Here is a 144,179-nt window from a genome sequence, read left to right on the forward strand (position 1 = left end):
ACCAGTTCAGAGCATACAACAAATGGCTATGTCTTGTCTTAACAATGAAACAACTTCTGTTACTAGGCTGTAAAATAATTCAATTTGTATCAGCTACAGGCCCTTTCATATAACCTCATATAGACTGACATGCCATGATTTACTCTAAGAATGAAAAATGATTTCAGATTCATATCTGTGAATTGCAATTTATTTATGTCACACTTGATATAGTAACAATAATTCAGCACAATTAAATATTGAAATATGAATTATACAGTTGTAGTTGTAAATTTGCATTTAATATCTGCCATTTTGTTACCACATAGAGGATAATAACACAATAGCATGGAAATCACTACCAGAAACCTTTCTGTTCACCTCTTTTAAAGTTTGATGTCGCACCCTTGACATTACAGTCAAATCCAAAGCGACTCTATCTTAGCCTAAGAAACCAGGTGCATTTTTTCTAGTAATTGTGTATTTGCGTAATTATAAGGGATAGTCAGCTTTAATGCTTTACCACAGAACAGCACATTCAATTGAGGGCATTTGTATGGAACAAGTTACCTTCAAGTTAATTTTCAAAACTCTGCTTTGTTTTCACTATGCCATTTATTTTTTTTATTAACGTTATGTTATTTGTACAGACATTAACAAGGATAAAAGAAAGCATAAATTAAGATTTCAGTTGTTACAGAAATTTAATTTGCAAACATCTAGGTGTTAAGTTTTGACTATTTTTACTGAGGCAATTTTACACAGACTCTTAAAGACATAGAGCACAGAAACAGGCCCTTGGGCTTATCTATTATTAGATGAATATCATCAATAATATTAATAGTTCAACTTTTATTCTGCCTACTCCCATCGACCTGCACCCAGACCATAGCCCTCCATACCCCTCCCATCCATGTACTTATCCAAACTCCTCTTGAATGTTGAAATTGCACCTGCTGGTTCCACTGGCAGCTCGTTCCTCACTCTCACCACCCTCTGAGTGAAAAAGTTCCTCCTCACGATCCCCTTAAGCATTTCACTTTTCACCCTTTACCCATGACCTCTAGTTCTAGTCTTACCCAGCCTGCTTGCATTTACTTGATCTATACCCCTCATAATTTTGAAGTTAGACCTTGTTTACTGACTAAGATATAAAATAAATAAGATTCTGGAGCAGGGTCAGTATCAGAACTTTGGGATCAGCGTGGGCAGGGAGCAACCCACATCCACCCAAACTGTGAAGCCAAGAAAATTTCAATCTCAGGCCTTCCTTACAGGGCCTGAAATGGATTTCTATTTTCTGTGAGCTGGAAATTATGTCACATTATTTAATTATTTAATGATACAGCACCGAGTAGGGTCTTCCGGCCCCCCCGAGCAACCCCCAGCAAACCCCATTAACCCCAACATTATCACAGGACAATTTACAATGACCGATTAACCTACCCCAGTACGTCTTTGGACTGTGGACCCAGAGAAAACCCACTCATTCCCCAGGGAGGACGTACAGAGACTCCTTACAGAATGGCACCCAGATTTGAACTCCGAATTCTGGAACGCCCTGAGCTGTAAATAGCATCATGGCAACCGCTACACTAGCGTGGGCCCCAAAAGGAAGATCAGATTAGGATGCTGCTGGAGAACCAGGGCATACAACTAGTGGCGTAGATAAGATGGTTGGATGTCGGGAACACAAGATATTGATCATGCAACATATGTCAGTGATAATAAACCTGTTTCTGGTTATGATTCTAAAGCTATATTTACAGTGCCCCTCCTAGCTAACAAAGAGTGCTTACAAACAATAATAAAAAATAAAGATTTACAGTATGTAGCCTAAATCCTTATTGCTAGAAACGCCAGTTCATTTTTCAGATGGATCCATGAATGACACTTGGACAATGCAATGCTGTTTAAATCAGGCTTCATTCCTCAGGAATGGCAAGTCATCCATTCACCCCCCCCCCCCAAAAAAAATAAAATGATACGGCCACAGGAATGTTCAACGAAGCAAAATAAATAAAAATAAATATCCTCATCTGTTTTTTTCTTCCTCACTAATTATTTATTGCAAGTGCAGAAGCAACTATTGACCCTTCAATCCTCTTTGAGAAAACCTGAGGTGGTGTATAAATGCAAGTCTTTTTGTTCCTTAAGTAATTGGACTTGACTACCTGACCATAGGGGCATATTTCCCAATATGAGATTGATTTTTACTGCATATTTCTACGTGCAAGAAAACTTTCAATAGATAGACTCAAGTACTGTAATTTATAGGGCGAGGGGGGAGGGGCTGACAAAAAGAAACAGATGTTACGCTGGAGTTTGTGTATTTTCGAGTATCCCCTTGTCCTCATAATGACTGAAATGATTAAACCACTGAGAAATGATTGAGGGAAAATTAAAGAGGAGAATGTAATGTTAACCGTAAGTGGGACCAGATAACAGTTCAAATTATATTCCAGGCAAAAGATTGCCCTGGAACAGGATTCTTCAATGACCAAATAAAATGAATGTCACAGAACCACTAGCAAATGATTTTTTTTATCAATCATATGGTTCATTTCTGCTTTTATTGTAAGTGCCAGAAAATCTCTGTAATCAAAACAAGAAAAGTTCAAAAGTCTTGTGTAAATTAACTACAGTATATGGTACTCTAAACACCACATCATTTAATGGAGTGCACAGGTCATGCTTTCTGTGAAAGCTTTTAAAATGAACAATTTGACAGTTGGTTTATACATTTATCCGTGCAATGTTCCACAAAGACATCTTTTGTTGAATTGTAATATCTCGTGGAACTCCTGGTGTACTTCTTGCTACAGATTTGCAGTGAGCAGACCTTGTGGTAGGTCGCAACACACCTGAAGTAATTTACGAGCTTAAGTTATTTCCTCTCCGCGCCTTGTTTGGCACATCGGGCGGCAACCTTGCCAATTGTCTACTGTTTTTTCTGTTTTTCACAAAGCCGAGTTGCTAGCTCAACGCTCCACCCAGCCCAGACAGAAAACGTGCGAGGTGCTGGCTGGATTCAAATCCGGGACTGCAACTCGAAGTGTGGTGCTGATGTCACTGTATTACCAGCCGACTTCATTTAAGTACTTAGTACAAATTGGCAAGGATGTGAACTGATGCATCAGGCACCTGATCTCAGTTGAGTGTAATGTGGTAACATGTTGTGAGTGTTATAAGTGCAATGTTAGTATTTTGTAAACGTCACAAAGTATTTTGAGTTATTGATTCATATAACTTTTGATTACCTTTTATGCATTTTTCAGCTGTGACTCATTAAGGGAATGATTGTCATAGCCGATTACTAAGTGTTTTTCACAAAGATTTGATACAATGTTTAATTACAGATGCCTTTTCTTTTTTCAGAATTTTGTTTCAGACTTTGAATGTACACTTTCATTCTTTGTTTTGTTTCAAAGGTTAAAATCCATGGTGCAGTGACTACACCATGTTTCGACAAGTTTATGTATGCTCCCTTAAAGTTGAAGCCAAATGTTGAGCCAAGAAGGAATATATTGTGCTCAACAGGCCCTTCCTAAATACCTGCACACACAATCTTAACCTGGTTATTAAGGATGCATATAAAGCATTTAAATGTAAAGTGAAAATATTTAATGCAATGTCACAATGATAAAATCATGCCTGAGGTGATGATAGAAATGCAGATACAAACAGCAAAATAAACACAAAATGTTTTTCCTAAACTGCTGTTAAGAGATCTATAATTATAATGGGGAATAAGCCCTGCATTCAATGTTTCAAACTGCACTGTGGGATTTGTAAGCATCATAACTTCTGTATATTCCACTGTACACATTATTTGTTTATATGTAAGTAATGTAAGTATTGAGACTGCATCCCAATAATAAATGCTTATGTAATATTCCCCAAATGGATTTTTTAAATTGATTTATTTGTGATGGTTGACAATCAAGTTTCATTTAGATTATTTCAAAGATCTGTGCTGTTCAGAAACTGCTATTTGAGGTGTAGGCCAATGAATCCTGAAACATAGACTCATATATTCCTGTTTCTTTTGAAGTGGTATACAAAGGAAAGGTTTAAGAACACATCATTACTCTCAAACACAAACAATAATTTCCGCATCAGAATCAGAATCAGGTTTATTATCACCGGCAAGTGTCATGAAATTTGTTAACTGTTCAATGCAATACATAATATAGAAAAAAATATAAAATAATAATATTGAATAAATAAGTAAATCAATTACAGTATACGTATATTGAATTGATTAAATTTTGTGTAAAAAATAGAAATAATATATATTAAAAAAGTGAGGTAGTGTTCAGGGGTTCAATGTCCATTCAGCAATTGGATGGCGGAGGGGATGAAGCTGTTCCTGAATATCTGAGTGTGTCTCTTCACACTTCGGTACCTCCTAGCTGATGGTAACAGTGAGAAAAGGGAATGCCCTGGGTGCTGGAGGTCCTTAATAATCGATGCTGGCTTTCTGAGACACCACTCCTTGAAGGTGTCCTGGGCCCTTTATAGGCTAGTACCCAAGATGGAGCCGAATAAATTTATAATCCGATGTAACTTCTTTCCATCCTGTGCAGTGGCCCCACATACCAGACAGTGATGCAGCCTGTCAGAATGCTCTCCATGGTACATCTATAGACACACCAAATCTCTTCAAGCTCCTAATGAAGTGTAGTTGCTGTCTTGCCTTCTTTATGTAACTCTTGCTTCGGCTAGTGGCTTAATATGGGGGGGGGGGGTGATAGCACCCCCCTGGCCCGGCCAAACTTAAGAAATCTCGTTTGGGTGGAGGCTGCACAATGTGTCCCCTGTTACAAATCAGTACCCCGAAATTACAAATAGTACACAGTATGTGATTAAACGATTGAGCTTTATAACCTCACCTGTTGGGGGGCCGGTAGTCACCCCGCATTTCCGCAGAGTCCTCCTACTAGGGTAAGCTCCAAGTCGGGCTCTGGGTCAACCTGCACCTCTTGATCCAGGGGCAACAGGTGGTTCCAATGGAGAACCTTGACAGGCCCATTCCCATCCTTTGGTTTCACCCAGAAAACTGGTAGGTTTGGCATCTGACTCTCCACCACATAGGGCATGCCTGCCCAGTGATCAGCCAACTTATGCTTTCCAGGTAGCCCCAAATTCCTTATGAGGACTCTGTCTCCCAGCAGGAGTTGGGAAAATCTCACCTTTTGATCATACCTCCTCTTATTTCCTTGATTCTGCTTGGCAGCTGTAACCCCTACAGATTCATAAGCCCTTTTTAACTCTCTTCTCATGTCAGACACATACTTCAGACAAGTCTTTGGTAGTAAGTCACCCTCGTCAGTCCTAAAACAAAGGTCAATGGGTAATCTTGCCTTGCGCCCAAACATCAGATAATATGGCAAGTACCCGGTAGCTTCATTTTATGTACAATTATAACTGTGAACCAGATGCTCAAGATGTTGACTTCACCTGCCCTTCGTGCTGATCTCCAGGATCCAGAGCATGTCTAGCAAGGTCCGGTAAAACTTCTCTGGCTAGGGACCACCCTGTGGGTGATAGGGTGTGGTCCTCGACTACTCGACTTCAAGATTGCCCAGTAACTCATGGATGAGCCTGCTCTCGAGATCCCATCCCTGATCACTATGTATCCACCTGGGAAGGCCATAATAAATTAAATACTTCTCCCATAACACTTTTGCCACCATAGACGCCCTCTGGTCCTTGGTAGGAAAAGCCTGAGAATATCTAGTGTAGTGGTCCATGATGACTAGGATATTCACCGTGCTGCTGGCCTCGGGTTCTATTGACAGGAAATCCATACACACCAGGTCCATAGGCCCTACAATGCGCAGGTGGGACAAGGGAGCTGTCTGCGCAGGCAGTGTCCTCCATCGTATGCATTGAGTGCATGACTTGCAGTATTCTTCGACCCCTGACTTCATTCAGGGCCAGTAAAACCGGTCTCTGAGCAATCCATAGGTCTTTTCCACCCCCAAATGTCCAGAATCATCATGAAGTGATTTCAACGCAATCCTCTGAAACTACTTGGGCAGAACCAGCCGGCAATGCCAGGATCAGTCTGGGGGTAACGTAATCCGGTACAAGATCTGGTTCTCCAACTCCAATTCTCGTAGTAATGGAGGCATCAAAGCGTGTTTCGTCTTCTCCACCTGAGCCATCTCTCCCTTTTCAACTGCCGCCCAAATGGTACCAATGTCCAGATCATCTCACTGAGCAGCTGCCACTTCCCCAGAACTCAATTCCGGCAGCTGATTTGTCTTCAGAGCTGTCAGGTTACAGTAAACTTGGGGAATGGCATCATCAGAAGCTCCCAATCGATCCACCGCTCACTCCTGCCCCTCCTTTTCTTCTGCCTTCACGGTGATGGCACATGGCCTTCACCCCGGGGCAGGAACACTCTCCCACTCCCCGTCCCTGACCAGTCCCTCATGCGCCCATTGGAACAAAGCATCAGCATCAACGCTCCTGCTTCCCCGCCGGTACTTCAGGCTGAAATCACAAGCAAACAACCTGCCAACCACCGATGGCCTGTGGCATCCAGTTTCATCGAGGTCAGAATATAAATTAGGTGGTTGTCGTCCGTCCTCACCTCAGAGTTGGCCCTGTAGAGGTAGTCACTCTGCTTAGCCACCACTGCCCATTTCAACGCTAGAAATCCCAACTTGTGTATGGGATAGTTTTCTCAGAGCGCAACAGACTCCATCTGACAAATAGCAATGGGCCTCAACCCAGAGCCCTGATCTGATACAGGACGCCCCCGCCAAACCCTCTCAGCTGGCATCCCTGCGCAGTACATACGGCAATCAGGGGTCCGCAAAAGCCAGCACCGGCGCCTGGGTCAGCAGCTCCTTCAGCGCCTGAAAGGCCTCCTCAAAATTTTACATCCCACCTCAGTCCAAAGGGCTCTGACAGGCTAAGGTACTCTCCACCTTCCTGTCCTCTTCCCCCTCCCTTTCTTCCCCAAGGGAGGGTAACCGCACAGAAGCTGATTCGAAGGGTGACTCACTTTCGCTTAGCCCTTCACAAACCTCCAATAATAACCACAGAACCCGAGGAACGAGTGCAGAGCACTCGCAGTCTGGGGTCTTGGCCAAGTGGTAACCGCCCCGATCTTAGCTGGGTCTGTAACTACTCCATCCCATGAGACTATGTGCCCAACATAGTTAACAGATGTTTGGTAGAACTGGCGCTTGTCCAGGGAAAGTTTTAACTCTTCAGCTTTCAGGCGGCCCAGTACCTTCAGCAGCCTCATTCATGTTCTTCCAAAGTGCATCCAAATACTATGAGGTCATCCAGATATTCCAATACCTCAAGTAAACTCATATCCCCCACTGTCTTCTCCATGACCCACTGGAAGTTTGCAGGAGCTCCCAAGGTGCCCTGGAAAAATCCCAGGGGACATATAAAGGCTGTTTTCTCTTTGTAAGCCTCACTCATGGGTATTTGGTAATATCCACTCCTCAAGACCAGCACACTGAACCACTTTGCACCGCTCAGGAGGCCAGCGTGCCTTCGACCTTCCGGACAGTATGCTGGTCAGGGACGGTGCTCTTGTTCTGAGTCCGATAGTCCACACACATCCATACCTTCCCATTCTTCTTTCCGGCCACTACTATTGGGGACGCATAAGGGCTTCAGGATTCGCTGATGATCCCAGCTTCCTTCAACTTACACAAGTGCTGCCGGGCATCCTACACTCTGCAGGGACCAGTCGCCTCGACCTTTCATTAAACGGGGTATCCTCAGTCACCCAGATAGTGTGATGCCTGTGCTTGGAACAACCCACATCAAACTCGTCAGTGGAAAAGACACCTACCGGCTTCAACATCTTCTCTACCAACCTCCTCTTGACGCATGTTTGAAACCCCACCATTGGGCTTGCTGATGGGCCAAAAGCATTGTCCACTGCTTGTAGATAATTGACAGCTGTCACTACGGGAGACTGCAATTTGACAGCTTTCACGTCAGCGACCTGCCCATTCAAATTCTCAACCAGTCTCTGTTGCTTTACATCATCAGAGCACTGCCACTCATCTAACAACCGAGAGGTCCACTCCGCCTAAGTCTCATACCCCTCCACCCCTTTAGGGGTGGGCGTTATTCCAGAAAATAGGCGGAGCCTGCCATAGCTGGGACTTTGAATCTGATTTTTCCATTTATTCGCCAGAGAAGTAAGGGCGAATACTAACTCAGAATTCTCACTCTTCACAGGGGGATGTGGACTAATTAGACATTCCAAATCCAACCATTCCTTCTCTCACTCCTCAGAAATGAGAGAACCTTGTATTTGAAATCTCCACCCCCAGCTGCCGCTGGTCTGCATTAAAATGAGAGCTGTGCCCGCCATTTTATCAAACCTCCGCCCACAATCACAACTTTTCTTTCTTTTTCTTTCTAAATCTTTTTATTAATATTAATAATATGGACAGAATACAGATGATATATTGATAAAGAAATTACCAACATACACATTCCATTACATATAAAAAAAACATACATAATAGTTACAATATAAATGAGTTTACCAAGACATAAGCCATAAGATATATGTATGGACATAGTAAATCTAAATATTTCATAATGTATAATATAAAAAAAACAGAAAAAAGAAAGAAAAAAAAACAAAAAAAAATTTATATAATGCAGAACTAACTAATCTAATCTAATAACTATAGCTAATAAGTAATATAAAAGAAAAAAAAAACAAACAAAAGAGAAGGAAAAAAAAAAGTGGGCTGTTTATAATATCTCACAAAAATAAGTATTCATCAATGCCGTCACTTCCGGTCCTCTCAAACAACTTTAACAATACTTTACAATCACAACAGTTCATCCGGAGTACAAATATCTACCCAACAAATTCAATGTTTAAGGTAATCACACAGCATCCAATGGAATCAATCTTGAACGTAGCCCCCACAATTGTAACTCTTGCTTCAGATAGCGGCTTAATATAGGGGGTGATAGCCCCCACCCCGGCCCAGCCAAAATTAAGAAATCTCGTTTGGGTGGATGCTGCCCGATGTGTCCCCTGTTACAAATCAGTACCCCAATATAACAAACAGTACACGATATGCGATTAAACGATTGAGTTTTGTAATTCTTACTTTAACTATATGGTTAGTAGAGAAAACAAAAAAAAGAAAAAGAGCTCATTCTCATGAAACAGTCTATTGGGCAATGTTGGAGCTCACTGATAAGGCCGTTGTCCGCCATCGACCTCCTCCAATCATTGCTGACCTTCAGACCCGTGCTCCAAGTCCACTCCATCTGGCGGTCTACCAACTCTTTCCATTCGTGTCTTCTCTCCTCATCGCAAAAGACCGTGAAAATCTCTCTTCCAGATTCACAAGAAAGAACAACATTTCTCTCATTGGATAGCCTGGCATTCCAAAACCCCAATTACCTCTAGCTGTAACCCAAACATTGCTGCAACAGAGAAACCATTACCTCAGCAGTGAAACATTACAGAGAGGCCATTACATTAGCAGTGAAACCTTCCAGCATGTTACATTTATAATTGCATCGATATGTTGGGACCAGGTTAGATCCTCAGAGATCTTGACACCCAGGAACCTGAAACTGCTCACTCTCTCTCCACTGTTGATCCCCCTATGAAGACTGGTATGTGTTCCTTCGTCTTACCCTTCTGGAAGTCCACAATCAGCTCTTTCGTCTTACTGACGTTGAGTGCCAGATTGTTGCTGCGGCACCACTCCACTAGTTGGCATATCTCACTCCTGTACACCCTCTCATCATCATCTGAGATTCTACCAACAATGGTTGTATCGTCAGCAAATTTATGGATGGTATTTGAGCTATGCCTAGCCACACCGTCATGTGTATATAGAGAGTAGAGCAGTGGGCTAAGCACACACCCCTGAGGTGCACCAGTGTTGATCGTCAGTGAAGAGGAGATGTTACCACCAATCTGCACAGATTGTGGTCTTCCTGTTAGGAAGCTGAGGGTCCAATTGCAGAGGAAGGTACAGAGGCCCAGGTTCTGTAACTTCTCAATCAGGATTGTGGAAATGATGGTATCAAATGCTGAACTATAGTCAATGAACAGCATCCTGACATAGGTGTCATACAAGCACCTAAAATTTTATTTTGTTTCCTGATTTGTTTTATAAAGTTGATTGGTTTTATAATCTACTTAATATGTAGATTTATTCAGTATACCTACTTAATAACACCAGTTGTAAGTAATTTCAAACAGTAATGATATTTGAAATTACTGTATGAATTTCAGTAGTTTCAAATGTCATTACTGTATGAGATATTTATTTATACCTAGCTTTATTAAGGTGGCCTCTAAGAGGATCACAACCCTGTTGTGTTTGGAGGCTTGAGTGCCTCAATGACCCAAAGACCCAACGACCCAAAGAGCAATGTTGGCTGGAGACGGGGCCTTGCAATTTGGCTCATGGTAGGGTCACCCATGCCAAACAGGTCAAAGGCCAGACTAAGAGTGGTCCACTGGTCCTCCAGGTTTAGGGATTCAGCTCAGGGCTAACAACCCTCAATAGTCAATAGCAATTGTTCCATAAGAACATAAGAGATAGGAGCAGGAGTAGGCCATTTAGGCTGTCAAGCCTGCTCCGCCATTCAATATGCTCATGGCTGATCTGACCATGGTCTCATCTTACCTGCCTGCCTTAATTCCCCTATTATGCAAATATCTATCCAAACTTGACTTAAATATATTTACTGAGATAGCCTCCACTGCTTCACTGGGCAGAGAATTCCACAGATCCACCACCCTCTGGGAAAAGTAGTTCCTCCTCATCTCCATCCTAAATTTACTCCCCTGAATCTTGAGGCTCTATCCCCTAGTTCTCGTCTCACCTACCAGTGGAAACAACTTCCCTGGCTCTATCTTATCTATCCTTTTCATAATTTTATTTGTTTCTATAAGATCTCCTCTCATCCTTCTGAATTCCAGCGGGTACAGTCCCAGGCAACTCAATCTCTCCTCATATTCTAACCCCTTCATCTCTAGAATCAACCTGGTGAAACTCCTCTGAACTGCCTTCAAAGCAACTTTATTGTTCCTCAAGGAAGGAGACCAGAACTGCATGCAGGACTCCAGATGCAGCCTCACCAGTACCCTACACAGGCACAGCATAAGTTCTTAAATTCAGTTGCTCTTAAATTCAATCTCTAGCAATGAAGGCCAACTTTCCATTTGCCTTCTTAATAGCCTGCTACACCAGAAAAACAATGAAACAGCAATAAAGAATCCCTCTATACAGACAGAGATGGAAGACCTTCATTGCTGCCCTAAAGCCCAGTGGTGTAATAGGCAGTAAATAATTAACTTAATATTCATACAGTAATGATATTTGAAATTACTGTATGAATTTTTGTAATTTCAAATACCATTACTGTAGGAACTATCCATTTAAACCAGGCTTTATTAAGGTGGGACAGTGGGTCTAAATTTATGTTGACTTTATGAACATTATGAAGCAAGTTTCAACTATCATGCAGTAATGATATTTGAAATTACTGTATGAATTTTAGTAATTTCTCATTTAATGATTGTATGGAATATCACTGGAAATGGTGTTATTAAGGTGGGACAATAGAAGGTCTAAATTTATGTTGACTATATGGACATCAAAAAACAAGTTTTCTCCAAATATGACTGTTCCAAGTGGCTGGCTAGTGGCACAATGGCATCGGCGCCGGACTCCGGAGTGAAGGATTCCGAGTTCGAATCCAAGTCAGGCCACCCCCAAGCAGGCTTTCCATCCATGCCAGGTTGAGTACCGAGCTGGCCACTTGGCCTCGTAAAAAAAAACAAGGGTTGAGTCAGGAACGTTCATATCGTGACCCAGTTGATCTGAAAGGAGACCGATCCTGACACCACATGCCAGACAAGAATGGCTGACTGACTGGTGTTAAAAACTATAAAAATCTGTTCCAAGTTATCTATTGTTAAAATTATAGTTATTATGCTGTTTAATGAGTTAAACATTATTTTCACAATGTATAACAATAATATTTTTATGTGGTCCATCAAAATACTATAACCCCCAAAGAGTTCAGGGTTTAGTTATAGTTTTGTATAAATTGGAATAATGTGAGGAATTGCACAACAGAGGATTATTTACAATATTTGACTCCGAATTCCTAAGAGAAGTCAATCTTGTTACATACTCGTGACACATGACAGTGGTGCCCTTGTCATGTGACTGGGGTTGAAGCTGTACTGGACTTGAGGTGATGGTGGAATGACGTCATTTTCCCGCCAGTAGAGATCATGTGACGGGTTTTTTTACAGGTTATAAAAGGTAGACCCCACCCTGTGAGGAGGGGCAGTTCGTGGCTGGATTTGCCAGGTTGACTTTATGCCACTGCATGTTTTAAGTGATGACGCAGTTTAGTTGAAGGATGAAGTTTTTACTTAATGCCTAAAGTTTAAGAGGTCATTGCCAGCAGGTTCTTTATGATTCTGCTAGCTCGAGAAATTAGTGGAGAGTGAAGATTGGAAGTTCGGAAGTTAAAGATCGAGGAGAATCGCTTTCTATGGTGAAACGGGGCCGACCTTTGTTTGATCCTTATTTGGAAGGATTTCGTTGACTATCTTCGTGTTAATCCCTAGGTTTAACTAGAAAGGATTGAAGGTAGTGGAGAAGGAAAGGTCAGTGCCTTTAAGCCGTTCTGTTTCGTAAATTCTTCGTGGGAAGTTCGACGTCGGGGATCGAAGCAAGCGACGTAAAAGAGAACCTAAATCGTCCTATAAAATCTCTCCTTTTAAATGGACTGTGAGCATATCGAACTTTTGGCAATACCACTTTTAAGAACTGTTTTTGGAATATCACTTTAAGAACTGTTTTTGGAATATCACTTTAAGAACTGTTTGGGCTGCCGCTCAGCAGCTGTTTCCGGTTACAGTAGTGTTTGTTTACTTTTGGGGGGTTTGTTTTCTGTGTTTAATAAACGTGTTGTTTATTATAAGAAACCCTTGCCCAACTCATATATTTATTGTTGCCTGAATACGTAACAATCTATCTTCACAAATTTATTCTGCAAATGGAACTACCATGAGGACTTTGTTCAAAATAATACAATGAACACCACCTTTGCTCACCCCTGCAGCTTGTACTGTGGGTCTGCTGAACTAGTGTGATTTTCACATCAAGATGCACTTAGAATCTGCCCTATCCATGAAGCAGGAACACTGGGCAGAAATCAGTTCTGCTGTTACATTATTTGTGTGTTTCATCTATTGTTTGAGATGGGAAAATTACATAAAATTATAGAAACGACATGTGACAATTGTCTGAAACACTGTTCACAAGCTTTTATTGTATATAGTTTTGTGGTGATTGTCCATATGTCCAATGATTTACGGAACCTGTGCGGGAGAGTCTTTAAAAGTGAAAAAGCTGTTGTACTGGGGCAGTTCAATCAGTCCATCAGTCCCATTGTGTTTATTTGCCTGTGCATTGCTAGTAAGGCTAATAAACAAAGGAACAGAGGTGTGTGTAATGGTGAAAATAATTTAAAATGTCATAATTTAGTCTAATTTTTTCTGCCTATGGCTATATAAATGACATCTCCATTTCATCTTATTTACAATACCATTTTTCCTGCCTATTTGTACCATCTCCCTGTCAATCTAGTTTAAATCCACTCGAGTAGCACTTGCAAACCTCCCTGTAAAAACTTAGGTTCTCAGGAGAAAGCCATCTTGTTTGTACAGGTTCCATCTGCCCTGGTAAAGAGCCCAGTGATGCATAAATCTGGAGCTCTCCTTCTTGCATCAGTTCCTTTGCTAAGTATTGAATTATATTCTGTATCTACTTCTCATCTCAGCAGTACATGGCATGAATGCTGAGATCATAAGCCTGGAAGTACTGCTGATAGGCTTTAGAGATGAAGGGTCAAGTTCCAACTACATAATAACAGAAGTAAATGTAATATGAATGAAGACTTCTGATGGGAAAAGTTTGGATATGGAGATCATAATTTCCAAGGGCGAAGTAACAGAGCTATATGTAACGGTGAGAAAGATTGTAAAAAATTATAAGTTATTCTAACTTTTCTGCCTGTGGCTATATAAATTATATCTACATTTAATTTTCTGGATAATGAGATTTCCATTCACTGGTAACTATAATTGGTGGCACTTGACAGGATTCCACGACTGAATGTGTTCAACAACTGACTGATGTGATGTTCTTGTGTAATGGCAGTCTCATTAATTTTCATAATGGTGCAAGAAAATAATTAGAGGGACAGCAACAATTCTGCATCACTTCTTTCTCCAGAGAGTTGTGTGTTATTTTAGTTACCTGCATGTGAAGACACAGGCTGAAACACAAGAACTAACAGTTTAAACATCTTAAGTGTCAACCATAGAGATTCCAAATCCTTCAAATGTACATAGTCATGGAAGCTTTCAAACAAAATAATCTCATAGCCAATATTCTATTTCTGTGTAGCAGTTACCTAAAAGCAAAGGAAAACTGCTACGAGACTGTATGGGAGTTGATACTGTATGACGCACTACCAAATAATTAAGTTCCAAGTCGTAAAAAAGATCTTCGATCCTTTATTAGAAAACCAGCAAAGAAGAATGATCTCATAGCAATGAAAACAAAATAAACTAAATTAGCAATATAGTGACATAAGAGTAATTAGCATTCAAATTAGCAAAATTAGGTGAAGATCGTAAACAGAAAACAGCAAAATATCATTCCACGGCTGCCAATCAATAGATTTGATCAATAGAGCTTGACTAAGACAAAGTGTGTGAACGCAACTATACAGACTTTTTTTCTCCCCCGCCCCAACCCATGTGACAAATTATCCATAATAAACGACAACAATACAGACAGACAGAAAAGGGGTCCATGGCTCCTCTACTTTGGATCAGTATTTCCCCTTACTCTATAGTTGAAATTACGGTTCACGGTGCCAATGCAAAGCCGCTTCCAAACTGCAGATATCATTAGGTTTTTTTTTAAATATCTCTGACACATGCAGAAAGAAAGCTAACATAATGAGCTGGTGTTCATGAATTGGTTTACTTGTTAATTCATAAATCTGGTGGTAGAGGGGAAGAGGCTGTTCCTAAAACATAGAGTGTGTGTCTTCCGGCTTCTGTACTTTGTCCATCATGGTAGGCATGTCCTGGTGATGGGGGTCCTAAATGATGGATGGCGACTTTTTGAGGCATCACCTTTTGAAGATGTCCTGTATGCCCATGATGGAGCTGGCTATGTATGCAGCCCTCTGCAGGTTTTTCCAATCCTGTGCAGTGGCCTCTCCTTACCAGATGGTGATGCTGCAAATCGGAATGCTAGATTTGTTTGAATCCAAATTAGTCAGAATCATTTTAATCTTTTGAAAATAAAATCAAAGGCATTCACATTTTGTCTTTATTATCAGAGAGCATCATGGGACTAGAGCATTGCCCTTTGACCTATCCTGATACAGCTTGGGAGGATGTGTACTTCAAAGTCAATGTGGAATGCAGTATCCCAATGCAGTATCCTGTATAAGCAGGGGTTCCAAAAGCTGGCACTGGCATTGATCGAACTAACAACGTAATAGCTTTTCCTTCAGCATAATTTATGAGTTCAATGTGACGTTCTTCTAAGTGTCAATTTGCCCAGCTTATATGAATTGCCTGTATGTATACTGTATATCCATATCGCATACATAAATAAGGTAATTAAGGAAAAACTATTTTATTGTACACATCACAGAGTTCGTGATAAAGTTCTTCTGCGCTGAGAGGAACTTTACTGTCAAGTGAAGGTCCATACATTAATGAGACATAGACAACCTTAACAATTCCTATTAGTTTATTTATCAGATATGTACGACTTGTTTAATGCTGTGAAAAAGCCTTCCCTACCTTTGAACACATCTACAAGGAGGGCTGTCACAGGAAAGTAGCATCCATCATCAAGGAACCCCACTGTACAGGTCTTCCTCTCTTCTCACTGCTCCCTGCCGAAAGAAAGGTTCAAAGGTTCATTTATTATCAAAGTATGTATGCAGTGTACAACCCTGAGTTCTGTCTTCTCCAGATAGTCACTAAACAAAGAAAAACCTTGGAAGTCAGTTCAGAGAGAAACAGTAAACTCACCCCTCCTGCACAAAAAAAAAGAATGGCAACACAATCATCAACCCCCCAAGCCCTCCTCCCCCAAATCAAATGTAACAAGGTACAGGAGCCTCAGGACCCACACCACCAGCTTCAGGAACAGTTCTTACACTTCAACCATCAGGCTCTTGAACCAGAACACTCAACTTTCCTCACCCCAACATTGGACTCACTTTCAAAGACTCTTCATCTCATGTTCTCAATACTCATTGCTTCATTATTATTATTATTATTATTTTGCTTGTTTTATTTCTTTTTGTATTTGCACAGTTTGATGTCTTTTTCACATTGGGTGTTTGTCTTGTTGTATGTGTTTTGTCAAAGATCCATTGTGTTGCTTTTCATTTAATGTGAATGTACTTTGATAATGAATCTATTTATTGTTTTATTGAGATACAGTGCAGAATAGGCCCTTCCGGCCCTGTGAACAGCACTGCTCAGTAACCCCTGATTTAACCACAGCTTAATCACGAGACTATTTACTGTGGGAGGAAACTGGAGCATATGGAGGGAACTTTAATATCTCTGTTTTACCCTTTCAGGGTTCTTTTGAAGAGCCTGACCTGGAGTTATATGCTGACTGCGGTTCTTTGCGGTACTAGGACCCGCTTTCAGGGTTTCACGACTGACCTTTGACATGCTAAGGGCTCGGCCTAAGAGCTCAGCTCGCCTTCAAAGGGCCAAGATCTCATCACTCTGGAAACGGGCGGATCGAAGCTCGGTGTCCGGACAGACCGGTGTGTCGTGGGAGATGGAAGATCTAAGGCTGTGTGCCCAGAGACCCGAGATCTTTGGGCACAGAGTTCAGAAAAGGCGATGCAGTGCACTTTTACATCATATACCAGCAAGTTGTGTGTTATGTCTCCCCTCTCGCTATGAAACGGAGACACTTCTTTCTCCCTTATTAGGGAGGGAGAGAACCTGTAGTATGTCAAATACCGGCTGAACGAGTACGTTGGAGTACTGCAAGTCTGTGTCTTTGCTGTTGCTTTGCTCACGCTTGAGCGCTTGGTGACGGGTGCTGATGCTTGTTTTTGCCGGTGAGGGGAGGGGGGATCGTTGCTTGCTGCCACTTAAGCATGGGAAGCGAGGAAGATGGGGGGGACTTTGGGGTTCTAACATTTAACTCTCTTTCATTCTTTGGGGGGGTCTCCTCTGTTTTTGCGGATGGTTGCGAAGAAAATGCATTTCAGGATGTATATTGTATACCCTTCTCTGACACTAAATGTACCTTTGAAACCTTTGAAATCTCTGCACCCATGCAGTCACAGGGAGAATGTACAAACTCTTTAAAGATTGCGGCAGACTTTGAACTTTGACTGTCCAACCAAATAGCAAGTCATTCAGAATTTTTTCTGCTGATCCCTCTGTGTGTCTGCAAGAGCACTTTAGTGATGATGAAACAGATTTATGACCAGGTGCCTTTGACCTAATGGTCAGGTTATCAACCTGAGTTTTATCTCAGATTTCTCAGCCAGTCGTCTAGCAAGACAACTCAAAGCGGGCATTAATCTGTCCATAGGTTGATTAATGTGCATTTATGAACTCTGTACTTACATCCTTGTGGAGAACTCTGTTATCATCTCAAGAATTTCAAAAACTGACAATAGATTCACATCTAACCATTTCACTGATAGCTGTGAGACAGGCAGAGCAAAGTTTTATGTATTGTAGTTTCCCCATTAGTAACTCTGTAACAACAGTAATGTTTCATGTCATCGTTATCAATGGATTTAATCAAAGGTTCATGACTTTAAATACGTATTTGAGAGAGGAAAATATCAATGTCCAGCCTCTTTATCAGCGTTTATCTTGAAGGCAATCTTATTGTTCTTCATTCCCAACTGCTTCCCCGTGAATCCTCAGATTTTTGACATCCACTCCCATAAATCTATCTTTAACATCAGACATCAAATGCTGTCTTCATATACACTCAGTGGCCACTTTATTAGTACACCTGCTCATTAATGCAGGTATCTAATCAGCCAATCATGTAGCAGTAGCTCAATGTATGAAAGCATGCAGGCATGGTCAAGAAGTTCAGTTGTTATTCAGACCAAATATCAGAATGGGAAATAATGGTGATCTAAGTAACTTTGACTGTGGAATTGGTGTCAGATGGGGTGGTTTGAGGATCTCCGGAACTGCTGACCTCCTGGGATTTTCACGCACAACAGTGTCTAGAGTTTACAGGGGATGGTGCGATAAACAAAAAACACCCAGTGAACAGAAGATCTGTGAGCAGAAACAGCTCGTTAATGAGAGGGACTGACTTGCAGAAGGCAGAGAAGGGGAGTAAAGAAGCCCTATTCAAGATTGCTTTCGGTGATCATTAGGGTTCTGCAGGGGTCAGTGATGGGACCACAACTTTTCACTTTATATTTTAATAATCTGAATGAATGATCCGATGGTGGCGTGCTCAGATATCAAGATAGGCAAGGAACGAGTGGTATAAAAAGCAGGGAATCTCAGAAGGAAGGTTGGGATTGTGGGCAAAGATGTGGCAAATGGAATACGGTGGAGTGAAGTGTGTGATTTTGCACTTTTGCAGGAAGAATAAATGTATGGATTGTTTTGTAATTGGGAGAAAATTCAGAAATGAGAAATGCAAAGGGATTTGGGAGTCCTAGTTTAAGCTTCCTTCAAGATTAATAGACAATAGACAGTAGGTGCAGGAGTAGGCCATTAATTTGCTAGGTTGAGACAGTAGTCATCATCATTATCTGCCATGATATATGACGTGGTCACTCATGTTCTCTTGACCATGATTGTTCTTGGCAAACTTTTCTACAGATGTAGTTTGCCATTGTCTTCTCCTGGGCAGTGTCTTCACAAGACTGCTGATCCCAGCCATGATCAATATTCTTCAGAGATTACCTGGCATCAGTGGTCGCGTAACCAGGAGTTGTAATATACTGTACACCAGCTGCTCATATGACCATCCACTGCCTGTTCCCATGGCTGCCCGTGACACTGCTCGGGGGACTAAGCAGGAGCTACACCTTGCCCAAGGGTAACCTGCAGGCCAGCGGAGGGAAGGAGCACGTTACACCTCCTCTGGTAGAGACATATCACCACCCTGTCACCCCATAATCAGTAGTAAAAAAGGCAAATTCAATGTTAGTATTCATATCAAGAGGACCAGGAGATAATGTTGAGACTTTATAAGCACTAGTGAGGCCTCACTTGGAGTATTGTGAGCAGTTTAGAGTGTCTTATCTTAGAAAGCAGACATCCCACCTCTCCTGGAAGTTCTGGGAGTCTCCCGCATATTGATAGCAGCTCCCTGATGTCCTCAAATTATATACAATATCCTGGAAATCGATTTTTTTGAGAGGGAAAGGGAGAGGAAGAGGAAGAGCAAGAGCAAGAGCAAGAAGGAGCATGCTGATTGGTCTCTCTTCGTGCTAAGTAGACCTATCAGTTTTCTCTGTGGGCGGGCTTTAAAGTCGACCTCAAAAATAATGACAGTGTTGCTCGCTGCACTATTTGCAACAGTGACTTTTCTATTGCCCATGGTAGGTTAAAATGTAAAAAAACATGTTGAGGTGAGTTTAACAGGCGTCATTCATTCACTAGCATAGTTAACGTTACTTAAACTAGCTGGCTAGTTGCTAAGGAGCTATTCTATTGATATCCTACGTGATGCGGCCAAACTTCCCGTAGACTTGCTTAAAGTTGTAACAGAATAAAAAAAAACAACTCCATGGTAATATAATACATACAATATAAGTACATATTTTAATGTCACATTTTAATGCATATACCCAACTTGGTTTACAGATTAGGCAAAATCACTAAACAAAGTATTACATACATCCTTGGAGGTCAATCGGGGGCACGGGGGGGAGCGGATATGGGGTTATGAGGGGCAGGGGTGCTACCTCCCTGAAATGAGTTTTTGCATGGTGGAATGTCTGAGAAAGAATGTGCTGAAACTGGACAGGGTTCAAAGGAGATTCACGAAAATGATTCCAGGCTTGAACAGCCTGTCATATAAAGAGCAGTTGATGGCTCTGGGTCTGTATTCACTGAAATTCAGAACAATGACGGGTGACCTCTTTGAAATCTATTGAAAGGTGAAAGGCCTTGATAGAGTGGATGTGGAGAGGACGTTTCCCATGGTGGGAGAGTCTAAAACAAGACAGTGCATCCTCAGAATAGAGGGGCATCCTTTCAGAACGAAGATGAGAAGGAATTTCTTTAGCCAAAGAGTGGTGCATCTATGGAATACATTGCCACAGGCAGCCGTGGAGGCCATCTGTATGTATATTTAAGGTGAGGGTTGATAGATTCATGATTGGTTGGAGTATGAAGGGATATGGGGAGAAGGCAGGAGATTGGGGATGAGAGGGAAATGGATCAGTCATCATGGAATGGCGGAGTAGACTCAATGGGCCAAATGGCCTGATTCTGTTTCTATGTCTTAGGGTCTTATGGTCTTCTCCTGCTTCTCGTGATAGCACATGCCCTCTAAACTAGGTAGCATCCTAGCAAACCTCTTCTGCACCCTTTTCAAAGCCTCAATATTCTTCCTATAATGGGGTGACCAGAACTGTATGCAATACTGCAGATGTGGCGAAACCAGAGTTTTATGAAGTTGCAATATAACATCTTGACTTTATCAAAAACTCATAAAGCATTCCTTTATGAGGAACTCAAGAAGCGCATCCTAATGCCTTCACCATTGTTTTAGGAGATTTTAACCAGGCCAGTCTGAAAAAATCACTAAGCAATTACCATCAACAGAGGAAACAACACAGTGGACCATAGCTCCACCACCATCAAGAATGCCTACCATGCTATTCCATGCCCTCACTTCAGGAAGTCTGATCACCTGGCTGTATTTCTACTCCCTGAGTACAGGCAGAGACTGAAGACTGCAGCACCAGCAATGAAGACCAAGAAGGTATGGACAAGGGAAGCACAGGAGTGCCTACATGACTGCTTTGAATTGGCGGACTGGACTGTATTCAGGGATTCATCTTCGAACCTGAATAAGTATGCTGTAGTTGTTACCAACTTCATCAAAACCAGTGTGGATGAGTGTGTGCCTACAAAGACTTACTGCACGTTCCCATAACAAAAACCGTAGATGAACCAGGACGTACGTTGCCTGCTGAAGGCTAGATCTGTGGCATTCAAGTCTGGGCACCCACGCCTGTACCGGAAAACCAGGTATGATTTGCAGAGGGCTACTTCAAGGGTGAAGAGACAATTTTGAATGAAGTTGGAGGCAACATTGGATGCATGACAACTCTGGCAGGGCTTACAAGACATTACTTTTTACAAAGTGAAACCCAATAGCATGAATGGCAGTGATGCTCCACTACCAGATGAAATCAACACCTTCAATGCCCATTTTGAAAGGGAGAACACAACTACAGCTGTGAAGATTCCTGCCGCACCTGATGACCCTGTGATCTCTGTCTCAGAGGCCTATGTTAGGCTGTCTTTAAAGCGAGTGAACCCTCGCAAGGCGGAAGGTCCCGATGGAGTACCTGGTAAGGCTCTGAAAAACTGTGCCAACCAGCTGGTGGGAGTATTCAATGACATTTTCAACCTTTCACTATTATGGGCGGAAGTTCCCACTTGCTTCAAAAAGGCAACAATTATACTGGGTGCCTAAGAAGAATAATGTGAGCTGCCTTAATGACTATCGCCCGATAGCCCTCACATCTACAGTGATTAAATGCTTCGAGCGGTTGCTCATGATTAGCCTGAACTTCTGCCTCAGCAAGGACCTGGGCCCATTACAATTTGCCTATCACCACAATAGGTCAACGTCAGATGCAATCTCAATGGCTCTCCACGGGGCTTTAGACCACCTGGACAACACAAACACATATGTCAGGATGCTGTTCATCGACTGTAGCTCAGCATTTAATACCATCATTCCCACAATCCTGATTGAGAAGTTGCAGATCCTGGGCCTTTGTAACTCCCTCTGCAATTCCTAAATGGAAGACCACAATCTGGATGGATTGGTGATAAGATATCCCCTTCGCTGACGATCAACACTGGCACACCTCAGGGGTGTGTGCTTAGGCCACTGCTCTACTCTCTATATACCCATGACTCTGTGGCTAGGCATAACTCAAATACCATCTATAAACTTGCTGCTGATACAACCATTGTTGGTAGAATCTCAGGTGGTGATGAGGTGTACAGGAGTGAGATATGCAAACTAGTGGAGTGGTGTTGCAGCAACAACCTGGCACTCAACATCAGTAAGATGAAAGAGCTGATTGTGGACTTCCGGAAGGGTAAGATGAAGGAACACACACCAATCCTCATAGAGGGATCAGAAGTGGAGAGAGTGAGCAGTTTTAAGTTCCTGGGTGTCAAGATCTCTGAGGATCTAACCTGGTCCCAACATATCAAAGCAGTTATAAAGAAGGCAACACAGCAGCTTTATTAGGAGTTTGAAGAGATTTGGTATGCCAACAAATACACTCAAAAACTCCTACAGATATACTGTGGAGAGCATTCTGACAGGCTGCATCACTGTCTGGTTTGGGCTGGGGGGGGGGGGTGGTGTTACTACACAGGAGTGAAAGAAGCTACAGAAGGTTGTAAATTTAGTCGACTCCATCTCAGGTACTAGCCTACAAAGTACCCAGAACATCTTCAAGGAGCGGTGTCTCAGAAAGGCAGCGTCCATTATTAAGGACCTCCGGCACCCAGGGCATGCCCTTTTCTTACTGTTACCATCAGGTAGGAGGTACAGAAGCCCGAAGGCATACACTCAACAATTCATGAGCAGCTTCTTCCTTTCTGCCATCCGATTCCTAAGTGGACATTGAACTCTTGACACTACCTCACTTTTTTAAATATATAGTATTTCTATTTTTTGCATGATTTTTAATCTATTCAATATACATACACTGTATAAAGTATACTGAATAAGATTTACTTATTTATTAATTATAATTATTATTATTTTATTTTTCTTCTCTATTATGTATTGTATTGAACTGCTGCTGCTGCTAAGTTAACAAATTTCACGTCACATGCCATTGATAATAAACCTGATTCTGATTCCATACATCTTCTTAACCATCTTATTGACCTGTATAGCCATTTTCAAGAAGCTATGAATTTGAAACCCAAGTTCTCTCTGCTCTTGTCCTTCACAGTATACTGTCTCCTACCAAGGTGCAACACCTCACATTTACCTGGGCTAAATTCCATCTGCCATTTCTCTGCCGATATCTGTAAATGATCTATGCCATGTTACCACCTCAGATTGTGTTGGTCGATGATGCAAATGACACACATCCCTTCCAAGTTTCAATGTGCACGTGGTAAATAAAGTTCATTCTTTTTAAGGCATATGACAAATACAACATTGCTTCATAGGAAAACTAATCATTTAAAGCAATTAGTCACTTGCTGAAGAAAAAAATAATCAAGCGGTCAGGCAGCATCTGTGGAACAAGAAGCCGCCAACTTTTCAGGTTTTCGCCAGAACAGGGAAATGTTGGAATAAGACCGGCGTGTCTGATTGGCGGACGGAGATTAGTCACGCCCCTGCGCGTCTGATTGACGGACTGAGAATTAGTCACGCCCCTGCGCAATTGATTGACGGGTCGAGGAGCGGTGGGGACTCTTCCAATTGCAAGTAATGAGGGGAGGACAGTTTGAACTTTCGCACTCGCCTACTGCTCCCTGCTCAACAACGCAGAGGCGGTCCTCGTGATTGTACTTGTAAGATCAACAGAGAGTTTCTTTTTGCCTGAAGATGATGCCAGTACGCGTAGGGTCGGGGGTTGCTGTCGGTCTCTCCCAGCTGATTCCCCTCGCCCCCACGTGGCGTCGTCGGTGGCCGGGACCTCTGGCGCTGCTGTCATGGCGCTCGCTGCGGGGGCTGGCGGCAGGAGGAAAGTTTGCTATTACTACGACGGTAAGATGCGGCCGCTGGGGGCTGGGGGCAAGGAAGGGGGCGCAGCCGTCGCCGGTGCTTTGGGGCCGGCTGGCTGCAGCCGTTCGGCCCACCCGCGTGGAAAGTAGAGCTGACGGCGCCGGGCTGAGCCGGTGCCGGGATGTGAAGCATGGGGTTCCGGAGGAGGGGACTGAATGGGGCAAGCAGCGGCCTCCGGGGCAGGTAGCATGGTCCGGGTCGGGTCCCGGTCCCGGTCCCATTGTGTTGGAATGGATGATGGTAGGTGAAGAGGACAGAGATTCCCAGCCACTTTTGCACAATGGACCGGTGCCATTAGACAAGGGGTCCATGGACCCCAGGTTGCTAGGGAAATCTCCCACATTTGGCACTGCCAATGACGATCATAAATTTGTACTTTCTATTCACCGATTGATTCTGTTCGGTGGGTTTTCTTCGTTTTAATGATTTTCACGTTCTTGAAAAATCTTCTTTTACAACTCGTATTCAGAAGTTACTCCTGAACTTAATAAATATGTTTTGTCTGTGAGCTTTATGGTACTGCTTCTCACCAAGGCAAATTGCAGAGACACCGATTTATTGAATGTAATGAATCAAAAGTAGAGACTTATGTAAACATATTTTGAAAGTTATATTACTTGGTATTCTTAGTTGTTAAAAATATGTTACTTGATCTCCTATATTGTTTCTGTGGATGTATATTAGGTTTCACGAGGAAACAATCAAATATTTACATTAATAGTATAGATTTAAAATTGTACTGGTAATTAATCACCATGTGCATGCAGTGGTCACTTAATTAGGTACAGCTGTATAACTGATTGTTAATGTTAATAATTAAAATAAATTTATTATCCAAGTCAAAGTATATATATGTCACTTTATACTACCCTGAGATTCATTTTCTTGTGGCATACTCATTAAATCCAATAACCATAATGTAACAAGTAAAACACCACACCAATAGGGTGGACAACCAGTGTGCAAATACAAAAAGAAGAAAAATACTTGTTAAGGACTAGATGGGATAGAGTTTGTCAAATGTGTTCAAGAAAATTTTCTAAATCGGTGTGTAGAAGTCCAATGAGAGAGAGTGTAATACTTGATCTCCTATTAGGGATTGAGAGAGCAGGTGACAGAAGTTTGCGCAGGGAAATACCTTGCATCTAGTGATCATAATACCATTAGTTTCAAGGTAATTATGGAAGAGGATCTGTCTGATCCTTGGGTTGAGGTTCTGAATTGGAGAAAAGCCAATTTTGATGGTATCAGAAAGGATCTGTCAAGTGTGGACTGGGACAGGCTGTTCTCTGGCAAAGGTGGACTTGATAAGCGGGAGGCCTTCAAAAGTGAAATATTGAGAGTACAAAGCTTGTACGTGCCTGTCAGAATAAAAGGCAAGGATAACAGGTTTAGGTAACATTGGTTTTTGAGAGATATTGAGATTCTGGTTAAGAAAAAAAAAAGTGCCTAGCAGGTAGGGACAAATGAGGTATGAGTATAAGAAATGCAGAACACTTGTGAAAGAAATTGGGAAAGCTAAAAGAAGGCAGGAAGTTTCCCTGAGCAGACAAGGTGAAGGAGAATTCCAAGGGGTTCCATATGTTAAGAACAAAAGGATTGCAAGGGATGAAATTGGTCCTCTGGAAGATCAGAGTGGCAATTGTGCATGGAGTCAAAAGAGATGGGGGAGAATTTAAATTTTTTTTGCTTCTATTTATTTGGGAGATTGACACAGAGTCTGTGGGAGTGAGGCAAAGCAACAGCGAGGTAATGGACCCTATACAGATTCCAAAGGAAGTGGTGTTTGTTGTGATGATGCAAATTCCCAGGGCTTGACAAGGCACGAAAAAACTCAAATCAAGTTTAATTATCGTTCAAACCATATATGGATACAACTGAACGAGACAGTGTTTCTCTGAGGCCAGGGTGCAAAACATTCAAAAATGGTAAGCAAACATTCAAAAAAAGTGAGTAACAGATTCATAGAAGCATATTCAGACAAAAAAAAATACGCTGAGCGACAATGTCAAGCAATCAATGGCTGCCTGTCTCCTGGCAATGTACAAATGCATGCAATCCAGCCTGTTATTCTACTGCTCAAACATTGGAGGGCAGCACCGAGGGCAAGGCCAAGGCCAAGGCCAAGCCAAGTAGAACTCACAACAACACACACAAAATGCTGGTGGAACACAGCAGGCCAGGCAGCATCTATAGGGAGAAGCGCTGTCGATGTTTCGGGCCGAGACCCTTCGTCAGGACTAACCGAAAGGAATGATAGTAAGAGATTTGAAAGTAGTGGGGAGAGGGGGAAATGCAAAAATAGAGCTCAACTGGTCTGCAGCAGCAGGCAAGCCCGAGGCTTGTGGCCTAGTTCTCGCTACAGCTGAGGCTACGCAGCTCCTGTGTCGTCTATCCCTCCACCAGTCAAGGGGTAATAGGCCTGCAGCAACTTGTATCATCAGTGTCCAACAGAGTCTTGCAATCGCAAGTGTAATGTCCGAGACAATCCCCCACAGTTACACTGACCAACATCGAGGCTTCCGAATAGCAGGGAGTCACACGGTCTCCAACATCCCAGCAGGCCCCTCTGTACCATCCCAGCATCGGCTGGCCCTTTAGATACCTCAGCCGGCTCTGCTGCTGACACCAGTCCAGCTACTCTGATCAACAAGCAGCACACTGATGGACTAGCAGCGAGAAAAGAGAATGACCTGGTGCTTGTGGGCGGGGGTGGGAGAGGAGGGGATGGTCCTTGATGGGTAGGGCTTTACCCATGATGGTCTGGGCCATATCCATTATATCTTGTACGATTTTCTGTTCAGAGTGGTTTCACACCAGGCTGTGGTGAAGCCAGTCAATATACTCTCTTATGTCACATTTATGGAAGTCAAACATCAGAATGACAATCATATGTGATCCAAATGACCTTGCCTGTGAAATGATTGTTGGCACCAGAAAGGATGGTTTCAGTATCTCCGAAACTGCTAATCTTGGGTTTTCACAGACAAGTCTGAGGAATTTCAAGAGAATGGTGCACACTGAACGATCTTCAACTCACCACACAGTTCCTTCACAATGGATCCATCTAATAACTTAATAAACAATGAACGTAGATACAGATCTTTCCCAAAATTTGTCCAATTATCTGCAACCATATCTAACTCTGCTAGATACAGTGGCATGCAAAAGTTTGGGCACCCCGGTCAAAATTTCTGTTACTGTGAATAGTTAAGTGAGTAAAAGATGAACTGATCTCTGAAAGTCATAAAGTTAAAGATGAACATTCTTTTCAACATTTTAAGCAAGATTAGTGTATATTGTTTTTGTTTCGTATAATTTTAGAGTGAAAAAAAGGAGGAAAAAAAACACCATGGAAAAGTTTGGGCACCCCAAGAGATTTGAGCTCAGATAACTTTTACCAAGGTCTCAGACCTTAATTAGCTTGTTAGGGTTATGGCTTGATCACAGTCATCATTAGGAAAGGCCAGGTGATACAAATTTCAAAGCTTTATTAATACCCTGACTCCTCAAACCTTGTCCCAACAATCAGCAGCCATGGGCTCCTCTAAGCAGCTGCACTATGAAATTTAAAATAAATGATGCCCACAAAGCAGGAGAAGGCTATAAGAAGATAGGAAATGGCTACCTGAAAACACTTTGCTCAGTTCGTAATGTAATTAAGAAATGGCAGTTAACAGGAATGGTGGAGGTCAAGTTGAGGTCTGGAAGACCAAGAGAAATTTCTGAGAGAACTGCTCGTAGGATTGCTAGAAAGGCAAATCAAGACTCCTGTTTGATTACAAAAGTCCTTCAGGAAGATTTAGCAGACTCTGGAGTGGTGGTGCACTGTTCTACTGTGCTGTGACACCTGCACAAATATGACCTTCATGGAACAGTCATCAGAAGTAAACCTTTCCTGCATCCTCACCACAAAATTCAGTGTCAGAAGTTTGCAAAGGAACATCTAAACAAGACTGGTGTATTTTGGAAATAAGTCCTGTGGACTGATGAAGTTAAAATAGAACATTTTGGCCACAATGAGCAAAGGTATGTTTGGAGAAAAAAAGGTGCAGAATTTCATGAAAAGAATTCCTCTCCAACTGGTAAGCATGGGGGTGGATCAATCATGCTTTGGGCTTGTGTTGCAGCCAGTGGCACGGGGAACATTTGACTGGTAGAGGGAAGAATGAATTCAATTAAATACCAGAAAATTCTGGAAGCAAACATCACACTGTCTGTAACACAAAAAAAGCTGAAAATGAAAAGAAGATGGCTTCTACAACAGGATAATGATCCTAAACACACCTCAAAATCCAGAATGGACTACCTCATGAAGCACAAGCTGAAGGTTTTGCCATGGCCCTCACAGTCCCCTGACCTAAACATCGTCGAAAATATGTGGATAGACCTCAAAAGAGCAGTGCATGCAAGACTGCCTAAGAATCTCAGAGAACTAGAAGCCTTTTACTAGGAAGAATGGGTGAAAATCCCCCAAACAAGAATTGAAAGACTCTTAGCTGGCTACAGAAAGCATTTTCAAGCTGTGATAATTGCCAAAAAAAGGGGTGTTACTAAGTACTGACCATGCATGGTGCCTAAACTTTTGTTTTGGGCCCTTTTTTGTTATTTTGAAACTAAAAGATGGAAATAGAAAAGTAACCTTACTTAAAATATTAAAGAAATGTGTCATCTTTATGCCTTTTGGAAATCATGTCATCGTTTACTCGCTTAGCTATTCACAGTAACAGAAATTTTGACAGGGGTGCCCAAACTTTTGCATGCCATTGTATATTACACAGCCCTTTAACCCAGGCAATTTGCCTTTCACCTAGTAAGATCACTCTTTATCTTGCCCAGAAACAGGCTCAACGTGTTCATGCCAACCAAGGAGCTTACCTGAGCCAGTCCCATTTGCCTTCATTTGATTAATAATGTTCTTATTTGAATACCTGTGCAAATATCTTCTAAGTGTATTTGTATCTGCCTCTGCCACCTCAACATATACCTACAGTCCAAGTGGGGAAAACTTGTCTCTCAGTCCCCTTTAAATTTTTTCCATCTCAGCCTTAAATCTATGTCCCTTGGTCGTAGAATCCCTTGCTGTGTGTTGGCCACACTGTATTGAAAGCAAGGCCATATTTTCTGTGACATCTCTTGTGGGTCTTCCAAAACATTGAAGAGTCTGCAAATCACAACAAACTTCCTTCACATTAGAGTGATATTGATAACTTAATAAACAATAGCCCTGTAGATACAGAATTATGAGGGGGTGGGGTGGGAGGAAAGAATATCTTCCCTATCTTATGCCCCTTGTGATTTTATATACCCTTAAGTGTGCTTCCTTCACTCCAATGAAAACAATACCAGTCTTTTCAGTGAACTACCCTGGTTTCCTTGGCTGCACAAGTCTAGGGAAGACATCCAAGTCCTGCCAAACTTGTGAGATTGAGACTGCTCGATCCCACCCCAAACTCCAGTTTGTGTGGATGTTGTATAATTTGTTACCCTGTTACAAATTAGTGTCATGAAATAACAGACAGTACACTGTGTACATTAGAAGAATTATATTTATGAATCTTAAATAAAGGGTTAGCAAAGAATAACAAAAAGAAAAATGCTTAAACAGGTGTGCACAAATTGGAGCTCATCTTGAACTTCTGACACTCATGCGTTGGGCCCTCAGTCTGCATGAAAGCACACACCACCTTCCAAACGTCGCTAACAATCCATCTCGAACAAACTGGTCTCCCACTGGATCCCACTGCTACAACTGATTCTCCCCAGCATCTTCTCTCTTTATTTCCCGCTGAACAAAAACCCCAACCTTGGTGCCCCTCACTAGAGAAACCAGCCCTTAATCCGACTGCCCTAATTGGACGGCACACATTTCTCCTCATCTGTCATCTTCAACAATAACCCAAACAAACTGAAAACAAGCTGCTCTTACAGAACAGCCCAAAATGAAATACATACAGCATAACAGTAAAAATGTGAATCCAGGGCATTACATCACAGCTGATTTATTCTCCGCCTTCTGTGTAACCTTTGATGCCCTGACTAATCAAGAACCTCTGATTTAAATATATTTTATCACATTGCCTCCATTGCCATCTGTGGCAAAAAATTCCATAGATTCACTACCCTCTGGCTAACGACATTTCTCCTTACCCCTGTTCTAAGTACCCTCTTCTGAGGCTGTGCCCTCTGGTCCTAGATTCACCCATGATAGGAAACATCCTCTTCCCGTCTGCTATATCTAGGCCTTTCTTATTCAACAGGTTTCAATGAGATCTCTTCCCCCCCCCCCCCCAACCATTCTTTTAAATCTCAGTGAGTACAGACACAGAGTCATCAAACACTCCTCATACATTAAACTTTTCTCGAATCATTCTCATAAACCTTCTCTATCCTCTCCAAGGCCACCACATCTTTTCTTGGATAAGGGGCTTAAAACTGCACACAAAAATGCTCCCAAAAATACTCCCAATTGCAGTCTGACCAATGCCTCATAAAGCCTCAGCATTACATCCTTGTTTTTATATTCTAGTCCTCGTGAAATGAATACTAACATTGTGTTTGCCCTCCCTATCACCAGCCCAACCTGCCAGTTAACTTTAGGGAATCCTGAATGCGTATTCTCCCGATTTAGAAAATAATCCACTCCTTTATTTCTTCTACCAAAGTGCATGAGCAAACACTTCCAGATACTATATTACACCTGCCACTTCTTTGCCTATTCTCCCAATCTGTCAAAGTCCTTCTGCAGAGTCCCTGGTTCCTCAACACTATCTCCCCCTACACCTAATGTATCTTTGCATCATTTGCAAACTTGGCCACAAAGCCACCGATTTATCATCCAAATCATTGACATACTACTTTAAAGAAACAGTCCCAATGCTGATCCCTGCAAAGCTTCACTAGTCACCTACGGCCAACCAGAAAAGGCTCCCTATATTCCCACTTTTTGCCTCCAGCCAGTCTTCTACCTATGCTTGTATCCTCCTTTTTCTTATCATAAGCAGCCTCATATGCAGCACCCTGTTAAAAAGCTTTTTGGAAATCCAAGTAAACAATTTTCACTAACTCTATCCTGCTTGTTACTTTCTCAAAGAATTGCAACTGATTTGTCAGGGGAAAGTTCCCCTTAAAGAAACCATGCCAACTTCGGCCTGTTTTATGTGCCTCCAAATACTCTGAAACCTCATCCTTAATAGTGGACTCCCAACATCTTCTTAACCACTAAAATCAGATTAACTGGCCTGTAATGTTCTTTCTTCTGCCTCCCTCCCTTAAAGAGTAGAGTGACATTTGCTATTTTCCAATGTCCAGGAACATTTCAAAAGCCAGTAATTCTCGAAAGATCATTACTAGTGCCTCCGCAACCTCTTTAGCTACATCTTTCAGAATCCTCAGGTGTCGTCCATGTGGTCCAGGTAACTTATCTACCTTCAGACCATACAGCTTCCCAAGCACCTTCTTAGTAATAGCAACTACACTCCCTTCTGCCCTCGACTCTCGAATTTCTGTCATGTTGCTAGTGCTTTCCACCGATGCAAAATATTAAGTTTGTCTATCATTTCTTTGTCCTCATTACTACCTCTTCAGCGTCATTTTTCAGTGGTCAGATATCCACTTTTACCTCTCTTTTTACTCTTTATATTTGAAAAAAAGCCTTTGCTATCCTCCTATATCATTGACTAGCTTACATTCACATTTTTCTCTCTTAATGGCTTTTTGGTTGCTTTCTGTTAGATTTTAATAAACTTCCGAATCCTCTAACTTCCCATTATTTTTGCTGTAGTATATGCCCTCTCTTTTCATTTTTTGCTGTCTATACAACTTAAGTCCTCTGGTCCCTGCAGCATCTTCATGAATCTTCTCTGCACTGTCATTGGAAGGCTTTTTTGTTCATCTGTATTCTTGAATGGATGAATGATAAAATTGAACATGGATTTAATCACATGCTTCCTATTATTTGGTGACCAAAACTGTACACAATACAGTGTACATTGCCTTGTACAGTTGTAAAATGACATCCCAAATCTTGTACTCTGTGCCTCAGCCAATGAAGGCAAGGATGCCATATGCCTTTACCACCACCTTGTCCATCTTTGTCACACCTTTCAGGAGAATATCTACTTGTGTCCTGAAGTCTCCCTGTTCAATAGTACTCACCAGGGCAATGCCATTTAACTGTCTTCCTGTGGTTTAACTTCCCAAAGTGATTCATTTTGCATTTGTCTGAGCTAAGTTCTGTCTGCCATTGCACTGCTGACTTTGCTGTTGCTAGACCTTGTTACTGACGGTCACCAATTTCAAGTGTCATCTGCGAAGAGACATTATGTTGAAACAAACGAGACAAGCTGCAACGCTGGAAAACCAAGTAACACACACCAAATGCTGGAGGAGCTCAGCAGGTCAGGCAGCATCTAGGGAACAGAGTACAGTTGACATTTTGTGCTGAGGCTCTTTATCAGGATTGTGTTGAAACTTCTGTGAACCACTCATTTCATATTGTCCAGACTTTACAGACTCCACCCATTGAGGATTACAGATGTTCCTGTTGGTGGGCTTCCTTTACATCTAATGTCTAATAATTCAGTCGAGGACACCCTGCATTCTGCTGTTATTAATAATGTCAGGATCTGCATCTGGATCTTTTGACTTCCTCACCAGGAGACCACAATTAGTGCAGATTAGAAATAATATCTTTTTGCTGGCAGTCAACACGAGTGTACCTCAAAGATGCGTGGTTAGCCCACTGCTTTACATAGAGAGTGGTGAGTGCCTGGAATGAGCTGCTGGTAACGGTGTTGGAGGCGGATACAATAGGGTCTTTTAAGAGACTCCTGTATAGGTATATGGAGCTTAGTAAAATAGATAGTCTATGGGTAATTTCTAAGGCAAGGACATGTTCAGCACAGCTTTGTGGTCTCAATAATAATCTATACATTTGCTAATGACTCACCCATTGTTGGCGGAATATCAGGTGGTGATGAGACATAGAGCAAGATAGATCAGCTGGTTTAGTGGTGTCACAGCAACCTTGAACTCAGTGTCATTAAGACCAAGGAATTGATTGTAGACCAGGAAGGGGAAGTTGCAGGAACACATCCCAGTCCTCAGTGAGGCATCAGCAGTGGAAAGGGTGTGCAGTTTCAAATTCCTGGCTGTCAGCATCTCTGTTGATCTATCCATGGCCCCAACATATTGATGAAGCTTGATGGTGGCTATATTTCATTAAGAGTTTGAGGAGATTTGATATGTCACCAAAGACATTTGCAAATTTCTACAGGTGTATTAATGGATTGCATCAGTGTCTGTTTTGGAGGGGCTACTGCACAGGACTGGGGAAAGCTGTAGAATGTTGCAGACTAAGCCAGCTCCATTATGGGCACCAGCCTTCACAGCATTGAGGACAGGTTCAAAAGGTGATGCCTTGAGAAGGCAGTATCCATTAGGGACCCCCATTGTCCAGAACATGCCCTCTTTTGATGACAGCAATGAAAAAAGTGGTATAGGAGCCTGAAGACACACACAAAGTTTCAGCTTCTTCCCCAACGCCAGGAGGTTTGTGAATGGACAATGAACCCACGAACATTACCTCGCTATTTTTTTTTTGCACTGTTCTATTTTTAATATATTGTTCTTATTGTAATTTATAGTTTTTAAAAATATAATGTATTACAATGTACTGCTACCACAAAACAATGAATGTCACGACTTTCCAGTGATATTAAACCTGATTCTGATATATTAATATTGCAAAATGGTTCAGTACAGAGTGCAGTCATTGAGATTCTCAGCTAATCTCACTGCTGTGCAACAAATAAAACACTGGAGGAACCAAGTTGGAACCAAGCAGCATCTGAGGAAGAAACTAGACAGTCAAGACCCTTCATCAGTCCATTTCTTTGCTAAATTCTTTTCTCAAGTATGGCATCCAGGACTAGACATTGTACTCCAGTGTTTTTTAAAAAAATAAGTTATGTTGTAAATTCCTTAAAACTTTTTCAGTATTTCCTGAATTTAGAAAGTTTAGGATTCCAGATGCTTTCTCCACATCTTGCTATTTCAGTGAATGATACTCCAATAGTCCAATTTCTCTGTTATACCATTTTAGAACACGGTCCTCCCTCCAGTTTTGTAGCCTGTTGTTCTTCCTACCAAGAAGAACTTCACATTGCCTAGCATTAAATTTCATCTCCCATCTATCCATCAGTTTCTCTCCAAAATTTACTGCATCTCAGTCCTGATGAAGAGTCCTGGTCTGAAACGTCGACTATTTAGTTATGGAAATGAATGTTGCCTGACCTGCTGAGTTCCTCCAACATTTTGTGTGTTTTACTTGTCATTATTAAGTTAGTTTTTTTTGCTCCATGGTGCATGATTAATGATAAGTTTATTATATTTGATCAAAAATCTTTTGGAACTTCATGTGCCTCACATCAATCACATTTCCATCATTGATCTTCTCAATTACTTAATCAAAAAATCTCTTTAGTTGTGCAAGGCTTGCCTTTAGCAAATCAATGCTTGCTTTCTCTGATCAATTCACACTGGTCCAAGTTACTGCTAATTCTGTCCCTTATTGTTTTTAAAATTTCCTCAATACCAAGGTTAATCTGATTTGTCTATCTGAAATCTCCATTGGTCAGGGTCGACCATGGCTGTTGCATCTTTACTGTCTACATATGCAAGCCAGGGCAGTACAAAATGGAGAGTAAGATGTTGCTTGTGTAGCAAGCTCCCCTTCTCCATGTATCTGATGAACACAAAGGAAGAGCAGAGACCAAAGCAGTTTGGCACCAGCAGTGTCAGCATTGAACTCTATGTAGGACTGCCTCAGACTCCAGCTGTCGAATTTTCTCTCAGGTTTTACTCCCGAAGCCTTCCCCACAACTGGGTACAGAGGTCTCAGATCAGTGTTTTCCTTCTTTTAGATGAACTGCCAACCACAGCTGACAAGCCCCATCTACCTAAAGCAATTGGTGTTAAGGCACTAGTAACTCAAATTTGTCCCTTCTATCAGTAGAAATGGTTCTGCTGGGCTTAGTAGCTAAACCACACATGAAGGCTGGGAGCTGGACTTGGTTGTCAGGCTATTTGAGACGCACGCAAATAGGTCATGAAAGCTTATCCCCACTACCACCCCGGCTGTGACAACCTTAAGGAATCAACTTGTCTCTATTTACTGAGATTATGCAATCATTCTTTTTTGTACAAGGATGTGAAATTGGCAATTCTATTCTCAGAAGGTTGTAGATTTTGACCAGGAACTCTAATTTCCTGCCCTATTTCCCTCAGCAACCTCATCTGAGCCAAGCATATCAATTTGTAGCCCATCCATAATCTTAACTACCGGTACTTGCTTTGCCGAGTCTGCAGCAGCATCACCTTCTTAAGTGAAAACTGATTTAAAATTACCTTTTCTTGCCTCATAACATGGAACTTGGAGCACTGCATGAAGAAGTTGTGAGCTAAAGAGATTGAAAAAAGATTGAGCTATTATGGATAATGGAAACTTAATATCTCCAGAAGTGGTTTGATAATATCAATAAAGAATGGGGCATCCATTATATAAAAAGAAATATTAAGAAGTTCCATTGAAAGATAGGGAATCGTTACGGTCTTCATCTGGGTATTTGTCTGCAAAGTTTGAGCACGTTTTAAGATTGTCCATTTCTTCCAGATGTTGGTCAGGAGTTTCTACTTCAGGTGCAGTTGGTAATCTGGCTGAAAACTAGAACATCAGTTAACCTTTTAGTCTGATTTAAGGAAATTAATATCTATAATATCACACATATAGCATGGAATACAGGTTTCCCCCGCTATCTGAAGGTAGAGTGGTCCTATGAAACAGTTTATAAGCCGAAATGTCGTAAAGCGAAGAAGCAATTAACATTAATTTATATGGGAAAATTTTTCAGCATTCCCATACCCAAAAAATAACCTACCAAATCATACCAAATAGCACAAAACCTAAAATAACTAACATATAGTAAAAACAGGAATGATACGATAAATAAACAGCCTATATAAAGTAGAAATATTGTAAGTATGGTGTAGTTTCACTTAGCAAACTCGAGAAGACAGCAAGCCAAAATCAATTTGGAGAAAAAAAATATTGGCACGTACACGCATGTGCAAACAACTGCCCACACAAGGCTTCATGGTCATTGTAGTCTTTCTCAAGGTAAACACGCGTATAAAGTGGGCGTCTTTTTTTCGTAAAAGCCAAAATCCTGTTTGGTTAGCGAAAACAGGTACTAATGTAGGTCTTTCATAACAGCGAGCTGTCGTAAAGCAAACGTTCGAAAAATGGGCCACCTGTATTCTAAAGTAAAATTATACGAGCACTGTTAAAACTGAGTTTATCACAAATTCGATGTTTATCTAACCCACCACCTGTGAGTAGCCTAATTTGATGTAATTGAAAATTTAAATAATCGAAAATTAGTTCACAGATCTATGCAAGTACATCATCTCTTAAAACTAGTTAATTAGCTCCTTTACACAAAGTTTGCTGAATTAAAAAAAAGCCTTTTTGGAAGGTTTTTCCAAATAAGCACAAATCACTGGGATCTTTCAAAGGTGGTTAAGTCAATTAAGTTCTGATCAGTTTTGTGGATTGCATCTGCTTCTGGTGCAAGGGTTTGATGAACTAAAGAAAAGATTATAGAAGCATTGAAAATATGGTGCAGTTGAAATTTTTAATTTTTGTTTCAGCTTATTTAACTGAAAATTCTAGTCTGACTCTGAGCTTGTGTAATCTAATCTAAGGCGTAATTGGCTTAAACCCATTTATTTCATGACATGAGGGTAATTTTTCTCTTCCTCCAAGAATAATGGTTAAAACTGTACCACCTTTTTGGATTTCCACATTAAATTCAAATTGACTTCATTACTAAAGTTGGTTATTTCCATATAGCATGGATACTGGATTGTTATTTACTATATCTTGACCCCGCATCTTAAATGCTCATCTCTACCTTTTCCAGAACTTGGTTTTCTTCAATAAAGTCCACTCTGATGTGACTCAGTACATTCATTTAGAAGTCACTGCATAAAGTTATTGATGTTCTCCAACAATTTTCAAGACGTGCAGTTTTGAAGCCGGGATTTCTCTCTGTACCAGGGGTTCCCAAACTTTTTTTATGCCATGGATCACTGCCATTAAGCAAGGGTTCTGTGGACACCAGATTGGGAACCCCTGGTCTATACCATTTGAACTGCACCATCAGTAACAGTCTTTTGCCATTATCGTTATAACTCTACACTCTGGATTTTCTTCATGAGCTCACTAGTCTTGTTATTTCTTCCAAACTTCAAAAAATTCCTTTAAATTTTTGTCTGTATTGTTAACCATGTACATTACCTCATCTTCCACATTCTGGATCCATTGTCCATTTCCCTTTCTGTAACAGTCCCTCCCACCATCTTCATCGAGGAGCTATGAAAGTTTAAGATATTTCTTCTGCTTATGGTTGATTCATTTTTCTCAATCATCTTCTATTCTTTATATCTTTAGACTTCAATTTTGTTATTTTTTATTTAATTTTCTTATATTTTATTGTTACATTTGAAATCATACTTTCTTACAAAGTAAGAGGCCAGTATAGCCCATTGTGTCAATACTGATTCTCAGTGCAGTCCTCTCAGCTCCATTCCTTCACTTACCAGAGAACACTACAGCACAGAAAACAGGCCATTTGGCCCTTCTAGTCTGTGCTGAAACTTTATTCCACTAGTCTCATTGACCTGAACACCGTCCATAACCCTCCAGACCTCTGCCATCCATGTATCTATCCAATTTATTCTTAAAACTTAAGAGTGAACCCACATTTACCACGTCAGACGGCAGCTCGTTCCACACTCCCACCTCTCTGAGTGAAGTTCCCCCTAAACCTTTCCCCCTAAAGCCATGTCCTCTCGAATTTATCTCCCCTAATCTGTGAAAAGAGCCTACTCACATTTACTCTGTCTATACCCCTCATAATTTTGTAAACCCATATCAAATTCCCCCCACCCCATTCTTCTACACTCCAAGGAATAAAGTCCTAACCTGTTCAATCTTTCCCTGTAACTCAACTCCTGGCAACATCTTAGTAAATCTTCTCTGCACTCTTTCAATCTTACTGATATCCTTCCTATAGTTAGGTGACCAGAACTGTACACAATACTCCAAATTTGACCTCACCAATGTCTTACACAACCTCACCATAACATCCTAACTCCTATACTCAATACTTTGATTTATGAATACCAGGATGCCAAAAGCCTTCTTTACAACCCTGTCTACCTGTGACGCCACTTTCAGGGAATTATGTATCTGAACTCCCAGATCCCTTTGTTCCTCCGCACTCCTCAGTGTCCTACCATTTACTGTTTATGTCCTACCTTGATTTGTCCTTCCAAAATGCAGCACCTCACACTTGTCTGTATTTATTCCATCTGCCATTTTCTAGCCCATTTTTCCAGTTGGTCCAGATCCCTCTGCAAGCTTTGAAAGCCTTCCTCGCTGTCCACAACACCTTCAATTTTAGTGTCATCAGCAAACTTGCTGATCCAATTTACCACATTATCATCTATATCATTGATAGAGGCAACAAACAACAATGGCCCCAGCACAGATCCCTGAGGCACATCTCTAGTCACAGGCCTCCAGTCTGAGAAGCAATCATCCTTTACCACTCTGTCTTCTCCCACACAGCCAATTTCAAATCCAGTTTACAACCTCTCCATGGATACCTAGTGTCTGAACCTTCTGAACTAACCTCCCATGTGGGACCTTGTCAAAGGCCTTACTAAAGTCCATGTATACAACATCCACACCGTTTTCTTCATCTACTTTCTTGGTAACCTTCTCGAAAAACTCTACAAGATTCGTTAAACGCAATCTACCACGCTCAAAGCCATGCTGACTATTCCTAATCAGCCCTTGGCTGTCCAAATACTTGTATATGTGATCTCTCAGAACACGTTCCATTAAGTTACCTACTACTGATGTCAGGCTCACCGGCTGGTTTACTTTTGGAGTCTTTTTTAAAAAACAGAACAACATGAGCTACTCTCCAGTCCTCCAGCACCGCACCCGTGGCTAAGGACATTTTAACTATTTCTGCCAGGGCCCCTGCAATTTTTACACTAGTCTCTTTCAAGTTCTGAGGAAAGATCATTTCAGGCCCGGTGGATTTATCTACCTTTATTCGCTGTATGGCAGCAAGCACCTCCTCTTTAATCTCTACATGTTCCATGACACTACTGCTTGTTTCCCTTCCTTCAATATACGCTATGCCAGTTTCCTGAGTAAATACTGATGCAAAAAAACTATTTAAGATCTTCCCACATAAACGACCACTCTGATCTAATAGAGAATCAATTTTGTCCTTTACTATCCTTTTACCCTTAGTATACTTGTGGAAACTCTTTGGGTTTACCTTCACAATATCTGCCAAAGCAACCTCATGTTCTCTTTTTGCCTTCCTAATTTCCTTCGTTAGTATTTTCTTACATTTTCTATACTCTTCAAGTACCTCATTTGTTCCTTGTTGCCTATACCTGCTATACAACCTCTCTCTTTTTCTTAACCAGATCGCCAATATCCCTTGGAAATCAAGGTTCCCTATGCCTGTTAACTTGCCTTTAATCCTGGCAGAAACATGCAAACTCTGCACTCTCAAAATTTCACCTTTGAAGGCCTTCCACATACTGAACACATCCTTGCCAGAAAAAAAACTTAGCCCAATCCATTCTTCCTAGATCCTTTCTCATTTTCACAAAATTGGCCCTTCTCCAATTTAGAACCTCAACTCGAGGACCAGACCTATACTTATCCATAATTAACTTGAAACTAATGACATTATGGTCACTGGACCCAAAATGTTCGCCATCACATACTTCTGTCACCTGACCTGTGTGGTTCTCTAATAGGAGATCAAGTATTGCATCCTCTCTCGTAGATACTTCTATATATTGATTTAGAAAACTTTCCTGAACACATTTGACAAACACCAAGCCATCTAACCTTTTCACAGTGTGCGAGTCCCAGTCAATATGTGGAAATTTAAAATCCCCTACTATTACAGCTTTCTGTTTCTTACATTGATCTGCTATCTCTCTGCAGATTTGCTCCTCCAATTCTCTCTGACTATGGGTGGTCTATAATACAACCCTATCAGTGTGGTAACACCTTTCCAGTTCCTCATACGGCCTCTAGGCAAGCCCTCCGAGCTGTCCTGCTTGTGCACAGCTGTGATATTTTCCCTGACTAGTAATGCCACACCTCCCCCTTTCATCCCTCTCCCTCTATCACGTCTGAAACAACAGAACCCCGGAACATTAAGCTGCCAGTCCTGCCCCTCCTGCAACCAGGTCTCACTAATAGTAATAATGTCGTTATCCCACGTGCCAATCCGCGCCCTAAGCTCACCTGCGTTACCTACAATACTCCTTGCATTGAAATAGATGCACATAGGAACATTTCTATCACGTACAAACCTTTGATTTCTGTCTATACATGCAGTCCTTGCATGACCTTTATCCTCCTCCACCTCACTATCTGCTCTAACATTCTGGTTCCTCCACCTGCAAATCTATTTTAAAGCCCCCAGAGCAGCACGAACGAATCTACCAGCAAGGATGTTCGTCCCCCTCCAGTTCGGGTGCAAACCATCCTGTCAGAACAGGTCCCACCTTCCCTGGAAGGAAACCTAATTGTCCAGGAACATGAAGCCCTCCCTCCTGCACCATCTCCTTAGCCACATACTTAGCTGCATTATCTTCCCATTTCTAGCCTCACTAGCACATGGCACAGGTAGCAATCCTGAAATTGCAACCCTGCAGGTCCTGTCCTTCAACTTTGCACCTAACTCCCTAAACTCTCTTTGCAGGACCTTCTCCTCCTTCTTATCCACATCATTGGTCCCTACATGGACCATGACATCTGGCTGCTCACCCTCCCTCCTGAGAATACCGAGAACTCGATCCGAGATACCGCAGACTCTGGCACCAGGGAGGCAACAGACCATCTGGGATTCTCGATCTCTCCCACAGAACCTCTTATCTGTCACCCTAACTATTGAATCCCCTATCACTACTGCTCTCCTCTTTTCCCTCCTTCCTTTCTGAGCTGAGGGTCCAGTCTCAGTGCCAGAGATACAACCACTACAACTTGTCCCTGGTAGGTCATCCCCACCAACAGTATCTAAAACAGTATACTTATTGTTGATGGGAACAGCCACAGGGGTACTCTGCTCATTTTGTCTATTCTCCTTCCTTCTCCTGACAGTCATCCAGCTACCTGCCTCCTGACTTTTAGGGGTGACTGTCTCCCCAAAACTCCTATCTATTTCTACCTCTACCTCACAAATGATCCAAAGTTCATCCAGCTCCAGCTCCCTAACTCAGTTTGTCAGGAGCTGCAGCTAGATGCACCTTTTATAGGTGTAAGCATCAGGGACAATTGTGCTGTCCCTGATTTTCCACTTACTGCATACAGAGCACTCGACTACCCTAACTGTTGCCTTCATTATCTACTCCTAAGTTAATTAAAGTAACTTACCCGGCCTTACCTCACTGGGAACAAGCTCATCCTCAGCCTCTGCTTCCCAAAGCCTCAAAGCTCCACTCCTACCCTGAGCCACTCACACACTGGCCATTCCTCTTCAGTTACCCGTCCTTTTATTTGTCCCTGCCAATTATCTCAAGCACTCACTCCCTCTAATCAACACTCTGTTTAACCCTTCAGTTGCGTTCCACGCTCCTTTTAAAGCACACTTCACCTCAGCTGCTTCCCAGCACTCAGCGCTCTCCTGGTCCCCTCGCTTTTCCTGCTGCAACGGTCCCGTGATCACACTGTCCAAAAGATATAGGAACAGAATTGGGCCATTTGGCCCATCAAGTCTGCTCTGGCTTTTCATCATGGCTGATCCAATTTTCCTCTCAACCCCAAATCTCCTGCCTTCATACTTGAGGAAGGATATACTGGCTTTGGAGGCAGTGCAGAGGAGGTTCACCAGGTTGATTCCAGGGATGAAGGGGTTAACATAGGAGGAGCAGTTGAGTTGCCTGGGACTATACTCTTGAGTTCAGAAGAATGGTTCTTATAGAAAATACAAAATTTTGTAAGGGATAGAGAAGATAGAAGTAGGAAAGTTGTTTCCATTGGTAGGTGAGAGTAGAACTAGGGGGTATTACCTCAAGATGCAGGGGAGAAGATAGAGGACGGAAATGAGGAGAAACTGTTTTTCCCAAAGAGTGGTGAAGCTGTGGAATTCTCTGCCCAGGGAAACAGTTGAGGCTTCTTCACTAAATATACTTAAGAAACAGTTAGATAGGTTTTTATATAGTAAGGGAATTAAGGGTTATGGGGAAAAGGCAGGTAGATGGAGCTAAATTTATGGACAGGTCATCCGTGATCTTACTGAATGGTGGGGCAGGCTCGATGGCCTACTCCTGCTCCTATTCCTTATGTTCTTATGTTCACCCCGTATCCCTTCATGCCCTGACCAAACAAGAATCTATCAATCTCTGCCTTAAATATACATAAAAGGCTTGGCATCCACAGCTGCCTGTGGCTAGAGAAATTCCTCCTCATTTCTGTTCTAAAAGGTCATTCCTCTATTTTGGGGTTGAGTCCTCTGGTCTTAGACTCTCCATCATAGGCAACATCCTCTGCAATTAGGTCACCCTTCATTCTGCTAAATTCCAGTGAATACAAGCCTAGAGCCTTCAAGTGTTCTTCCAATACAAGCCTTTTAATCCTGGAATCATTTTCATGAACCTCTTTTGAACTGTCTCCACTTTCAGCACATTCCTTCTAAGGTAAGGGGCACAAAACTCCTCACAAGTGAGGTCTAAGTAGTGCTTTATAAAGTCTCAATGTTATATCCTTGTTTTTATGTTCTTGTCCTCTTAAAATGAATGTAAAGATTGCATTTGCCTTTCTAACCATAGACTCAACCTGCAAATTAACTTCATATTGTCTGCAAACTTTGCAACAAAGCCATCAATACTATCATCCAAGTCTTTGACATATAATGTAAAAAGAATCGGTCCCAACACTACTATAAACTGGCAGCTAACCAGAGAGGGATCCCTTTATTTCCACGCTTTGCCTCCTGCCAATCAGCCTTGTGTGGCACCTTGGGAATAAAAGGATCCTTTTCTGGTTGGCTGTCAGTGACTACTGGTGTACCGCAGGGGTCGGTGTTGGGAACAATTCTTTTTATGCTATATATAAATGATTAGATGATACAATAGATGGCTTTGATATGAAGATTGGTGGAGGGGCAAGTAGTGTTGATGAAACAGGTAGCATGCATGAGGATTAAGACAGATTAGGAGAATGGGCAAGAAAGTGTTAAATGCAACACAATGTTGGAAAATGCATGTTCATGCACTTTGGTAGCACAAATAAATATGCGGACTATTTTCTAACTGGGGAGAAAATCCAGACTTGGGAGTTGGGAGTCCTTGTGCAGAACACTCAAGGACTGAGTCGGTGGTGAGGAAGACAAATGCCATGGTAGCATTCATTTCAAGAGATCTAGAACATAAGAGCAAGGATGTGATGCTGAGGTTTTATGAGCTACCAGTGAGGCCTCACCTTGAGTATTGTGAATAGTTTTGTGCCACTCATAGTAGAGAAGATGTGCTGGCTGGCATTGGAGAGGGTCCAAAGGACGTTCACGAGGATGATTCCTGGAATGAAAGGGTTGCCACACAAGGAATGTTTGATGTCTCTGGGCCCGTACTTGCTGGAATTCAGAAGGATGTTGGGGGGGGGGGGGGGGGTAGAAGCACGCATAGAAACCTTTCAAACATTGAAAGACCTAGACAGGGTACATGTGGAAAGGATGTTTCCCATGGTGGGAGTGTCTAGGACACAAGGGCACAGCCTCAAAACAGAGATCTTTAGCCAGATTGTGGTGAATTTGTGGAGTTTGTTGTCACTTGCAGCTGTGGAGGCCAGGTCATTGGGTGTATTTAAGACAGAGATTGATAGGTTCTTGATTGGATATGGCATCAAAGATTACGGGGAGAAGGCCAGGAACTGGGGTTAAGAAGGAGGGATAAAAAAAGGATCTGCCATGATTGAATGGCAGAGCAGACTTGATGTGCCAGATGGCCTAATTCTGCTCCTATGATTTATACTCTTTTGGACATCCCTGCCAGTGTTCTTTTCCAATTAATTCTGGCCAACTCCTCGCTCGTGCTCCCTTTACTCCACTGAAATACTGATACATCTGACTTTAGCTTCTTCTCAAATTTCAAGGTAAATTCGATCATATTATGATTACTTGCGCCTAAGGGTTCCTTTGTCTTAAGCTCTCGAATCAGTTCTGGCCCATTGCATAACACACAATCCAGAATAGCTGATCTCCGAGTGGGCTCAACCATGAGCTGCTCTAAGAATCAATCTCGTAGGCCCTCTTGGAATCTAGCATCAACCAGATTTTCCCACTCTACCTGCATATTGAAGTCCCCCATGACTATTGTAACATTGCCCTTTTGGCAAGCAGTTTCTGTCTCCTGTTATAGTTTGTAGACCACATCCTTATTGCTGGTTGGGGGTTTGTATGCAACTCCCATTAGGGTCATCTTACCCTTGCAATTTTTTAGCTCTATCCATGATCCACAATAATTCAATATCTTCTGATCCTATGCCACTTCTTTCTAATTATTTGATTTAATTTTTCTTCAGCAGAACAACGTTGCCGTCTCTTACTTCAGTTTGTCCTTTCAGTAAAATGTATATCCTTGGATATTAAGCTCCAAGCTATAATCTTCTTTTAGACATGATTCAGTGATGCCTACAACATAATACGTGCCATTTTGCATCTGTACTGCTAGTTCATCCTACTTATTAAACCAAAAATACTTGTGTGTCGCAACCTATTCCTCTCAAGTTCCCATCAGCTGCCCACTGCCCAAGTTGGAGCAACTTACAATAGTCATTTTACCACCCAGCATTTTTTTTGAGATATGGGTGAAAACAAAGAAAAAACCCTGACAGTCACAAGGCATTATATATACGAATATTTTTGAGCAATCCTAACTGGAGGTTGAGAAGCTGGACTTGTTTAGAATTTACTCATAATCTACAATAGGATTTTTTGTATTTTTCTCCTGGGAGACCAGTGGAAGAATTCATGCACTCACAACAGCATGGCTAAAACATGGTAACATGTAGTTGATCAAAATAGTCCTATTATTTCTCTGGTTTAAAATACATTAATTCTATTACTTTGGGAATTACTGTATGTTACACAGCACTTTTAGTTCATTATGAATAGATGGCATAGAATTGAAAAATATGTAATGCTTGGTGTTTTAGGTTGAAGATTCATATTACTGTATCCTTATAAAGCTAATCCAGTAAGATTTGTTTGAGGTATCCTATCCATTTCATATCTATAATTGTTCAATCTTCTCTGCCACTGTTGTATTTTTACCATTTTGCCTTGATGACAGTTCTTTCTCTAGACTTTTTTGTTTAAGCACCATCAATGCTTTTGATAGAGTAGGGGTTCCCAACCTGGAATTCACGGACACCTCGGTTAATGGTAGGGGTCCATGGCATAAAAAAGTTGTGAACCCCTGTGAGGGAGGAAGAGTGTTTTCAGTGTAAATTTCCAATAGGAATGAAAATGTGGAAAGAAGAATATTTCATCTCTGAACATTGAAGGGTCCGTTTAGCATATTTGCAAGGAATAGTAAAATTCATAGTATCCATGCAAAGTTCTAACTCCTTTGTGTGTTCCAGAAAGCACTAATTTTTTTAGATCTCATTAAGTGTTAATTGGAAAGTTGCACCTGTCTACACACTGGCCTTAGATACACACTGGCCTTAGAAATAATTGTTCTTTTAATCTCTATGTGGGACTATCTATTTGCTGGCTGTCCGTGATTGTTGGTCCTTTTACTCCAAACTAGGCTAAATAAAGCCTTGCATTAAATACAGTTCTGGTATACTCAGTTATTCTGGAACAATATGCACTAAGAATTTATGAAAAGGTACCATCCGTCATTAAGGACTCCCATCTCCCAGGACACGTCCTCTTCACATTCCTACCATCAGGAAGGAGGTACAGGAATTTGAAAGCACACACTCAGTTACTCAGGAATAGCTTCTTCCCCTCTGCCATCAGACTTCTGAATTGACATTGAATTCATGAATACAGCCTGACTACTTATTTTTGCACTGCTTATTTAATTTAACTTTCATATATTTATTGTAATTCAGATTTTATTAGTGTGTATTGCAATGTACTGCTGCTGCATTACAACAAATTTTACGACACATGCCCGTGATATTAAACCTGATTCTGATTCTAATGATCTGAAGGTAGAGGCAAAATGTAGTTCAGTGGTGGTTTTACCTGTCACTGTCCACTTCCAGACTTTGAGTCCGATATGTAGTGCTGCAATATTGTTGTTGCTCTCCACACCTTGTGCATCCAGTAGCAACCTTGAAGTTTCTTTAGCATTTGTCTTTTTTTACGAGGCCAAGTTGCTAGCTTGATGCTCAACCCAACATGGATGGAAAGTGTACAAGGACCCAGGACCATTCGATTTGAAGTCTGGTGCTAATGCTACTACACGCTGGCTGGCCAAGTTATACAATATGCATACAGTATGCTGACAATTTCAATGAAAACCACAAGCAGTGGTTTTGTTTTATTAAACCAAGATAATTCTGGATAAATAAAAAGCACTTACATACAATTGGATGTTCGTATACTCTTCATGACCTCCTGAATAAGCAGCAGAGGATCCTTTCGAACAAAATCCTTCGGCTCCGCTGTCACATGGACCTTACAGAAAATCTTTTCTACCAAATGCATTAAGTATATACAACAGTTCATCTCTGTGTGACATGAGAACACACATCATAGTTCAATAGTCTGTTTTATTATTTTGTACATTATTGCACATTGGTAAATTATTGCATATATTATTATTCTATACTTTATTATTAGTTACGTCTGCTCACTGCTAAGTGTGTTTATAAATGTTGCTGCTGTAATGAAAGAACTTCCCACTCGAGCTCAATAAAGTACTTATTGCTATTATTATTTGCATTGTAGTTATTTTCCCATTCTGAGCTTACGAAGTATAACATTTGGAATTTTAAATTTTGGAGTTTAGTGTTAGTGGTTTTTATTCTTCCAAGCGAAGTTTGTTAAGGACCCAAAACCTAAAACTGCTCACAATTCTCTAAGTGAGGCCTCACCAGTGCTTATAAAGTCTCAAATTACATCCCTGCTTTTATATTGTCCCCTTGAAGTGAACGCTAACATTACATTTGCCTTCCTCACCACAGACTCAACCTCAATTAACATTTAAAGAATGCTGCACAGACTCCCAAGTCCCTTTCTATGTCAGTTTTTTGTGTTTTCTCTCCTTTTAGAAAGTAATTCATTTCTTCTACTAAAATATATGACCATACACTTCCTGACACTGTATTCCATTTGCCATTTCTTAGCCCATTCTCCTAATCTGTCGAAGCCCTTCTGTAGCCCCTCTACTTCCTCAAAACTACCCATCCCTTCACCCATCTTCAATTTGTCTGCAAACTTTGCAACAAAGCCATCAATTCCACCATCCAAATCATTGACATACAACGCAAAAAGAATCTGTCCTAACACAGATGCCTGTGGAACACCACTAGTTATAGGCAGCCAACCAGAAAAGTCTCCCTTTATTCCCCCTTTTGCCTCCTGTCAGTTATCCACTGCTTTATCCATGCTAGAATCTTTACTGTAATACCATTGGCTCATAGCTTGTTAAGCAGCCACATGTGTGGCATCTTCTCATAGCCTGTAAATCCAAGAACACAACACTAAGTGATACTCGTTTTTCTATCCTGCTTGTTATTTCTTCAAAGAATTCCAACGGATTTGTCAGGCAAGATTTTCTCTTGAGGAAATCATGTTGACTACATCCTATTTTATCATGTGCTTCAAAGTACCCTGAGACCTCATCCTTATAATTGACTCCAGCATCTTCCCAATCATTGAGGTCTGACTAACTGGCCTATAGTTCCCTTTCTTGTTCCTTTCTCCCTTCTTAAAGAGTGAAGTGACATTTTTAATTTTCCAGTCTTCCGGAACCTTTCCAGAATCTAGTGATTCTTCAAAGATCATTACTAATGCCTCCATGCTCTCTTCAGCCACCTCTTTCAGTCACATCTGGTCCGTGTGACTTGCCTACTTTCAGACCTTTCAGTTTTCCCAAGAACCTCCTCTGTAAAATGATATGAAGGGGAATGTGATGCTGTCTCTTGAGCTCAATGTTTGTAGGAAACCAAAGAAAGTGAGGTCAGATTGGGACTGAAGAAAGTGGTCAGTTAATTTGTGTTTCGTTTTCCTCCTGTACACAAGACCAATATATGGGAAGAAAATGCTGTACAATAAAGTGTATATATGTCAGTGCTTATCTGTGAAGCCTTGGAAGGGAATTTGAAAGAGTAGGTGTGTAACCATTGAAGGATATCTTGGGAATGGACTACTTATTGATGGATGTGGAAGAGTGAACTACACACTCAGAAAGGAAGGATACGGGAAATCATGTTTAGTTGTGGACGTACAAAAAAGCTGGATGAACTCAGCAGGTCGGGCAGCATCCTTTGAAAGGAGCAGTCAACGTTTTGGGTCAAGACCCTTCGTCAGGACTAAAGGAGGGGGCAGGGGCGTCTTGATTTGACCACAGCATCTGCAGTACACTTCATGTTTAGTTGTGGCATGGCTTTGGAGGTCTTGGAAATTGTTTGGGATGAACCATTGAATATGAAGGCCAGTGAAATGGAAAGTGGGCATGAATTTTCCTATCCTGGTACTTGTAGGTAGGAAATGGAACTCAAAAAGTCAAAGGCCTTGTATGGAAACCAGTATCAGTGAGACAAATCTGCAGAAGAAACTGGTAAAATGTGACGTAGTCATCTGTGAGCATGTAGTGAGTTCTGAATATTGACCTATCCCCTAAAATACAGGCTGAGATGCTGAGAAATGGAAGAGTTCGGTGACAATGTGGAAGTGGGGGGAGTTTGGAAATTGGCATTGAAAGGGTTCAAAGGTCCAATTTAATGTCAAACAAATGTATACAATATACATCCTGAAAAGCTTTTTCTTCACAAACATTCATGAAAATAGAGGAGTGCCCCAAAGAATGAACGACAGTTAAACGTAAGAACCCCGAAGTCCCCCTCTCAGCTCCCCTCCCTCCTATGTATAAGTGGTAGCAAGCAACGATCCTTCCTTCCCCATCGGCCAAAAAAAACCATCGGCACCGACACCAAGCACTGAAGTGTGAGCAAAGCAATAGCAAAGACACAGACTTGCAGTTACCCCAAAGACCTTGTGTTTCACCCAGCGTTCGACATGCCATAGGCTCTCTCTCTCCCTAATAAGGAAGAAGGAGGTGTCTCCGTTTTTTCCCAGTGAGCGGAGAGACATAACAAACAACTTGCTGGTTTACGATGTTAAAAGTCCGTTACATCGCTTTTTCCAAGCTCTGTTCCCAAAGATCTCAAAGGTCCTGGGTCTTTGGGCACACAGCAGTAGATTTTCCGGCTCCCCCAACGACGCACAGGTGTCCTGCTGTCACACTGACTCTCGATCCACCAGTCTCCAGAGCCCCAAGATCTTAGGCTTCCAAATCCTAGCTAGACACTCAAGCCAAACCCATGGCATGCCGACAATGGCCAATCCTGAAACCCTGAGAATGGGTCCCTTCCCTCAAAGAACCAAAGTCAGCGTGTAACTCCAGGTCAGGGTCTTCAAAAGAGCCCTGAAAGGGGATAATAAAGATGGAAATAGAGCTGTTTCCAAAGACGCAAGCAAAGGAGTCACCATTTAGCTCCATCTTAACTTCGCTCCACGAAGGGTTAAAGCCTTTTGTTCAGAGAGGGGAAGAAATGGCACAAAACCAGTTAATATACCAAAATAAGAGATGAGGACAGGTATGTGATTTGGACTCACAAGAGCAAATTCATGGTTATTTGTTTCAAATTATTTGTTTAAAATTTCAAATTAATATAAATCATTAATTACATTGCCAATCTAAGAAGTACTAGTTGTAGTAATTTACTTACTGCCTCTTATGCCGCTAGCATTTAGGGCAGCAGTGAAGGTCCTCCATCTCTGATGTTTTCAGGGTTTCCCTCATCATGTCAGTAGCTTTCTCTCAGTTTTCACTATAGTCAGTTATGAACATACCGGATGGAGATGCAGAAGTACTGTCTGTTAGCCCTGAGCTGAACCCCCAAACCTGGCAGACCAGTGGACCACTTAGTCTGACCTCTATCCTTTGACCTATTCGGCATGAGTGACCCTACCTAGAGCCAAAGCATAAAGCCCTACTCCAGTCAGCATTGCTCTCCGAGGTTATTGAGGCGTGTAAGCCTCCAAACCCAACAACAAGGTTGTGGTCTTCTTGGAAGATTTGTAGTAATTTGTATCATACTAATTGTGTAATAAAATTTTATTACATAGTATATTTAAATGGAAATTGTTTTAAGCTATTTGATAAAATATTAATGGAAATGTCAGTATGTTTCAGCTTTTGACAAAATCCCTGAAGTAGCATTGAAATTTCTATGTGATCTGTGATTTGAAGCAGTATCTCTGAATTAGTCAAGTAAACATTAAAATAAACTTATTTTTCTGAGATTTTACATGGATACTCATCAATAGGAGTGTTTAAAAACAGCAAGAGACAATTCTTTTGGTACAGGGTGCTTCCCAATGCCACCTTACTACAGGGAAAAAGAAAGCTCACCTTTTTGTATCTCTTTAGGCCAAGCAACTGTTCCAGTGTAAATTAACTCCCTATTAAAAAAAATATGACATTGTTTGCCAAAATTTATTTAGATTGGATGCAGTGCATCATGGAGAGCCATTTCTTTGTATTTGAGATACAGCAGCAAGTAAATCAATGTAATTAGATGTGTGTAGTACATCACTATTATGTATTGTGCATGCTTCTTGGATTTATTATGCACATATACTAACTGAATGGAATTGTGTGAACATACATGTTTTAAAAAGGGCTACATCTCAATGTAATCACTATTATGCCTCCTTGTTTTCAATACAGTGATTATTTATTGATTTTTTTTTGTCCTGTCCATGCACTATCTAATTTGTTTAGCTCAAGTAAATTTACATGTGAAAGCAATTCCACTACATTTGGCAATTCTAGGCAACAAAAATAACCTTTTTAAGATTGGAAGACATCAACTGTTTTTGGTTTCCTTGCTTCTGTATGTTTGCCTAGCTGTGAGAACTAGGTAAAGGCATATTAGTAGATCATAAGATATAGTAGCAAATTAGGCCATTTGGCCCATCATTTCATCATAGCTGATCCATTATCTCTCTCAGCCCCAATCTCCTGCCTTCTCCCTGTGTCCTTTCATGCTTTGACTAATCAAGAATCTGTCAACCTCTTCCTTAAGAATACTGAATGACTTGGCCTCCACAGTCACCTGTGGCAACAAATTCACAGATTCACCACTCTCTGCCTCTTCATCTCACCAGTGCTTTATAAACCCTCAACATTGCATTCTTGCTTGTAATGTTCTGAAGCTTTTGAAAATATTGAACTTAAGCTATCTCTAATTTAAATTCTGGGGTTGGTGCTGTCTTCTCAGAGAAAATCGCAGAAGACTGGTGGATAGTGTGGAGGCATTTGTGATCTCAAGAGGGAATGAAGTTGTTTGGGGAAGATGTAAACCAGTGAGGGTAATTCAGTGTAGAGCATGAGAGGCGTTTGGTATACAGTGAGGTGTGAGAATTGAGGGCCCTAGCTAGAAAGCATTCCTTCCTCTTCCAGGCTGAAGGGGTTCAAAGTATATTTATTCTTTAAGTAAATATATGACCATAAGACAAAGGAGCAGAAGTTGGCCATTCGGCCCATCGAGTCTGCTCCGCCATTTTATCATGAGCTGATCCATTCTCCCATTTAGTCCCACTCCCCCGCCTTCTCACCATAACCTTTGATGCCCTGGCTACTCAGATACCTATCTATCTCTGCCTTAAATACACCCAATGACTTGGCTTCCACTGCTGCCCATGGCAACAAATTCCACAGATTCACCACCCTCTGGCTAAAAAAATGTCTTTATATCTCTGTTCTGAATGGGCGCCCTTCAATCCTTAAGTCATGCCCTCTCATACTAGACTCCCCCACCATGGGAAACAAGTTTGCCACATCCACTCTGTCCATGCCTTTCAACATTCAAAATGTTTCTATGAGCTGCCCCCTCATTCTTCTAAACTCCGAGGAGTACAGTCCAAGAGTAATCAAACTTTCCTCATATGTTAACCCTCTCATTCCTGGAATCATACTCATGAATCTTCTCTGAACCCTCTCCAATGTCAGCACATACTTTCTTAAATAAGGAGCCCAAATTATAGATCACCATATATAATTTGTTTTCCTGCAGGCATACACGACTGTGCAAAAGTCTTAGGCCCACAAATATGGTTAGGGTGCCTAAGACTTTTGCGCAGCACATTAGTAATGTGTTGCACTGTACTGCTGCTGCAAAAAAGTGATATTAAACCTGATTCTAATATGGATCTGTATTGTGAACTGAGAGTGGAAAGGGGGCAGGGGGAGTGGAATTGTGTTGGCAAAAAGGGTGGGGAGAGGGGAGGGAGCAGGAAGCAGCAAGGAGACATTTTGTCTGTCTGTCTAGGTACCATATCCGATGTGGACGTTGGTGACCATGGTTTTCCATACAGATCTACCCCTTGTTCTTTGGATGACTTCCATTTCCTCGATGTGTAGCCACCTAGCTAGGCTTTTGATGTACATAAGCCGAGGTCTTCCTCTAGGTTTGCTCCTCTCGATCTTTCCAGAGAGTATGAGTTTTTCTAGTTCATCTTTCCTCATGATATGTCCTAGGAATCTGAGTTGTCTTTCTCTTATTGTTGGTATGAGTGATTTAACTCCTTGAGCTCTTCAGAGAATTTCTTCATTTGATGAGTGTGTAGTCCATGATATTGTTAACACTCTCCTGTAGAACCATAATACAGCTGCTTCTAGTCTCTTTTCCATTGCTGGGGAATGGTCCTGCATTCCCTTCCATAAGTCAGGATAGAATAAATGTAGCACTGCAGTGTTCTGTTTTTAGTGTACATGCTCATCTTTCTGTCTGTTAATATAGTCTTCATATTCTGGAAAGCTTCATTCACCATTGCTATTCTGTATTTGATATCTGTGTCACACCTGCCATCACTTGTTATTTGGCTGCCAAGATATCTGAACTTGTTGACTTTTTTAATGTTTTTATTTCCGATCTTGATCACGCATTGTGAGATGTTTGTCTTTCTGGAGATGACCATGCTTTCTGTCTTCTTGTTGTTGATTGAGAGGCCTCTGCGATTACGTTCTGCTGCCACTGTAGTGAGTAGTTCTTGAAGTTTTGTTTCTGAGTCGGCTATTAGTACGATGTCATCAGCATATCTGATGTTATTTATATTATGGCCTCCAATTGTGAGCCCTTTGATGTCTTTGATACTTCCACTGTATGGGTTGAATAAGTCGGGTGAAAAGACACAATCTTGCCTGACTCCTCTCATGATATTCCCATACTCACTCACTTCTTCTATTGTGATGGATGCTGTCTGGTCCCGGTATAAGTTTCTTAAGAAACATATGTCTTTCCCATCTATGTCAAGGTCTTGAAGCATTTCCGGGAGATCTTGGTGTCTGACAGTGTCAAAAGCTTTTGTATAGTCGATTAAACAGGTAGATGTCTTTTTGTACCTGGATGGCTCGTTCATAGATCATCCATAGCATGAAAATTACATTTCTGGTTCCAATGTTTTCCACAAAGCCGCTTTGTTCTTTACTGATTTCTGGTTTTATACGGTGTCTTGCTCTCATCCTGATTACTCTGAAAATAATTTTTGCCACATGACTCATCAGGCTTATTGTACAATGTAACTCACGTTTTGTTGCTCCCTCTTTCTTTGGAAGTGTAATGAACACTGATTTACTTAAATCATCAGGTATCTCCCCATAATCATAGATTTCATTTGCTATTTCTGTTACTTTCTCTATTCTAAGATCTTCTAAGACAAGTATCATTTCAGCAGTGATGTTGTCGGGACCATTTGCTCTGTTATGTTTTGTTTTATTTATGGCTGTTTGAATTTCTGATTTTAGAAAATTAGGTCCTTCAACATTCTTCTTAATGTTTGGTTTTTCTTCTCTTTGGTCTTCAAAAAGTTTTTTTATATATTCTGTCCATCTGTTTATGATTTCCTCGTTGCTCATTATTAAGTTGCCGTCTTTTGCCTTGATGCACCCACTTGCTGAGCAAGGTAATTTCCCCATTAGTTCTTTAATCTTACTGTGCAACATCTTTGTTCCAGAGCTATGGGTTTGTAGCATTTCTATCTCTGTGCATTTCTCTGCACTTACTTTTTGTCAAGTTGTTTGTATTCTTCGCAGTCTCTTGGTTTGATGATCTGTTTTTATTGCATCAATTGTATTATATCTTCAGTTATCCATTTCTTACTTTTCTGCTCTTTTCGTCAGATGGTTTCTTTTGCAGCTTCAATCATGAATTCCTTCAGTATGTCCCAAGAAGACTTGCCTCCATCCTGCAGTAATTGAAAACAGTTTTTCACCTTGATTCTGTATTCTGTTTTCAGATGAGGGTTGTTTTGTAGTTGTTGATAATCCAGTGTCTCTGATCTTTTTGGTTTCTTTAATTTTCTCATTTTTATTTTCATTTTGCAAATGACTGGTATGTGGTCGCTCCCACAGTCTACTCTAGGGTAGCTTTTGGATTGAATTATCGAATTTTTGAATCTGTTATTGATTGTTATGTAATCGATTTGATTTTTGTTGTTCCCATCTGGGCTTCTCCATGTTCATTTCCTTCTTGGGTGTTGTTTAAACCAAGTGTTGGTGATTATCTGATTGTTTTACACCATGATATAATTGTTTCTCCTCTTTCACTTCTGTCTATCGAACTCTGGTCTCCAGTAATATGGTCTTCTCTTCCCTCACTAATTTATGCATTGAAGTCATCCATGACTATGATGACTTCTTGTGATTTGTATTGTTCTAGTGCTTTGTCTAGGGCGGGGGTCGGCAACCTGCGGCTCCCGAGCCATTTGTGGCTCTTTCACCTCTGTGCTGCGGCTCCCTGTGGCTTTGGGAAATAATTGGTCAGTATTTAATTAAAATGTATTTTATGTTAGTTTGTTAGCTTTTGAAATGTAATTATGGTGATCTTGTACAACCTAAGTGTAGCGACACATTTCCTGCCACATCCGAAACGGCTCACAATTAGCCAGCATTCCGGCTAAGGGAGATAGCCTACGGGGGTTTGTGAGTACGCGTCTTTTGCAGCATCTGCGTCCATGGGGGCTGGGTTGAGGGAAGCTGAAAAGCAAGGCTGTTTAGTTCGAATAAAGCTATCTTTGACTGCAGTTTACTGACACCGCTACAACGTGTTTTTATCGCTGGCTGTCCAGACGGAAGGTGCTGAAACGCTTTGTCGCGTGTCTGGAAGAAGTGAAAACTTTCCTGGGCAGCAAAGGGCTCACCTTTCCTGAGCTGGAACAGCCAGAGTGGCTGGAAAAGCTACACTTCATGGTAGACATGACAGCGCACCTGAACACGCTGAACACAGCTCTTCAGGGGAAAGGACGTACAGCCCTGCACATGTTGGAGGATGTTTTGGCATTCGAGCGCAAGTTGACAGTGCTTGCCAGAGATTTACAGAAAGGCACTTTGTCTCACTTCCCCAATTTGAGAGAGTTCAAACAAGGTCATGACATGATAATTTCGGAGTATTTACATTCTGCAATCATCGCAATGCAAACATCGTTTGGGAAACGCTTCTGTGAGTTCAGAGAGGAAAAAAACACATTATCCTTCCCGGTCACTCCCTTAAGCATCGATCCTTCCCTACTGAATACGACTGCATTGGCAGGTGTGAGTCAACCTGATCTTGAGATGGAACTGGCCGACATAGCCGACAAAGACATATGGGTGTCCAAGTTTAGACGCTTGACAGCAGACCTTGAAGATGTTGCCCGTCAGAAGGCCGTTCTTGCTCAGAAACACAAATGGAGTGATATTGAAAACCTCACAGATGACAGCTTGCGATCCTGTGTAAAGATGAAGGTGACATCATACAGCCCTGATGTGCAGACGCTGTGCGCTGAGGTCCAGGAGCAGAAATCCCATTAACCAAGTATGATAAATATTTTAATTGCCTATTATTTTACTTATATTCATATTTTTTCATTGTTCAGTGAAATAGTCCTTTCATTTTTCAGGATGACAGCTGGCTGACGTTATTTTTGGTTTGCTGCTGGCGGAAAATTTAAGTTCGGCGTTTTTCATAAATACAAGAAGGACTCAAATAGACATTGAATATTTTACTTAAAAGTAACTTTCAACCCAACGTCTTTTTTTCGGAGTTCAAAATGTTTTTGTTGCATGCAGAAATGTAATTTCGTTTTCTCTGCAGGAGTTCATCAATTTCATAAATGCAACACATTATAGTTTGTTTATACATAGCATAAAGGCAAAAAAAACGTTGTATGCAGTGTTATTTCATTTTAAATGTCAAACGGGTTTTGCGGCTCCCAGTGTTTTCTTTTCTGTGGGAAACGGGTCCAAGTGGCTCTTTCAGTGGTAAAGGTTGCTGACCCCTGGTCTAGGGTAATGGTCACCAACCTTTTTAAGCCCAAGATTCCCTACCTCCTCATTAGTGAAAGGCAAGATTGATCTACTAAATCGTTTAGAGAAAAAACAGCTCAGATTTTACTTTCAACTTGAGGCCCTTTATTTGGGCTAATTGTATTATAATTACATAAAATGCTCTTATCAAACTTTCAAATTAATTTAGCCAAGAAAACAGTGTAACTAGCATATCAAACAGGCCATAGCGGCATCAAGCTCATCCATTAACACCTTGAATAAGCAGTGCTAGAACACTTTTGCTCGAATCAAGTTTATCAGTTTGACCACCAGTGTCATTACATGAGAAAAGTCCACGACTTTCCCAGCCAAGGCCTGCTGATGAATCACAGTGATAATCCAGGTAGTCGGGAAAATCAGGGTCATTACGGCACAGTGCTATAAAAACCAGTGCGCACACCGTGCATTGCTGGGGCCCCATCAGTAGTAATTGCTACCAGTTTATGAATGGGGATGTCATTCTCATGGACGTTTTTTTGAAACTATTTGTAAATATCCTCACCTCTCGTTCTCTCCTTTTAAGTGCAGAAGAGTAAGGAAGTCATCCTTTGTTGTAAAATCCTGGAAAGCCATTCTGACAAAAACAACAAGCTGAGCTATTTGCATTACATCCAGGGATTCATCAAACTGTTGTGAAAAAATACCCACAGAGTGATAAGTCCTTTACCACTGTCGATCCACGTCCTCGGAGCAGCATGTTTGCTTTGCCTTCAACTCCGATTTCAGTTCCTCAACTTTCCTGGTATTGGTAAACTTACTGAGACACTAGTATAAGTTTCAGGGGTACGTAAGCTAATGACACCACTGTCTTTGTTTCCCATTTCTTGTACATTTGGGGAATGTTGGAATTTAAAGGGGAGAAGAGTTGTAATGTGAGTATTATAAAGATAAGATAATACCAGTTAGGATCATGGTAAAGCTGTTTGTGAAGAGAGATTGTTTCCGGAGTAGCGGGGTTTTCCTAACGGTCTTTTCTGCCCAGTGCGCATCAGTGAAAACCTCTATATGCGAATATTGTTCTACCGTCCTAGATAAAGTTGTTCCTTTTGGACACGAAGTTGTCAAGTGGTCTTTTTTCAAAGTAGAAGTTACTATATATTTGCATCAAAAAGTTTATCAGGCATAATGTATTTGTGTATTTATTTTTCTTTTTTTCCGGGATCTACTGGGAAAGACTCAAAGATCGACCGGTTGATCGCGATCGACTGGTTGGTGACCACTAGTCTAGGGAGTAGTAGAAGACATCTGTTTCTTCCTCTGAGCTTGTCGTTGTGGGTACATATACTTGAATGATAGAGATGTTGTTTTGTTGTCTTTTTAGTTTGATTTGCATCATTCTGTCTGAGGTATGCCAATATCCTAGCAGGCTCTTGGATATTTCTTTGTCTAAGATGATTGCAACACTCTTTTCATGTTTATCTCCTCCAGAGTATGTCATCCTGTAGTCGTCTGATTGGAATACTCCAGTGCCTTTCCATCGTATTTCACTTAAGCCTAGGATGCTGACTTCTAGTCTCTTCATTTCTACTTTTACGTTTTCTAGCTTACCAGCTTGGTGCAGGGTTCATACATTCCAAATGGCAAATCACTGTCTGTTGTTCTTGCAGACAGTAGTGGTATGGGCTCACCTGTCTGTTTACATTATATCCCGTACCGAGCGAGGTGTCCGCACTACTTAGTAGCGGGCTCCCACTTACGCTGTTCTCTTTTACGTTTGTGTATGTATTAACCATGGTTGTACTAGGGACGAAATACAAGAGGTAGCTTCCCCTTGCTTGCTTCTGATGCAGTGTCTTTAGAATTGTCATTGTCCTATAAAAAGGATCTTCTGCTCAGCGTCTGAGAAGCAGGAACCATCAGTTGTGTTACTCACAACTTGCCTTCTGCTTCATCCACCACCTGCATTCCGTGGCTTCACTGTAACTCAAGTAGGGAGGCTAACAGGTGCTACACCCTGCCTAAGGGTGACCTGGAGGTGCTGTGGTTAATGGTAACCTCATTACCCAAAGCAACTGTTCCACAGCCGGATGTAGTTTATCCTCATACCCAGGACGTTTTGTAATGATCAATAAACCATTTGTTTGGAATCAAATTTCCTTGCCTGGTGTCTTAGGGCTGAGTGTGTCTGCACCTGCGTCATCTCCTACCCCGGCACTCCTTGTCTGCCACCAATCCCACACTCCTCCCATGGTGCTCCTCTCTTGCTATTCCCAAAATCCTTACAAACTTGCTCTTCGCTGAATGTTGAAAAATAAAGCACTGTGAAAAAGGTCTGACACTCTAGCTATATATATGTGTTTACAACTTTTGCACAGTACTGTACTCAGTAAATCCAAAACCATAATAGAATCATATGAAAGAAGGCCCCCAACAAGCAATGTACAAAAGACAACAAACCGTGCAAATACAAAAGAAAAATAAGAAATAATAACAACAAATGTGCAATAAATAATAAGAGGAGATGGAGAATCATTGAAAGGGAGCCCATAGGTTGTGGGAACAGTTCAGTGATGATATAAGTGAAGTTATCCCCACTGGTTCAAGAGCCTGAAGTAACTGTTCCTAACCTGATGGTGTGAGACCTTAGGCTCCCTTACCTTCTTCCTGATGACAGTAGTGAGAAGAGCGCATGCCCTGTGTGGTTTCACTCAGAAATTCCTAACTTTAACTTCCTTGTTTACCAAGGCCTGGGTGAACCAGCCTGTTAATGATAAAGTTGGGACACATGATATCATTTATCCTGTAACACTATTAATAGAAATATAAATTACAATTAGAAAATGTTTTCTAGGCAGCTAAGATTTGGTACTGAAATATGTGAATTTTTACCATCATGTCTGACAAACTTGTTAATTTCGGTGAGATAGTTATCCATTTTGTTTAAGTTCCAACTTTGAAAACAATTCTGAACTAGGAAAATAGGATATTTATGGAATATAAATTGTTCTTTCAACATGAAGTCAGTGCCAGTCAAGAGAGAGTTACCCAACATTAGATCTGTAATTTCAGTTATTAACTCAAGGACAAGAAGATCAGGAATGAAAATAAATCAGTCATGCAACATTTATATCAGCATAAAAGCAAAGCACTTTATTTGAAAATATCCAACAGTGTACTTTTTCAGTCTGGATCCCATGCTGAAAGAAAAATACCATTTATATTTAGAATTTTGAAATTGGTAGTTATGGAGGTCCAGATTATGATATCGGTGAGCTGTGCATATGTTGAATTATTTAAATTTGATTATAACTCCACTTTTATCCTTGCAAGCAGCCAAAGTGCTACACCTACTCATTCACCTTCATTCAAGCCCCAAACAGTCCTTTCAAGTGAGGCAACATTTCACTAGTGAATCTGCTGGGGTCATCTATTATGTCCGTTGCTTCCGATGCTCACCTCCTGTACGTTGGTGAGACCAGTCATAAATTTGGGGAGTGCTTCGTTGAGCACCTCTGTTCCATCTGCGAGAAGTGGGACTTCCCAGTGGTCAAATATTTTAATTCCAATTCCCATTCCCGTTCTGACATGTCTGTTACGGCCTCCTCTTGTGCCATGATGAAGTCACCCTTAGGGTGGAGGACAAACACCTTATATTCCATCTAGTTAGCCTCCCACTTGATGGCATGAATATTGATTTCTCCTTCCAGTAAAACAACGACTTGGGTTCCGCAGCTGCTCATGGCAACAAATTCCACAGATTTACCACCCTCTGACTAAAGTAATTTCTCTGCATCTCTGTCCTAAATGGATGTCCTTCAATCCTGAAGTCGTGCCCTTTTGGCCTAGAATCCCCTACCATGGGAAATAACTTTGCTATATCTAATCTGTTCAGGCCTTTTAACATTTGGAATGTTTCTATGAGATCCCTCCCTCATTCTCCTGAACCCCAGGGAATACAGTCCAAGAGTTGCTAGGCGTTCCTCATACGGTAACCCTTTCATTCCTGGAATCATTCTCGTGAATCTTCTCTGAACCCTCTCTCAAGGTCAGCATATCCTTTCTAAAATAGGAGTCCAAAACTCCACTCCAAGTGTGGTCTCACGAGTGCTTTATAGAGCCTCAACATCTCATCCCTGCTCTTGTATTCTATACTTCTAGAAATGAATGCCAACATTGCATTCGCCTTCTTCACCACCGACTCAACCTGGAGTTCAACCTTTAGGGTATCCTGCACAAGAACTCCCAAGTCCCCTTGCATCTGTGCATTTTGAGTTCTCTCCCCATCTAAGTAATAGTCTGTTTGTTTCCTCCACCAAAGTGCATGACCATACACTTTCCCACATTGTACCTCATTTGCCACCTCTTTGTCCATTCCCCTAAACTATCTGAGTCTTCCTGCAGGCTTTCTGTTTCCTCAACACTACCCATTCCTCCCCCTATCTTTGTATCATTGGCAAATTTAACCACAAACCCATTAATCCCATAGTCCAAATCATTGACATACATCGTAAAAAGCAGAGGCCCCAACACTGACCCCTGTGGAACTCCACTGGTAACCGGCAGCCAGCCGAAATAAGCTCCCTTTTTCCCCACCCTCTGTTTTCTGCTTTTCAGCCAGTGCTCCACCCATGCTAGTAAATCCCGTAATTCCATGCACTCCACATCAACTGCATCTCCTTTGTCTACCCTGCTTGTAATTTCCTCAAAGAATTGCAATAGGTTAGTCAGGCAGGATTTTCCTTTCAGAAAACCATGCTGGCTTTGGCCTATCTTGTCATGTGCCTCCAGGTATTCTGTAATTTTATTCCTAACAATCGATTCCAACAACTTCCCAACCACTGTCAGGCTAAAAGGTCTATAGTTTCCTTTCTGCTGCCTCCCAGCCTTCTTAAATAGTGGAGTAACATTTACAATTTTCCAGTCATCCGGTACAATGCCAGAATCTATCGATTCTTGAAAAATCATTGTTAATGCCTCTGCAATCTCTCCAGCCACTTCCTTCAGGACCCGAGGGTGCATTCCATCAGCTCCAGGAGATTTATCCATCCTCAGAGAATTAAGCTTCCTGAGCACCTTTTCAGTCATAATTTTCACTGCTGATACTTCACTTTCCTGACTTTCTTGAATGTCTGGTATACTGCAGACGTCTCCCACTGCGAAGACTGATGCAGAATATGCATTCATTTCCTCTGCCATCTCTGCATCTCTCATTACAATGTCTCCAGTACATTGTAATCAAGCTGTCTTGATAACACCCAATGAAAATAGTTTTGTTTTTAAATGAAAGATCAACTGTTTGGCCATTCAATAGTTATCTTTTCTGTCTTAGTTTTTGAGCTGCACTAGATACATCTTTGTTCTCATATTAGTATGTAGCTTTATTTTTCCGAACTGGATGAATTCATCGTGTCAAGCAGAATCTGTCGAGCAAAATAAACAGTCAATGTTGCAGGTTGAGAGCCTTCCTAAAGACAGGAAAAAAGGGAGATAGCGAGTATAAAGAATGCAGAAGTAGAGCGAGAGCTGGTGGGTGGTAAGTGAATCCAAGTGAAAGGCAGGAAGATAGGGAGGTGAATGGGGTAGTGGGAATAATGTAAGAAACTGGGAGGTGATAGGTGCTAGTGTCAAAGATAAAATGTTTTTTTTGGTGTTTAAAAAAACTCTTAAGCTCCTTTTTCATCATATCTAGTGTTCACGTTTTGAGAAGTGCATTACCTGTGACTTGCTGTTGATAATCTGAATCCACAATAAATATTTTAATAGGATTCTTTGGCACTGATACTTGCATTACTTGATTGTCGGGACTCAGCTGATGAACTATATTGGAACTATAGTTAAATCGCAGAGACTAAATGATGCTTGCAAAACTGCAGGTTTTATTCTTGTAATATTTTCATTTTTACTAGGTGATATCGGAAACTACTATTATGGCCAGGGACATCCCATGAAACCACATCGAATCCGTATGACCCATAATCTACTGTTGAATTATGGTTTATATCGAAAGATGGAAATTTATGTAAGTTGGCGATTGTATTTTTTTATTAACCTGAGTAGTTGAAGATTAAAGGAGAGTTGACAATAATACAACCTAGTTATTATCTTTATTTTTCCACTAGCGACCACATAAAGCTGTAACTGAGGAGATGACGAAGTACCATAGTGATGACTACGTCAAATTTCTACGATCAATACGACCAGATAACATGTCAGAGTACAGCAAGCAGATGCAAAGATGTAAGAATATAATTTAAACTGTTTTGTACAATACAATTTTATGATTAACTGTGGAGGATATTTTAAAGGTCCACTGATATATAATCTCAAACCAAGATATTAATTGCTCTTATTCCAAAGTTACACATGTCATCTAAAATGTGGTAGAAAAGTTCAAAGTGGTTGTTTCTCCATCTCTCTCTTTTTCAGCTTCATATTTGAAATTATTCTATATCTAGTTAGTAAGAAAGAAATAATTGATTTTCTTTACTCTTCCATAAGGAAGCATGGTATGGGAAATAGATGTACTGTACTGTGCTACACGCAGCGCTGAAATAACGACATGGAGTCGGTAAACTGCAGTAAAAAAAAGATTTTATTCGAACTTCGCGGCCTCGCTTTAAAGCCTCCCTGATCCCGCCCTCCCCGGGCGCGGATGCTATAGGGGGCATGTATTCACAGTCCCGCGCGAGCTTTTCCCTTTGTTGGTGAAGCAGACCTGGCGCCCTTTTGGGACTGGCCTTTATGCCGGCGCGCTGGCTATTTGGGAGCCGGTTCGAGTGCGCTAGGAAGTGGGTTGCCACATAACCCCCCCCCCCAGAACCAGCGATGCACGCCCCCCCAATGTCCACAGTCTGGGCCGGACCCTGTTTGGGAAGTCAGCCTCTGCGCCGCGGTGCCGGAAACTCAACCAGTTGCGCCAGGTCCACATGGGCTGGTTTGAGTCGGTCCACCGTGAAAACCTCCTCTCTCCCCCCAACGTCCAGCATGAACGTGGACCTGTTGTTCCTGATCACCGTAAACGGCCCCTTGTAGGGCCGTTGCTGCGGTGGCCGATGCCTGCCCCTTCGTACAAACACAAACTTACAGTTCTGCAGGTCTTTGGGTACGCAGGTCGGGTTCTGCCCATGCTGTGAAGTGGGTATGGGGGCCAGGGTGCAGAGCCTCTCGCGTAGTCTGCCCAGGACTGCTACGGGTTCTTCCTCGTGCCCCCTTGGGGCTGGTATGAACTCCCCAGGGACGACCAGGGGTGCGCCGTACACCAACTCGGCCGACGAGGTGTGCAGATCGTCTTTGGGCACCGTGCGGATGCCGAGTAGGACCCAGGGAAGCTCGTCCACCCAGTTAGCTCCTCGCAGGCGGGCCATGAGAGCCGACTTCAGGTGACGGTGGAAACGCTCCACCAGGCCGTTCGACTGTAGGTGGTAGGCAGTTGTGTGGTGCAGCTGTGTCCCCAAAAGGCTGGCCATAGCTGACCACAGGCTGGAGGTGAACTGGGCGCCTCTGTCAGAGGCAATGTGGGCCGGTAGACCAAAGTGGGTCACCCAGGTGGTGATCAGTGCCCGGGTGCAAGATTCGGAGGTGGTGTCTGTGAGCGGGATCGCCTCTGGCCATCTGGTGAACCGGTCTACGATAGTGAGGAGGTGCCACGCGACACTGGCAGGGGGCCCACGATATCCACATGAATGTGGTCGAAACGCCGGTGGAACTGCTGCGGCAGAGCTTTGGTGTGCCGCTGCACCTTGGCCATCTGGCAATGCATGCACGTTTTGGTCCATTCCCCGACCTGCTTGTGGAGTCCGTGCCAAACGAACCTGCTGGAGACCATCCGGACAGTTGTCCTGATGGAGGGGTGCGCTAAGTTATGAATAGAGTCGAAAACGCGTCGCGGCCAGTTTGCCGGGACAACGGGACGGGGTTGGCCGGTGGTGACGTCACAGAGTAGGGTCCTCTCGCCTGGGCCTACGGGGAGGTCCTGGAGCTGCAAACCGGAGACTGCGGTTCTGTAACTTGGAATCTCCTCATCTGCCTGCTGTGCCTCTACCAGTGCCTCAAAGTCTACCCCTTGGGAAAGGGCATGAATGTTAGGGCGAGAGAGTGCGTCCGCCACGACATTGTCCTTACCCGAGACGTGCCGGACATCCATCGTGTATTCAGAGATGTAGGACAGATGTCGCTGCTGGCGGGATGACCAGGGATGGGACACCTTCATGAACGTAAAGCTAAGTGGTTTGTGGTTCATGAACGCGGTGAAGGGCCTACCTTCTAAGAAGTACCTGAAATGCCGGATTGCCAGGTATAGCTCCAACAGTTCCCAGTCGAAAGCACTGTATTTGAGCTCGGGTGGTCGCAGGTATTTGCTGAAAAACGCCAGGGGTTGCCAGTGACCCGCGATGAGTTGCTCCAGTATCCCACTGACTGCCGTGTTAGAGGCGTCCACTGTGAGGGCAGTAGGGACGTCCATTCTGGGGTGCACTAGCATCGCGGCGTTTGCCAAGGCTTCTTTCGTTTTAATGAAAAAGGCAGCGGACTCCTCGTCCCAGGTAATGTCCTTGCCCCGACCCGACATCAGGGCGAATGGGGGCACATGATTCGGGAAGCTGAAGGGAGGAAGCGGTGGTAGAAATTTATCATACCTATAAATTCCTGAAGGCCTTTGATTGTGGTGGGTCAGGGAAAATGGCGGACCGCATCTACCTTAGCGGGCAGAAGGGTTGCCCCGTCTTTAGTAATCCTGTGGCCCAGGAAGTCGATGGTGTCGAGCCCAAACTGGCATTTGGTCGGGTTAATTGTTAGACTGTATTCACTCAGTCGGGCGTAGGATTGACAGAGGTGGGACAGATGCTCCTGACGACTGCTGCTGGCTATGAGGATGTCGTCCAAATAGATGAATGCGAAGTCCAGGTCGCGTCCCACCGCGTCCATTAACCGCTGGAACGTCTGTGCGGCATTCTTTAAGCCGAACGGCATGCGGAGGAACTCGAAAAAGCAGAACGGGGTGATGAGTGCCGTTTTGGGGACGTCGTCCGGATGCATCGGGATTTGATGGTATCCCCGACGAGGTCTACCTTGGAGAAGATCCGTGCACCGTGCAGGTTTGCTGCAAAGTCCTGAATGTGTGGCACAGGGTAGCGGTCCGGTGTGGTAGCTTCGTTCAGCCTGCGGTAGTCGCCGCATGGTCTCCAGCCCCCTGTTGCTTTGGGCACCATTTGCAGGGGGGAGGGCCATGGGCTGTCAGACCGCCGTATGATCCCCAATTCCTCCATCCTCTTGAACTCCTCCTTCGCCAGTCGGAGCTTGTCTGGGGGAAGCCGTCAAGCACGGGTGTGGAGGGGTGGTCCCTGGGTCGGGATGTGGTGCTGTACGCCATGTCGGGGCATGGCTGCCATGAACTGCAGTGCCAGAACCAATGGGAAATCCGCCAGAGCTCTGGTGAAGTCGTTGTCGGACAGCGTGATGGTCGAGGTGTGGGGCTGGCAACTGGGCTTCTCCCAGGGAGAATGTTTGAAAGGTCTCGGCGTGGACCAGTCTCTGCCTCGGCAGGTCGACCAGTAGGCTGTGAGACCGCAAAAAATCCGCACCCAGAAGCTGTTGGGCTACGGCGGCCAGAGTGAAGTCCCACGTGAACCGGCTCGAGCCTAACAGTAGCTGCACCGTACGGGTGCCATAAGTCCTTACCGTGCTGCCATTCGCGGCCCTCAGGGTGGGACCTGGTGCCCTGTTGTGGGTGTCATAACTTGTCGGAGGTAAGACGCTGATCTCGGCACCGGTGTCGACCAAAAAATGGCGTCCCGACCGCTTGTCCCACACATACAGGAGGCTATCCCAATGGCCAGCCGCCGTAGCCATCAGCGGCGGCTGGCCCTGGTGTTTCCCGGGAACTTGCAGGGTGGGCGACAGTGGCAGGCTTCTGCGCCCCACCACTGGTGGTAGAAGCACCATTGTTCATTGGCCTCCTCACCTGTGCCTTTGGGGTTAGCGAGCTCTGTGGCCGGGCCTGGTCTGGTTTGCTGCTGGGAGCGTGGCCTGGTGATCTGTGCAACGGACGCCCCACTCACCTTCTTGGCATTCCACAGCAAGTCCGCCCGGGCTGCCACCTTCCGGGGGTCGCTGAAATCCGCGTCGGACAGCAGCAGGCGTATGTCCTCGGGCAGCTGCTCCAGGAAAGCCTGCTCAAACATGAGGCAGGGCTTGTGTCCTCCGGCCAGAGACAACATCTCATTCATTAAAGCCAATGGAGGTCTGTCTCCCAAACCATCCAGGTGCAGTAAACGGGCAGCCCGCTCGCGCCGTGAGAGTCCGAAAGTCCTTATGAGCAGGGCTTTGAATTCTGTGTATTTGCCGTCTTCCGGGGGTGACTGTATGAACTCCTCAACCTGGGCCACTGTGTCCTGGTCGAGGGAGCTCACCACGTAGTAGTAACGTGTGTCCTCTGAGGTTATCTGCCGAACGTGGAATTGGGCTTCTGCTTGCTGGAACCATAGGTGAGGTTGCAGCGTCCAGAAGCTTGGCAGTTTCAACGAAACTGCATGAACAGATGCGGCGTCGTTCATCTCTGGCCCAAATATCGTTTGGACCTTCGGGGTCACCAATTGTAGCGGTGTGCTACAGGCAGCACTAAAATAACGACACTGAGTCGGTAAACTGCAGTTAAAAAAAAGATTTTATTCGAACTTCACGGCCTCGCATTAAAGCCTCTCTGATCCCGCCCTCCCCGGGTGCGGATGCTGTAGGGGGCACGTATTCACAGTCCCACGCGGGCTTTTCCCTTTGTTGGTGAAGCAGACCTGGCGCCCTTTTGGGACTGGCCTTTATGCCGGCGCGCTGGCTATTGTGAGCTGGTTCGAGTGCGCTAGGAAATGGGTCGCCACAGTACAATATAATCTTGTGGAGTCGTACAGTGAAGTTAAACAGAGTTAAGGAACTCCTAACGACTCTCAGAATCGCATTGAAAAAATCTTTGGAGTAAATTAATTCAATATTGGAGAAGGCTTCAATTTAAAATGCCACCCAGCAGTTGGTGCTCGGTATTGAAAAGACATATCTGACTACGTTACATGCTCAAAATCATTTAAACCTTCAACTTTCTGATTTGAAAGCAATATCAGTTGAATTATAGTTATGCTGAAATGGTAGTAGTAGGAATCCTGATAATTCAGGGTGCCATACGTGATTTTACTACTAAAATGTATTTCACTTCTGACTTGGAGCTGCTTTTACTATATTTGTACTGATACTTCCATTCTGAGTAAGCCAGCTGAAACATTCTGTCTATTTGAAAAGAGTAATCAAAGTTATTAATTATTCATTTAAATGTTTTCTGTGATTGCATTCAATATTTTCCAAAATTCCTTTTGTTCCTGCAGTTAATGTTGGAGAAGATTGTCCTGTATTTGACGGAATGTTTGAATTTTGTCAGTTATCAACAGGAGGTTCAGTCGGTGAGATTTTGTGAAGTTTCTGGGATGCACTTTAGCATTATAAGCTATTAAATTGTTATCGCAATTTAGCAAACTATTTCAAAATTCATTACAAATTCTATTGCAAGTCAAATTTCTATCATGTCAAAGAAAATACTGCTTTTCCTCTTCTACATAGCTGCAGCAGTAAAACTCAACAGACAACAGACTGACATTGCAATCAACTGGGCTGGAGGCCTTCATCATGCCAAGAAATCTGAGGCATCAGGTTTTTGTTATGTCAATGATATTGTTCTCGCCATCCTTGAATTGCTGAAGTAAGTAAATTAGTTACTGTCTTTTTGAAGTCAATCACTGACCTTATTTGTCTTCTACAGACGTGCAGTTCACTGCATAAATAATTCAGTGGAATTTTCAATGCTCTAAAATTGCTAAATTGACTAAATACTAAATTTCCAAGGAAATCCCTGTACAATGTACTGTACTTTTTAAAGCTGGTAGTATTGGTGATAACACAATAGCGCAGTGGTTAGCACAATAATCTACAGTATCAGCAACCCAGGTTAGATTCCTGCTGCTGCCTGTAAGGGGTTTCTCCCCATGACCACTTGGGTTTCCGCTGGGTGCTCCAGTTTCCTCCCACAGTACAAAGACATAGTAGTTGGTAGGTAAATTGATCATTGTAAATTGTACCGCAATTAGGCTAAGATTAAATCAGGGTGGTTACTGGGTGGTGTGGCTCAAAGGGCCGGAAGGGCCTATTCCACACTGTATCTAAATTTTTAAAAATATAGAAATATAGCATGAAATTGATCATCTGTCACACCCAGTATATGCTGAAATCTTATCTCTGATCAGAGCTGCTTTTCTTATCCAGAAGCATGGGTTTGTCTTTTACCCATACCTGTAATCTATTGTTATTTCTTTACAGTTTCCTTTAATCTTTTTATTTAATTATTTAGTTTGCTACCTTTTCCTTAGCACCTGCAAGTCTGGGTGCTACCCTCTCCTGCCCAATATGTGTATGTGTATGTGTAGGCCTCCGTTAGTCTCGATAGACCATGGATTTGCGCCTTGGAAAGTTTCCAGGGCACAAGCCTAGGTGTTTTTTTTTGTGGAAGACCAGCAGTTGCCCAAGCTGCAAGTCTCCCCTCTCCACGCCACCAATGTTGTCCAAGGGAAGGGCATTAGGACCCATACAGCTTGGCACCGGTGTTGTCGCAGAGCAATGTGTGGTTAAGTGCCTTGCTCAAGGACACACACAAACTAGCGACCTTCAGATCACTAGACATACGCCTTAACCACTTGGTCACGCGCCAGCACTAAATATATGCATCATTGAAATGCACAGGATTTGTGCCAGAACACTCTCCTGTGTACCATTGTGACTGACTTGTAAATATTTTGAAAAACCTGATAGGGCCCTTCTTTCTAGTTTTTAATTCAGTTTTCTCCTTTTTATTAGTACTCTGCTTCTGTTTTCTTAAAGAAGAGAAAATCTGCAGATGCTGGAAATCCAAAGCAACACACACAAAATGCTGGAGGTATTCAGCAGGCCAGGCAGCATCAATGAAAAAGAGAAAATAATCGATGTCTCTGCCTGAAACATTGACTATTTACTCTTTTCCATAGATGCTGCCTGACCTGCTGAGCTCCTCCAGCACTTTGTGTGTGTTACTTTTTCAAACATAACCTGTTTAAAAATCACGTTGCTGTCTTCTCGTCTAGATATTTAATGCTTTCTACAATTTCAGCTTCCTGCTTTTGCCTACAGTACTGCACAGACCAGTTAATTAAAAGTATGGAAAGTAAGTTTGTACAGTACTGTATAAAAAATGTATGTAGCTAGGATGCCTAAGACTTTTGCACAGTACTGCAAGCTGATATTTTTACATTATTTCCTGCGTAGGTTAATTTTGATTTGATTTAAAGCACATGATGAAAAGATATCCATATTCATCCTTTATTTATTTGCTCTTGAAACAACAATATCTGACTATTAAGTTGTTGTTAATATTGGTAATCATTTACAGTGTTGTGCAAAAATCTTAGGCACTCCAGTTATCAAAGTGTGCCAAAGACTTTTGCACAGTAGTGCACCTCCTTGCTTTCCATACTTTGAATTAACTGTTCTGCAATTACACAGTACTTATCTAATTGTTCCCTTTATAAACTGTTTGTTTTATTGGCCATTTTCAGTAGTCTTGAGAACTCCTGAATTTCCCATTTTCTTTCCACTTTGAATCCCTCCTCTTCCAACCACCCTAAATAATTTCCACAAACTGCCTATAGTCTGAGTACTTATTTTGCCTTCAATTTGCCAATATCAGTATTTTTCCTTCTAATACCTCTTAACAATATTTTATGGATTAAGCGTTTATTTATTCTGTGAATGCAAAATCAAACTAGTTGTTAATTATATCTACCAATTTCTATTGTCCCTCAGAACTCACATCCTATTTAACAATCCTCCTTTAATGAGTAAAATAAAATTTGTTGCAATATAGTGAACATTTTCTTGTCATGTTTCCCCTCTTCATCTTAACATTTTTGTCAATGTAGAAATGAGTGATTAAGAAAAGATTGATTCCAAGTGCCCTCTTAATATTTTTCGTAGCATCATTATTTATCAGACTGAATTTGATGATGTATATTTGTTCTATATATTTTAAGTCTTTTTAAAGCTATCCCAATATTGATTTCGTTGGAGTCAGTCTTCCCTTTTGTTTCACTTTGGCCAGCTTCCTTCTCATCATTATAAAAGTCTCTATTTCTGTCTTGTTATGTCTAATTTTCTTTAGTGTTTAACAATGAGTCTGTAAATAGCATCGTATTATGATCACTTATCCCAAAATTATCAAGATGAAGCCACACTCAGGTTGGAGGAACAACACGTGATATTCGGTCTGGGTAGCCTCCAACCTGATGGCATGAACATTGATTTCTCTAGCTTCCATTAATACCCCTCCTCCCCTTCCTACCCCATCCCTTATTTATTTATTCATCTCCCCCCCCACACTTTTTTCCCCTCTCTTTTTTTCCTCTCTCTGCCCCTGTCGCAATCACTCTTTGCCTGCTGTCCATCTCCCTCTGGTGCTCCCTTCCCCCTTTCTTTCTCCTTAGGCCTCCCGTCCCATGATTCTTTCCTTTCTCCAGCTGTGTTTCCCTTTTGCCAATCAACTTTCGAGCTCTTGGCTTCATCCCTCCCCCTCCTATCTTCTCCTATCATTTCGGATCTCCCCCTCCCCCTCCCCCTTTCAAATTTCTTACTATCTTTTCTTTCAGTTAGTCCTGACGAAGGGTGTCAGTCCGAAACGTCGACTGTACTTCTTCCTATTGATGCTGCCTGGCCTGTTGCATTCCACCAGCATTTTGTATGTGTTACTTGTCCCAAAATGTTCACTTGTATCAAATTATTTCCTCAACCAATATCTTGTTATTCATAATTAAATTTAGCAATGCGTCTGTGCTTGTAGAGAATAGAAAATATCCAACACCCACTTTAGAAATTGTATCCCCTTTTCTCCCTCTTTTGTAATTATCATGCCCTTTAATTCTAGATTCTCCAGCCAGAAGAAGCAACCTCTTATCTATTCCATCAATCTTTATTTGATGTTTTCAAAAATACCATGCTCCACTTCTAAACTCCAGTGAATATAGGGTAATTAGTTGAGTCTCTGTTAATAGGACAAACCTCCTCACCTCAGGATTCACCTTAGTATATTAATACCTTACTGCAATTCACTCCCTCTCCCTTTACAATTTTGTAAAAGTCCAATTTAGCTGTTCAATGAAGCCAACCATATGAAAGTTTAATAAACATTATCAATAAAGGCAGTAAAATTAGAAGGAAATGCTAGTTTCCTACCTATTGGCCAATTAAATTTAAACTTCCATTAAAGAAGTAAAAAAGGGCAGCAAGTGAGATGGGGATTGAATTGTATGTAGAATGGACTAGTGGATGTTTAAAACTCTTGTATAAGACCATAAGATATAGGAGCAGAATTAGGCCATTTGGCGCAAAGCATCTGCTCCACCATTTCATCGTGGCTGATCCATTTCCTTCTCAGCCCCAATCCCCTGCCTTCTTCCCATATCCTTTCATGCTTTCCATTGATTTCAATGGAAGGGAAAACAATTAGGGGTATAGCAAGTTGCTTAACTGCTTCTGTCTGTTTTGTCTCTTATTGAACCTTAAGTTTCACCCACAAGATATTCTAACAATTAAAGACTGAAGCCACATTTGAAGCAAAAATAGAAATTCTATCCTATTCCAACAGCCAATCATTAATGTTTTTATTCTTGACTTGGCAGTTTGGTCTACATGTATCTAATAAAAACTTATTCAATGCTATTAATAAAAAAAATGACTTGAGAAGAATTACAAGAAAAGTTTTGCACTGTTGTGCTATTTTCCAGTATAAGAATCCTGATAGATTAGCAATGTGTCAAATGACACATATTTCCACCCTATTTTTGACTTCTCTGTTCCTTTCCAGTCCCAATTAAGGGTCTAGGCGCAGAACATCAACAGTTTATTCCTTCCCATAAATGCAGCCTGACCTGCTGAGTTCCTCCAGCATTTTGCCTGTGTTTTTCTGGATTTCCAGCTTCTGCAGAATCTGATCTTTATTTCCATCTTTGCAACATTGCCAGAAATTACTTCTGCCTCAGCTCATCCTATCTCATGCTTTTGTAGCTTGTGGACTTGACTAATCCAAAACCCTCCGAGTCAGTTTCCCTAGCCCTACTGTATAGTTTTGGCTTCCTAAGTCTGAATTCTCATGAGGGTCAATTCATTTATAATAGCTGGCCTGTATTAGCTCTTTGTTAAACAGAAACACATTCTGAAAATTATCCATTTTGATTTGAAGTGAGTCTCTACCTTTGTGATCTTCTTCAGTTCTGTAACTGAGGTATCTGTGGTCCTCAAATTTTGGCCTGTTAGTTAACCTAAAATGTAATAGTTCCACCTTTAGAATCTAGGTCTTCGATTATCAAGGCACAAACTTCAACTTTCCTCAAAAAATTTAGTAATATTTCTGCTTTGCTTTCTTCATTTAATACAGTTTTAAAATAATTTAAATGCTAATCTTTGACTAAGCATTTATCCTCAACAGGTCAGACAGCATCTATGGAGGGGAATAAATGGTCAGCGTTTCGGACCATGATCCAAGGCTCTTGGCCCAAAACGTCAATTCCACAGATGCTGCCTGATATGCTGAGTTCTTTCAACAGTTTGTGTGTGCATTGCTCTGGATTTTGAGCATCAGCAGAATCTCTTCTGTTTGTAGTTGTTTATTCTAGCTTATGTTTGGATCATTTTTGTTTGATGATACTACTGTTGAGAATCTTGGGATGCTTCTGTGCATGGATGCTGTAAAGATGGATTCTGAAGAACCTCTTTGAATGGCTGCAAATTAATTGGGTCACGATGTTCCATTTGAGTACCTTTCTTCATAACACATTCAATAGGGCATATTGTCTCTTTCTGCAGATACCATCAAAGAGTTTTGTATATTGACATAGATATCCACCATGGAGATGGGGTGGAAGAGGCCTTTTATACAACAGATCGTGTAATGACTGTATCATTCCATAAGTATGGTGAATATTTCCCTGGCACGGGGGATCTTCGGGTAAGTGCAAAATAAAAACGACAGATACTGAAAATCTGAAGTAAAATCAGGAACTCCTATGGGTTGACAGCAGGTCAGGCATTAAGTGTGGAGAAGTAGTCAAAGGTGATACTTCGGGCCTTAAATCAGAACTGAGGTAAAGTTAGAAACTACATGTTTTAGGTTGTAGAGAAGGAAGAGTTGAAGACAGCAAAGAGTAATTCCTGTGATGGAGTGCAGAACATGACAGTTTGAGTAACTCAGACGTAGTTGTTACCAACTGTGAAAGAATGATTATAGATTTATCTGGAGGAGATGTACATGGAAGGAAAAGATTGAAGGCGGAGGAGAAGGAAATAAGCAGTGTTGGGGCTATAGACTGGAGTTTCTGGAAATCTAAAAAGAAATGTTGGATTGACTGGAGAGAAAAACGCAGTTAGCATTACTGTTAATGACATTTCATCAGAACAAAGCTGGGCACAAACTGGAAATGGTAGATATCTGAAATTCTTGAATTCATTGTGAAATCCTGAGGTTTTCAACATGTCCTGATGAAAGGTAGCATAGTGGTTAGTGAAACAGTATTATAGCTCCAGACATTGGAGGTTGGAGTTCAATTCTGATGTTGTCTGTAAGAAGTCTGCACGTCCTCTCCGTAAAATGCATGGGTTTTCTCCAGGTGCTCCAGTTTTCTTCCACAGTCCAAAGGCGTATCGGTTCTTAGGTTAATTGGTCATTGTAAACTGTTCAGTGATTAATTCAAAGTTCAATGTACATTTATTATCAAAGTATGTATACACTATACAACCTTAAGATTAGTCCCCTTACAGGCAGCCATGAAACGAAACCTAAATAAATCCATTAGTAAAAAAGACCAACAAACACCCAGTGTGCACAGGGAGAAAACAACAAATAGTGCAAACAATAAAAGTAAGCAAATAGCATTTAGAATGAAAGTGAGTCCTCAGCCATGGAGCCCGGAACAGGTCCACCACCTCGGCCTCAGTTTGGTGAAGAGCAGCTAGTTAAATCAAGGTTTGCTGGGTGGCACCACTTGAATGGTTGGAAGAGCCTATTCCACACTGTGTCTCAATAAATAACAAATAAACAAAGGTGATATGATGTTCCTCAAATTTGCATTGAGATTCATTAGAACGGTGTAGGACATCAGGATGGTCAGATTGGGATAGAGAATTAAAGTGACAGGCACTTGAAAGCTCAGGGTTACCCTACACCTTGAACCTAGGTGTCTTGCCTAGCGAATATGTGGGTTTCTCTTTTTGATAGGGGATTGCATCTGAGTATCAAATTAAGTTGGAAGAAGTGCAAGTGAATTACCGAATCACTGGAAGATGTATTTGAATCTCTTAGTGATGGGAAGGGAGGAGGTAAAAGAGCAGTTGTTGCATTTCCTGTGTTACATGGAGAGTAGGCTTTAGTAGAAATAGAAAAGTGACCCAGAGAGTTGCAGAGAGAATGGACTAGCAGGAGAGAATGGTGAAAGGGAGATGTTTCTAGTATTGGCATCATGTTCAAGATGGTGTAAATTATGAAGGCTGGTCTAATGAATATGAATACTCTTAGAGTGGAAGAAGAGGGAAAAAGTACAATCCTTAAGCCTTTTGCGAAATACAAGGAAATGGACAGACGAGGTTGAGAGTGTGGCTAACAGTGGTGAAAAGAAAGCCACTGTTAGTGAAGTAAAAGGTATCTCAGATTTAATTGTTTCAGTAGACTGTAGAGGAAGTGTAGATAGAACTTTGTATTTAGCCTTTTATAAAGTATTTTAAACTGTTTAAAACTGTTTAAAAAAACAGTTTCAAAAAAGTTTGTTTTTATCAGAGACTATTTTAAAATCAGGATGTTGCTAGCAGTGAGCTTTGTTTTTTCAGGAGGACATAGGGAAGCAGGGTTGAATTCAGCCTTCCATCCATTTTGTAAGAGGATACTGTGGACAGGGAGGCTAATTCCAGCATGATCTGGCATGGTAAACTGAGACCCAAAGAAATCAAAAGAAATGCGGAATAGTTAATTTAAAAATGCATTACCCACTTAGCTATGATTTTGTATATGAAAGCCTTTCCCTTAGCTCTGTGTGACTTGGGTTTTAGCCAGGTATCGTAGCAATCACAACAATTCTGCTACAATCCGCAGGCTCGCACGATGGCTCAGCAGATTATATTGTAGTGCCACTATCTGCCATATGGTGAGACAGTACTGTGGTAGTATCTGTAGTTTTAAAAAAAATCCATTTGATTGTCCAATGATGCATACATCCAGATGATTTGTGAATGTTTTGCATTCAAAACCTGAAGTAATCCATTCTGCTACCTAAACCTTTTATTATTCAAGCTACGATCATAGAACATAGAATAGTACAGCACATTACAGGCCCTTCGGCCCATAATGTTGTGCTGACCCTCAAACCCTGCCTCCGATAAAACCCCCCACCTTAAATTCTTCCATATACCTGTCTAGTAGTTTCTTAAACTTCACTAGTGTATCTGCCTCCACCACTGACTTAGGCAGTGCATTCCGTGCACCAACCACTCTCTGAGTGAAAAACCTTCCTCTAATATCCCCCTTGAACTTCCCTCCCCTTACTTTAAAGCCAGGTCTTCTTGTACTGAGCAGTGGTGCCCTGGGGAAGAGGCGCTGGCTGTCCATTCTGTCTATTCCTCTTAATATCTTGTATACCTCTATCATGTCTCCTCTCATCCTCCTTCTCCCCAAAGAGTAAAGCCCTAGCTCCCTTAATCTCTGATCATAATCCATGCTCTCTAAACCAGGCAGCATCTCCTCTGTACCCTTTCCAGTGCTTCCACATCCTTCCTATACTAAAGCGACCAGAACTGGACACAGTACTCCAAGTGTGGCCTAACCAGAGTTTTATAGAGCTGCATCATTACATCGCATCTCTTAAACTCTATCCCTCGACTTATGAAAGCTAACACCCCATAAGCTTTCTTAACTACCCTATCTACCTGTGAGGCAACTTTCAGGGATCTGTGAACATGTACCGCCAGATCCCTCCGCTCCTCCACACTCCCACGTATCCTGCCATTTACTTTGTACTCTGCCTTGGAGTTTGTCCTTCCAAAGTGTACCACCTCACACTTCTCCTTAAAGTATGTAAAGAAAAAAGATAGTATAGCAATGTTTTTGCAGCAATGAACATCTCTTGACTTGATTGCCTCTTTCGTGACTTGTTTCAAGAATTTATTAAGAAATTTATTGAGTCAAACCTAACAATTAACAGAAAAGTTATAAAGAGATGTAACATCTGTTTGGAGTTGCCATGGTCCAGAGTCAAAATAGTCAAGGAAACATTATGACAATATAAATAGATTAATATCATCTGAAGATAATATTTTGATATACAGATGTTTTGTGCATGAAAAGTGATTGAATTGTATCAGTAATGATTCTGTCCCAAATTATGACTAATTTCAGATTTTGTCTGTCTTTTACCAACAGGACATAGGGGCAGGCAAAGGTAAATATTATGCTGTTAACTTCCCATTACGAGATGGAATTGATGATGAATCTTATGAACAGATATTTAAGCCAGTAAGTTTCTTGAATATTCTTCTAACTTTGTAGGTATTTAACTGTTCTGTGATTGATTATGCATTATAAATTGTACCATTTAGTATAAAGAGCTGACCTGTTCTACTTTTTAATGCAGATTTTGACCAAGGTAATGGAAATGTACCAGCCCAGTGCTGTTGTACTACAGTGTGGGGCTGATTCATTGTCAGGAGACAGACTTGGATGTTTCAATCTCACACTAAAGGGTATGTGCACACTTACCATATGTTGTAATGAATTCTCATGCATGCATTCATTATTGAAAGACACAGCATGCTCTTAATGGTTTTTAGAGGACACCATTTTAGATTATTACTCTTTGTTGCAATAGGTCATGCTAAGTGTGTGGAATTCATGAAGACTTTCAACTTGCCCCTCCTGATGCTTGGAGGTGGAGGATATACAATCCGCAATGTTGCTCGTTGTTGGACATATGAGACTGCTGTAGCACTGGATACAGAAATCCCAAATGGTAATTATTGCACACGAAATAATTTTATTAGTGCTAACTCTGAGCTTGTAAACTTTAAGCAAAAATCTTACTTGTTTACTTAATGATTTCAGTAGGATTCCTGATGATACTGAGCAGATAAGAAAAATTGATACAAAATTTGCATGGTTTGAAGTATCCATTCTGGAAATAAAGCTAGTTTAATCAGAAGATAATACATTTTTGTCTGCAGGATAAAATTTAAATATATTCGCAATTTATTGGCACTTAATCTTAGACTTTACCAGAAGTGCAAATACTATTGATGCCTTTCATAATTTAAAAGTTTTATTAGATCAATATTCTAATCTTGTTTGAAGAGATAAGGACCTAAGACCATCTATACTTTATTAATATCCTCCCAATTCTGACATCTGGGGCGGCATGGTGGTGTAGAGGCTCGCACAATGCTTTATGGTACAGACATCCGGGTTCAATTCCCGCTGCTGCCTGTTCTCCCCATGACTGTGTAGGTTTCTTCTGGGTGCTCCAGTTTCCTCCCACAATCCAAAGAAGTACCTGTTGGTAGGTTAATTGGTCGTTGTAAAATTGTCCTGTGATTAGACTCGGATTAAATCAGGGATTGCATGCTGGCATGGTTCAAAGAACCAGAAAGGCATATTCCATGCTATATCTCAATAAGTAAGTGTCATCTTCATGATTTTTTTTCAATTTTCTTCTGCTTTTATATCCCTTAGAGACTAAATGTTTTTGTCGCTCTTAGTCACCTTTGAGTTAATGTAATGTCAGCAACTTAAAATGTTATCTCCGTACCTTGCTTCACAATGCTCTATGACTTGCTCAGTGTATCTAGCATTTTCTGTTGTCAATTCAGATTTCTACCATCCACAATATTTCTCCTGTTTTTCAAATCAAATTTAGCACAGCTTATTTAGTCCTCAGTTATATTCCTGCAGTACAAAAGAATTCCTTCTTTACCCTTGTTATTAAATAATCATATGAATATTTCATTAGTAATGTTCTCATGTATTTTAGATGCTCTCGTAATCTAAAACTTGTATTCTTATTTTCCCATATTAGAATTACCATATAATGACTATTTTGAGTACTTTGGGCCAGACTTCAAGCTACACATCAGTCCTTCCAATATGATGAACCAGAACACATTGGAATATATGGAAAAAATTAAGTAAGTATTGTAATCTTACAGTAGGTCAAAAGCACAGAGGATGAATCCTAAATTCCAGTGTTGGCCGTATTGACTTCAGGTGAAAGCTATTCCTGAAGCTCCTCACATCTCCATTCTTCAGATTACATTATCCACCTCCTTGGCACCCAAACCCTCCAAGCTTTTAGATCTGCTAACTTTTTTGGGCAGGGAGCTATACATGCTGTGAAATTAAAATTTTAAAGTATGCAAGGTAATGCACTGTCATGATACAGCAATCTCTTGATCTAGTACTAGTTAATGTAAAAAGCTTCTGATAATAGACACCGAATAATGGATAATAAAGTGAGAAACAGATATTGGTAGGTCTGAACTTAAGATATATCCAACTAATTTGCAAATCGACAATGTATTTTGGCATTGCCTGAGACAATGGTCCTTCAGATTTAGGAGGTATTTAGGTTTTTGAATCTATCACTACTTCTTTCATTTCATTTACTATATCAATTTATGACTCAATAAACAACTTTAAATTAGAATCAGGTTTAATACCACCGGCAAATGTTATGAAATTTGTTAACTTTGTGGCAGCAGTACAATGCAATACATAATAATAGAGGGAGGAAAATCTGTGCATTATAGTATGAATATATATTAAATTGTTGAATAAGTAGTGCAAAAATTGCATTAGTAAAATTTCAATTTTAAATATCATTTTTTTAAATAATGCAAGCAATTTCCTGAATTGCTTTGGTAAAATGGGAGAAAGTTAAGCATTGTGTATCTAAAAGTAATTTTTCACAGTTTATGTTTTGCTGTAGAAATCCCCTTGAGTACACAGGTACCGTGAGTAACTTGTGTGCTTGAATAGTCAAAAATAAAATTATGCATAATCAGTCTGTTAAGATAATATTTCTTTTTGGTCCAAGCTAGAAATTTGAATATTTGCCAAGTGAATTGAAAAGATAGTTGCTGAGGCACACTTGGGTATTAATCATTATGTCTAATGTTGCTTACTTCAGTTCAAAGACTTGCCTTTGCACAATACAAATTAATGAACACTACATTTTTTTTCTACTTTGCAATTAGAAAGCTTCTGGCCATTCCTACTTGACTTCGCGTGATTGAGTATGCACATTCTAATCCAAAAACTGATGGGATAAATTGCTGGGGTTTCTGCTATCTCTGTTTACAAGTATGAGCAGAACTTCACTGAGCTTCCTACTCAGTCCCTAGTGCTGAACTTTTGTGATTACAACAGACGTTGTGTTTGTTCATTAATGAACTGTTTATTGATTCCATTCTCTGGAGAAACATGCTCACTCTAAACACATCAGCATTTTAACAGCTTTCATCTCCCTACTTGTCTTTCAGTATATGACTTCTATCTTTAAACCCTTAAATATTAAATGAGCACCATTTCAAGTATTTTTCCTTGGGTATATTGTTAAAGGTCTTGTAATGTGTCAGTACTGAAAAGTTGAGTTAACAGAACTGACTTGCCCAAATGGCTGACACGTTGATGTAAGACTGCTGGACTGCCTGAACTGTGTAAATTGTCTGATGAGATGTTAAGATAAGGTCACTTTTCTCTCAGATTAGTATAAAAAGAAATCCACATAGTACTATTGAAAAGGGAAGGTGGGTTAACTTTGGTGCCCTAGGTAGGAGGGGAGGCCCTTTGTACTTTGAACCCTCTCCAACCTCAGCACATTCGTGACACTATTCCATCTGCCAGCTCTTTGCCCATTCTCCTAATTGGTCCACCTTATTCCTAATGCTACGTGCATCTAAATATAGCACCTTCAGTCTTGCATGCTTTGCCCTTATGAATTTTGCCTCTGTGGTACAACTCAACTCTTTGTTCTGTCTGCACTTTTCTTTGCTCTGTCATTGACATGTCCTTCCTTATATTCATATTACATTACATCATCTACTTTAAACCTGCATGCTCATCCTCAGCTCTATCATACTGGTTCCCATCCCTGTACCACTCCCAACTGCTCCGGCAAACCTACCTGCAAGGATATTGGTCCCCCTCAGATTCAAGTGAACCCATCCCTTTTGTACATGTACCTGCCTCAGAAGAGGTCCCAATGATCCAGAAATCTGAATCCCTTTCCCTTGCTCCAGTTCTTCAGCCACACATTTATTCACCACCTCATTTTATTCCCGTCTTCATTGTTGTGTGACACAGGCAGCAATCCTGAGATTACTACCCTTGAGGTCCTGCTTCTCAGCTTTCTTCCTAACTCCCAGTATTCTGTTTTCAGGACCTAGATGCCATGGTAGAGAGAACATGCAAACTCCACATAAACATTGATCGAGGTCAGGACTGGGGTAACCCATCTTTCTGGCTCTGTATGGCAGCCACTCTGCTAGCTACATCACCGTGCTGTCCCTATTTAATCCTCGCTCAATTTGTTTTTAAATATTCTGTTTGTGGAAGGTGGCTGTGTCTAAGTTTTCTGCATCTTCCCTTCAAATGAATAGTGTCTGCATTTTATAATTAATAGTAAAGCAGACCGAAATGGACATCAAAGATGCCATGTTGTATCTTTAATGTCTTAATTGGAGTTTTGATCAATGTAGGATTGTAAGAATAAAAGTCTGAGAAATTGAAGGAATTATAGAAGGATTTCCAGGTTTAGGGACATGTCAGCTGAAGGGGTAGCCATAATTAATGAAGCTCTGAAGGTAAGAAACAAAATTATGAGGAATACAGACAGGGTAAATGCAAGCAGGCTTTTTCCACTGAAGTTGGGTGGAACTACAACCAGAGGTCATGGGTTGAGGGTGAAAGATGAGAGGTTTAAGGGAAGCATCAGGGGAGCTTCTTCACTTAGGGAGTCATGAGAGTGCAGGATAAACTGCCAGTACAAGTGGTGCTTGCAGGTCCAATTTCAAGGTTTAAGAGAATTTTGGAAGGTACGTAGATGGTTGAGGTATAGAGGGAAATGGTTCCGGTGAAGGTCGATGAGAATAGGCAGTTTAAATGGTTAGCCACAGACTAGATGGGTTGAAGGGCCTGTTGCTGTGCTGTACTTTTCTATCACTCTATGACTCTAAATGCTCCTCCAGCTTGGAGTTGGTAAAATATTGCAATAGTTACTGGATTGGTAATTCAAAGAGACAATAAATGTCTGGAAGAATAACTTCACATCCCACTATGGCATCTGGGAATTGATTATTTGAATAAACATTTTTTTTAACAGTTGTAGTCAGTAATTATGATCATAAAACCTCCCAGAGATCTGCCACCCGAAATTGATCTGGCTAATATGTGACTCTGGAGCCATAGCAGTTTATTTGGGTCTTGACTGCATTTTGAAATGCTCCTGCAGGCCTGTCGGTTGTGTCAAAACGTAATGAAACTAGGTTGAGGACCCGAAGTGCACTCAAGTCAGTTTGATCTTGCAAATCCATGTCCCGAGCAGTTAGCGCCTGTGTCTAAATTGGGAGAGCATCTCAAAGTCCATTCAATCAACAAACTGCTGCTGTGAGCTCAGAATGATAGTAACTTCGTAATCCCTTGGTATGTCCTTCCCCTTGCAAATAATTGTAGCTTTTGGCTTTGCATTTCTTTATTGTTGACTCAAGGTAACGTTACTGGAGCATCAGGTGATATATGGCTAAAAAAAAAGCCACTGGTGATTTAAGATCAAAGGTTGCCTTTATTTGTCATATGTACGTTAAAGCATAGTGATATATGTTATTTGCGTAAATGATCAGTGCGGTCTGAGGGTGTGCTGAGGGCAGCTTGCAGGATCCATCGTGCATGCTCCCAGTTTACTAACCCTGTGTCTTGGAATGTGGGGGTGGTGGGGGGTAACCAGAATACTGGCTCCAGTACACTGATTCATTCCATCTGTGAATCAGAACTTTCCCATGTTTGGAAGAAGCGCTGAGAGTAGTCCAGGGCAGAATGCACTGGATGGGTGGTTGGAATAGACTGTTTTATTCATGACTGATAACTAAGTTGGCCAGATACTGAGGGACATTGTTGCCAGAACTGATCCATGACAGATGGCGAGCAAACTATTTCTAACATTAAACTTAAGTGATGTTATCCTCATCATTCTTCCTTTCAAAAGCAAGTCTGCCAGTAACTGTCATACAAGTGCCCAGCACAACTCGAGGTGGAATATTGCTATTTTTATAATGAGGAACATCCATCATCACGTTACAAGGCATTTTGTATGTCAAATAAAATGTATTCATCCCAGATCTACCAGCTTCACTCTTGGCAATCTGCCCCATCTACCTACTCTGACTTATCCCTTCCTTTTCAGTCATGGTGAAGGGACTTAGCACAAAACGTCTACTGCTTATTCCATTCCAAAGTTGCTGCTTGACCTATTAAGTTCCTCCAGTGTTGGATGTGTTACTCTGGATTTCCAGCATCTGCAGAATCTCTTGTGTTTTCAACCTATGCATTGATGAGGCACTTGAAGTAGTTGTGATCTTCTATCAGATGTGTCATATGGATGATTTGGCTCAGGCTGTAAGAGCTTTGATTTTACCCAGTTCCATTCACTACATATGAAGAAATGATTGAAGATTGTCTATAGAACTTAATATTTTGCTCAGTCCATCCAAGGTACAACAGTAGGACGATAATATTGACATTTACTTGCAATTAAGCCACATATATCCTGTAAACAGAAAACTGATCAAATCCCATCAGTCTATTTTGGAAGATTAGCTGAAGGTGTCCTTCACTGTTCTTGTCACCAGTAATTTACTCATTGATTCTCAGTTTAGATTGTACTGTGATATTTTAGTTGAACTAATTACACTCTGAATTCAGTATAGGCAAATAAAGATTCATTCTCTGCTCTTCCACGTTTACTGAGAGTGGCAAATATATTAACATTTAAGAGACCCTTAGGTAGGCACATGGTAAGAGGGTTATGGGATGGGTTCGAGGGAAGGAATTAATTGATTATGGAGTAAATTAAAAGGGTGGCGCAACATCATGAGCCAAAGGGTCCATACTGTGCTGTACTGTTCTGTGGTATTCTGATGCATCATCAATGACTAACATAAAGCAGAAATCTCTGCTGGGGCCCAAGCTTTCTCCTTTCTTACTTCCAATGGTATTCTACGATAGATTTCATACATCCTGGGAATTTATCAACTTTTATGTTTTACGTGATATCTATCATCTCCCCCATCTTAATACTGCAGACAAGCCTTCCCTGAACACACTGTATTTTAAGTCCCTCTCCTGAATAAAGAGAGATGAAAGGTATTCACCTTGCCCCAAACCCCCTGGCTTTATTCTTTCTCTAGTTGCACTCAAGCTGCTGTTAATATTTAGAGAGTAATCTTATTTGCAAAGGATATCTCATGACACTTTTTCACCCTCTTAGTTTATTCCCTGAGTTCCCTTTCACTTTCAAGACACTTGCTCAATTTCAGTTGCTTATACCTGTCGTCTTAGAGATAGTATTTATAATTATCTGGATAGACAGGATCTGATTAGGAGTAGCCAGCATGGATTTGTGCATGGAAGGTCATGTTTGACAAACCTTATTGAATTTTTTGAAGAAGTTACGAGGAATGTTGACGAGGGTAAGGCAGTGGGTGTAGTCTATATGGACTTCAGCAAGGCCTTTGACAAAGTTCCACATGGAAGGTTAGTTAAGAAGGTTCAGTCGTTAGGTATTAATGCTGGAGTAATAAAATGGATTCAACAGTGGCTAGATGGGAGATGCCAGAGAATAGTGGTGGATAATTGTTTATCGGGATGGAGGCCAGTGACTAGCGGGGTGCCTCAGGGATCTGTTTTGTGCCCAATGTTGTTTGTAATATACATAAATGATCTGGATGATAGGGTGGTAAATTGGATTAGTAAGTATGCCGATGATACTAAGGTAGGAGGTGTTGTGGATAATGAGGTGGGTTTTCAAAGCTTGCAGGGAGATTTATGCCAGTTAGAAGAATGGGCTGAATGTTGGCAGATGGAGTTTAATGCTGAGAAGTGTGAGGTTCTACATTTTGGCAGGAATAATCCAAATAGAACATACAGGGTAAATGGTAGGGCATTGAGGAATGCAGTGGAACAGAGAGATCTAGGAATAACAGTGCATAGTTCCCTGAAGGTGGAGTCTTATGTAGCTAGGGTGGTGAAGAAGGCTTTTGGAACGCTGGCCTTTATAAATCAGAGCATTGAGTACAGAAGTTGGGATGTAATGTTAAAATTGTACAAGGCATTGGTAAGGCCAAATTTGGAATATTGTGTACAGTTCTGGTCACCGAATTATAGGAAAGATATCAATAAATTAGAGAGAGTGCAGAGACGATTTACTAGGATGTTACCTGGGTTTCAGCACTTAAGTTACAGAGAAAGGTTGAACAATTTAGGTCTCTATTCATTGGAGCGTAGAAGGTTGAGGGGGGATTTGATCGAGGTATTTAAAATTTTGAGAGGGATAGATAGAGTTGACGTGAACAGGCTGTTTCCATTGAGAGTAGGGGAGATTTAAACGAGAGGACATAATTTGAGAGTTAGGGGGCAGAAGTTTAAGGGAAACACGAGGGGGTATTTCTTTACTCAGAGAGTGATAGCTGTGTGGAATGAGCTTCCTGTAGAAGTAGGAGAGGCCAGTTCAGTTGTGTCATTTAAGGTAAAATTGGATAGGTATATGGACAGGAAAGGAGTGGAGGGTTATGGGCTGAGTGCGGGTAGGTGGGACTAGGTGAGATTAAGAGTTCAGCACGGACTAGGAGGGCCGAGATGGCCTGTTTCAGTGCTGTGATTGTTATATGGTTATATGGTCTTTCTTTTTATTTCTGATGCATATCCTTTATCATTCAAGATTCCCTAATCTTGCCATTTTTGACTTTCAACCTTACTGTAACATGTTGGTCACAAACTCTTACTAAATCTCTTTTAAAAGATTTACCCCCAATTTAGTACATTAATTTGAGGGTCAACCTTATCCTTTTTCCATAACTGTCTTGTTTCTTTTCTGTGGCTGCCACAATATTAAGCGGTAGTTGTTTCTGTTGCCTTTAAAATTGTTCGATTATTCTTGAAGTGATTTAGTATTTGTGTAATTTGTCTTTTCACAGACTGCGTTTATTTGAAAATCTACGCATGCTACCACATGCTCCTGGTGTCCAAATGCAGGCAATTCCCGAAGATGCTATTCAGGAAAACAGTGGCGAGGAAGAGGAGGGAGATCCTGACAAACGAATTTCAAGTTAGTAGTAGTCCGCCTACATTTTACAATTGCATTCATTTGTGATGAGACCTGGTTGGTGGCAGAGAGTTCAGTAGTCTCACACCTGGGGTGGCGTTAGGAGGCTGGGGGGTGGTGGAAGAAGCTGATTTCCATCCTAACAGTTCTTGTCCTAGGCCACAGTACATCCTGCCTGATAGTAGGGGGTCGAAGAGATTGTAGGACAGATGGGAGGGACCATTGACAATGCAAAGGGCCCTACATCGGCATCACTTCTGATAAATATCTCAGGTGGGTAGAAGACAGGCCCTGATGATCATATTGTAAGTGACCAGAGAATCATAACCAGATAAAAAAATCCAAGATGGAGATACAAAAGAATGATTTAAAAAATAATTCCTTTGAAGAGGAGTTACACTTCAAAGCGATGGACACGAAAAGGCAGTCTGCGGTAGCAAGGAACCTGAATTGTTGAAAGTGCAACCACCTTCAGGTTGAATGTGCAAAAGGAAAGTATTCTCCCAAGAGATCTACATCACCCAGGAATATTCTGTTTTCCAATTCCTGTTCATACAAGTTGTGGTACATGTATGCAACCGTTGTATGCTGTTGTTTAGTTTCTAGAAGTGTACAGTTAAAACTTGTGAATACTGCAACAGTGCTTACAATGTACACGAGGTATCCAGGAGTAAAAGGTATACTTTGGTTTAATGTATTAGGGATTTGATTACTGCTTTTCAGCTTTTAGATGCTGAAAAGAAAACAATCTTTTCCCCAAAATAAAATGCTTCATGTGGCTGTGTACTGAGTTCTACACACTGGAAAGGTTTTGATGAAAAGGTTTGGCTTGAAATGTTAACCTACTGTAGTACAGAAAGGAAAAGTTATTTAGGGTCCTTTTTCCTTTCATTTTTTGTTAAAGAATAAGAAGTGTTACAAAAATGAAGATTTAGAGTATAAAATGTGACATAAATCTATGAAAGATAGACAGCTTAGTTCTTAGATTAACAATTTTGAAACCAGCGACACGCCCTAGTATAAACACAAGAAATTCTGCAGATGCTGGAGGAACTCAGCATCGAGAGGATGTACTAGAGGAACTCATAAAGTTGGGCAGCATCGATGGAGAGGAATATCTTAATTGGGGTGAGGTGTACAAACTCATAAATTATTTGGCCGAGGGTAAATTATGCTAATCAGAATGTTAAGCATACAGTAACACTTGCATTGGTTGCACTGAAGAATTTGGGTTTCTTATACATAGAAGAGCCTTTTATTTTAAATGTTTAATTGTTTTAATTATTAAAGTACTACTTAACTGGCAGCAAGATGTAGTTTCCTACGATGACAAGCTATGAGAGAACATCGGAAGATTTTACAAGCAAATTGTATGATTGGAACAAGTTGAAATGAACTTCATGAAAAATTATTGTTTACTGAATAATTTGAAGTGTCCAAAAAGTGCTTTGGGTTTGTAAAAGGAGTGCGATAAAATATATATTTAAATGTTTATTTGAAAGGATACTAAAAATATATTGAAATAGAACTGGGGCAGTTGATCGTATTTGTTCAATTGCAGTCCGAGCATCTGATAAGCGAATAGCACGTGATGAGGAATTTTCTGACTCTGAAGATGAAGGAGAAGGAGGCCGAAGAAATATTACACACCACAAGAAATGTACTAAACGAGCGAGAATTGAAGAAAAGAAAGAACCAGAAGAGAGAAAACTAGGTGAGTACTCAAAGATAAAAACAACCCAAATGTGTAGAATTCAAATATATGTATTGTACGTATATAAGGAGGTTTTTCCCTCAGTGCCTACGAGTTCAGACTTTCGATGAGCTCAAAGTAGACTGCAAGACAAAAGTATACAGTAAGACCAAGCCCCAGGAGGTGAAGTTTGGGGTCCCACCACAGGACAGTTCTGGCCTCCATCTGCTGACACAGCTATATTTCACTCTGTTAATTTATCTATTAAAGGCTGTTTAAATGATTTTTATTAATTATATAACTAATAATTGTGTAATCAGGTTTTACAAATCTATGAACCTACTACAAATTAGTTAAAATATTAATATGAAGTAAATAAAAATGCTAGAAATTTAATTGCAGGGAGACAGCTAGGAGTATACCCAGGGAATTTTTAAATTAAGGGTGATAAACTAGTTAAATGAATAGAAGGCTGGATGTGAAATGCATGCAGCCTTTTCTGATTTTTGGAGCTGCTTCTGGAATCATTGATGAGCCCAGCCATAAAGTGTGGGGTCAGATGTATTGATACCTGACCTGTGGCATAATGCAATGTTAACATTAATTTCAAGAGACCCAGAGCATAAGAGTGAAGATGTAATGCTGAGGTTTTATAAGGCACTGGTCAGATCGTACTTGGAGTATTTTGAGCAATTTTGGGCTCTTTAGCTAAGAAGGATGCACTGGCCTTGGAGAGGATCCAAAGGAAGTTCACGAAAATGATCTTGCAAATGAAGGAGTTAATGTTGAGGAGCTTTGAGCCTGTACTTGCTGGAGTTCGGAAGAATGAGGGGAATCTAATTAAAACATAAAGAATATTGAAATGCTTAGAGTGGATGCGGAGGGGATGTTTCCTATAGTGGAGGAGTCTCGGACTCAGAGTACAAGGACATCCCTTTAGAACAGTAATGAGGAGGAATTCCTTTACCTAGAGGGTGGTGATGCTGTGAAATTCATTGCCATAAATGCCTGTGGAGGCCAAGTCATTGGGTACGTTTAAAGCAGAGGTTGATGGGTTCTTGATTTGTAAGGGTGTCAAAGGTGACAGGGAGAAGGCAGGAGAATGGGGTTGAGAGGGATGATTGATGACCCAAATTGGAATAGCAGAGGAGAATTATCAGGCAGAATGGCCTAATTCTGCTCCTATGTCTTATGGTCTTAAGTTAAGATGATGTTGAGTATTGGAAGGCCACCTGTGCCAGTTGCTGCTTGTATTGCTACCCCCCAGCGGACTTAATCTGGACTATTGTGTCTGTTTAAATGGACGTCAGACAATTACTAGAAAAGAAAGAAAGCAAAAGATACAAAGAAGGTGCAGGTAACTGAAATTGGAAAATATTGATCCAGTTACTTAGTTTGTGTAAGCATTATTGCTGAATTGCCATTTGTGCTCTAATTATCATGATTTGTTGTCAGAATTAATTTTAGTTTTTAATATCTATTTATAAATTAAGTGTGGGCGAGTGCAAAGGCAGAGGCAGGTTCGATCTGCAATATCAAGCAAGATGGATGCATTACTGCTGTGGTTACTTTCCAGACTTATTTTGTTAATTTTCATATGACTGTGGTAGGCCACTCAGCCCATCAAATTCACAACCTAAATCTTCCTTGCTTCCTCATGTGGTGTTAAGAAGTCTGATAATCGGCTGGAGGAACTCAGCAGGTTGAGGAGTATCTGAGGGAAGGTAGTTGTTGGTATTTCAGGTTGAAAACTTGAATCAGCAGTGAGGATGTAGAGGAGATATGGCTATTATTTGACAGGAGAGATTCCAGCATCTCCAGTCTGTTGCGTCTTTTACTAATACTTTGAAGCAGAGGTTTTAACTGTAAAATTATAAGATATAAGAATAGAATTAAGAAATTCTACCCATTGAATCTGTTCCGCCATTCTATTGTGGCTGATTTGTTTCCCCATTCTCCTTCCTTTTCCATGTGACCTTTGATGCCCAACTAATCTAGAACCTATCAGCCTCCACTTTAAATATACTCAATGTGTTGGCCTCCACAGCCTTCAATGGCAATAAATTCCACAGATTCACTACCCTCTGGCTAAAAAAGTCCTCCTCTATTCTAAATGGACGGCCCTCTAGTCTGAGGCTGTGCCCTCTAGACTCACCCGCTACAGGAAACATCCTCCCCGTTTCTGCTCTATCCAGACCTTTCAATATTCAATAGCTTTCAATGAGCTTCCCCCATCCTATCCTCAATCTTCTAAACTTCAGCAAGTACAATCCCAGAGCCATAAAAATGCTTCTTATATGTTAACCTTTTCATTCCCAGACTCATTTTTGTAAGTATCCTCTGGACCCCTTTCCAATGCCAGCACAACTTTTCTTAGATAAGGGGCCCAAACTGCTCAGAATACTCCCAAGTACAGTCTGGCCAATGTCTTATAAAGCTTCAGCATTACATCCTTTCTCTTATATTCTAGTCGTCTTGAAATGAATGCGAACATTGCATTTGCCTTCCTTACCAAAGACTCAACCTGCAAGTTAACCTTTAGGGTGTCCTGCACAGGATTCCCAAGTCCCTTTGCACTTCTGATTTTTGCCCACTGACACTCTTGAATTTCTGGCATACTGCTAGTGCTTTCTGTTGTGAACACCAACACAAAATACATTAACTTCCTCTGCCATTTTATTGTTCACCCATTACTATCCCACCAGTGTCATTTTGCAGGAGTTCCAATATCCACTCTCAGCTTATTTTACTCTATATATTTGAAAATAGTTTTTGTATCCTCTTTTATATTATCGGCTAGCTTCCCTTCATATTTCATCTTTTTTTCTCCTGATGGCTTTTTTGGTTTCCTTCTGTTGGTTTTTAAAAGCTTCTCAATCCTCTATAATTTGCCCTTTCTTTTGCTTTCATGCTGTCTTGTCAGCCATGGTCACCTCATCCTTCCTTTAGAATACTTATTCATTTTGGAGCTGTATCTACCCGAATTGACCCCAGAAGCTACAGCCATGTTGTTCTGCCAACATCCCTTCTAGTGTCCCCTTGCAATCAACTTTGGTCAACTCCTCTCTCTCATGCCTCTGTAGTTCCCTTTACTCCACTGTAATTCTGATACATTTGACTTTATCTTCTCCCTCTCAAGCTGCAGGGTGAATTCTATAATATTATTATCACTGTTTCCTATGGTTTCCTTTACCTTAAGTTCCCTAATCAAATCTGATTCGTTTCACAACACCCTATCTGGAATTGCCTTTCCCCCAGAATGCTCAACCACAAGCTGCTCTAAAAAGCCATCTTATAAGTATTCTACAAATTCCTTTTCTTGGGATCCAGGACCAACCTGATTTTCTCAATCTACCTGCATATTAAATTCCCCCATGACTATCATAACATTGCCCTTTCTATCTCCCCTTGTAATTCATACGCACATCATGGCTACTATTTGGAGGCCTGTATACAACTGCCATCAGAGTCTTTTTACCCTTGCAGCTTCTTAACTCTACCCAACAGGATTCTACATCTTCTGATCCTGTGTCACCTCTTTCTAAGGATTTGATTTCATTTTGTACCAACAGAGGCACCCCACCTCCTCTGCCTACTGGCCTTTTCTTTTGATGCAAGGTATATCCCTGGATGTTTCTTGAAAATGTCTTGATAACATTTGTTCCTCAAATAACACTACTAAAGGAAACTATCAGCTCACTAATGCGAAGGGAAGCTGAAGGTATATTTCTGAAAATTCTCAAGTAGACAAGTACCTAAATGAATAGTGATTGTCTAGAAATTGCACACATTATTAAACGACTGATCTTATCCAGTCCCAAGAAATCATTAGGCATGCTGTTCTTGAAATATTATCAATAGAGACAAAGAATGAGAGTGCAGGGAAATTCTGCTGAATCTTATAAAACACTGGTTGAGCTTCAACTGGAGAATTATGGAATTCTGCTCACCACATTATAGAAAGGATGTGAAGACCTCCATTGAAAAGCCTGGATAAATGGACATGGAGAGGATGTTTCCGATAGTGGGATGTGTCAAGGACCAGTGGGCACATCCTCAGAATAGAAGGACTCCCTTTAGAACAGAGATAATGAGGAAATTCTTTAGCTAGGTAGTGGTGAATATGTGGACTTCATTGCCACAGACGGCTGTGGGGACCAGGTCATTGGATAGGTTTAAAGCGGAGGTTGATAGGTCCTTAATTAGTAAGGCAGGTAAGTTTATGGGGAGAAGGCAGGAGAATGGGGTTCTGAAGAAAAATAAATCAGCCGTGATGGAATGATAGAGCAGACTTGATGGGCCAAATAACCTGGTTCTGCTCCAATGTCTTAATGGGCTAAAAACAATGGAGAAAGTTCAGTAAAGATCTATAGGAATGTTTCTTGAGATGGAGATCCACAGTTACAAGGATAAATTAGACAGGCTGAGGTGATTTCCTTTGGAGAAAAGAAGGCTGAAGGAAGATTTGATAGAACAATGAGAGTATATAATAAGTGGGTGTTCCCTCAGGTAAAGTGTTTGAGAATTAGAAGTACAGGTTTAAGATAAAGAGGAAGAGAATTAAAACTGATGTAAGGGGCACTTGTTTGTAACATAAATTGGAAGATGAGATGATGATCAGATTATATGAGAGCAATTCGGCCCATCTTGTCTTATCTTTGAGGGAACTGAATACATGCATGCTGGAGAGAAAATTGCAAGGCAACAGAGAAGGTGCTGCTACTTGGAACTAGAATGTGGTGCAGATAGAGAACCATCAAAGAAAAGATGGGCCAAATTCCTGTCATAAACTGTAACAAGGTTGTGATTCTGTGTTACACTCTAGGATATCCAAAGATATTAGGGTAGATTTCTTTTGCTTTTGTGATAATCTTTATGCTTGTGAGGTAAATCATCTTTTCCCCTTGAAGTGTAAATCATTTGAATTACAATTTATTAGTTACCTATTAGCTGAAGGAAGTTTTCTCGATTTATGCTGTGAAGGAAAATGGCAGCATTTAGTTTTCATACAGATTGAGAACTGTAGTTCCTTTGCAATAAAATGTCTTTTTTTATGAAAACAATTATTTGATAGCACTTTGGAGACTGAAAGTAGTTGCAAGTACCACATACCATCAGGAGCATATTTAAATTTCCTTTCTCTAAATTTCTTCAGAATCTAATAATGTTTGAATTGTTTTCAGATACCAAAGAGGAAGACATATCTAAAGATAGCAACACAGACATAACTGATGCAAAGGGGTAAGTTAGTATTTGAAATTAATAACATTTGTTGGAGATAACTTGACACAAGTGAAAAGCAAAGGGACTAAACTCTTTTGTTGAATTTAATTGAGGGCTAGGTGCTGCATACTTGGTACTTTATCTGACTGCTTTTGAATAATTGGAAGATAATGTTAAATGTCTTCATTCTTTTTGAAGTTGAAGCCACATACTAATAAGAGTGTGGTAACTACAGGAGGTAGCTGTTACAGGGCTTCAAGCTTCTGACCTATCTGTTGTCCTCCACTGGATGTTGTATTGTTTTTACGTTGTGGAAGAATGGCTGAGCATTAGTCTGCTGCTTCATTGCCAGTTAGTCATAGAAAACTCTAGCACAGAAACAGGCCCTTTGCCCCATCTAGTACATGCCAAACCATTAATCTACCTAGTCCCATTGACCTTCATCTGGACCACAGCTCTCCATAACCCTTGCATCCATGTACTTATCCAGATTCTTAAGTGTTGAAATCTAACCCACATCCACCACTTACGGTGACAGCACGTTCCCAGCACTCTCTGAGTGAAGAAGTTCCTCTTCATGTTCCCCTTAAGCATTTTACCTTTCATCCTTAATCCCTGACCTCTAGTTGTAGTCTCATCCACCCAAAAAGTTTGTTTGCATTTACCCCGATCTATACCCCTCATAACTAGGTATACCTCTGTAAAATCTTCCTCAATCTTCTACATTACAGGGAATAAACTCCTAACCTAATAAACCTTTCCCTATAACTCTGGTCCTCAAATCCTGGCAACATCCTTGTAAATTTTCTCTGTACTCTTTTAATCTTATTTACATCTTTCCTGTATCAAAACTACACACAATACTCCAAATTAGGCCTCACCCTTGTCTTATGCAATTATAACTTAAATTCCCAGGTCATTGTGCCAAAAGCTTTCTTTACGACCCTATCAAACTGTGACATCACTTTCCGTGAGTTATGGATCTGTATTCCCAGTTCTCTTTGTTCTATCACGCTCCTAAAGTGCCCTATCATTTACTGTGTAAGACCTACGTACCCTGGTTGGTCCTATCTAAATGCAAGACCTCGAGCTTTTCTGAATCAAATTCTGTCTATATTTTTCAGCCCATTTTTTCCAACTGGTTCAGATCCCACTGCAAGCTTTGATAGTTTTCCTCACTATCCGCTACACCCCCCCCCCCCCCCCAACACTGGTGTCATCCTCAAATTTGCTGATCCAGTTAACCACAATATCATCGAGATCATTGATAGAGATGACACCAACAACAAAGTACACAGGATTGATCCCTGCAGCACACCACTAGTCATAAGTCTGCAGTCAGATAGGCAACCCTCTACTACCGCTCTCTGGCTTCGTCCTCAAACCAATGTCTAATCCAAGTTTCTACCTAATCTTGAGTGCCAAACGACTGAATCTTCTTGACCAACCTCCCATGTTGGACCTTTTCAGATGCCTTGCTAACATCCACTGCCTTGCCTTTATCAATTTTCCTGGTAACCTCCTCAACTGGCTCAGGTTGAGGCCTCAGGTGGTTAGACACGACCTACCATGCACAATGCCAATTTTGACTATCCTTAATTGGACGCTATCTGTCCAAATACTTCTATATCCAGTCTGTTAGAATACGAGGGATGATTGATGTTCGTGGCCTAAGGCAGAAGGAGTCAGTTTTAGAAAACTTAGCACATTTATTTTTCACCATAGTCCCCTCCTACATTTACACACTAGTGTCCAGTGGTCGTGGAGCATACGGATCTTGGACCTCCAAAAAGTGTCCACAGCAGGGGTGATCGATGAGTTTGTGGCCTAAGGTAAAAGGAGATGAGTTATACAGCTCTCGTTACATGCACTTGCAGTTAAACTCTTTGAGTGATTATGTAGAAATTTTGAAGTTAACTCATTGGGAATGATTGATAAGTTTGTGGACTTCGTGTTCATGGAGAGTGGTGGGAGTGTGAAATGAGCTGCCAGATGAAGTGGAGAATGCGGGCTCACTTTTGACATTTAGGAAAAACTTGGACAGGTACATGGATGAGAGGGGTTTGGAGGGATATGGCCCAGGTGCAGGTCAGTGGGACTAGGCAGAAAAATGGTTTGGCACAGCCTAGAAGGGCCAAAAGACCTGTTTCTGTGCTGTAATGTTCTATGGTTCTATGACTAAGGTAGGAGGAGAAGGAAAGTTCAGGGGGGATATTAGAGGAAGGTTTTTTACTCAGAGAGTGGTTGGTGTGTGGAATGCACTGCCTGAGTCAGTAGTGGAGGCAGATACACTAGTGAAATTTAAGAGACTACTAGACAGGTATATGGAGGAATTTAAGGTGGAGGCTTATATGGGAGCAGGATTTAAGGGTCAGCACAACATTGTGGGCTGAATATCCTGTGTGCTGTATTGTTCTTTGTAACAATAATTCATCTCCTCTACCTTAGGCCACAAACTTAACAATCACCCCTCGTACCTTTCAAGAACTTTCCCACCACTGATGTCAGGCTCACCAGCCTATAATTTCTTGACTTATTCTTAGAGCCTTTCTGAAACAACAGGACAGCATAAGCTATTCTCCAGCACCTCACCAATGGCTAAGGATGTTTTAAGTAACTCTGCTGGAGGCCCTGCAATTTCTGCACTAACCTCCCACAGGGTCTGAGGGAACATCTTGTCAGATCTGGGGATTTATCCACCCTAATTTGCCTCAGGACAGCAAACACCACCTCCTCTATAATCTGTATAGGGTCCATGACCTCGCTGCTGCTTTGCCTCACTTCTGTAGACTCGGTGAACTTCTAAGTAAATACAGATGCAAAAAAAAATCAATTTACGATCTATCCCATATCTTTTGGCTTCACACATTGATTTTCCAGTGGACTAATTTTGTCCCTTGCTGTTTTTCTGCTTTTAATATATCTGAAAAGCCCTTAGGATTCTTCTTCACCTTGCCTGCTAGAGCAACCTCATTCCTTCTTTTACCCTTGCTGATTCCCTCCTTGAATGTTCTCTTGCATTTCTTATTATTAAAACCTTGATTTTCAAGAGATATTGACACCCTACTTAGGAAAAAAGGAGGTGCACAGCAGGTACAGGCAGAGAGGAACAAATAAGGTACTGGAGGAATATGAGTTGATGCTTATTATTCAGAATTGTATGTAAATCAGTCACTTGGCTATGGTACCAGAGATTATATACCCCAGTCAGAGTTATTGGATAGGAATTGAAAATCAGATAAGAGCATTATTTATATATATTATAATGATCTCTGTGAGTTCTATTTACTTGCAAAATTTCTGAAGGAGGATACAAAGCACATAAGTCCTGCACCTAATAAAGAGGCCACTAAATGTATGTTCATGGTCGTCTGCTTCTGTTGTCCATTACTTCAAGATTCGATGTGTGTTCAAAAAATGCTCTTTGCACACCACTGTTGTAACACGCGGTTATTTGAGTTGCTGTCACTTTCCTGTCAGCTTGAATCAGCCTAGCCATTCTCTGATCTCTCTCATCAACAAGGCATTTTTGCCCAGAGACCTGCTGCTCACTGGATGCTTTTTATTTTTCACACCAATCTCTGTAAACTCTAGAGACTTGTGTGTGAAAATCCCAGGAGATCAGCAATTTTTGAGGTACTCAAACCACCCCGTTTGGCAGCAATAATCATTCCACAGTCAATGTCACTTCAATCCCACTTACATTTCTTCCCCATTCTGATGTTTGGTCTGAAGAACAGCTGACCCTCGTGACCATGTCCACATGCTTTTATTCACTGATTTGCTGCCACAGGATCGGCTGATTAGATATTTGCATTAATGAGTAGGTGTATCTAATAAATTGGTCACTTTTTGTCTGTAAGAAAATAGAAGTTTTAGGAAGTTTTTTCCATGTTCATTTTTTTCTTATTGTTCAGTGCTTGCATTCCTATGTGCAAGGTATCAAAACTGGCTAATAATATGTCTTCCCTTTCAGGATCAGGTCTGAACAAACCATCAAATAGAATGTGGAAAAAGCTGTAAATGCCCTTCAGTTTGGGTAGCATCTGCGAAGAGAGAAGCAGAGTTACCACGTCAGATCAGTGAACTTTCGTCAAAATGGATGCTAATGTAGCAAACGGAGGTCATATCTTAAAGCCCTGCTTCTGAAGGCTAAAATCTTTTTGTACTTTTTCAAGTGGACCACATATTTATTTCAAAACCAGGCATGTATGTTGGTCAGCTTTTTTCTTGACATTCTGAAAAACAAGTACCAATTATGAAGCTGAAAGAAAGGTTTAACTTTAAAAACCACCTTACTGATATTGCAAATAATAGCATTTGTAATTAATGTTTTTTAACCAAACAGTTTTGCTTATAACTGAGCTATCTGTTACTTTGTTAAAACTTTTTACTATCTTTTACACAAATTTGTAATTAAATGTTGTCACATAACTGAATAGTGCAGGAGTGAGTGAGTGTGTGTTTGTGTATGTGTGATATTAAAAGGTATTTACATGATGACAAATGTAAAGCACCACCATGATTTCTGTTTTGCAACTTAATGGCGTCTTCAAGACAAAACTATCCAAACTTTTACTTAGCATAACAATACAAGAACATTCTGTTTGTAGGCACCAATTTCAAGTTAAAAAGCCACCTACTTGATCAACAATGTTTCAGGTATTTTAAGGATTAGAACTAAATGAAATGAAAGGACTGATGGAATTCTATTTTGTTTGTGACTGGTGCTGATAAAGAGAATTTGTCAGCTTTCTGTGTAGGAAAATCATTTGACAAGAAAAATATTTGTTTTCCAGGTAATTTATTTTCCAGTCAGTTACTTTGCTGCTATGATGTGGGGGCAGGGGTAGTGGGTGGGTACAGGGGAAAAGGTAATCTAAGGTTCTGAGCATTTAATCACGTTTGATTCTCCTTTCCTCACAATCTAAAATCTGTTGTTACTTAGTTCACCTCTTTCTGGCTTCCCCAGCCCCCACTCAGAATCCCTCAATATCAAACTTAAGTGGGTTCCAAGACTTTTCAGTATCCTGCCATTTTGATTTTGGTTGGGTAATGAATGGTAGGCAGATTTGCACTTCAGTACAGTTCAATAATGTACTGTTTTATTTATATGATCTAATTTAGCAGAGCCTCAGTGTTTTGCTCTTGGAAGGGCTATAATATGATCCTTGCTGTTTATGTGATGCACATGCTAAGTTAAAGTCTAGAAGTATTCTCCAGAAATTGTCTCACCAATCAAATGCCTTGATTACTATGAATTTACTGACTTACCTCAGAAAGAGTTGGTAATTGTCCACCTGCTGAACCACATGATGTCTTAATTGCTGTAAAATACCTTTGGCATTGCAAATGACTTTTTACAAGCTTGGAGTCATATTTGTTCTGTTAAGAGTTTTTTTTAAAAGGTAAATATCTTCTATTTACTTTGTTTTTATTTTTCATGTCTGTCTATTCCAGTCACCCCTTTTGTTTTCCAATTTTATTATTCAATTAAATATTCTAACTGATATTAAGTTCGGTTTCTGACTTCTCATTAATCATTCTTCAGTCGACTTAAGGAAATGCACAGAAGTCCTGTTGAAACCACAGTGCTTTCAGATGACTTGTTGACAGCAGCATGCTTTGCAAAAACAGTTTAGAAAGTCAATAGGCAAGTTCATGGCTAATGAGTGGCAATGCTGGTAAAAGACATTAGCTTATTTGTTTTTATATGATTAGAACATAGTTTTAAGAAATGGTACAGCTGTTACTATCAGAATTAGTACTACAGAAATAGTTACATATTTCCACTTTTCATGCACAGTTAGGATTTATTGAAAACTGGTCCCACATCTTTTACATTATGACGTTACTAAAATATAAAAAGGTTACCAGGTTTGAATCCGATTGATAGAATGGATATCACTACTCTTTTTTTTCAGTTTGAAGTTTCAAGCCCTTTCTTGTTCTCTTTTCCTACAATAAATATATGGGCAGTTTGTCCTCAGAGAAGAGGTAAAGAACATTTGTAAGAACATTACTGTATTTTTTAATAGTACATTTTCAATCCTAAATGTTTTTTTGTCTGGAATGTTCTGTATCTCAAGATACCAGCTTGCTTAGCAAACACCTGAAGCTCCTATTTTAATTAATATTGAAATATATTTGAAAATGATGCCTAAAGTTAAAAATTGAAGTAGAGTTTAACATTTGTGTTGTCATGGTACATATCTCCAATATCTGCCGTAATGGAGTGCTCTGCTAATAATGTCTTTTTTTTCAAGTAGTCTCATCAAGTGCGTATGAAACACAACCAGGGTCTCAGGTTCAAGTGTAGATTATCCAAATGGGAATTTAGCATTAAGATTCCTACTATCTAAAAATTCGATCTAAACAATAATTCTGTGCACTTCAGAATTCTGAATATCATTTCTGCAGTTATTAAAAATGGTTGGGGAAAAAAAACAAAATTCATTTAGCATTCCAGTTGTGTTGTATGTGCCAACACTGCAAAGATCTATAGCCCCTTGAGGATATGGAATGTGATTACCAGAGAACAAGGAGCACAAGCAGTGTTGGGTCATTAATATTGTAGTGACTAGACGGAATGCCTTCAGTATATTCTCATTATATCTACATTATACTATGAAAATACCTCACTGTACACAGACATAAGAAATAGAATTCACTTTTTCTCTTGCTGGTTCCAATTAAAGTGATTGATTTCTGATCCACGTCTTTCAAATGACTTGTACTTCAGTGAAAAGGCCATTTGGATTTGTGTTAAGGAATATCCACAGTGTGCAAAATCGAACAGGGCAACTGAAATTTATAAACCAACATTCAGTAACTAATTGACATGGCCAAGTTTAATATTTCCCAAAATCCTATACAGATTTTTTTATCTCTAGAAAATTCTACCAAGATTCAGGGAAGATGGTTCAAAAAAAATAATGCCATGCCTGGCGAATAATGGTAGAATTTTACTGTGCTCTTTTTGGTTTGAGATCTTTTATATTCCATATTTTCATCTGTTCGTTCTTGCTGCCATTTGAGCAATTTAATTTGGCGCAATTTGTACGTTTTTTTTGTGTGGAGGAGTTGGAGTTTAATGTTCTTGCAGTTTGCATGAGTTGATTTTCTGCGTGGGAGGGGATGGTTTGATGATCATGTTTCTGGCTGGCACTATTTGCTTGTTTTTTATGTGCAGGGAGGTGATGTTTTTCTTTGATTTCAATGGTTTGCTTTGTTTTGTAGCTATCTGGAGAATCTCAGAGTTGTATACTGCATACTTTGATAATAAATGAAACTTCAAAATACTATGACCATTATTGTGTCTGAATGCAATTTTAGAATTTATTTGGAATTGGCTCCGAATATGTGGACTTGAAGTTAGTCAAAATGGTTCAATGTTCCATTTAATTTCAGAGAACGTATACAATATACAACCTGAAATCCTTGCTCATCGAAGTCATCCTTGAAACAGAAGAAAAACCCCAAAGAATGAATGACAGGAAAAAATGTATGAAGCCCTTGCCCCCCTCCTACACACAGGAAGCAGCAAGCAGCGTCAACCTTCTCCCTACTTACTCTAGCAGAAAGTATCAGCACTTCCATCAGTCACCATGCAACAGCAAAGCCCCAAAGAGAGACCATGGTCTACAGCCCATCATAACTACTTTTCTTCCTAACATTTCAACATCCCTCAGGCTCTCACTAAAGGAGAGAGAGATAATCACTTTCCTCAGCAAGAGAGGAGACAAACAGTTGCTGTTTCAACATTACAGTCTGTAATACCACTTTTATTTTGAGTATCCCCAACTCAAGAATCGGCAGCAAGCACTCACCGTCGAGAGAGAGAGCACTCAAACTGTGGTTCGAAATTGTGATTGAAGTGAGTCAACACAGAAGATAAATGTTAAAATTTTTATTATATGTCATATGAAGTAAGGTGACTTGTTGACATATCTATCTTCAAAGAAAATTACGGAAAATTGATTTTTCTGTCATTTTATAACCTTAGAGTGTACTGAGAGTCTTAAAGCAAAATAGGGTAACATTTAATCTTTACAGTCAAAACGGGCAGAGATTGCCTCAAGGGTATTGTTTCTTGTTTTCGTATTAAGTTCAAAGTTAACAAGGTTTCGGCCCAAAATAGCAACAGCATTTTCATTTCCGCAGATGCTGCCTGGTCTGCTGAGTTTCTCCCTGCATTTTGTGTGTGTTTGCTAAAGGTGGCAAGGGCTGCCTTTCCTGAGAAGCTGGGGTTTGTACAAATCAATAGATTGCCAGGCTATATCAGACAGCACTAAGATTCTGTGGACTGAATCGCAATTAGCAATTGAATAGTCTCACACGTTAGGAGGGCTAAAGCAATTAAGTTGCAGGTGGCTGTTCAACCACACTCTCTTCAAGCACATTTAGAATGGCTATTCAAAAGATTAATTCATAGCATGTCAGAAAAAAATTGGCAAACAAGTTTGACTTAAATAGATTAACAAATTAACACTGAAATAAATTGGAGTAAAGAAGGGATACAAATTCAAATTGGGAAGAGATTCAATTGGACAAACGTAGGAACGTGCAAAAGCACATTAAAGGGCTGATCAGAAAGCCCAAGAGACACAAGAAAAATGCATAGATGCTGACGCAAAGAGGAACAATTAGAAGTCTTCAGTACTAAACATGAGAGGGTAAATGAATAAGAGATGAGGGCAATAATGTAAATTTGCTTAGAATTGAAGAAAAAGAAATTTTAAATTTTTATACAACTTTTTCAGGTTCCTCCAAACACAGTCATATTATGGTAAATGTAGAAGTATTTATTTAGGCAGAGCAAGGTTCTATACGCTGTGAAATATCCACCTGATAGTTTGTGTTAATGAGATGGTTGAGGGGTAAATGTCTGTACATTCATCTGTGAGGGGGTTCTGTTTAGCAGGTCAACTGGAAAAGTAACACTGCCATTGGCACAGCACAATCTGTATAGCACTCCAATGAAGCTCAGATTTCTGTGCTGAAGACTCAAGTGAAATCATAAAACAAAAAAAATTGTTGCTCACTCAAAATCTTCATTGGTGAAGAAACGGCTGATCTTCACTCAATAGTTAGACAAAATTAATTATTTTAATATAAGTATTTATAGACTGGTCTCAAAGGTGGCACAGTAAAATGGACACAGTGAAGGAGATTTATGAGGTCTTGTCCACCGCTGTATGGCTGCTAATATCAGTTCAGTGGTTTCTGTGGATTGGAAACAAATTAATATTCAAAACAGAAACACACGCAAAAGGCTGGAGGAACTCAGCAGGCCAAGCGGCATCTATGGAAAAGCATAAACAGTCAAAGTTTCGAGCCGATAGCCATCTACAGGATATTTAAAACGATCTCACTTTCAAGGAACACACACAAAATGCTGGTGGAACACAGCAGGCCGGGCAGCATCTATAAGGAGAAGCACTGCCGACGTTTTGGGCCGAAACCCTTCGTTAGGACACCTGTCTTTCAACCCTTCTCCTCTTCATGAAAAAACTCTGCCTCACTTTCAAGGACTCTTGTTCTTGATATTTATTACTTATTTATTTGTGATCTTTGTTTTCTCTTTTGTGTTGACACAGTTTGATATTTTTTGCACATTGGTTGTGTATCTGTCCTGTTGGGATACTGTCTTCTATTGATTCTATGTGTTTGGCTGTGTTCATGTATGGTTAAATGACAATTAAATGTGAACTGTTATGGTTCTTGGACTTGCTGTGAATGCCCATAAGAAAATGAATCTCAGGGTTGTAGGTGGTAACATATATGTACTTGGATAATAAATTTACTTTGAACAGGTATCAAAACCGGCCAGTGTGTAACATTGCAATTCATGGACATTTTTACTTGGCCATTGGCCATTTTACTGTAAACATTATCAGTTCTACTTTTCACATAGAGTTCTATCTTACGACTTCAAAAAAAATAGTATAATAAATTGAAACAGAACAGATTCATAGCAACACACACAAAATGCTGGAGGAACTCAGCTGGGCAGTTAGCATCGATGAAAATGAATAGATAGTCAACATTTTAGACAGAGACTTCTTCAGGGCTACATCTGCTTTGATATATTCAAAAACGGGTAAAGAGCATCATCTGTTGTGGAAGATAATTATTGCAGATATCTCAGAGTGATTAAAAGCAAAATCTTAATTTCTAGAGTCCTTTTTCACTTTGGTGTATTATTTTAAGGGACTTTACAAACTGTTTCACACCTTAATGAAATTTTGAGAAAGACGTTTTCAACTGTTTTTGGGGTAGGCATTTAGTGAAAAGTTCTAAAGTACAATCCGTGACGGCTGGGGTTTCAATCATGGGATGCAAATGAGGTTTTAGTTGAGAAAATATTCCAGCAGTGGGGTTGCTGGGAGGAGGGAGTGTAGATGATAACAATAGGGGAGTTGGATCAGAACCACATAGAGGAGATGATGCCTGACTTTCAATTGTTTTTCTTTCACATTTTCAGCAGCTGAAGTTCTTTGTTACTTTCTTTGGGAAGCCAGGTCCTTTTCTTATCCAGGACCAAACATTTTCTAGCACGGGGGACAGGCCAAAAACTGAAAACATGAGAAATTCTGCAGATGCTGGAAGTCCAAAGCAACACACAAAAAAATGTTGGAGGAACTTGGCAGAGCAGGCAGCATCAATGGAAATCAATGTTGTGGACTGAGACCCTTCTTCCGGACTGGAAAGGAAAGGGGGAAAGACACCAGAGTAAAAAGGTGGGGGAGAGGGGAAGGAGGACTAGCAAGAAGGGGTAAAAGGCCAGAGTAGGGAATAGAAGGAGGCGGGGGAAATATTCTTTACCGGAAGGAGAAATCGATATTCATACCAACAGGTTGGATGCAACCCAGAGGCAATACAACGTGTTGCTTCTCCACCCTGAGGATGCTCTCAGCTTGGCACATATTGAACTGGGAATTGGAATTAAAATGTTTGAGCAGTAAATTCCACTTTTGGCAGGTGGAGTGGAGGTGCTTGATGAATCAGTCCCCCAGTTTACGATGGGTCTCATTTGGAAGCACTGGACTGAATAGACAACCCAACGGATTCACAGGTGAAGTGTTATCTCACCTGGAAAGACAGTTTTTGGCCATGAATGGAGGTGAGTGGGGAGGTGAATGGTCAGGTGTAGCACTTAAGCTGTTAGGGATAAGTGGGGAACAATGAATGGACAAGGGAATTGTGAAAGGAGCGATCCCTGGTGGGGGGGGGGGGGGAGATGGAAGTAAAGATATGTTTAATGGTAGGATTCCTTTGGAGATGGTGGAAGTTGCGGAGGATGATGTGTTGGATGTGGAGGCTCAGAGTGGTAGGTAAGGACAAGAGGAACTCTATCACTGAACAAAAGTTGGAACTGTGAATCCTCACAGGTCCTAAGCCCTGTGTAGTATGCAAAATTGCCTGGACTATCTGATTCCAGACATGAGATCTTACAATAGTTGGTTCAATTTTGTCATCAGTCGTTAATCACAAGTAGCGCAACACACACAGAATGTTGGAGGAACTAAATAGGTCAGGCAGCATCTGTGGAAAAGAGTAAACAGTTGGCATTTCAAGCCAAGACCTTTCTTCAGGACAGGTCATAGTCTCAGCCTGAAATGTTGACTGTTTACTCTTTAACATAGATGCTGCCTGGCTTGCTGAGTTCTCCCAGTATTTTGTGAGTTTTGCTTGGACATATAGCATCTACAGATTGTCTCTTGTTCATTGTCCACAAATAACCTATTTTCTGGAGTCTCTCTTTTTAAATTTAGCACCTTTGCAATTTATAAAACAGTATTATTTATGTTAAATTTTGCAAGGGTATAGACTCTAATACCAGTCATTAATTTTCCCAACATGATATTTCATAATGGGATGGCATCCTAATCAGAAGATTTTGATCTTCTCAATTGTAATAGGGACATCACGTTAATTGTATTAATTATATCTTGTATCAGAAATTGTTACACATTGACCATCAGATTTAGCATTGGTTTATAAATGTGACATGGTGAAAGAGATTACATTAATAAAAAAATTAAAAATCTTTACTTGTTTTTACTATTTATGAATGATTGCTGACCCACTGCACATTTCCAGTGGCTTTCTGTTTGATTTGATTCATTGTGGTCATTTTCTTTCAAGATTACATTTTTACATTAGAAATAATGCTGTTCAGTCACTGCAATAATGGCCTTGTTAGATTGGACTAGTAACAGTGAACTGAAAGACCCTTTGCAGACCTCTTGCTTTTAACTTCATGATTTCAAGTTAACTTAATTTCAACTTACTCAGGGCGCTAGGGCAGGCTTTGAAAAGTAGCAAGTGAAAGTTGAGCAGTTTAAATATTTCGATTTGCTTTATTTGTCGCACATATATTGAAACATACAGTCCAATGCATTGTTTGCGTCAACGGCTATCACAGTCCGAGGATGTGGATGTGCTGGGGGCAGCCACGAGTTCTGCCTTGTTTCCGGAGCCAATGTCGTATGGCCACAACTCATTAACCCGATCCTGTCTGTCTTTGGAATGTGGGAGGAAGGCAAAGCACCCAGAGGAGATCCATGCAGGCACATGTGGAATGTAGAAACTCCGAAAAAGCACCAGTAGGAATTGGCGCAGCAAAGCATTATGCTAGCCACTACACCGACCGTGCTGTGTTTAAAAGTATACCGCTGCTGCGTGAAGAAGCAGCATAATCCCTGACCCCATCGATAGCAGTTTCCATGTATGACTACGGACAGCATTCAAAGATAACAGTGACCAAACGCGGCTGCAACTTGCTAGCTTATTTTAAACAAAACGGCCTAATTCCCTCCACCCAGTATACTTCTACGGGCTGACTATCCAGTTTACAAACCTCAGCTGCAATAGCATATCTGATCTCAAACATTGAACTCCACCTCCCAGATCTGCAAATCCAAGCGGGCCAAAAGTGAGAAAGTGACCCAGGAATGCACAGGGACTGAATGTGTTTCCTCCGTTAACCCCAGTGTTACAAAGAGCATGGTGCATAGTGGTTGGGTTGAGTTTTTGGACCAGCAAGGAGTTCCAGATAAGCCAGATTGACCAACCTTGGCAGCTGGAGAATTCAAATTCAAACAAATCTGAAATTCATTATAAAAATAATCATAATAAAGATAACAGGTGACTATTAGACTGATGTAAAATTCCACGCACTTTTCAAGCGTCCTTAGCGAGGGGATGACACACCTTCATTCCATCTCCCTCCACACCGACATCCTCTGAACAAATAGAAAGCAGAATAGTAATGGGAGATATCTTCCAGCATATAAGTCACTTTGTTCTTGCAGGCTTCATTTTAACAAAGGGAGGGACAAGTGTAACACCTTTTTGCACAAGCAATCGGGATTCATAAGACCATATGACCCTGACACATAGGAGCAGAATTAGGCCATCTGGCCCATCCAGTCTGCTCGTCATCCAATCACGGCAGACCCTTTCATCCTCCTCCTCAACCCCAGTTCCCAGACTTCTCACCAAAACCTTTGATGCCATGTTCAATAAAGAGCCTATCAATCTCTGCCTTAAATACACCCAACAACCTGGCCTCTGCAGCTGCATGTGGCAAGAAATTCCAAAAATTCACTGCCCTTCTGGCTGAAGAAATTTCTTTGCATCTCTTTTGAAAGGGCACCTCTCTATCCTGAGGTTGTGCCCTCTTGTGCTAGGCTCTCCCACCATGGGAAACATCCTTTCCACATCTACTCTGTCTAGGCCTTTCAACATTTGAAAAGTTTCAATGAGATCCCCCTCATCCTTCTGAATTCCAGTGAGTACAGACCCAGAACCATCAAATGTTCCTCGTATGATAACCCTTTCATTCCTGGAATCATCCTTGTGAACCTCCTCTGGACCCTCTCCAATGCCAGCACATCTTTTCTAAGATGAGAGGCCCAAAACTGTTCACAATACTCAAGGTGAGGCCTCACCAGTGCCTTATAAAGCCTCAGTATCACATCCTTGCTCTTGTATTCTAGACCTCTTGAAAGGAATGCTAACATTGCATTTGCCTTCCTCACCACCGACTCAACCTGCAAGTTAACCTTCAGGGTGTTCTGCGCAAGGACTCCCAAATCCCTTCCCACCTCAGATTCCTGGATTTTCTCCCCATTAAGAAAATTGTCTGCACATTTATTTCTACTACCAAAGTGCATGACCATGCATTTTCCAACATTGTATTTCATTTGCCACTTTCCTGCCCATTCTCCTAATCTGTCTAAGTCCTTCTGTAGCCTACCTGTTTCCTCAACACTACCTGCCCCTCCATGAATCTTCATATCACCTGCAAACTTGGCAACAAAGCCATCTATTCCATCATCTAAATCATTGACATACAGCATAAAAAGAAGTGATCCTACCACCGATCCCTGCAGAACACCACTAATCACTGGCAGTCAACCAAAAAAGGATCCTTTTATTCCCATTCACTGCCTCCTACCAATCAGCCAATGCTCTAACTATGTTAGTAACTTTCCTGTAATACCATGGGCTCTTAACTTGGTAAGCAACCTCATGTGGCACCTTGTCAAAGGCCGTCTGAAAGTCCAAATATACAATGCCCACTGCATCCCCTTTATCTATCCTACTTGTAATCTCCTCAAGGAATTCCAACAGGTTCATCAGGCAGGATTTTTCCTGAAGAAAACCATGCTAACTTTGTCCAATCTTGTCCTGTGTCACCAAGTACTCCATTACCTCATCCTTAACAATTGACTCCAACATCTTCCCAACCACTGAGTTCAGGCTCACTGGTCTATAATTTCTTTTCTGCTGCCTTCCTCCTTTCTTGAAGAGTAGTTCAGTTCCCAAAGCAGCACACACAAAATGCTGGAGGAACTCAGCAGAGCAGGCAGCATCTATGGAAAAGAGTAAACGGTTTTTGCTTTGGTTTTCAAGCATCTGCAGATTTTCTCGTTTTTGCGACTCAATTCCCATTTCTGTCTGTAAGGGATTTGTGCTGTTCTCCCTGTGACTGCCTGGGTTTCCTTCCATGATACAAAGACGTACAAGTCAGTAGGTTGTGGGTATGCCGTATTGGCGGGTCAGAGGCATGGCAACACTTGCAGCTTGCCCTCAGCACATGAATGGACTGCGTTAATCATTGACGTTCACTGTACACGTCGAGTTTTGATGTGCATGTGACAAATAAAGCTAATCTCCCTTGAAGGTCACTTTGTTCTTGCAGACTTCAGTTTGACAAATCATGGCAAAATGAGAACAGAGCCCAGATAACTACAGCTTAATAATCGTTGGTATTCATTTAATGTTCCGTTGCTTATAGTTACACGCAACTCAAATAATAGTTGCTGGAGGAACTTAGCAGGCCAGGAGCATCTATGGAAAAGCACACAGTCGGTGTTTCAGGTCTCGGCCCAAATCGTCGACTGTTCACTCTTTTCCATAGATGCTGGCTCCTCCAACATTTTGAGTGTGTAGCTTGTATTTCCAGCATCTGCAGATTTTCTCTTGTTATGAATAATAACTGTACTGGAATCACTGAGACACTATTATTCAAAAATCTGTTTGCTACTTAAAATAAACCATAAGACATAGGAGCAGAATTTAGCCATTTGGCCCATCAAGTCTGCTCCATGGCTGATTTATTATTTCTCTCAACCCTAGTCTCCTGCCTTCTCACCATAACCTTTGAATTAACCATGTACTTGAAACATGAATACGTGAAAAAGCATTCTGAAGCTCTATGATTCTCACAAATCCACCAACATTTTCCTCAACAGAAAAAATTACTTAATTTTAAAATCAATTATGTTCTGTTTATATTTTCATTCCAATAATTTTAATTAAACATGCTGCTCTTTATTACATTGCAATTAAACTTTGACATAGGTAGAGTCGATCCATTTTTAATTAAAATTGTAGTTTTTACATTAACTATTTTAATTAAAGGGTTTGTTATCAGGCACACACAAAACACCAGCTCTTAATTTATGTTAAATACTTCAGAGTAATTGGTACAGTTAAGTGTCATGATTAATTGATTGCAGGTGATTAATACGCTGTAGTGCATCTTTGCTTGATTCTTGTTTCATAGTTATTTTTCAAACTGAAATCTGTAAAGGATAAGTGATTTGCAAACTAAAAATATTGGAAGGAATAGGTCAGAAAATGCAAGTTAGATCCTTTTAAAGAAGACATGTAGCCAGAAGTAAAAGATGCATTTGTTTTTTTTTAAACTCGGGTACATAAATGTCAATATTTTTTTGACATGCAATATTAGCTTGCATGAAATCCCAATGTTATTCCCATGCCTGGAGCCGATGGAGTGTAGGTAGTGCGTCATCTAACAACTTCAGGCCATGAAATTAATCGTTTTCAATTCTATAGGAGGAGATTTATTTCCTGTTTTTGATTATATAACACAAGTACATATTTGACCCTGACTTGCGCGACACAGCAAATCGGAAAGCACGTGTGATGTGTATGTCAAATTCGAAAGGGAATCTATTATTAAATTACATATGCAATGTTTCACCAAATACTGCCCTGAGATTCATTTCCTTGCAGGTGTTCACAGTAGAACAAAGAATTACAATGGAATCAATGAGAAGCTAGACATTAAGACGGACAAGCAACCAATAAAATAAGACAAACCATGCAAATACAAAAATAAACAATGTTTGTTATTAATAATAACTAAATTACTAATACTAAAAACATGAGTAGTAGAGACCCTGGAAGCTCGGATGTGTTCAGTGATCAGTTCAATGTTGTACTGTGTCCACACTGGTTCAGGAACCTGATGGTTGAGGGGTAATAACTCTTCCTTCTTCGCCAAGCGTGATGATGAGGGTCCTTGATGATGGCTATGTTATTAGATACAAGAGTGGAACCCAGTTACTCTCTATATACCCATGACTGTGTCGCAACCCACAGCTCCAATCTGCTAATTAACTTTGCTGATGATACTACATTGATCGGCCTAATCTCAAATAATAACGAGGCAGCCTACAGAGAAGAAGTCATCACCCTGACAGAGCGGTGTCAAGAAAACAACCTCTCCCTCAATGTCGCAAAACCAAAGGAACTCGTTGAGGACTACAGGGGGAATGGAGACAGGCTAGCCCTAATAGAATCAATGGATCTGGGGTTGAGAGGGTGAACAGCTTTAAGTTCCTCAGCATACACATCACCGACGATCTCACGTGGTCTGTACATACCGGGTGTGTGGTGAAAAAGGCACAACAGCGCCTCTTTCACCTCAGATGGTTGTAGAAGTTTAGTATGGGCCCCCAGATCCTAAGAACTTTCTATAGGCATACAATTGAGAGCATCCTGACTAGCTGCATCACTGCCTGGTATGGGAACTGTACAGCCCTCAATCACAGGACTCTGCAGAGAGTGGTGCGGACAGCCCAGTGCATCTGTAGATGTGAAGTTCCCACTGTTCAGGACATTTACAGAGACAGGTGCATAAAAAGGGCCTGAAGGATCATTGGGGACCTGAGTCACCCCAACCACAAACTATTCCAGCTGCTACCATGCAGAGAATGGTCCCACAACATTAAAGCCAGGACCAACAGGCTCTGGGACAGCTTCTTCCACCTGGACATCAGGCTAATTAATTCACACTGATACAATTGTATTTCTAAGCTATATTGACTGTTCTGTTGTACATACTGGATATTACAAATCACTATAAATTGCACATTGCACATTCAGATGGAGATGTAACATTAATATTTTTAATCTTCGTGTATGTGAAGGAAGAAAGAAATAAAGTCAATTCAATTCAATTCTTCTGCTTCTACAGCCCATCCACCTCAAGGCTCAATGTGTTTATACATACAGAGATGCTCTTCTGCACACCACTGTTGTAACACATGGTTATTTGAGTTACTGTTGCCTTCCTGTCAGCTTGAACCTGTCTGGCCTTTCTCCTCTGACCTCTCTCATTGACAAAGCCTTTTTGCCTGCACAACTGCCGCCCACTGGACGTTTTCTGTTTTTTGCATCATTCTCTGTAAACTCTAGAGACTGTTGTGAGTGAAAATTCCAGGAGATCAGCACTTCTGAAACAACAAAACTACAATGTATGGCATCAACATTCATTCCAAGGCTAAAGTCACTTAGACCACATTTCTTCCTCGTTCTCATGTATGGTCTGAACAACTTAACCTGGTCTATATGCTTTTGTGCATTGAGTTGCTACCACATGATTAGCTAATTAGATATTTAAAAGATTAAAAAGGTGTACAGGGGTACCTAGTAAGATGACCACTGAGTGTATATCAGAAGTTTGTTTTGTCAAAAGGAGCCACAAAATATCAGCTGAATTTTGCCATGAGTAGATGCCATATGAAAACTATACAAGAGCCATTCACCAAGAAATAATAACACCAAGAAATGACCCTCTTTCAGACTGCATTCAACGATCCTGAATTTTTTGTACGTTTGTTTGGGAATGAATGGAGGATGCAGAAGGCAAGCCATCTGTTAACAGTCCTGTCGATGCCATATAAAGCCTCAGTTATTGCTGAAGAAATGGATGCTCAGCTGTCCACTTCACTGGGAGGATGAAGAAGAGGAGATCTAAAACAGGCACAGAGTAAGTTGCTGGAGTTTTAGTAGAAGGAAGAGTAGCACACACAAAACTCAATGTTTCAGGCAGCATCTATGGTAAGAAATAAACAGTTGATGTCTCAGGCTGAAACCCATCATCTGGACTTGGCCTGAAGCATCGTACCTAGACGGATTGGGGGAGGATACTGAAGGGGATGATAGCAGAGAAGAAATGGTTGAAGTTTTTGGGAGTAGTTCACAAGGCGCAGGATAGATTTGCCCCACAGAGGAAAAATTTCTCAAATGGCAGGGGTAGGCAACTGTGCTTGACAAAGGAAGTTAAGGACTGCATAAAAGCCAAGGAATGGGCATATAAGGTAGCAAAAGTGAGTGGGAAGTTGGATGATTGAGAAACTTTTAAAGTCCACCAAAAGGCAACTAAAAAGCTATAAGAAGGGAAAAGATGAGATATAAGGGTATACTGGTAAACTAGCCAATAACATAAAGCAGGATACAACAGTTGTTCAGTTATATAAAGAGTAAAAGGGATTTGAGAGTAGATATTGGACCACTGGAAAATGATGCTGGTGAGGTAGTAATAGGGGACAAAGAAATGGCAGATGAACTTAATGGGTGCTTTTCATCTGTCTTCATTGTGGAAGACACCAGAGGACCATAAGTGTGAGGGAGCTGGAGTGAGTGCCATTGCTATTACAAATGTGCTAGGCAGACTGAAAGGTCTTAAGGTAGATAAGTCACCTGGACCAGATGGACTACATCCCCGGGTCCAGAGAGAGGTTGCTGAAGAGATAATGGATGCATTAGTCATGATCTTTCAAGAATCACTTGTTTCTGGCATGGTCCCAGAGGACTGGAAGATTGAAATTATCACTCCACTCTTTAAGAAGGGAGGAAGGGGAAAGAAAGGATATTAGCAGCTAGTTAGCCTCACTTTAATGGCTGGAAAAGTATTGCAGTCCGTTATTAAAGATGAGTTTTCAGGGTACTTGGACAAAAATTATAAGTCAAAGTCATCATTGTTTCTGTAAAGGGAAATCTTGCCTGACAAATCTGTTGGATTCCTTTGAGGAAGTAGTAAGCAAAGTGGACAAAGGAGAAGCAGTGGATGTCATTTACTTGGATTTTCAGAAGGCATTTGAGAAGGTGCCACATGTGAAGCTGCTTAAAAAGATAGAATCCGATGATGTTACAGGAAAGACGGATAGAGGCAGGGATAGAGAAATGGCAGGCAGGAGGCAGTGAGTGGGAATAAAAGGGGCCTTTTCTCGTTGGCTGCCAGTGACTAGTGGTGTTCCTCAGGGGTCGGTATTGGAACCGCAACTTCTCACATTTTTTGTCAGTGATCTGGATAATGGAATTGATAGCTTTGTGGCAAAGTTTGTGGATGATAGGTGGAGGGGTGGGTAGTGCTGAAGAAGCAATGTGATTGCAGCAGGACTTAAATAAATTGGAAGAATGGGCAAAAAAAGTTGCAGATGGAATACCGTGTTGGGAAATGAATGATAATACATTTTGGTAAAAGGAACAATAGTGCAGACTATTATCTAAATGGGGAGAAGGTCCAAACATCAGAGGTGCACAGGGACTTGGAAGTCCTTGGACAAGACTCCCAGAAGGTTATTTTACAGGTTGAGTCTGTGGTAAAGAAGGCAAATGCAATGTTGGCATTTATTTCAAGAGGAATAGAATATAAAAGCAAGGATATAATGCTGAGTGGTTATAAGAGACTAGTCAGGCTGCACTTGGAGTATCATCAACAGTTTTGGGCCCCATATTTCAGAAATGATGTGTTGTCATTGGAGAGAGTCCAGAGGAGGCTCAGGAGGATGATTCTGGGAATGAAGGGGTTAAATTGTGAGGATCATTTGACAGTTTTGGGCTTATACCCACTGAAATTTCAAAGAATGTTTGGGGATTACATTGAAACCTACCAAAAGTTGAAAGGACTAGTTAGTGTGGATGTGGAGAGGATGTTTTCAATGGTAGAGGTATCCAGAACTAGAGGTCACAGCCTCAAAATTGAGGAGTAACCTTTTAGAATGGAGGTAAGCAGGATTTTTTTTACCAGAGAGAAGTCAATCTGTAGAATGTTCTGCCACAGACTGCGGTGGAGGCCAAGTCTGTGGGTATATTTAAAGCAGAAGTTGATCATTTCCTGATCAGTCAGGGCATCAAAGGATATGGCGAGAAGGCAGGTATATGTGGTTGAGTGGGATCCAGGATCAGTCAAGATGGAACAGCAGAGCAGATTCGATGGGCTGAATACCCTGATTCTCCTGTCTTATGGTCTTATAGATGCTGTCTGACCTGCTAAGTTCTTCCAGCATCTAGCATCTGCAGGATCTCTACCGTTTAGGAGAAGGAATCGGGCCAGAAATGGAACTCTGAGGATTGAGATTCCTGAATAGTAAAGTACATGAAGACCCCAGCGATGTGATTCCTGAACTCTGGCCCTTGCTTCCAATGCTGTCATTGCAGACCCATACCTCAACTACTCTGGCCAGGACTATTATGATCACAGTGGTTCATGTCTCCTTTTTTCATTTTGAGCTACTTTCTGTAAGAAAGGTACAGACATGAGTAATATTTATAATTTACAGTGAAGCGTTGTATAGAAGAGGTGACAGAGAGGTGACTCAGACATGTGGGTTTGTAAACATTGAGGATGGATTTCCCTGTGGCACTGGCAGTGATTGACTATGTACATACATAGAAGGCCCACTCTAGATTGTGCTCACATATCCAGACAGAGCCAACATAGAGGTGTTTAAAGTTGGCCATTCGTTTTAAAGCTTCTTATATAACCATATAACCATATAACAATCACAGCACGGAAACAGGCCATCTCAGCCCCCCTTGTCCGTGCCGAACTCTTAATCTCACCTAGTCCCACCTACCCGCACTCAGCCCATAACCCTCCACTCCTTTCCTGTCTATATACCTATCCAATTTTACCTTAAATGACACAACTGAACTGGCCTCTACTACTTCTACAGGAAGCTCATTCCACACAGCTATCACTCTCTGAGTAAGGAAATACCCCCTCGTGTTTCCCTTAAACTTCTGCCCCCAACTCTCAAATCATGTCCTCTCGTTTGAATCCCCCCTACTCTCAATGGAAACAGCCTATTCACGTCAACTCTATCTATCCCTCTCAAAATTTTAAATATCTCGATCAAATCCCCCCTCAACCTTCTACGCTCCAATGAATAGAGACCTAACTTGTTCAACCTTTCTCTGTAACTTAAGTGCTGAAACCCAGGTAACATCCTAGTAAGTCGTCTCTGCACTCTCTCTAATTTAGTGATATCTTTCCTATAATTCGGTGACCAGAACTGTACACAATATTCCAAATTTGGCCTTACCAATGCCTTGTGCAATTTTAACATTACATCCCAACTTCTGTACTCAATGCTCTGATTTATAAAGCCTTCTTCACCACCCTATCTACATGAGACTCCACCTTCACAGAACTATGCACTGTTATTCCTAGATCTCTCTGTTCCACTGCATTCCTCAATGCCCTACCATTTACCCTGTATGTTCTATTTGGATTATTCCTGCCAAAATGTAGAACTTCACACTTCTCAGCATTAAACTCCATCTGCCAACGTTCAGCCCATTCTTCTAACCGGCATAAATCTCCATACAAGCTTTGAAAACCCACCTCATTATCCACAACACCACTTACCTTAGTATCATCGGCATACTTACTAATCCATTTTACCACCCCATCATCCAGATCATTTATGTATATTACAAACAACATTGGGCCCAAAACAGATCCCTGAGGCACCTCGCTAGTCACCGGCCTCCATCCCGATAAACAATTATCCACCACTACTCTCTGGCATCTCCCATCTAGCCACTGTTGAATCCATTTTATTACTCCAGCATTAATACCAAACGACTGAACCTTCTTAACTAACCTTCCATGTGGAACTTTGTCAAAGGCTTTGCTGAAGTCCATATAGACTACATCCACTGCCTTACCCTCGTCAACATTCCTCGTAACTTCTTCAAAAAATTCAATAAGGTTTGTCAAACATGACCTTCCACGCACAAATCTATACTGGCTAATCCTAATCAGATCCTGTCTATCCAGATAATTATAAATACTATCTCTAAGAATACTTTACATTAATTTACCCACCACTGATGTCAAACTGACAGATCTATAATTGCTAGGCTTACTTCTAGAACCCTTTTTAAACAATGGAACCACATGAGCAATACGCCAATCTTCTGGCACAATCCCTGTTTCTGATGACATCTGAAAGATCTCTGTCAGAGCTCCTGCTATCTCTACACAAACTTCCCTTAAGGTCCTGGGGAATATCCTGTCAGGATCTGGAGATTTATCCACTTTTAAATTTCTTAAAAGCGCCAGTACTTCCACCTCTTTAATTGTCATAGGTTCCATAACTTCCTTACTTGTTTCCCACATCTTACACTATTCAATATCCTTCTCCTTAGTGAATACCGAAGAGAAGAAATCGTTCAAAATCTCTCCCATCTCCCTCGGCTCCACACATAGCTGACCACCCTGATTCTCTAAGGGACCAATTTTATCCCTCACTATCCTCTTGCTTTTAATATAACTGTGGAAACCTTTCGGATTTACTTTCACCTTATTTGCCAAACCAACCTCGTATCTTCTTTTAGCTTTTCTAATCTCTTTCTTAAGATTCCTTTTACATTCTTTATATTCCTTGAGCAATTCCTTTACTCCATGCTGCCTATATCTATTGTAGACATCCTTCTTTTTCCAAACCAAGTTTCTAATATCCCTTGAAAACCATGGTGCTTTCAAACCTTTAACCTTTCCTTTCAACCTAACAGGAACATAAAGATTCTCATAAAGAACATAAAGACCCTCATAATTTCACCCTTAAATGACCTCCATTTCTCTATTACATCCTTCCCATAAAACAACTTGACCCAATCCACTCTCTCTAAATCCCTTCGCATCTCCTCAAAGTTAGCCTTTCTCCAATCAAAAATCTCAAATCTAGGTCCAGTCCTGTCCTTCTCCAAAATTATATTGAAGCTAATGCTACTGTGATCACTGGACCCGAAGTGCACCCCAACACATACATAACCCACCTTTTGTGTCCATGTTAGAATTGGACATTTCTCCTGTGTTTCAAATATTTAGTTCATTTTCCCCTTCCAGAGCACAACTGGACCTACAATTTCTAATACACCTTTGTCATAAGGCCATTAGACATAGGAGTAGAATTAGGCCATTCCATCCATTGGAACTGTTCCACCAGTCCACCATGACTGATTTATTGTCCCTCCCACCCCCATTCTCATGCCTCCACCCCGTAACCCACGACACCCCGACAAATCAGGATCTGACCAACCTCTGCCTTAAACATACCCGAAGACTCAACCTCCACAGCTCTCCGTGACAATGAATTCCACAGACTTGCTTTTTGGTTAACTTTCTGGTTAAAGAAATTCCTCATCATCTCTGTTCTAAAGGGACGTCCTTCTATTCTGAGGCAGTGACCTCTGGTCCAAGATTCCCCACAATAGGAGATATACTCTCCACTTCAACTTTTTCTAGATCAGGAGTTCCTGTCCTTTTTTATATCATTGACCCTTGTCATTAACTGAGAGGTCCATGAACTCCAGTTTGGGAAGCTCTGAAATCTGGACCTTCCAATAATCAACAGGTTTCAGTGAGATCCTTTCTCATCAAAACATCTTCTTTCTGCCCCATTAGCCTATCACAGTGACTCCCTTGTCCTATCCACACCTCCCCAGCAGCTTCATTTATTTCCCCACTCTTTCCCCGTTCCAACAAGTTAATTCCACCTGAAACATTAACTCTCTCTTTCTCTTTTTGTGAATGCAGCCTGAATAACTGAGTGCTTCCACTGTTTCTATTTTAAGATTTCCAGCATTTTTAGACTATTTGCACGCGCACGCGCGCACCCGTGTGTGTGTGTGTGTGTGTGTGTGTGTGTGTGTGTGTGTGTGTGTGTGTGTGTGTGTGGCAAAATAGAGGGATATTTAAGGAGACTATCCCTCTATTTAATAGAGGGATATTTAAGTGTGATATCCCACACTTAAGAACCTCACCCAGTCTCACGTATAAATAATGATCACTTGGGGAAAGGACCAAAGAATACTGGAACCAATGGAAATGATGTTTATGAAATTTGAGAAAGGAGAGAGGGGAAGAATTGGCAAAGTGAGGAATTGCTACTGTGGAGATATTTTATTAATGTAATACTGATGGCTGCCAGCAGACAGTAGTGTTATACTATTAACAACAATCATTCACTAGTTCTTCACAGTACAAGAGCGCCCCCTGTCCACTCTTCTTGGTTCACAAGAAGTATTATGCATCATTCATTCATTTTAACTGTATACAGCTGAAGGAATGAAGTATGGTACTGTGCAAAAGTCTCAGGTACATGTATATAGCTAGGATGCCTTAGACCTTTGCACAGTACTGTGTAATAGTACTTATTGCTGTCATCAGAAAGGAAACACAGGAGCCTGAAGACACACTGATTGATTCAGGAACAACTTCTTCCCCTCTAAACTCATGAACACCACCTCATTACTTTTTTTTAAGTTTTGATTTTAATTTTTGCATTACTTATTTAACTATTTGGTATATATATATATATATATCCTTTATAGATGGTGTGTATGTGTATTTTTCCCTCAATCTTAGGTTCTCTACCAGAAACCTGGGAGCTTGAGGGTTCAGCGCGGTGTGTACTTCTGGACTGAGATATGGGATTTGTTGGAGCCACACTCCCAGTCCAGGTGCCACAGCTCCACGTGCTCCTATCACCACCAGGATTACTCTGGCTTTAACCTTCCATGTCCATTCTATCCATTCTTTCAAGCCCTGGTATTTCTCCAGCTTCTCGTATTCTTTCTTCCCAATGTTACTGTCTTTTGGGATTGCCACATCCATTACTATTGCTTTCTTCTGTTCCTTGTCCAGTGTCACTATGTCTGGTTGGCTGGCCAGTACCTGCTTATCAGTCTGGATTAGGAAGTCCCACTGGATCTTAGCTCTGTCAGTCTCCGCTACTTTCTCGTAAGTTTCCCGTTTGCACTTGGGAGTGTCCAATCCATACTCAACGCAGGTGTTCCTGTACACAACTCCTGCAACTTGGTTGTGCCGTTCAGTGTATGCTGTCCCTGCCTGCATCCTGCATCCTGCTACTATGTGCTGGATGGTTTCAGCAGATTCTGGAGTCGTATAGAAGTACAGCACAGAAACAGTCCCTTCATCCCATCTAGTCCATGCCAACCCACCTAAGCTGCCTACTCTCAACAACCCACACCTCAACCACAGCCCCCAATACCTCTACCATCCATGTACCTATCTAAAAAACATTGAAATCACTGTCATATGCACCACTTGCATGGGCAGGTCATTCCACACTCTCACCAACCTCTGAGTGAAGAAATTTCACCTCATGTTCCCCTTAAACTTTTTGCCTTCCACCCTTAACCCACGGCTTCCAGTTGTAATTCCACCCAACTTCGGTGGGAAAGGCCTACTTACATTTACCCTATGTACATCCCTCATAATTCTGTATACCTTTATCAAATCTCCTCTCAGTCTTATATGTTGCAAGGAATAAAGTCTGAACCTGTGTCAAATTCCAGAATTTTTCAAAAATGTTCCTAATTTCTCTTTAAACTTCTCTAATGGTCTCCACAGCACTCTGGGGTAGAGAATCACACAGACAAAGCACTCTCCATGAGAAGAACCTCCTACTCATCTCAGTTTTAATCACTGATTCTTAACTTGTGTCCACGTCTCCCTGTTTAAGTTAATGGAAGCGTACTGTGAAGCGTAGGAAAGATAAATGAGAGAGGTAGGGCCTTAAGACAACTAATTCTGTTCCAATCATCAGCCTCACATGTTTACCACTAATCCTACCCTAACACATTTTATTTCCCTGATATTTCAATCAACTGCCCCTCAAATTCTACTCCTCAGCGACACTCTAGAGTAGAGGACCCCAGCCTGAGGTCCTTGCTTATTGGAATTCGTCCATGGCATTAAAAAGTTGGGAACCCCTGCTCTAGAGTCACTTTAGAGTTCTTAACTAGTATGGGTGTCAAAGGTTACAAGGAGAAGGCAGAAAAATGGGGTTGAGAGGGATGATAAATCATCTATGATGGAATGGCGCAGCAGACTAGATGGGTCGAATGGCCTAATCCAGCTCCTATGTCTAATGGAAACCCATTCAGTGAAGTTCACTCACAGGGAGAACTGGCAAACTCTGCACGGTTTTAGGGGAGCACGATAACAGCGATTAACATCATCATTCACAGTTCCATCTGTAAGATGGGGGTACAATTCCTGCCGCTGTCTGTAAAGAGTTTGTACATTATCTCAGTGCCCACATGGATTTCCCCTGGGTGCTCCGGTTTCCTCCCACATTCAGGTTAACAAGGATTAGTAAGTTGTGGGCTTGCTATGTTGGTGGGGCAAGCGTGGCTACCCCAGCTTGTCCTCAGAATGTTTCGGTCGTTGACACAGAACGATACATTTCACTGAATGCAGACGTCCCACCCCGCAAAAACTCATTTCAGGGACGTAGCACCATCAATTTGCGGGAGACTCCCGGGGGAGGGCGGATGTCTGCAATAGAGTAGCTCCTTAGCAGCTAGCCAGCTAGTTTAAGTAACGTTAACTATGTTAGTAAATGAATGACTCCTGTTAAACTCACCTCAACATGTTTTTTAACATTTTAACCTGCCATGGGCAATAGAAAAGTCACTGTTGCAAACAGAGCAGCGAGCAACACTCATTATTTTTGACCCCTATTAGGCAGAGGTACACTTCAGTGGGTGAAGTACGTTTTATATTTTCTGTTTCTTTTGGAACACTCTACCATGATTCTCTCTCGCTCTCAAAACAAAAATCAATTTCCAGAATATTGTATGTAATTTGCGGGCGTCAGGGAGCCGCTATCAATATGCGGGAGACTCCCGGAACTTCCGGGAGAGGTGGGATGTCTGCTGTGTGTTTTGATGTACATGTGACAAATGAAGCTCATCTTCAGATCCTCTCTCATCTTTTCTGGCTGTGCTGGTGGTAAGGGGGTGGGGGGGGGGTCACCTCAGCAGTGAGGGAGCTGGACCAGAGCCTCCCTAACATCTCAATGTTTGCCCTGTCATCCTGTCCTTAGGATCTCCTGAGGCCTTTGTAGTACAACGTGGACAGCAAGCTGTTGCCTAGGCAGTAAGCTCCTTCTTGCCACGTATCTGACGAATCCAAAAGAACGGCAGAGACTGATACAGTTTGGCACCAGCAGCATCGCGGGAGTTGCCCGTCAGGGTTGAACTTAATGTTAGACTGCCCTAGGGACTCCAGCTCTGGATTTCTCCCTCAGGGTTTACCCCCGGAGCCTTCCCCATGAATGGATATAGCGGCAAGGAAGCAGAGGTTTGAGATCTGAGTTTTCCTCCTCCTAGATGAGCTGCCAGCCATGACTGACAAGCTCCATTTGCCAGAAGCGACCGGTTTAAAGGTGCCAGTAACCCGCCTTTGCCCGTTCTCCCGTCATTAGAAACAGTTCCGCTGGACAACACATGAAGGCCAGGAGCTGGACTTGGTTGTCAGAGGCTATTTGAGATGCACACCTTTGGGAGCTTATAAGAGCTTATCCCCACTACCACCTCTGGCTAGCCCAGGCATGGGCAAACTACGGCCCGCGGGCCATATGCGGCCCATTAAGCTTTTTAATCCGGCCCGCAGAACTTGATGAAATTACATTAATAAACCTTGTTAACGTTTTTTCCCCCGCAATTCTGGCGTTTTCCCAATAGATGACGCACTCTATATACATTGACATTTGCACTTTACTCTTTGTTCGGCTCGACCTATTTGTGTGAACCGGCGTTCAGCGTCATGAACATCAACAAAGCCAGCCACAGATCCAAATTAACTGACCAACACCTCAGATCCATCCTGAGAATCGCCACAACAAAACTAAATCCAGACTTTGATGCGCTGGCTAGAAAGGGAGACCAACAACACTGTTCCCACTGAAATTAAAAATAAGTTTCTTCGTTGTGTTATGTAAAAAATACATTTGAAAATATTTTTTTCAATAAGCCTTACATGTTACATGTCATTTCTGTTAAGTGATGGACATGAGTAGTGCGCAGGTGCACGTACGTTCTCAAAATAAAAAATGCGCTCCAGATCAAATAACGCGCTCCGCATACTGGCGCGCTGTCATTGTTCTGTCTTTGTGCTGGTCGTTGTTGAGTTTTGGCACAGGGGACAATTGAATAAGAAGGAGCAGGACAAGTAGACCTGCATCTCCTACCGTTTTTGAAATAAAGACAGTCAGGAGGAGAGTGATGATGATAATATCTTGAAGGATAACAGAATTTTCAGTGCTTTAAAATAATAACTGTTACTCTTAAAGAAGCTGTATTTTATTCATTTAATTTTCAGTGTTTTAAAAGTCATTTCAATAAATAGCTAAATACCATGGGACTTCAAAGACAGATATTTTGTTGTAATGCATTTGTTCATTTTCAATTGAAATTAAAGCACATGTTTTCTACATATCCCATGATATTTTATTTTCTCTTATGAGGTGTATTACCAAAACACTCCATCCATCTGCTCCTGGTCCAGCCCCCCTGTCAAATTTTAGAACCCTTTGTGGCCCACATGTCAAAAAGTTTGCCCACCCCTGGGCTATACCATCCTTATGGAACCTCTTAGGATCTTATATATTTCAATGGACAGTAGGTGGCGCATGCGTCTTAGTTTTTGAGATAAAGTCAGTGCGGCATTATTTGAATAATGAAATGAATGTAATCAAGATATCAAGTTGGTGCAGTCCTGTAGAATTCCCATGAAATGTTGTGATATCATTGCAAGAAAACATTTTAATCTGTCAGGTAAGCAGGAAGCTTGTGGGCTGCTGAATAATTTTACACGTGTCGCATTGATACTAATCTGAGCTGCCAGAGGACGTACAGCTATGACGTTTAAAAGACAATTGGATGGGTACGCAGATAGGGGAGGTTATGGGCAAAATGCCAGCAAATGACCTTCCCGGCCCACATCTGTGTGCTGAGCCCACTCCGAACACTCCGCTCGCACACGACTGCACGCTCACACACCTGAGTAACCACATCGCCAAGTTCGTCAATGACACGACAGTGGCGGGGCTCATCACCAACAACGATGGCCTACAGAGGGGAGGTTGAGGAGATCGGGACCTGGTGCCAGGCAAATAACCTCTTCCTCAATGTCAACAAGACAAAGGAGGTGGTTATTGACTTCAGGAGTACTCTCACCACTCACACCCCTCTCTACATTGGTGTGACACAGCAATGGATACCACCAGCAGCTGCCAACTCCTGCCAGTGCACATCTTGCACAACCTCTCATGGTCCAGGAACAGGGTCCTACACAATCAAGAAAGCTCACTAATGCCTCGACTTTCTGAGGAGGCTGAAAGGAGCTGGACTGAGCACGTCCATACTCATGTCACTCTGCAGGTACACAGTGGAAGGCATTCTGCATAGTAGGGAAACTGCCCTGCAACGGGGGAAGGCTGTCAAAACTGTCCAGTGTGCCACTGGTACCAGCTTACCCACGTTCAAGGGCAGAGTATATAGGGAAGGGCCAGTAACATCATACAGGTCCCCACCCACCCTGCACATGGACTGTTTGACCCACTCTTACCAGGGAGGAGGCTACTTAACATCCACGCCAGGGAAACACAGACTCAAAGACTGTTACATTCCCCAAGCAACACCTCCAGCTACTGGCCCACCCCACCATACCACTTTATCATTTCCTGCCAGTCGCCTTGTGTCCTGTACCTAGCATCATTTTATGTGCAGACAAAAGCTATCATAAATATTTATATTTATTGTGTTTTTTATTATTGCGTTCTTTATTGTATTGTGTTTCATTTGTGCTTCATTGGGTCCAGAGAAACAAGCACTCTCCTTTACACACATGTACTAGAAATGACATTAAACAAACTTGAATCTTGAAATGGAACTAACTATGACAGAACTCTTGACTGGCGGATAAGCTGCGATGTTTCCATGCCATACGATGGACTCAATGATGCTGGTACTTTAAGTTCAAGTTTATTGTCATTCAGCCATACACATGTACACATACACATAAACGAAACTTCATTCCCCTGAGGCTGAGGTGCAAAGCGCAGGACATACAGTCACACACAGCGCATGTAGTTACAGTCCAGCATATACAATCTCAAAATAAGGTTACACAAGTCCCTGATTGACACGGCCTGTAGATTGTCAGGCTGACATAAAGAACAAGGTGCCTGTTTCTGTGAGACAGTATAACGTTACTGGCACTATTATAATAAAACAAAAACAAGCCAAGCCGTGCCTGTGACACCACTGGGGTTTAGGGCAGCAGTGAAGGTCCTCCATCTCTGGTGGTGTTCAGGGCTTCCTTCAACATGTCAGTAGCTTCCTCTCGGTTTTCACTGCTGTCCGTCATTCAAGTCCCAGGTGGAGACTCAAGAGTGCCATCATATTATATGTAGAAGGGTTCTTCATTGCTGTTTCCATAACAATTTTGTTTTACCAGTCAGGGTTGTTAGCCCTGAGCTGAACTCCTGACCCTGTAGGGGTGGACCTCTCTTTGTCTGGCTTCTCCCCTTTGACCTGTTTGACATGCGTGACCCTTCCAAGAGCCAAAGCACAAGGCCTCGACTCCAGCCAACATCACTCTCTGTGGGCCATTGAGGCAGGTGAGCCCCCAAACCCAACGACGAGGTTGCGGTCCTCCTGCAGGGTAATAAAACAAGCAGTGATATAAATATTTAAGACAGCAGCAATAAAAACGCAGAATGTTCAGTGCGGGATGAGAGTGTGTCAGTGAGTTGGAGAATAGTGGGGCTGGGCGTTCAGACAGGGTGTACGTGTGTGCAGGGGATGTTTACCCAAATACATCTCTGAATAGATTATACAAAAAATGAAAGCAGACCTTTCGAAAAAAATAACCCGGTTTTAGCTCTAGTCAGCTCTCTCATTCTATTCTGCATGGATTTGATATAAAGCTCGGATGAAGACCTATTTAAACAAACTCCCACTAGAATCCTGCATTGCTTCCACGGTGAACCAGGAGGACGTGTTCAGTCACACGAATTCCTGCGCAACCAGTGACTGCAGATGCAGGGCAAGTTCCACAAGCGCCCACTGGAGGGGGCCGGGAGGCTGGGGTTTCCCTGACAACCAGCGAAGTATTTCTCCTCCTGTCTATTCATTTTAATTTTTAAAATTTAATTTAGAGATACTATTACAAGGTTGTTGCCAGATTGGAGGGGTGGGACCTTGAATTATAAGGAAAGATTGAATAGGTTAGGACTTTATTCCTTGGAATGTAGAAGATTAAGAGGAGATTGGATAGAGGTATACAAAATTATGAGGGGTATAGATAGGGCAAATCCAAGCAGGCTTTTCCTACTGAGGTTGGGTGGGGCTATAACTATGGGTTAAGGTTGAAAGGTGAAAAGTTTAAGGGGAACATGAGGGGAATCTTTTTCACTCAGAGGGCTGTGAGAGTGTGGAATGAGCTGCCAGCAGAAATGGTGCACGTGAGCTCGATTTCAAAGTTCAGGAGAAGTTTAGATGGTATATGGATGGTAGGGGTATGGAGGGCTATGGTCACAGTGCAGGTTGATGGGAGTAGGCAGTTTAAAATGGTTTGGCATTGACTAGATGGGCTGAAGGGCCTGCAGCTGTGCTGTATTTTTCTATGCGACTATGACTCTATACTGCTCGGTAACAGACCATTCTGGCCAAACGAGCCCACAGCACTGAATTGCACCCGTGTGATGAATTAACCTGTCAGTCCTTAGAATGTGGGAGGAAGCTGGACACCCAGAAGAAGCCAACACAATCATCGGGAGAACATACAAACTCCTTACAGACAGCAACGGGAATTGAACCCGGGTCGCTGGTGATGTAATAGCATGACGCTAACCGCTATGCTACCCTGCCGCCCAGATGGGGGAGTCAGCTAATCTTGGTTTGTTCATTCAGATTCAGGAACATTTATTTATCACGTGGCCATCGAAACATACCATGAAATGCGTCATTTGCGTTAACAACCAGCACAACTGGGGCAGCCTACAAGAGTCTCCTCACACTCCGGAGGCACCACAGCATGCCCGCAATGCTCGGCAGGGCAACACAGAACACAACAGCGGTGTAACAAGCCCCGTTCCTTCCACACACACACACACACACACACACACACACGTGAAATCCATGGCTCTGGCAAAGGAGGATTAGAGTGGGAAGCACCAGAAAGACGTTCTGTAATGATCAGTAACCCAATTGTTTAGAATCAACTGACTTTGTCTAGTGGCTCGGGGCAGGGTGTGTCTGCCTCCTTGCCTTCATCCCTCACCTGTCCCACAACCCTCCCGCTGTGCTCCCCACTCAGTGTTGACAAATACGGTACCGAGCCAAGTCTTGGACATTCTTGCTCTATAGATTGTACACACAGACTTTTGCACAGTAACGTAGGAAAAGATTCCAATCCAGTGTAGTAGGCCTCCATTAGTCTCGATAAACCATGGATTTGCACCTTGGAAAGTTTCCAGGGCGCAAGCCTGGGCAAGGGTTTTTTTTATAACCATATAACCAGAAAACAATTACAGCACGGAAACAGGCCATCTCGGCCCTTTAAGTCCGTGCCAAACGCTTACTCTCACCTAGTCCCACCCACCTGCACTCAGCCCATAACCCTCCATGCCTTTCCTGTCCATATACCTATCCAATTTTACTTTAAATGACAATATCGAACCTGCCTCTGCCACTTCTACTGTAAGCTCATTCCACACAGCTACCACTGTCTGAGTAAAGAAGATCCCCCTCATGTTACCCCTAAACTTTTGCCACTTCACTTTCAACTCATGTCCTCTTTTTTGAATCTCCCCTACTCTCAATGGAAAAAGCCTATCCAATCCACTTTATGGAAGACCAACAGTTGCCCAAGCTGTAAGTCTTCCCTCTCCACGCCACAAATGTTGTCCAAGGAAAGGGCACTAGGACCCATACAGCTTGGCACCGGTGTCGTCGCAGAGCAATGTGTGGTTAAGTGCCTTGCTCAGGGACACACACACAAGCCTCAGCCAAAGCTCGAACAAGCGACCTTCAGGTAACTAGACGAAAGCCTTAACCACTTGGCCACGCGCCAACCCAATCTAGTAGCTAACTATTAGGTATGGATATTACACATCTGCATTGTGGCAATAATCTGAAGTGTGGCATTAAATTATGCTCAAAGGGTGGACAAAAATTCTTCGGACAGCACTAGAATTTTGTTGGTTGATAGCATATTCAAAGTTCAAAGTAAATGCCTTGGTCCAGATGGATGATATGGAGTCAGGTCATTGCTAACAGTGCCTCATACAGGTTGGTGCCCAGCTCGTTGTTGTTTGTATTTCTGTAAATGAGCTAGCATTTGGAATCTTGATCCAAGATGTAGAAATGGTTACATCTATGCTGTAAGTTATTAAATAATGGAATATGGCCTCCCCCACTGGAGTTGGCAGCTTATCAAAGAGAAGGAGGACTCTGATTTCAGACCTCCACTGCCTTGTGACTACACCCACTTATGGGGGAGACTTCGGGGGGTAAATCCTGAGGGAAAAATTTGGAGCTGGAATCCCTCGGGTAGTCCTACGCTGAGTTCAATGCTGAATGCCAGCTCCTGCGATGCTGCAGGTGCCAAACTTCATTGGTTTCTACCGTTCCTTCATCAGTTGCATGGAGAGGGGCAGCCTGGGCAACAGCTTGCTCTCCGTATCGTACTGCCCAGGCTGACGTACCAGTTGGCATACTTCACAGACTGCTGGGATGCCATGTCGATGGTTGGCCCTGACCAATGGAGGACCTCTGGAATATGGACTGAATTCATGAGGGGAACATTACAAACGTTTTTAATTAAAAAGCAGTGGCATGTTTATGTAGATTCTAAAATTGTCTTTGATGAGAGATGAAAATAAGAGGGATGTCAAAAATAATGTATGTAATTAAGAGGATACACATAGCTAGTAGGCATAAAGTGATGGATAGTGATATATGAATATATGTAAAGTAAACTTGTACATTCTTTTTGGGACTAAAATTATTAAAGTATGAACAAATAGAGAATGAACTCTTGAACACTACCTCGTTATTTTTGTTCTCTTTTTGCATTACATATTTAACTATATGTGTGTATTTCTAACTAGGACCAGAGGACACCGCCTCCAGAACGGAGATGAGGAGGAATTTCTTTAGCTACAGAGAGGTGAATCTGTGGAATTTGTTACCCACAAGCGGCTGTAGAGGCCAAGTCGTTGGGAATATTTGTATACTTCAGGCAGAGGTTGGCAGATTTTTGATTAGTCAGGGTTACGGAGAGCAGGCAGGAGATTTGGTCTGAAAGGGAAAAGGATCAGCCATGATGAAATGGCGGAGCAGACTTGATGGACCGAATGGCCTAATTCTACTCCCATTTCCTATGGCCTTATTATCATTTATAGTATATTTTATGTATTGCACTGTACTGCTGCTGCAAAACAACAAATTTCACAACATTGCCAAGAATTGCAGGGGCCATAGCAGAGATATTTAGATCATCTTTGGTGACAGATGAAGTACCAGAGGATTAGAGGATAGCCAGTGTTGTTCCCCTGACTGGATGTGCAAAATTTGCAGATGATACCAAGTTTTGGGTGGTGGTGTAGTGGACAGCAAGGAAGGCTATCACATATTTCTGCAGTTTCTGGAGCAGCTGAAATAATGGGCTGAACAACTGTAGGTGGAATTTTATTCAGACAAGTGTGAAGTGTTGAACTTTGGTAGGACCAACCAGGGTAGGTCTTACACCAGTGAGCGGTAGGGCACTGAGGAGTGCAGTAGAACAAAGGGATCTGGGAATATGGGTCTATAAATCATCGAAAGTGGCGTCATGGAGGGGGAGGGGGAGCGGGAGTTTCGATGCTACTGTCGCAGTGCTTTTTTGCGAGTGAGGAGGTGGAGATTTGTTTCTATCGCCACTGTTTTTTCCCTGCAGGGGAAGGGTGGGGGACTGATGCTGTTGTCGCTCTTGTCTTCTTCAGGGATAGGGTGGGGGTTTTTGGAGTCTGCAAGTTTTGTTTCTGTTTCTTTTTCATACAGGGAAGTTGATGTATGGTCTTTCTCTATTTCATGGCTAACTGGACATGAAAAAATACCAGAGTTGTATTGTATATGCATTCTTTGAACCTTTGATAGTGTCCTAAGGAAAGCTTTTGTCACAATGGCCTTCATAAATTAAAGTATCGAGTACAGCAGATGGGATGTTATGTTGAAGTTGTATAAGACATTGGTGAGGCCTAATTTGGAGTAATGGGTGCAGTTTTGGTCACCTACCTGCAGGAAAGATATAAACAAGGTTGAAAGAGAACAGAGAAAATTTACAAGGATGTTGCTGGGTCTGGAATACCTGAGTTATGAGGAAAGGTTGAATAGATTAGGACATTATTCCTTGGAATGTTGAAGACAGGGTGGAAATTTGATAGAGGTATACAAAATTATGAGGGTTATAGATGGGGTAGAGGTTGGATGGGACTACAACCAGAGATCGAGGTTTAAGGGTGAAAGTTGAAAGTTTAAGGAGAACATGAGAGAAATTTCTTCACTCAGAGGGTCATGAAAGTGTGGAAAGAGCTGCCAGCACAGCTGGTGCATGCGAGCTCGATGTCAATGTTCAAGAGAAGTTTGGGTAGGTACATGAATGGTCACGGTATGGAGGGCTATGGTTCCAGTACAGATCAATGCGAGTAGGCAATTTAAATGGTTTGGCTTGGGCTAGATGGGACAAAGGGCCTGTTTCTGTGTTGTACTTTTCTATGACTATATTCCTATGACATAATTCAATGATAATAAACCTGATACTAATTGTGGATCTGAACTGCAGCCAGGGATTAAAGAAACAATACCAAAAGCGAAGTCGCAACTGGAAAAATAAAGCTAGTTGCAAAGTCTACTTGCAGGTAAGTTAGAAAAATAGGCAGGCAGGAGGCAAACGCAATTTCTATGACTCTGTGATAAATAAATAGATGTAAAGTGAAACAGAGATCTTGCTTGGCCATGGGCTTTCTTGCCTCATTTTCTGTTACATGCTTAGCCCAGGTGATATAATAGCCTGAATTGTTCTGCCATATGACAGCACTTATCTGTGTAACTGCCAACATTTCCTCAAGTAACTGCGTACAGCTTTAGATTTCCACACAAAAGGAGATACTCCAGCGGTCTGCAGCTTGTAACTCTTTTCCGGCGAAATTGTTTGCTGGACTTCTCGTGTAAGCTGCTGCAATTTGACACTGCCTTGGGTGAAGATACTCCTGTGAACAAACATCTCAAAGATGAGAAAGCAGAGAGGACAGAGGTAGCTTTTGCTCACTTGACATGATGTACACTTCATGTGCATTAAAGAGCAGAGCGTATAGTCAATAGTGACCATGCCTTGCTCTAACCTTCAAACACATTTCACACTCAGCAAGTCCAATAACCCTCTAGTCAGACCCAGCACAGCGAAGTCAGCCCAGTCCTCAGTTGCAGGGCTCTTAAAGTCTTGGCAAGGAGGCTTTGGACAAATGGAAAAACATACTTTGACAGCTGGCTGGGACTCATCCTCTGGCTTAGCTGTCGGTAATTTAAAACACATTTAAAATCTTTTAATTTAAAGAAAAATCTTTAAATATGTAAAAACCCTTAGTGGTTAAGATACTATTATCACAGCGTCAGTGATCTCGGTTCAGTTCCGCCGCTGTCTGTGAGGAGAGCATACGTTCTCCCGTGACCGCCGCGTGAGTTTCCACTGGGTGCTCTGGTTTCCTCCCACAGTCCAAAGATGTACAGGTAAGTAGGTTAATTAATCACATGGGTATGCTTGTGTGACATCAACGTGCAGGGTTTAGTCTCTGATGAGTGGGGCAACTTCTCTATGCAAATTCCCACTCAGCTCCATTGCAAAAGGCCGAGTATGTATTTTAGCAAGATCCACAAGATGCTGCAGGAACTCAGCAGATCAAGCAGCAGTTATAAAGGGAAATAACCTCTTGATATTTCAGGCCGGAACCCTTCATCAGGATTGGGAGGGAAGTGAGTAGAAGCCTGAATGACTCCCCCCACTCCACAGCCCACCTCCTTCACTTCATTCCACTGCCTTCCCCTATCATTGTATTCCTTCTTCAGTCCTTTACCTCTTCTACCCATTTCCCCTCTCCCCAGTTCCACACATCCTACCCTCACCCCCATCCACCCATCTTCCTCCTCATCTCGTCCCACCTTTCTCCTGCCGACTTCTACTTCTCCCTCTGCCCACACCTTATTCTGGCCTCTTCTCCATCCCTTTCCATTCCTGATGAAGGTTTCAGCCTGAAATCTTGCCTGCTTGTTCCCCTCCATAGATTCTGCCCGGCTTGTTGAGATGCTCCAGCACGTTGTGAGCGTTGCTCGAGATTTCCAGCAGATTCAGAACCCCTTGTACACCAAGTATGGGAGTCATTGTCAAACCTGAGTGGGTTCTTGTTGACTGTAATAAGCAGAGCTTGTTCATTAATTCTTTGTGGAAATTTGCACCACACCAGTTCTATAATAGCATGGAAGATCCACTCCTTCCAGATATTTTCCTTTTATTTTCTATTATCAGGATTCAGCAGACATCACTGAGGTCTCTCGGTGAGTAAACATTATTTCTGAGGGAAATCAATGTACCAGTACCGGTAACTTATTTGGCAGTAACGGGCTCGGAGTTGAGACCAGGACCGCACATACTTTATTTGCCCTGCTGCCAGACAATCAAAGGTATGAACCCCGGCTTCAGATTTAACAGATTCAATGGGAGAGCCTAGGACCAGAGAGCACAGCCTCGGGGACTGATTCTGTGCTGTAGTATCCTGTGATTCCATGAGTCTCCCTCTCAGTTCTCCAGCTAATACTGCTGGTACCCTCCGTGTAAGGAGAGCTGAATATATTTAACATTCTCTTCAGCTGAGGGCGAGCAGGTGGAGGGAGCGTGCAACTTTCGAAGGACTGCAGGTTATATTGCATTGGTGGTTATATTGCATTGGAGGTTACTCTGCCCGTACTGCGTATCTGATATCAGAAACAGCAGAAATATCAGAATCAGAATCAGGTTTAATATCACCGGGATATGTGGAGAAATTTGTTAACTTTGTGGCAACAGGACAATGCAATATGTAGCTACAGTAAGTGTATATATATATATAGATACACACACACATACACATAATTAAATTAGTGCAAAAACAAAGAAATATGAAAGTAGTGAGATAGTGTTCATGGGTTGAATGTCTATTCAGAAATCGGCTGGCAGAAGGGAAGCAGCTTTTCCTGAATTGTTGAGTGGTCTGAATCGTTTTGGCTCCTGTACATCCTTCCTGATGGTAGTAATGAGAAGAGGGCATGACCTGTGTGACGATGATCCTTAATAATAGACACCAGCTTTCTGAGGCACTGCTCCTTGAAGATGTCCTGGATATTATAGTGCTCGTGATGGAGGTGACTGAGCTTACAACTCTCCGCAGCTGACTTTGATCCTGTACAGTAGCAACCCCGCCCCCCCACCCCACCCCACCCCACCCCATACCAAATGGTGATGCAGCTCTTCACGGTACATCTGCAGAAATTTGCGAGTGTCTTCGCTGACGTACCAAATCTCCTGAAACTCCTAATGAAATAAAGCCGCTGTATTGACTTCTTTATGGCTGCATCATTATGTTGGGACCTGGTTAGATCCTTAGAGATATTGACACCCAGGACCTTGAAATTGCTCGTCCTTTCCACTTCTGATCCCTTTATGAGGACTGGTGTGTGATCCCTCGTCTAAACCCTTTCTAAAGTCCGCCATTAGTTCTTTGGTCTTACTGACATTGAATGCAAGATTTGTACTGTGCTTCCGAGTCATTGAAAATTGAAAGGGCTAGACTGAATAGATGTGGAGAGAATGTTTCCTATAGCAGGTGAGTATAGGACCAGAATGCATAGCCTTAGAATACATTCCTTTAGAACTGAGATGAGGAGGAATTTCATTAACTAGAAGGTAATGAATCTATGGAATTCATTGCCAGAGGCAGCAGTGGATCATTGGGTATATTTAAAGCGGAGGTAACCGGGTTGAATTGCTCTCCGATCTTGGTAATTTGCTTGCAAACATTTTGTCGCCATGTGAGGAGACATTGTCAGTGCGCTGTTGATAGTGCTGTGCTCTCTGAATACTTGGCCTTTACTACTTTTTAATCAGCTGATTGGACGCCATTTTGGAAACTCAATTGTGATGTGGGGAGGAAATCTCTTTGCTGACTGGCTGGGTGGCGATCTTCTTGCACTGTGGTCAGGAATTTTGCTCACCTTGGCTCATAAATAGGATCAAGGTCTACATATATGTTTATAGAACTGTTCGCAGAAAACCACACTTCTAGAGATTCTCTTTCATGCCGCACGTTTGCTTGCACCATGATTTTCTCTGATACCCTGTCGAAGTTGTGCCTCTCTCGATCTTCGTGGGTAGAGACTTTCTGGTCAGGCTGTTTTTCAGCCAGTTGATGTTCATGGATCCTTGTGGATAGTTTTCTCCCGGAATGGCTGATGTAATATTTGCCTCAGTCCCCACATGGAGTTTTGTAAACCACCTTGGTCTTGTCCAATAGCTTGGTTCATTTTTTTTTGCAGCAAATGTTAAGCCAAATTATTTCAAAGTGGAGGTTGATAGATTCTTAATTAGTAAGGGCACCAAAGGTTATAGGGAGAAGGTAGGAGAATGACGCTGAGAGTGACAAAAAATCAGAGAGTTGTAAAATTAGTCATCTCCATCATGGGTACTGGCCTCCATTGTTCCAGGACATCTTCAAGGAGCAGTGTCTCAGAAAGATGGCGTCCATCATTAAGGACATGCCCTCTTTTCATTGTTACCATCAGGAGGGAGGTACAGAAGCCTGGAGCCACACACTCAGTGATTCAGGAACAGCTTCTCCCCTTTTGCTATCCAATTTCTAAATGGACGTTGAAGCCATGAACACAACCTCGCTTTTTTTTTGCTATGTCTATTATTGCATTACTAAATTTAATTATTTAATATACACATATATATTTACTGTAATTCACAGGTTTTTTTTCTATATTTATTGGATTGTACTGCTGCTGCAAAGTTAACAAATTTCACGGCATATGCTGGTGATATTAAACCTGATTCTGATTCTGAAATCAGCCATGTTTGAATGTGGGGCAGACATGATGGGCTGAATGGCCTAATTCTGCTGCGATGTCTTATGGTCTTATTTCTGACTTTTCCCTTCCCTGCCTCAAAGTCTGCTCGTTAATATTTACACTGAAGATCGCCTTTAAAATTGCTTTGGGTTCAACTCATCCTTGAAGTGCCTCAGGGCAACTGGACTGCAAATGTATTAAAGGTAAAAGATAGCTTTGACAAAGCAACTTTGTCAAATCAGCTGATCTTGTTTTTTTTTGGCAAATCCAGGCAGATTACTGAGAGGGCACTTTACCAGTGTCTCTGAAATTCATCAAATTGTGCAAAAATCTAAAAGGAAATTCAGTGAAAGATGTTAGTTACATTTACAGTTAATTTAATTGCAGATTTAATGTATGATTTACACCAAGAATAACAAGTGGAATGTTTAAAATTATATTAAATATTCAACACAAATCTACAACACAAATTAAATTCAGTGCTGTTTAGAATTGCTTCTACATTATGCGTAATAAACTCTTGAGATGTTGCATGACATATGTATCATATGCGGTAGCTTATTTCTTATTGAACTAACTTGTCTGGCCTCACTTTTTATACTGTGAAGCTGAATAATTACTCAAATCAGGAGTATGTTGATGAAATTATGCTCAGTTCATTATTTGAATGCCTTCTTATATTATAATTTATAATGTTATTTTTTCCATAAGTTATTTACAAATAGGAAAAATGGGGATTTAAGTGCATCCTTATGAGTTACCTTCAGGAATGGAAAAATAAGGATTAACTCTGAATTTCTGTAGTTGTGGACCCGATCTCACTCAAGGTTCAAAGTTGAATGCATATTTATTATCAAAGTATGTATACATTATACAACCTTGAGATTCATCTCCTAACAGGCAGCCACAAAAGAAAGAATCCCAATAGAGCCCATTAAAAGCACTCAATGTGCAGAGAAAAATAAACACAAAATCATGCAAACAATAAACACAAGCAAATAGTGTTCTGAAGTCCACAAAGGGTTTATCCCCAGGTTCTTAGTTCAGCGCAAAGCAGAATGACAAGCTGGATCGTCCTGCTCTTCCCCTTGGGCCCCGACACCCTGAACTTTTCAGTCTGGCCCAGTGCCTAAACCATTGTCTAAGCATCAGGTTCAGTTGCTTCAACACACTCTGGTTCCTGGACCCTGCCGCCTCGATTCGGCCTGTACCCGAACGTTCTGATTCGGTCCGGTCCTTACATCAGTCGAGCCTGGGGCCAATCTCCCATCATTGTTTCCATTTCTCCAGGATCTACTGAGCTTTTTCGGGGTTAGTCTAGAAGATGTATAGCAGCCATTCCCTGAAAAAAAAATTCAAGTCCTTAATTTATAAACTAAGCATTAGACGTTGGCATGAAGCCTGAGTTGGTAAATGAAGAGTCCGTGTACAAGAGAACAAAGAGACCAGAAAGATCCTAGATTTAAGCAATTTCTGTACATTTTTACATCTTTACCTACCCCCCCCCCACCATTCTCTGCTTTCTGCAGGGATCACTCCCTCAATTCCTTTCTCCATTTGTCCCTCCCCAGTAATCTTGTGTTACTGTCGACTGATGATGCAAAATTCAGACCACTGGATTGAAAAGCCAATCAACACACCTAAAATAAAAACAGCTTTGATATTTACTTATTTACTTATCTACCCACTGAGATACGTCGAAAGCCCTTCTGGCCCTTTGAGCTGTGATGCCCAGCAATGGCCAGTTTAACCCTAGCCTGATCTTGGGTCAATTTATAATGACCAGTTAATTTACCACAATCTACCCGCACACTGCAACTGCAACTGTTTAGTTTGCATTGTGTTTTTTTGTTCTCTTGCAATACCTCAATGAAGCGATCTGCATGGATGGCACACAGACCAAAGCTCCAAGCATGGCGACACTTCAAAGCAGACAAGGAAATGCGCCATTTTGCATCAAACAGCAATGCACTCCGTGGATTGTACTGGGGGCAGCTCACTTGAGAGGAAACCGGCGCACCCGGAGGAAACCCTCGAGGTTACAAGCTCCTTACAGGTGATCGAAGCTCGCTGGTGCTGTAAGCTGCACTAACTGCAATGTCACTGTGCCTCATAAACAGGGAGGACTGTCAGAGACATTTTCCTGGGGCAGAAATGGCCTATGAAAAAAGGAAAAAACTTTAACGTGTTTAGAGGAAAGTCTGAGGGTGGGGGTGATGTCAGAGGAGGTTGTTTCTCATAGGGAGTGGCAGATGTGTGGAATGTGCTGCCAGGGGAGATGGTAGAGACAGACAGGGGCATTTAAGAAACTCTTATGCAAATAGATTAAAGAAAAATGGATGTTTCTCGGAATCAGAATCAGGTTTAATGTCCCAGGCACTGGTCGTGAAATTTGTTGTTTCTGCAGTAGCAGTACAATGTACTACATAATAACAGAGAAAAACATGAATTACACCAATTATATATATATATATAAAATAGTTAAATTAAATAAGTAGTGCAAAATAGAAATAAAAAAGTGGGGAGGTAGTCCATGGGTTCAAAGTCCATTCAGAAAGTGGATGGCAGATGGGAAGAAGCTGTTCCTTTATTGTTGAGTGAGTTCCTTCAGATTTTGTACCTCATTCCTGATGGTAGAAATGAGAAGAGGGCATGTCTTGGGTTAGACGCATCTTTGAGTTAGTTATGTGATCAACACAACATCGCAAACCATAGGACCTGTACTGTGCTGCAGTGTTCCACCTTCAATGTTCTATATTGTAAGACCATAGGAGCATATACCATAAGGCATATAAGCAGAATTAGGCCATTTGGCCCATTGAGTCTGCTCCGCCATTACACTTAACTTGGGAACTTATTTACCCAGAGAGTAGTGAATGAGTAGAATTCATTGCCACAGAGGCCAAGTTAGTGGGTATATTTGAAGCAGAGGTTGATAAGGTCTTGATTATTAGGGGTGTCAAAGGTTATGGGGAGAAAAGGGTTTAGAGAGAGAATAAATCAGCCATGATGAAATGATGGAGTAAACTTTATGCACCAGATGGCTCAATTCTGCTCCTGTGTCTCACAGTGTTTTTCAATAGATTACTGTAAAGTACAGTGGTTATCAAATAGAGCAGTGCTTTGCATTGCCAGAACCCTCTAACTGAAATAGGGGAGTGTTACTTGGAGTGGTGGGGTGGAAATGGCAGAGAGTTAGTTGAAAAATGAAATACTCGGGTAATTCTTTGTCCTTTTACAAACAGTGAGTGTGGATATTTAATCGCTGTAGAGCCACCAGAAAGGATCTTGATTTAATGCCTCGTTGAAAGATAAGACTTTAACAATGCAGCATACCGTGTACGTAACATCACCGTGACAGACACAATTACATGCACAAGTCTGGAAGGAGAACTTCATGGGGGAAAAAAACAATTTCGGATCTTTGAAATTTCTGATACTCGCAAATATTTTTGCAGAAAATCCCATTTTTTTTGTACAGAGCATTAATAGGTATTTAACTTAGATCTGTCTCAGGAGATTAAGAAGAGTTGGCTCAAGTTCTTCTTACTCTAGGACTTAAGTAGAGACCAGCTGGGTGGAATGTGTGTGTCTCTCTTCGAGTTCCAAGGTTCTCTGAGGAATTAATTGCAATCCAGTACCTAGTTAGCATGAGTCTACACACATTTTGTAGATCACATCTTGATAATAAAGGCTGATGTGAGAAACAGTACCCCGGCACTTGTGTCGGTGGGAATAATGTTAGGATTAGGTATATAGCTTGTGGTACAGATATTTGTTTTAGTACTGTCCCATAGGAGAATGAAAACAGACAACTGAGCACAGTTTTTTTTTTAAGTATTACCTGGCTGAAAGTGTACCTGTCGTGCACTGAGGCACAATAACAACTATACCTGACTTGTTTCGTATCACTCTGGAAATTCCCAGGGTGTGAGCTACTTGCGCAGCTGAACTGCTTTGGAGCATTGTGAGGGAAATTAGATCAGATTGTTACAAAATTTCCCACCATGGGGCAATGCCTCAACTTCCTCAGGAGGCCAAAAACAGTTCAGCACGTCCCCGTTGACATACTAATTTCTATCAATGCGCCATTGTTTACGGCCGCAGGGAGAGAGGCGTTGGAGCCGGTGCGCTTCACTAGGGGCAGTGTGGCGCTGCACCCAGGCTGAGGTCGGTGCTGCCCCCAGCTTTCGCTCGGCGGGAGACAAGCTCTATTGAGGTCCACTGCGGGTTTCTGCAGCCCGCGTTTGCACTTTGTTATCGCGTGGCTATATCTTCCTGATGCCATTATGTGCTTGCTATCTTGTGCACGCAATGTGACTGTTGGTTCTGTGCTCTACAGCTTGGCTCTGGAGTAACACTGTCTTGTTTGACTGTATTCATTGGTATTCATGTATGGTTGAACGACAATTAAACTTGAAATGAATTGAATTCAGTTGAAAGCATTCTAGCTGGGTGTATGATAACTGCTCTGCACATTGCCACTAGAAACAGCAGGGAATTGTGAACAAAGCTCACCACACCACAGGAACCAGCCTCTCCTCTCTGGGCTCCACCTGTGCTTCTCGCCATCTTAGTAAAGCAGACATCGTAATCTGCGGTGGGAAAGCTGCTGGAAAAGATCCTTAGAGACAGGATCTATGGGCATTTAGAGAATCATGGTCTGATCAGGGATAGTCATCATGGCTTTGTGAAGGGCATTGTGTCTAACAAGCCTGATAGAGTTCTTTGAGGAGGTGACCAGGCATATAGATGAGGGTAGTGCAGTGGATGTGATCTACATGGATTTTAGTAAGGCATTTGACAAGGTTTCACACGGAAGGCTTATTCAGAAAGTCAGAAGGCATGGGATCCAGGGAAGTTTGGCCAGGTGGATTCAGAATTGGCTTGCCTGCAGAAGGCAGAGGGTCGTGGTGGAGGGAGGACATTCAGATTGGAGGATTGTGACTAGTGGTGTCCCACAAGGATCGATTCTGGGACCTCTACTTTTCGTGATTTTTATTAACGACTTGGATGTGGGGGTAGAAGGGTGGGTTGGCAAGATCGCAGATGATGCAAAGATTGGTGATGTTGTAGATAGTGTAGAGGATTGTCGAAGATTGCAGAGAGACATTGATAGGATGCAGAAGTGGGCTGAGAAGTGGCAGATGGAATTCAACCTGGAGAAGTGTGAGGTGGTACACTTTGGACGGACAAACTCCAAGGCAGAGTACAAAGTAAATGGCAGGATACTTGGTAGTGTGGAGGAGCAGAGGGATCTGGGGCTACATGTTCACAGATCCCTGAAAGTTCCCTCACAGGTAGATAGGATAGTTAAGAAAGCTTATGGAGTGTTAGCTTTCATAAGTCGAGGGATAGAGTTTAAGAGTTGTGGGATAATGATGCAGCTCTATAAAACTCTGGTTGGGCCACACTTGGAGTACTGTGTCCAGTTCTGGTCGCCTCACTGTAGGAAGGATGTGGAAGCATTGGAAAGGGTACAGAGGAGATTTACCAGGATGCTGCCTGGTTTTGAGAGTATGCATTATGATCAGAGATTAAGGGAGCTAGGGCTTTACTCTCTGGAGAGAAGGAGGATGAGAAGAGACATGATAGAGGTATACAAGAGAGGAATAGATAGAGTGGACAGCCAGCGCCTCTTCCCCAAGGCACCACTGCTCAGTACAAGAGGACCTGGCTTTAATGTAAGGCTTTATGGGAAGTTCAAGGGGGATATTAGAGAAAGGTTTTTCACTCAGAGAGTGGTTGGTGTGGGGAATGCACTGCCTGAGTCAGTGGTGGAAGCAGATACACTGGTGAAGTTTAAGAGACTACTAGATAGGTATATGGAGGAATTTATGTTGGGGGGGTTATATGGGAGGCAGGGTTTAAGGGTCGGCACAACATTGTGGGCCAAAAGGCCTGTACTAGGCTGTACTATTCTTTTATCTTCCATTGGGCAGAAGATACAGAAGGCTGAAAGCACTTAGCACTAGGCTCAAGGTCAGTTTCTATTCCACTGTTAACAGACTCTTGAACAGGCCCGTTGTGTGATAAGACAGACTCTCGGCCCTACAACCTACCTCATCATGATCTTGCACTTTATTGTTTACCTGCATTGCTCTTTTTCATTAGCTTTTTACACGTTATTCTGCATTTTTTCTTACCTTATTCTAACTCAATGTAATGATCTGAACTGTTTAAACAGTGTGCAAGACAAGTTTTTCACAGTGCGTTTGTACACGTGACAATAATAAACCAATATCAATATCAATACTAAGTTTCTGTAGTCACTGCTGGTTAGGAACTCCACAAAGGTAGAGAACTCCTACCCAACAATTTCTCAAAATGTTCCTCTATTCATGAGACCCAGCAATCTCCCCTCTGAGCCTCCAGTCAGGGCAGTTCTCCTGTGCCACTCCACTCACCTCCCAGACCATCCCTTCCTCTCTCATTGGCTCAATCTCAGAATCTCCTTACCTAATCCATTTTCTTCCTGAGCTTGTGATCAGTCCATAGTTCCTTAGCTAGCAAGTACCCACCCCCCCCCCGCAGTCAACTGCCCCCCCCTCTGATTGGCAACATGACCTAACCCAGATCATCCCAAAGTCTCCAATCCTTTTTATTCTCCCTTCTCCATCCCCATCCCCAGGGACCTGACCTTAAGATCTGGCCAGCCTCCCTCAATCATGTAGTTCACAGCCAGCCTAGAACAAGATCCAGAATTCTCAGCTGTGAGAGAATCAGATCATGATAGCTTGGTATCCTCACAATGAATTATTTTTCCATGATTTATCTCCCAATCCGCAGCCAGGACCAGAAGCAGATGGCCTGACTCACTGGCCCTCCACATTCAAAACTACAGCAGTGCAGTCTGGATGGTGTGATGATAGATGGTGAAGACAATTTTTATTTAGTTTATCGAGATGCAGTTCGGAATGGGCTTTTCGGCTCTTTGAGCTACGCCACCCAACTATCCTGAGTTATTCCTAGCCTAACCATGGGACAATTTACAATGACTAATTAACCTACAAAATGGTACACCCTTAGACTGTGCGAGGAAACTGGAGAGCCTGGAGGAAACCCACTTGGTCACGGGGAGAACGTACAAACTCCTTACAGGCTGTGGTGGGAACAATGATGGACCGTGCTGAGTGGAGGTCTGGTGCTGAGAGTCTTCAACAAAGATCTAAGTAAATTTATTAACAAACAATGTCACCATGTACAACCCTGAAGTTCATTGTCTTTTGAGCATAATCAACAAATCATTTAAAAATAAAAATTGGATAGGTATATGGACAGGAAAGGAATGGAGGTTGTGGGCTGAATGCGGGTCAGTGGGACTAGGTGAGAGTAAGCATTTGGCATGGACTAGAAGGGCCGAGATGGCCTGTTTCTGTGCTGTAATTGCTATATGGTTAAATCCAAAGAATAATAACCATAACAGAATCAATGAATGATTGCACCAACTTGGGCATTCAAACGGTGTGCAAAAGGCAACAAACTGTGAAAACAGAAAAAGAGGAAGTAATAATAGTGAATAAATAAGCAGTTATTGTCGGGAACATACAATGAAGAGTCCTCGAAAGGGTGTCCATAGGCTGTGGCAACAGTTCAATGATGGAGCCAGCAAAGCTGAATGAAGTTTTTCCCTTTGTTTCAAGAGCCTGGTGGTTGAAAACTGTTCCTGAACCTGGTGGTGCGGGCCCTGAGACTCCTGTACCTTTTTCCTATGGTAACATCTGGCAAGGTTTGGGAGCACAGCATTGCCAGATGTGGAAATTGTCTCTGACAGTATATTTCATTGAGTCATTGAATCACGGATCTCCGCAGCACAGAAACAGGCCCTTCATCCCATCTTCGCCATGCTGACCTAGTCACCTGCCTGGTCCCATCTACCTGCACACACACACACACACACACACTTAGAGCAGTGGTTCCCAACATTGGGTCCACACACCCCTCAATTAATAGTAGGCATAAAGAAGGTTTTGAACCCTGGCTTAGAGGGATGAGGGCCAACCAGAGGCAAATACAACTAGCACAGAAGGTCAGCAGGGACACGGAGTCATAAGAAAAGTGCAGCGCAGAAACAGGCCCTTTGTCCCTTCTAGTCTGTGCTGCATTAGATATGTTGGGCCAAAGGGCCTGTTTACATGCTGTTTTGCTCTGTGACTTGGGGAGACATTTAGAATATTAAACACTTATTAAGTAGTTAAAACATCAATCTAAAGCAAATAATCTTTTAACAGGGTAACTTCACCTTTCCCTCTGCTTTCCTTATCTGGATACTATAAGACAAAGGAGCAAAATGTCACTCAGCCCATTGATTCTGATCCACTATTCAAACCAGGCTGATTTATTATCCCTCTCAAACCACGTCTGTGCTATGTTAGCTCCAGAAGCATGGCAACACTTGTGGGCTGTCCAGCGCAATCCTCACTGCTTTGTCACAACCAACATACTTCACTGTATGTTTCAGTGTCAAAGTTCAAAGCATATTTATTATCAAAGTATGTGTATATTTTACAACCTCTGTAGTATCTAAGACATCTTCAAGGAGCGATGCCTCAGGAAGACAGCATCCAACGTTAAGGATCCCCACCACCCAGGATGTGCCCTCTTCTCAGTGTTACCATCAGAAATGAGGAGCAAGAGCCCCACACTCTGCGATTCAGGAACAGCTTCTTCCCCTCTGCCATACACTTCCTAAATGGACATTGAACCCTTGAACACTACCTCAGTACTTATTTGTGTTTCTGTTTTTGCACTACTTATTTTAACTGAACTATTTTATATCTAGAATTACTGTAATTCGGTTTTCTTTACTATAGTTACCATGTATTGCATCGTACTGCTGCCGCAAAGTTAACAGATTTCACTACATTTGCCGGTCACATTAAAAGAACACATTAAAAAAAAGACCATCAAACGCTCAATGTACACGTGACAGATCTATTTTTGTTAATCTGCAAGTTATTGCCCAAAAATTCTGAAATTGCTCTGGTCTCAGCTCTTGCATAGAATCTGTCTATTTGTGGATGTGAGAAGTGAGCTGTCACCCTGGCATAACGCTGTGAGATGTCAGCGTTGTTGCTGGACACCAAACGGAATCCATTGGCAGAGCGAACTGACAGATTTGGCCCCTGAACTTGGCAAATCCCAGACTTGCAAGTTCGACAGTGAGTGCATGCTAATCTGAGACTGACTTCACTTTCAACAGCTGAATGCCAGCAGTTCCCATCAGAATTATTGGCAAAACTCGGCACAAGCTAGCCTAGGATCTCTTCCTTGGGTTACTAGAAACGTTCGTTCGGTATTCATTGAGTAATCAGATCCTTGCAGGCACAACCCTCAGAAAAAAATCTAAAGCAGTTAAATTTGAGGAACATTATTTATTGTGACTTTTGGCCTTCCTGAATTGTTTCACCAAATCACTGACTTGCTGAGTTTCTGTGCAAAACATGTCAGTGTCTGAATAAATGTCCTTCTGAGGATGGGGGTGGTAGAGAGATCGAATCTGACAAATGGGGGCAGGGAAGTGGTTTAGATATTTTGCACTAGAAAAAGAAAGTTAATAAAACTTTCTTCCAGTATGTTGGGAAAGTTCACATGGCCTCTTTTCCTGAGTCAAACCTTCAGATCAATTCATTTTCTGTCTGGTTCCACTCAAATGAGGGGGTGGGTTTGTAATCCATGGCAGCAAGGGAAATAGACATTGTAAACTTAAACAGACACAAAATATTTCCTTGATTGGTTAAACATACAGCTTGAAACCGAACAGTGTCGGCCACATTCAGCTGACAGTCTGCACTGAGTTATCTGATCTCAGCTAGGGTGGTGATATAAACTACCCGTGGGCTTCAATTCCCCCACCCCCTGGATTGCGGAGTGGAAAAGATCTGCCAGCTTTTCCACTCCTGACTGCTATGCAGAGGTCCCTCTGGAAAGCACAATTCCACAAACATAGATGAGTGCAGGAGAAAATATTGACCAGATGCGAGTTCTGTGTTTTACCTCTCACCAGGGCCCAAGATAATACGAATTGGATGAGTAAATACACATGGAAAAAAATGGTCATAAAAATAACAGAAACTATTCAATGACAATCTACAGGGAAACTAGAAAAAATGCAAATTATTTGAATGTGGGAAGAAAGTCACAAAAACTAACAGCATTAAATGCTATTTGGAAAGTAACACTTCTCTAATCCCTAAATGGCTCTCTTTAGTTTGCCAGCTGCAAGCTGGCTGGGACCTGCAAGGTCCA

General features: G+C 41.6%; 1 protein-coding gene across 1 annotated transcript; it reads left to right on the plus strand.

Moving 5' to 3' along the window:
* Positions 1-23,956: 23,956 nt before the first annotated feature.
* LOC132400467 (histone deacetylase 2-like) lies at positions 23,957-98,593 on the plus strand. The gene is made up of 14 exons (XM_059981455.1): positions 23,957-24,029; positions 62,615-62,727; positions 62,828-62,945; positions 68,072-68,146; positions 68,304-68,442; positions 73,623-73,764; positions 77,221-77,313; positions 77,432-77,540; positions 77,666-77,806; positions 78,866-78,974; positions 86,034-86,164; positions 87,723-87,875; positions 93,038-93,095; positions 97,054-98,593. Exons 1-14 carry the CDS (start codon positions 23,975-23,977, stop codon positions 97,079-97,081), a joined length of 1,464 nt encoding a protein of 487 aa, XP_059837438.1. The 5' UTR covers positions 23,957-23,974; the 3' UTR covers positions 97,082-98,593.
* The last annotated feature ends 45,586 nt before the right edge of the window (positions 98,594-144,179 follow it).

This window comes from Hypanus sabinus, chromosome 10 (genome assembly GCF_030144855.1).
Source record: "Hypanus sabinus isolate sHypSab1 chromosome 10, sHypSab1.hap1, whole genome shotgun sequence".
NCBI lineage: Eukaryota > Metazoa > Chordata > Chondrichthyes > Myliobatiformes > Dasyatidae > Hypanus > Hypanus sabinus.

Excerpts from the sequence above, each read along its gene's own strand:
- LOC132400467 (XM_059981455.1), top strand. The coding sequence starts at position 23,975 with ATGGCGCTCGCTGCGGGGGCTGGCGGCAGGAGGAAAGTTTGCTATTAC. Across the intron at positions 62,728-62,827 it reads ATCGAAAGATGGAAATTTAT|CGACCACATAAAGCTGTAAC; the intron begins GTAAGTTGGCGA and ends TTTTTCCACTAG. Across the intron at positions 68,147-68,303 it reads ATCAACAGGAGGTTCAGTCG|CTGCAGCAGTAAAACTCAAC; the intron begins GTGAGATTTTGT and ends TCTTCTACATAG.